At 32.9% G+C, this 120,153-nt stretch overlaps 2 protein-coding genes across 2 annotated transcripts; both read right to left on the bottom strand.

Annotated features, from left to right (window-relative positions):
* Positions 1–1,627: 1,627 nt before the first annotated feature.
* Positions 1,628–24,352, bottom strand: LOC129218437 (cytochrome P450 3A8-like). The gene is made up of 14 exons (XM_054852702.1): positions 24,235–24,352; positions 21,815–21,911; positions 21,695–21,747; positions 21,061–21,157; positions 19,932–20,063; positions 17,414–17,651; positions 16,528–16,667; positions 15,417–15,540; positions 12,915–12,990; positions 10,815–10,920; positions 9,717–9,808; positions 9,333–9,473; positions 7,635–7,791; positions 1,628–2,075 (listed from the first exon to the last, which is right to left on the bottom strand). The coding sequence occupies exons 1-14, from the start codon at positions 24,282–24,284 to the stop codon at positions 1,980–1,982; spliced, it is 1,599 nt and encodes a 532-aa protein (XP_054708677.1). The 5' UTR covers positions 24,285–24,352; the 3' UTR covers positions 1,628–1,979.
* An 11,314-nt stretch (positions 24,353–35,666) lies between these two features.
* Positions 35,667–114,393, bottom strand: LOC129219084 (uncharacterized). Its single transcript, XM_054853402.1, is given in 25 exon segments — positions 35,667–35,729; positions 44,380–44,536; positions 44,763–44,903; positions 46,170–46,261; positions 48,006–48,111; positions 48,618–48,693; positions 48,769–48,892; positions 50,868–51,007; positions 52,171–52,408; positions 53,073–53,204; positions 57,617–57,713; positions 61,433–61,485; positions 61,572–61,668; positions 62,655–62,735; positions 76,077–76,217; positions 80,485–80,573; positions 87,214–87,322; positions 87,434–87,542; positions 91,124–91,208; positions 93,479–93,618; positions 95,351–95,582; positions 97,131–97,227; positions 98,666–98,718; positions 99,114–99,210; positions 114,341–114,393. Coding segments are annotated over 25 exon segments (2,802 nt in total).
* Between the last annotated feature and the right edge of the window lie 5,760 nt (positions 114,394–120,153).

Raw genomic sequence — 120,153 nt, 5'->3', positions numbered from 1 at the left:
TCACGTGAAAAAAATTTTAAACTAACTAATAAGTTAAATTTAATTATTGCAAACCATTATGTGAACAATCAATTGAATTTATGACGATGTTAAATTTTTAATTAATTTAAGAATTCTTTATTTTTGAAAATTAGTTTTAAGGTAGATGAGGAGGCACTTGTGAACACAACATGCCAGGGGCACATGTGAACAGTTCCCGTATCCTCTCCGTGACATAAATATTAGTGTAGGGTTATTATAAGCATTAAAAAGGGTGTAAAGATTTATAATTATTATGTTGCTGCATTCAGTTTGTAAATTTACTGTTAGTTGTTATTGCATAGTCATCAATTAATTATTTATTTTATTACTTTTTACTTTTTTAATTCTTTTGTAACTAAATAGTTGGCCAACAATTAAGTGTTAAACTCGTATAATATTTACAAGAAGAAAATATTTTAATTTAACTAAAAACTAAAGTTTAAAATAATTTTTAAATTCATCATCATGTTCTGTATGAAGCTTAAACACACTAGTGTAACTTGACATTACAAAATATTCTTTGTATTGTTTAGTCTTATAACTTTTTTTTTTTGTCGATACAGTGATTAGAACATGCTACGAAATTTTGACAGTGAGAAGAGGTATATACGTGAAATACACCGCCAGCTCAGTCATTTCCAGCCGAGGACATTCTGCTTTATGTGCCGTGTATTTCTGCTTAAGCCCTGGCTAATTGGCGGTAATTTACTGAATATATATAACAGGTATATAGTTCTTAAAAAATATTTTCTTATTGACAGTTATTGCACACAATTCAAACTGACACAGTATAGGTTACAACCCTTCAATGTAATTGGTATATGCATATATGTTTCACATTAAAGAGTTTTTCATTGAAATATGATGTTTGTTCTGCATTTTTCAAACATGTTCATATGTACCCCCTTAAGGGGCACATGTGAACAATTAAAGTCAGCTTTTAAAAATTCCGTAATGTAAAGAAATATATGCATTAAAAATCTGAAAAAAAAATCTAGGGTACAAGGAAAAGACTATTCAATCATGGCGAGAACTTTTCTCTGAGAAATCGATAACATTTTTTGAGAAATTAAGGAATGAAAAAAAAAAAATGTTCACATATTCCCCCCATTCTCTTACTTAGAATGAAAGTTGAAAGGGACTAGTAAAATTGAAAGTTTTGAAAAAGTACCAACGAAGAACCATTTAATCTAAAAATTCTAAAGAAAGGGCGAAGATAAAATGAGAGAAATACACTGACATAGATGTTTGGCATTCGACCTTAGTTTGTTACCGTATGAAGTATGCGTTTACCAAATATTATTGTTATAAGAACTTTATTGTATGGTCATAGCAATTAAAAGTTAACCATTTTAACTAATCAAAGCTTATTTTTTAAATGTCTAAAACGTTTATGTCTATTAAATAAATGAAAAGGACGATTATATCTAGCTTTTGGTTTGGGAAACAAAAATTAGTAGTTACTTCTAAAAATATTCCTAGAATCTAGTATCCGTTAGAAGTGGTTTTATTGTTTTCATCTTATATCTCAATAAACCAAAAGTAAAGATGTTAAATAATGAACTGAATCAGTAAAATGAAAAATAAAGAAGTCAAACGAGCAATAAAAAATAATTTAATATTGGCTTACAATGTTACAAAAAGTTCTCCAATTTATTTCCTAAAACATATGGGATGAAGTATCAAATGAGTGAATTGGTATGATTTCTGAGACTTTCAAAAATAAATTTATAACTGTTTCCGTTCATTATGTTAATAATTTTAGTTTCATCCTTTATTTACCACTTACATGCAATTAGGAAAAAATGTTCGCGTACCCGTAACAAAAATACAGTTATTATTTTGCAGAATCATCAAAAAATGGAAAGCAGTGTTCTTTATGTACGGTTAGAGCACCTTTTAATTTGTCTTCTTAAAATGCTTCAAGTTTATTTTCAGAGTAATAGAAATGAATTATTTCATAACGTAGGTTCTACGTCTCGTAATTCTATCTTCACAAGAACACCATTTGCTGGAGCTATAGTGCGTATTCGAAGAGCCGTCGAAAAATTTTCCTAAAATTAAAAAATGTATATATATATCAGCATTTGAAAGTTTTATTTTAAGGTATGAAAGCAAAGATGAAAAGGTTCGCTAAATCAAAACTTAACAGCACTAATAGTAAGAATAAATAAATGAGATACTTGTACAGCGGTTGTTTCAATTTCATTTAAACTTGTTTCCCAATGTCTAGTATATTACCTTTTTATTCTTGTTGTTGATTTTTAATTTTTCTTTTTTTTCTTTTTTATGAAAACTGAACGGATTTGAATCAAGCGCGCTCACATGAGCTAATCTTGAATCTTCGTACGCATGCGTGAATTGTTTTTTCCCGTCTGTCAACAACGTCAGTCGCTGACGATCAGATTTTGTCCGAGTTAATGAGTTGGGCTCTCGTTGGACTTTTTAATTTCACGAAAAATGACGAAACGAGTCAAGCAGCGCTACTGCATCAAATTGTACCAGAAAAGTGGAAACCATTCGAAAGAAGCAGACGGCTTTCAGTGGCAGCTTCTCGATCTTTATTTCGACGGTTTTGGAGAAAAACCGGACTCCTGTAGCTCAATGGGCTCCTTACTGTCCTGGTATGGCCCCCTACAACTTCTGGCTTTTAACCAAACTCAAGAGGCGTTTGAGTGTTTAGTGATATTTCAGTTGTTTTATAATTTTACTTGAAGTTAAAGAATCCGGGGAGGTGGCTTCACTATGTTAATCTGTTTCAGAGCAACTACACTGTTAAAACTACAGGTTGCGTTTGGCACCTTTCAGGGGTGAAACGCTTGTTCACCAGCGGCACCCAATACGGAGCCGAAATGGCACCTCTTATTAGGGTGAAAAATGGGCACCTTTTAAGAGACAGACAGCGGCGGTGAAGAGAAGGAACCCTCAGAGAGATGAATGTTTACTGATTTCTACAGTAGATCCTCTTCCCCCCTTATCCGTATTGTGTGCATTTTTGAATATTATTGTGTTTATTGTTTGGGTTTATGATATACAAAGTCTTGGTGCGTTTTTCACATTGAATTGATTTTGGATTAAAACTTGTCATTTAAGGCATTCGATCACATTTCAGACTTTCCAACATAATTTAAAAGCGTTCATGACTTCAATTCCTCTATCCGAGTTCTAACTTTCATAAAAACCCTTGGATTGTTCTGTAGTTTTAAATGGTATTGACATTTACTATAGCATAATACCAAAAATTAAGAGTGTAAGCATTTATGGATAATTTACAGGCATAACCAAAAATATTCAGTTATATTACAATCACGGAAAAATCTAATCATTTTATAAATTGCAGACGTTTCATAAACGTTTAAAATATTCTAATCAAGAGTAACATATTAATGCGTATATATGGTTCGACATTTGAATATCCTATTTGAACATAAGTAATATAAAAAAGCACTTTTATTTCTTTTTTTAATAGAAACTTTTTTTGACATGAAAATCAAAACAAATTTTTGGCATCCCACATAATGAAAAAGCAGAAATTAGAAAAAAATAATAATAATAGCGCAAAAATAAACGCATCTAGACACTGCATTCGTTTTCTTTGAAATAACACCAACGAAATATTTTTACGTAATGAGTCATAGCACACAGAGAGATTTCTTTTCCAAGCGTTTTTTTCTTCCTTCGCTATACGTCTACGCAGCTATTTTATTGAGAAGATAAAGACATTTGGTGTATCTGCTGTAGCAGTTAAGTTACATCGTTGAGTTTTCATAACGGTTATTTATTAATTATTTCGTATTGCTAACAATAAACATTTTGGGGAAAATCAGCGAGACCGCAGACGCGACAAGCAAGTAACAGCATATATTAGTACACATGATAGAAAAAGTCATACATCACTATGTTAAAACGGTTAACTATAAACAATAAGTACTACTGAGTTTACTTTGTTGAAACACAACTCTGAAAACACTAAAAGCCTGTTGGAAAGCCTTAAATGTTATACCATGATTAAATGCCTGTACTTACGCAAGGTTTTGAAAGTTTGTCCCAGAAATGTTGAATTTTAATCCAGTTTCGTTGTCTATTCAAATGTGAAAATTTAATGTACCAACAACTACGTTGATGCATCGTCATCCGCCATTAAAGTGGCTGAATTGAACTTGTGCTGGACCGCACAGCGCATGTGCGAGCGAGGCACCTTTCCGGAGGAAAAGATTCAACTATTGGCTACTGCGTGGGCTGATGGCTCTTCATTGCCTTCTTTCATCCACTGAGGTGCTAAAAGATATCGGAACAATATTGCCTATCCTCCATGGCTCCCTATGGCTCCGTCTTTGCACCCTAAGGCGGAAAATCGCACCTATCTGGCACCTCCAGTTTTAACAGTGTACCGCTATTGAATTTTAGAGCAAATTTTAGCGCAACTACCGCCGCTGGGAAAATTTACGCAGGCAGAAAAATTCCAACTCGGCTCTTGCGAGCGTTATTGATCAATATCCATCAGGTTTTCACAAAAAAAAAAAAAAAAAGTCGAATACTTTGAGAGAAAAATCTATCACGAAAATAATTTTCGTTCTAGTTTATTTTGACTCTTTCTTCCGGCCCGTCATATCTGGAGTGGAGAAAATGCATTCCCCCGAATAAGTTTATTGCAGATTAGTTACCTCTAATTCTATTTTATCTGTGTAGAAATGTTGTGCCCGCAGTATAAAGTTTTAGAAAAAAAAGTTAAAAATCAATAATTTTTTCAATATTTCTTTCGTCGCTGTAGGCAACTTATATATTTATCACTAAATAGCACATCATGATTTATTTTATGTGCGTCATGGTATTTTTTGCACAGCTACAAGGAAAAGTGAGCCCTAACTCCCGGATTTACCCAGTTTTGAGATCGCCAGAAACTTACTAGAAAAGGAGTGGGTAACAGCATGGTCTAATTTTTTGCTAAATAAGAAAATCGACTGATATCCCTAACGTACTTGACGCTTCTTTTCTGTTAGATTTCTTTTTGAAAGCAAGACCGTTTCTTAACCCTTTTTCACCCGCGGACCGGCGAAATATTTTGAAAAAAAATTGCGGACCCCAGTGAGTTTTTTTTTTTTTTTTTTGAAAAAGAAAAAAAAAACAACTTTCGATTCGGGGACAGTTAAACTGGAGATCCTCTCATTTTTTACAGGAATAAATAAACAAACAAATAAAACTTTATTTGGTATTTAAGAACTGTCACAGTAAGTATTTTAATATGAAGATAAGTAATTATTTCACCAATTATACATAAGTAAATAAACGTTCGAGAAATTCATAGAATGAAAATTAATATCGCAAAATGTTTATGGAATTATTATTTTGTTTTTTGTTATTATATTTCTTATTTTTAAGTAAGGGTTTTTTTTCCCTTTGACTTGACGAGCAAAGATCTCTGAGAACCGTGCTGATGTTTCTGCTGTCCGCCGGACCACCGGTTGAGAATCGCTGGTTTAGACTTTATGCTTCTAGACTACTCTATCTTCAATTATCAATATTTTACACAATCATATGGATTCAGAAAAGAGTGCTTTTCACAACATTTTGCAGTATTTTTGTCTAAATTTCTTGAAATGTTGCGTGGAGGAAGAATTTTTGGTATTCTCGCCTTGAAGGAGAGCATTGGAAAAGTAACAAGTTTGTTGCATCGTTTTTTTGACTGCATTTCAGTATGGATTCTTGAAATTATTGCGAATGTCCAATGCAGTTCAAATACTTTTATAATTTGGATGATTTTTTAGCATTAACAAACTACAAAAGTTTTTTTTCTTCATTTTACTAAATGGTATTTTCTTCAGATTTTACAATTTACTTCTGGCATAGAAACTAAAAAGATCTAGTTAAATTAAAAATGGAAAAAAAAAATAAAATCTGTAACATAGGTGATAACTTGTTGTAGCGTTAGAATACTTTTGAGTCACATATTATTCAAGTGTATCTAGTTAAACATTTCTTGGTTTTATGGAGTTTATTTAACGTTGACGAATTTTTTTCTGACTCAAAAAGTACTTTTTGAGGGGTTTTTTTTTGGAAATTATGAAAAAAAAAATGAATTTAATACTTACCAGGAAACCATACGAATAGTTTAATAATGAAACAAAATGAATAGGTAACAATCAACATATTGAGATTTTTTTTTTTTTTTTGACGCAAAAAGTATTCGACCTTGTCCCCTCGTTTTCAATATATAAGAAAATGTCTGCAGAAATTTTCAGAAAAGGATCAAACTTAAAGACTTGGCGTGAAATTGAAGATACTACGTGCTTTCACCATCTACATGTGGCAGGGTGTCCATCTGCAAAGCTCCTGAAAGATACCTTCCCTTATTTATCGTATTCGCTAAATTTGGCGTTGTTTCTTAAAATTTTGAGACTCTAAAGCCTCGTATTTCGATTACGGGGACACGAGGGCACATAATCTATGATTCCAAAAACATGTTTATTATGACACTTCGATTGCTACATATTTATGATTTTTTCATTATCACACTATCGTATGGTTTCCTGGTTTTCATTAGCACACTATCGTATTTTCAGGTTAGAGGAGAGCTAGGAGGAATGGGACGGCAGAGGAAATATGAGTTGCGCTGCATTTATGCCAAAATATATTGTGAAAAATTATTTTTAGCTCGTGAAGTAGGTGTAGTTTCAAGAGTCTAAAGCTCCTATCAGAGCCGTGTCCAAGGGGAGGGTTTTAGGGGTTAAACCCCTTCCAATGAAAAAAAAAAAGAATCATTAAACGATTTTCAAAACGTATTTTAAATTTTTATTAATTTTAGAGTTAAACTCTGATACAGTATTCACCCTCTTTAATATTTCCCCATGTTTAACAATTACCATTTTCCTCAATTGTAGGATTCCCAAGCCCCTTCGCTTCTAAGCGCTTGAAAAAATGGAATGGCTGGAGAGTCCGGCAATGCTATGAGCATGCAAGGGAAAATGATCTAAACGAATATTAGACAATGACGTACCCCCCCCCCCCCCAAAAAAAAAACTTAGGGGCATGGAAAATGGTTACTTTGCTTACTGTTTTTTTTTATGGTCCACCTTTAGTGTTGGATGAATTAGTCGTTTCATATTAGAAAAATGTTTCTATGCGAAACAGCAGTTTTTTTTAATCCAATTTTTATTTTCATTATATTCCTGTTCAATGTTATTTGATGGAAAAACAAAAGAAAAAAAAAGAAACTAGAATTAGGTGGCATAAAAGAAATATGTGTGCTTTTACAAAATATTCAACTGTACAAATAATATTTCATTAAAAAAAAAACGCAAAACGTATTTAAAAAAAAGCCTATTTATCGAACTAAAATGAACTATTCAACACGCGTAGTTAGTTTTCCTTTGACAACGTAAGTTACATTGGTAAAAAGTTTCAACCCCTCCCTTTATGAAATCCTGGACACGGGCCTGGCTCCTATATCTGCTGAAAGTTAGAAATATATATTCCCATTTTATTTCTGCATAAATGCAGCGCAGTCCTATTCCTCCCGACTCTCCCCAATGCAAAAGTGGATCACTAGAATAGAAGCATTTCAGTCATTAATATAAATAAAATGAGCGTAACTAGAAAAATATTTTGCTACCTACTTGTTGTTTATCGCTGAGATACATTTTGAAATTATTGACTATGTGAGCAAGAGTAAGCTTTGCTTCTAACTGTGCCAGTCGCATTCCCAGGCAATTTCTTGGACCGACACCAAAAGGCAGATAAGTAATACCATTGAGATTTGGCTTCGTACTAAATCTAAGAAACAAATGAGATATGAAGGCATAATGTTATTTTTTTTATTCTGATCTTATATTTGTTTTAATTTTTGTTTAATGCATTAGTATTTTAAGAAACAGCTTCTTTTGGCGGACGAATTGAAGCAAAAAAAAAAAAAATGGGATATGAATTCCAAAAAAAAAAAAAAAAAACTCATTAAGTCTCCGTTTTTGAATAATAAATGAGTAAAAAAGCGCTTTTTTCTTTCTGAACATACTGAGCTGTTTCTCTGGTTTTATTTACAATGATTTATTAACATGTGATACTGAAGAAGCATTTTTTTTTTAAATTTAGAGTAGTTTTAATTATAAGCACTTAAAAGTAATCTCAAAATGAGTCGGAAACGACCCTGTAATACCGCCAACCACTCTCATATTTCTTAAGCTAAGAGAAAATAAAACATCTTTACGCTCCTCATCTTTATAACCCAAATTAAAACTGTTATTAAGTTTATTTTTAGAGAAGTGCAATCATTAATCAAAAATTGTTTATCTCTAAATTTATATTTATTTTTACTTTGTATGAAACATCGCACATTTCATTTTACATCTGATTTGAAAAAAGATTATTAATGATTTATTGCATCAAAATTTCATTTATTATTGTAAAGATATGCTTAATATTATTTCTTAAATGAGCAAGTATAGAGTAACTGGAAAACAGTAGGATTAAAATAATTTAAAAAAAAAAAAAACTTCTACTAGTTTGAGAGGCAGAAAAGAGTAAAATTACATTTCCAGTCTGAGTTTGCAATGGTGTCATGAAAGCAAATGAACGATATAAAAAGTTGGACGTTGGACTATTTGATTTACTGTTCAGAGAAAAATTTAAAGCAAATGTTCAATGTGGCGGTCAGGCATGTTGTTGCACTATTACCACTTATAAGAACAAATGAGCTACTTCTATACACTGGAATTGTGAAGGCTGTACTGCTCGACCACTGATGAGATGGAAAGGCAAACATAAGGTTTATAAGTGGAAACAGACACGTCTATTAGTTTGCAGAGATGGCTGTTTTGCCGAATTTGAATTAGGAATACATAGAATGGACAAAAACCACACACGTAAATAAATCGCCTCGCTATTTTTCAGTCTCCCCTGCTAGACTCATTCAGATAGAATCGTATTAACTGGCCATTTACCAATGTTCCATGGTAAACGTGGTCGGATAATAAATGCTTGATAGTCTTTCTGAGGACAGATGTAGTAAATAATACCATGGACATGATGCTAGCATAGACGTCTTTGAATTTACTTTTTTCTTTCTCAGAGTAGAATACGACCCTATGTCCGATGTAGATTATTGCTTGTCTGAATGGATAATGCAACTCTCTTATTTTGTAAAACAAATTTAGGCTCAGCATGTTGTTCAGTCAACGAAAAGGGTAAGAACAATTCGGGTTAATTACCTTTTTAGCAACTTACTTATAAAATAGTTTAATACAAGAAATAAGTAGGTTTCAGTATAATGGTTCCTTGAGAATTATAAAGTAGCTTCAATGCATGAAAATAGTAAGTACCTTTCGGGCATAAACTTTTCGGGTTCCGACCAAAACTCAGGATCATTATGCATTAAGTAGACAGGCGCTTGAATAATTGTGCCTTTAGGGATTTTGAATTCGCCATATTGTACATCTTCAACAGCAAAACGATTAGTGAATCTGTGGTGATAGGTGGAAAAAAAAATACATATTAGGTGGCAAGAGTAGAAAATGTATTACATGTAAATAACGACACTATTAATGTACAGTTTGTTTGAAGTATCCATTGCTGTTGCTATGTATGGCATTTTGCCAGATTACCATTGTTTTTCAAGGATACAGTATGTACATTTAATCGATTTTTTTAAATATCATAAATTAATGTTGTTTCATAATGCGGTCAGTACGAGATACAATACTTACAAATTTACTGGAGGAAAAATTCTCAGCGATTCGTTTAAGACTTGGTCCAGATAAACTAGTCTGTTTACTGTAGCATATTCCAATGCATGACCCTTAAAAGATAGTTAGAATTATTCTTCATATTGCAGCTTGTGTATTTCTATATTAATTTAAATTTTACGCTAATGAACCAGTAATAAAACCTAAATATTTGAAGGAAATACGACAGAAATATGAATGCATTTTGTCTAGCTCATGTAAAGAAATTTTCGAAAGTAAAACGCTTATACGTATGTACATTAGAATTCGACTTATCACATTACATTAGAATTTGCTTTAGATTAGAATTTGATTTGTATCAGGGTTTGATTTAGAAATCCATCTTATGTATACATATTTAAAAAAAACAAAAACAAATTATAAACATTTAATGAAACCCGCTAACATTTCTCTAGTTGATGTGTTGAAAAAAAAAAAAAAAAAAAAAAAACAATTAGGAAATTGATGTATTTAACTGGTTTTGATGCTAAATGTCTCTATTGTTACTTGGCCCTAAAGTGATTGCGACCGACCCAAGATTTTCAAAGTCCAAACATTTTATTTCATATTTTACATTTATCGTCAATCATGTTTAGCTTCCACCAAATATTTTTATAATGTTCCGTTTCCAGCGGATGTTTTATAATATTTTTACACATCTTCAGAATTCTAGCAATGTCTGTGGGAAATTTCAATTTTGTAGTGATTTTTCCTTATTGAAATAAATAATTCCTTTTGCACTTTTTACTGTACACTCATCTTAAGAAACACCGAGAGATGCTAGATAACAAACAAATTTGCGGCGCTTATGTAAAAATACTATTATTTTAAGCGTAATTTTGGTTCTTGTACCAAAGGAGTTCAAAAATATGAGATTATGAAATAATCTACATTTATGAAGACTTCATGCCATGACACTTAATATGTATTTCATTCATATGATTATCCTTTAAAGCTCTCATTTTAAAATCAGTCAAAAATGAACTCTTTAGATTCATAATTTAGCCCGAAAAGTATCAAACTTTACTGTTTCCGCATTTCCTTGGTAATGAACTGTGTAGCGTTGCATCAATTGTTTACTTTTTGCACGAGATCATGGATTTCTTGATACAGTTTTTCTTGAACATCGGGATGTTTAGCAAGCAAGTACGTAGTAAACGAAAGAGCCGTGCTTGTTGTCTCATACCTGAAAAGAAGAAAAAATATTGTGAGTAAATTAGAGTTGTGCAAATCAGCATTTTTCAGTAAGATTTTCCAGAATTCTATGTTTCTGCGAAATATTCTTTAGAATTTCACAGAAAATATAATAATAATAATAAGAACAGTTAAATTTTGAATGAAACAAATTCAATTTGGTCAGCATCAATGTACGTATATTCTAATTGAGTTATTGTCTGTCAAAAATGAAACTGATTTTGCAGTTTTAACCATCTTCCTCCCTTCAATCTGTATGAAGTTTTGTACACTTCTTCCATTTTTTATGAAACTAACCTTGATAATGTTTAATATCCTCAATATTAAAACTAAATGAATAAGTGACACGCAGATTTTGGGCTCAAAATGCTTGTTATAGCAGACCGAAGGAATAAGATACGTTGGGTGGATACTGGATAGGCAGAAGAAAAAACACTAACTTAAGATTTATTCTGAGCAAAATTTTGATTTTTTACTGTTCATCACAATCCCTGAAATGGAGAGCTTCCACTTTTGAGTTTTACAGGTTTTGGAGGCATTTGAAGAAAAAAAGGGGTTGTGAATGTAAAGGTAATCTTGAAAGTTCAAAAGTTTGTGTTGTTGTAAGTGGCTAGCAGACACTTTTAATTTAGTCATAAAGGGTGTCCCAAAATTCATGCAAGATTTGACTTTGTCATTTTTTCAGTAATTTGTTGGCAATACTGAAAAAAGAACAATTTGACAGCTGAGAGTTTAGGGTTAGTAAAAGTGAAGCATTATACGACTAAATGGGGTTAAATCACACGATCTAGAGATTATTTCATTGGCTGTATGGCATGTGGCACCTTGTTGAAACCACATATTGGTCACATCAATAGCATCCAAAATCGGCAGAAAGAGCTCTTATGTCGCGATATGGAGCACCAGCAACAGTAACTGCTTGACCCGCCTCAACTTTCGTCATTTATGAAATAATTATTTATTAATGAAAGCACGTTGTTGTATCGTACACCGCTCTATTTTTACTAACCCTAAACTCTCAGCTGTCAAATTGATATTTTTGTAGGGTTACCGACAATTTACTGCAAAAATAGTGGAAAATTCAAATCTTGCGTAAATTTTGGGACATCCCTTGTAACCTCATTTTCATTTTTATTTGCCGCTTCATCTACGAATTTAATTTTGTATGAAAACAAGAACACAGTAGCCTATTTTCCTGCTGAAACCTTTATCGGCACGTAATCTTCAGCGCAGTGCTTTCTTGCTTTCACAAAAATAGAAATCCTGGACTAAATGACGACTAAAAATGCCTTCTGGCCACTAGCTGTAAAATAAAATTTTGAATTTCCAAGTTATTTACACATATAATTAGTGAAAATTCCTCGTTTTTTCAAATGCCTCTAAAACCCATTCAACTCAAAAGTGTAAACTCTCCATTTAAGGGAATGTAGTACTCAATAGTATTGATCAACAGTAAAAAAAATTGAAATTTTTGAGATTGTCATTTTTTGACAAAAATAATCAAAAACTGATTAAAAATAGTTTTTCCCAACACTCTGTACCAAGAAAAACTGAACACATATTTCCAAATGGTGTGTGTTGTCTTAAAGAGAAGATGATTATCTTTAAAAAAAAAAAAAAAAAAACAGTAACAAAATATCCCGCACAGTTCTAGAGAAAAAGCAGTCTGAATATTTTTTTGAAAATCGCAAATAAGGAATGGCACCCAGGTTACTATATTTAGCGGGCTGTATCTCAGGTCATAAAATTTCTTGGAAAAAACAAATTATGTCTATAACTATTTTTTTTTTTCGAATTTTAACTTGTTAAGTTCAAAAACTTCCGAGAATATGAAGGCGGGTCCTCTGAAACGGATGAATTACACCCTGAAAGATATTGCGGTAAGAAATGATTTGAACTTTGAAGTATGTTGAATGATAAATAAATTAAAAATAAATATTATGAACATAGTTATGAAAACTAATTTTTTAAATAGAGAATACAAACCCAGCAAGCAAAACTACCATAGCAGTAGAAACGATTTCCCTTTCAGACATGGTTCTTTCAACTTTATTTGAAACTTCTGCAAAAGGAAGTCGCACTTTAAAATAAATTTTTCTTTCAGTACACGTCATTTACAACATTATAATACTTAAAGTATAAATAAATGCAATTTATTTTAAATTTTATTTGCAAGGTTAATTAAAATTACAAATATCCGTTATTTCTTAAGAAACTAAGGTTTTACTCCTGCATTAAAATTCCAAAAGGCGAAGTAACCTCTACCATGGATTTCCCAAAGACTCAATCGATTGAAATAAAATAAAATTAATTCCGAATGTGCTTAAAATAGAGATATTAATTATGTTTTATTCTCGTAAGAATAAACAGCCAAAAAGTGTTCCTTTGATCAGAAAAACTTTTCCCCTATGATAAACAGCGGAATTATTATTAATCCAAGGACGTCGCAACTCTTTAATAAATTTATTCAAGTTTTTCAAAAAAAAAAAAAAAACGAAACTTCAATCTGTAAATGTTTTTCGATCTAGCAGATTAAGCATATTGACTCTGGTCAGTTTTTTTTTCCTTTCTATCTTTTTTAAAGCAATGTTAGTGCTTTAAATACAGAAATGCAAGTTAGAAAACTCGAAAAAACTCTTAGATTATTTTATTAGCAGTAATACTTTCAGATTTTTAAAAAAACTTTTTGTCATATGAGCATTGAACTTCTAATGTTTACGAGTGATTTAATTATTTTTATTCAAATTGTGGTAGAACCAACGCGTCGATTTATTCTAAATAATAGTGTTTTTGTGCTATTTGAGACTGTGTGTTCTTGTTGAACTTAGCTTCTTGACATCAATATGGAAGTTACAGAAAAGTCACATTTGAAAAGATACAAACACAGAAAAAGAATAGAAGAACCTTTCTTAAAAGTGGTACAGTAAATCACAGATAATCGGTGCTTCAATTAACCGAACTGTTCAATTTTCCGAATTATATGTTCCTCCTTTCTTCGACTGGACACACAAAGTCGTGAATAGTCCCCTAATTTACAAGAGAATGAGAACTTGGAAGAAGGTCATGGCCCCCAGAATTTGAAGAGCCACAATGACAGCACATCACCCGTCACTTCCTAATGACGATTCATTTTCACAAGCTTTCACTAGCTGCTGCGTAGTCGATGTGACGCATGTAATTCGCGTATATTTCATGTATCGGTCGCAAATTTTAACAGCGGCTTTAAGCCCTTCTTAAAAATTGAAATGTTGAGTGAAATCGTCTTTGTGTAACAAATTAGTAACCTGTTTCGCATCCGTCAGTTACTCGCTTTCTGCTACCAACAGCAACTGATTTTTTTTTAAATTATTAAAATATCTGATCAAAGCTCTGAGCTAACTGTTCATAGTCTTGCTTTGAAGATTTACTTTACATTTCATACAGAAAGTATCATTTAAAAAGTTCTACGTATTTTGAAAATGTTTATTGAGGCAGTGAGAAGCAAAGGGATGCAAGTGGACATTTTGAAGTTTTGAGAAAACGCGTTTAAAGATCAGATCCTAGGTAGGCTTTCATTGAATATTTTTTTCTAAATCAAGCTGTATATCGGAACGTACCAGGGCTACTAGTACTATATCTTGCTCCAAGATAGAGGAGGGGGTTCACCTACCATTTGTACTGGTTTTCTCCAAATTTTTAATTTTGCCACTTGCATCCCTTTGCTTCTCGCTGCCTCATATGAATTAAATTTTTTACCGTCGTCCAAAACATACTTTTTTGTATCATAATGAGCTTCTAAGACTACTTTGTTTTGTAGTACGGTCTGTAAAAAGTGTTTCTTTGACTCAATTGATTGCTACATAAGTCTAAAATTGATTTTGCTTTTTAAGGCAAGTTTATATTCTTCAAAATCATTGTTTATATCTATACATCATTTAAAAAATTCTATTAACTTTTCAATTTATTTATTTATTTATTTTTAACGTTTTCCTCTCAATTGACAGCATACGTTTTTAATTTTAATGCAACAAGTTCTTTTATGGAATGAAAAATTATTTTTTTAAAATATCCCTTTTCTCCTTTATTTTTATCACCATAGTTTTTTTTTCTTTAAGTTAGATAGGTCAGTTATCTCTAAAAAATATACTTCATACAAAAATTGGACCAGTTATGATCACGCTTGTGCTAAAACAGCACATCTTTTCGTAGTGTTTTGAATTCGTAGAAATGTGTGTAAACACACATGTAACTGCTACGTACGAGTATGTTAGAAGAAAATAGAAAAGAAAAATCACTAAGTACTGGCATATTTTTTTTTCATTATTATAGAGACAAATACACAAACATTTACCCAAGCAACCCACGTAACATTTAAACGCTTCATAACCGTTTTAAAATGGTTGCTACAACGTCAACAACCAATTTACAACATTTATGAAACGAAGTGTGTTTTTTTTTTTTTGCGTACTCAATTTTAGAGGTAAAAGAAGTAAAATTAGTTATATTTACCTTCTTTCTCAGCTCTAGAATCATCCTCACCATGACCAACTTCTAATCTTCTAACATCAATATCGGTGTTTTGTTGGACAATTTTAGAATCTAGCATCAACTGTAGAAGATCGGCTTTTTTCGACTGAAAAGAAATATGAGTTGCGAAAATATAGAATCAATTCCAGAAGAAAAAAGATTTTTTTTTTGCAAAACCTATTAATACAAGAGTAGAAAGTATTATTTTGAAGCAGGTATACTTTCAAAAGTATGACTGAGAAGTAGATTTTTAAAAATAAACCTCATTAAATATCTTATAAAATCTCCAGGTTTCATTTAGTTCTTTTTCTTTCATATCAAAACTATTGTACGAAAAGTTTCTTGTAATTTGAACAACGTCAATCCGTATCGACTCGCGTGTGATTTTTTATTTTTTTACAATTGTTTTGATATAAAAGGGAAAAATAAAGTGCGACAAAAAATCATACTTTCATGATTTTTGGATAAAATTATTTTCTTATTAAAACTAAAGTGTAAGTATGATAATACGCATCGAATATTTATTTTGATACTTTGTAATTACTAAGTACTATACTACAAGACGATTTTAATAATTTTATCTCTTCCAGTTATTGAATGTGTCTCGTATCTACATTAGAGTGTCTCAAAAAACTAACGTAGAATGTTTTGTCGCATACTCATTTAGTTCTTTTCCTTTCATATCAAAACTATTGTAAGAAAAGTTTCTTGTAATTTGAACTACGGCAATCTGTGTCGACTCGCGTCTGATTTTTATTTCTTTTCACAATTGTTTTGATATAAAAGGGAAAAATAAAATGCGACAAAAAATCATACATTCATGTTTTTCGGGCACCCAAATATACGTAGCATACGAGAAAGTTTGTTTGTAAAAATTACTTTCCTTTAACTCTTCAAGGTAATCTCATAATATTGAAAGCTTCTGAATACAATCTATATTACGAGCGAATAATATACATACTCAATTAAAAGATCATTTGAAATAAATGTCTGAGGGCAAGGGGAATTAAAGGGCAACTTCATGCCTTCTTTAAGAGCATAATACATAAATTTACATATTATGCATTAAATTTACTGACAAAAGAAAGTTTACCTGTGGATTGTTTCGGCGATACTCTATCACTTGTTTAAGACCTTTACTCAACATTATTCTTGGTTTAGTTCCCCGGTTTAGAAGACCCAGTACGAGACCTTGGATTCTTATGCATAACACCCGCAACCAAGGGAAACACACTATTGAAAAAAAAAAAACTTTAAAAAGTATTCATATAAATGAGCTAAGCTAGTAAACAATTTATTTATAGTTTTTACGTTTCTTGATGTTAATGGAATGATGAATTTTTAACGATATGCTGCAGGAAGAAAAATATGATTGTATAATACTTGACAGTAATTTGAAAAGATACATTTTCAATATATATTCACCAGCTGTAGTACTTAACATGATTTTAGTTGTAAAATTTTTAAGACGTAAGAGGACATTGTAATATTATTTAAGTAATTATTCATTTAATGCAACTAACTGTTTTTTGAGAAAAATCGTCTTGCTGTGGAAACAGATCAATATTTGTGTACACAATCAGCGCCTACGTCCTGTGCTTCAAAGGAAGAACAAATGCAAGTAGTTTCTGTTTTTTTCTTGCCGTTGTATACTTAACAAATATTGATGTTTTGCAGCAATTGAAAATTTGGGCAAGCAAATTTAAAATTTAACAATGTCGAAGTAACTAGATAAAATCAAGCTGGACACTTCAGAATTTGTTTATAATGGCTGAACGAGTCATAGCTAGTCAACTTCAGGGAATTCTTTTAAAAAGTTATGACATGTAACTTTATCAACTAGACTGCAATATTGCAATGAAAATTAAATGCCGTTTCATTAATGTATCTGTTGGAAAATTTAACTCTACATATAATAAGTTAATAAGGTGTAATTAAACTTTGAAAAATTGATGAAATACGAAATGATGCTCACTTACAGCCAATAAATATAATTGGATCTCTGTATGACGTGCTAAAGAGCAATTTTGTAGCATGTAGCAACCTCGATTTGAAGTTTTTCTGTACATCAGTGCGCACACCAAAAGCTGTTCTCGTAATAACATCCATAGTAAGTCTTTGATAGGTGTCAAATATATCAAATTCTTTCCCTTGTGTTGCTCGGTCTTTTAACAAATCAAGCATGGTTTCGATGGAAGAATTTATGCTGCCAGCCATCTTTAGATAAAAAAAATACCATCAGAAATAAATAAATAAAAATATAATAATAAATAATAAACAATGATAGTAATAATAATAATAAAAATAATAAATAATGATAATAATAATGATTATAAATATGATAATAATAATTATGATAATAATAAATATAATGATAATAAATAGCGATAGTAATAATAATAATAAATAATAATGATAATAATAATAAAAAATGATAATACTAAATAGTGATAATAATAATAATAATAAATAATAATGATAATAATAATAAAAAATGATAATACTAAATAGTGATAATAATAATAATAACAACATTGTGCAAAAACTTACAATGACTAATACATGCTGTAAAACAACAGGAAACATCCCTTAACATTGATTTTAGATAATTGTTAACATTACTAAAAGCCTAAAAGAAGATTTCAGTAAAATCTGAGGCCGTGTGCTAGTATGTTAAAAAAAAAAAAAAAACTCAGCTGGCAGACAAATCAAGCTGAGAAAGGAAAAAATTGCGCATTGATTTGCCTACAGGTAGAGCCGTTTCTACCATACTAACATACGGCCCTAGCATTATGGAAAATAAATGCGTAAATGTCAAACACTAACTGCAAACCCGTAAAACCACAAGGCTCCCTTTGATTTTTTTTATTAAGTTGGTTTTCTTAAATGAATGAAGGAATGAATGTTCGCGGGATTTACCTACAGGGTGTATATATATCAGTACAGCGTTTACAGACTTTCAGGGTAGATATAGTACACCTAGACGATGGGAAACCACATAGCAATGCATGGTCAGAAACGCTTTCCTGGCGCGGTAGTGACGACACAAATCACCAAAAAAATACAAGACACGAAAAAGAGAAGAAAACATGTTTATTATCCTTAGTACAGCAAAAAACTAAGGAAAAAGAACATGAAGGAGTCGACGATCGTCATCGAAGTAGGTGTCCGAAATTACGACCCCGGACCGTGATGCATGCCTCACATCTCTGACGCATTGAAGATCGAACGAACGTCAAAGCAAGTGCGGCAACAAGAACCGCGTGTGCGCATGCACCGTCATCTGATGATTCGGTTTACGAACGACATCTATCGTGTACACCAGACAAAAACTTACCAGCATTTTCGTCGTCAGGAAAGCGTTTCCGACCATACATTGCTGTGTGATTTCCCATCGTCTAGGTGCACTCTATCTGCTCTGAAAGTCTGTAAACGCTGTACTGATATACCCTGTATAAGGAGGTTGAATGACAGCTCTTGCTATCTATCTTTAGTGCTTAATCTTCCCGGTAGGGGAATGTACGGCAAAGTGAAATAGTTACGATTATATACATATTTCAAAATGAACAAAATTTTAACTTGTTTAGAAAATTAACAGTGACAGGAGAGAAATATATGTACAGGAGAAAAATAAAGAGAGAAAAATATATTTTGTAATGAAATTTCTACTGATGTGTTTCTCATTTTTGGCAGTAAATTTGTACCTTCAAATAAAAGTTAGAAAATTATCACTTTGCCCCATATATGCGGCTAAGTGATTGTTATAATATTTTTCTAATAAATATTTTCTATTTTAATATTATAAAAGTTTTTTTCTTCGAGTGAATGAAATAGCAAATGACTAAGAAAATAAATGAATGAACGAATAACATACCTAGCGAATAAATAATGAAATAAATTTAAAGGAATTCATTAATGAATATACATGTAAGTAGTTAATTATAATAATTGAATAAATAAATAAAATCGACTATTTCACTTTGCCCATCAGGGCACTTGATAAATTATATTAAACATTTAAAATCAAAATATGCATAATATTAAATAAGTGCTCCTCATCAAAAGGTCGCAATTAATATGTTAATAGCAAGAACTTCATAATTTTTAATAGAAAAAATTATTTTTGATCTAACACAAGTTATTACAATATGATTATATCATATTTTGTAAATGGCAGTAGTAATGGCATCATTTGTGTTATCCTATACCTTGATCTTTAGCGGTATTTGACTGGAATCTGCAATAAATATAATAACATAGTTAAATCATTGCTAGATATGTGGCACTGCAAACTGTTTAAAATATTTTGCCGTTTCATTTCGTCCATCCATATTTCAATTTCCTGCACATACCCTTATACTCTTAAGTGCATTGTCTAAAATCAATACTTTAGTAGATAATTCTGTTATGCATTAAAGCGACGATTTTCCATGTTTCCGTTTATACATTCATTTGAATATTCTAATTGAAATTTTGGTAAAGATAACTAAAATTTACCTGTTTCATTTTCGCTGTTGTGAAAGTAGGAGTGAGTACACTTCTGACGTCTTTCCATTCTTGTCCTTCAAGGATTAGGACACTTTGCCCTAACTCGTCTTTCTTACTGTATTTTGCCAAAGGATTAAAAGGCTGTTAATGGAAACTTAATTGCATTAACTTGCATAACAGTAGTAAAATTTTTAGTTTAAACAATGTGTCTGAGCTTAAAATATGGACTAATATATTATTCATTTTTTTTTTTTTTTTTTTTTTGACAACCACATTTTTAGAGAAACATTCAAAATTGTTAACATCTTTGAAAGTTAATACTTGTTTTACGTTGTAAATTTATTTCATTATTTTCTGAAAATTTATGAAGTATCAGAACTTTTGTGCATAGCGATGATTTCTGCGATTTCTTGATATATTGTATGTTTGGAAATTAAAAGTCTTTTCTAAATGGCTATGTCCCTATTTCTATCTCTCTACCACGTCAACATCATCAAATCAAGAGATATGTTTATCTTACGGAAACGTAGGACGTTAAAAGACGAACGAAAAAATAGATTTTCAAGAAAAGTTCCTATGAGACTTCGACCTTTTTGCGAAAGTGGAATAAAAGTTTTATTTTTAGGTGTAGCTTCTTTAATATTATTAGCCACAGTATTATGGTAATGACGCCTGACTCGGTATCCGCTCTACAAGCTTATTATTAACCAGTAGTTTAGTAGTATTAACCAGGTAGTAGTCATCAGTAACAATACTTTTGCATAACAATCGGTAAAAGGTTAATTTTATACACTTAGGGATTACAAAATATCTAAAGAGGGAATTTGAGTCCATTAATGTGTGACTACTCTTTAAAAAGTCTCCTCAACCTTTTATAGAAATGAAAAAAAAAAAAAAATGCGGATTGCTTTTATTCGAGTTATTCGCAATGTGGTTGAAAAAGGAAGACAAAAATGAACAAATGTAGATACTAGGATGAAGTAGTTAAAGAAGAATGTTCATAGAAATAGCATTAAAAATAGGTCAAGGCAAAAATGGTACTTACAAAAATGTTGCCAATGTTAAGAACCTTCAAATTTCAACTTTGGTATATTTAACCTGTCAAATTTGAAGAATATTCAATAGTAAAAATAATTACTTCTCTATTGATGAACTTGTTGAAATCTCTAACAAATATATTTTTCAAGATCATCGGGTCAGTCACAAGTAAGATAGGCTTCATTCCGTAGAAATATCTGTCAAAAATTGATACATTAAGCTACTTGTAAAGTAAACGTTCTGACCTAAAAATTTCGGTTATAAATACAATTATCCAGAAAAAGCTTTGAAACAGTCCATATTTATAAAATTAATGACTAGCACAAAGTTACGAAATGAGTCGAATTATTTTTTAAAAAGTATTTCTAGCATTAATTTGCATTGGTTTAATCTCATTCGTTTTTTACATCTTGCAGCAAGATCCCGTAAAATAACAGAGTATGCAAATTGCCGGTTATATTCAAAATCCCGGCACTTTGCCTCATTCTGTTGTGTGTGTTTTTTTTAGTTAATTATTTAACTCTAGCAAACTCTTGCTTAAATTTTCATTGTAATTTTTCGATTTAATTTTGTTTTGATATATAGTTAGTTCAGTTCATAGTAAAATGTTAATTGATCGGTTACCCGACATATGTTTCTTAGTCATGCTAATTTAGAAGCTAAATACGTATGCGACTGTTTTAAAGGTAAAACAAAAGTAACGATTAGAAAAATTATCAAATTTTAATACTTACCCCAAAACTCGGCCATGTTTCTTCACCCATTCTTCTTGACATTTTATAGGTCCCTAAAAACACAATTTGTCAGAGAATTTCAAAAGTAATGCCGACATTAACTTGAGCGTTTTTATATACCTTTTTATACAATTCCAAAATATTGCCAAAGATGAAATTTGGTTTTGGTCCTGGAATACCAAGTTTTTTGAATGTTTGAAGATGTTTCCACCTCCACCTATGAAGAAAACAGACGTAAACTTTATGTAGAAATAACTTTAAACTTACTTCCCAATTATTATGATTTTGCAAAAACAATATACATTTATGGATGAATATTCTTGAAAAACAGCACGTTTTCAGTTTTCAATTCGCAAAAACTGTCCACGAAGTGTTTCGATTCAAGATAAACTATGCTGAATTTACGATTTTTAGTACGTATTGTGCATATCCGGAGGAAGCCAATGTACCCTGTCTCAATCCTCCAAACTTTAACGAGCCGGAGGAATAAATGGAAAACTCTACCATTAAAATGCTTAAATGTCATTACAATCGCCTCAAATTGGGTTAACGGGGGTTAGCGAGCGAAACGAGTAGGGGGCGGAGCCCACCAGTTAGTATAAAAAAGTATATTTAAATCACAGTATTTGAAAACGTTTTGGAATAACGCCATTGTATTCTGAAAATTAAAGTGAATCCAAATTCCCAGAATGGAAACCTAACATTTGAAGAATTAAAGAAACTGAAACAATAAATGTAGCGCAATTAACGCGGAAAAAAGCTCTCTCAACATGCCTCTTACAAATCTTATAAAGGGAAGAAAATGATTGAGAAGTTAAGTGAGGTCAACTTCGATCCTCTGAGTAATTTGCACGGGAGCTCAGCTACCGTACTTCTTTTCGATTTCATTTAATTTTCTAATAATCGGCGAAATTCAAACTATTTGCGCGCTGTAACTGGATCTGAAGACCATAGGGCTCCCACATTTTTTCTGTTAAAAATGAGACCCTGCTCCTAGATCTCTATGGATAGATCAATATTCAGATTATTTTATTTATATTTATTTAAACTTTTACGATCGGAACTTGATAAACATAGTATGAAGAATTCGATATCAAAAATCTGTTGCATTTTTAAAGTGAAACGGCATTTCACGGATTTAATTGTCATTTAATTCCCGTGAGTGTCAAACTTTTAAGATAAAGTACTGCTCCAAAAGTGCTTTAAAGTACTGCTAAATGATACATTTAGATTTTACTGAGTTGCTATTTTTTGTCTTATAACCCTCTTGTTCAATAATTAAAGCTAATGTATATTTTCTCAATTAACGTTAGTTAATACACACATTCACATCTCATCATCACTCGAAGTCTGTCCTAAGATCTTCTAAAACGATACTTCAGTCAGATTTTCTGCCTTAACACTTTAAGAGTCATTATGGGACATATTTATCCTGCAAGTTCAAGTTAATTTGGCCAGATTGAATTAAAATAACTTATAGATAATGTTTCTTTATGTTACTGAGACATTAGAATCTAATATTAGCAAAAAAAAAAAAAGTTTTGTCAAAAAAATATAAATTATTCATTCATTTATATATTTACTAGCTGCGTAGCTCACCGTTGCAAGGTCTGCCCCAAAAATAGAAGTTGTGTCAAGTGACGCATGGTAAACAATCAGGGTTAAATGAAAGGAAAAAATACTGTAAAATTTGCCTTCAACGTGTAGATAAGAGCAGTTTCATGATTCGAAACTTAAATTTAGACCTCTTTGGCCTTTTTTTAATTTCTAAAAATTCAGTCATTGGTATTGATAAGCGTAAACAGTTGGTTTCACGGATTTTCTGGTGAAAACTCGCCCCCCCCCCCCCATCATCGGGGGCAGAAAAAGTCCTTGTGAATCTCTGAGCATCAAAGGATTTCTGCGCTAAATTTTGCAAAGATCCGACGAATTTGCGTAAGGGATTTTCACTCCTCCCTCCCCCTTCCCCGAAAGGCGAAAACCCTCATATAACAATACCTGACCATCATAGGACCTCTTTGCCAAATTTGGCAAAGATCCGAAGGAAACTGTGGGTTTGTTTATTTTTGCCTTATAATAAGACGAAAACTACTCTATGTGAATATTCCTGAACAACAAAGAACCCTAAACCCAAATTTGGCAAAAATCTGACAAAGTGTGGATTGTATAAGGAACATATACATACATACACACACACAATATATATATATATATATATATATATATATATATATATATATATATATATATATATATATATATATATACACAGAGAGAGAGAGATTTGAAAACGCGATAAACTTCAATACTCTACTTTAGAATTTATGCTCCTCAAAGGGTTAATTACAACTTGATTTTTACTTGTGTGGAAAGCAAAGATATTGCTACTGTCAAAAACAATAAACAAATTCGGAAGCCTTTGTTATTTTATTGCAGACTTTTAAGTAAATATGAAATTGATATTCAACTGCCCGAAAACGTGTTTCATGCAACATTAATTATGAATACAAAAGAAAAATGTATACAGAAAATGTACTTACACAAACCAAAGGGCAGCAATTACACAAAGTAACGCTATATGTATTGCCATGTTGAAGATCTTCAGTGCACTGAAACACCTCCTTCAGTTGAACGCACAAATGAAGATATCAGTGCTGGATCCAAAATTACGATAAACTTCTTATCTGAAGTTCCTCTTTGTCAATGCGTTCACCGAGTCACCACTCGCATTTTGTTTTTCATTAGCCTGTTGTTGACGTACGTAACATCTGCGTTGAGTTTTTAATAAGGAAATTGCAGTTGTCTATGCATTTACACGCTAACGGATTAAAAATAGTAGGATTATATTGATGAAATTTCAAACATTTTTGCAGAAAATTGCTAATAAATTCTTAAAAATATGGGAAATGACTCCGAGTCACGGTTAACATACAGTTTATTCAGCAAAATGGACAACACAAAACATAAAACACGCACATAAAACGCACATATTGTTTTGGCGACCGCCTACAGCATCTTTGTTCAAAAAATCGATCTGTTTTTAATGCAAATGCTTCAATAATCTGCAAGTGCTTCCATAAACGATCTTTGAAATTCAGTGCTCTACCAAATATGAACCCTGTGGTTGATCATTTTATTTTCGTTATTCTTATGAGATATGCGTGATAGAATGCTAATAAAGTTTAATGAAAAACTTACAGCACCATCATCATATTTGTAAAAGTATTTATTACAGTAATTATGGAAAAGCTCTGCATTCTTCAATTCTCCCCCATTCTTATCTGTAAAATTATATATAAACTAATACCACTTAGCTTATGCATCAATTCCAATCAGTGGTTTGAGAAGCTATATATATATATATATATATATTTTGTAGCGAACTACAACTTTTTTGTTACAAATGTAGTTAACTACAACTACTCTTTTAGAAATGTAGCAACTACAAACTATTTTTGAAATGTAGTCGCTACTTCGCAAAAAATAAGTAAATAAAGAGCATAGACACACACTAGGGTGTCCCACAAAAAATGAAAAACAATTTTTCAAATCGCATACCCTTTTATATTTTTAATCTTTTGTCAAAACAATTGTTATAAAAAGTTTTATATAATTTGAACAACTGCAACATGTGTGTGCCGACTTGCGTCTGAAAGTGTAAACTGTATACTGGGCCAAATCAGAAAAAGAAACCACTTTTTTTAGAAGCTCGAAACTTTTGTTGATGAACGTTGCCCCTATACCCCACATATACCACAAAAGCATTTATTCAATTTAAAAAACATTTAGATATCTCACAAAATTTATAATTTCTTCAAAAAGATGATTTTTTCAATCAATTTATCTTTTTAAAAAATACATATAAATTTTAATCAAATGTCAAGTTCATAAATTATTAGCGAACACATTTTCAGATCAACATTTGCAAAGGAATAATAAAAAAATAATATATTTAAAATGAAAAACTTAACCTTGAAAAATCCATGTCTTTGAGCACTATGTGGGAGACTTAAATATTGCTGGAGAGCAAAAATTTCTCTTTAACGCTAATGAGATCGTTTCCAAAATTTTAAAAGTATTTTTTTCTGAAAGAGCATGATTAAAAACATAGGATATGACCATTTTTTAAATTATTTGACTAAGTTTATTATTAAAAAAAAATACTTTAATCGTTTCGCTTTCATTGTTTACGCTCCTGCCGATGACATCACAAATGATGAAATGCCATTCAGTGTTGCCATTCACGAAGCATAATATTTAATTTGCATCTTTACTCACGTGTACTGGCAACGATATGGTTGATAGCAAGCGTAGAGCGCAGTTTTTGATTCGCTTGTTGATTAATGCGGTAAACATATGCGCCAAAGTGCATCATTTGTGACGTCATAAAGATCACGCCTTGTTTGAAAAATCGGGCATTTAAAAAAAATAATTAAAAAATAACTGTTGGGAAAATGAAAGTATTTTCTGGGTCCATGTTATTTATTTATTTATTTTTTTTTTCTTATTCTATCAATTTCAGTGACTAAAAGTAGTACCTTTGACTAAAGGAAACAACCCCATTACATACTTTGCTGTTTATGTTTTTCAGCTTGATAATTTCGTAAAATTTACCGTACATTTTGAAAAAATATGTATCGAAAATAATCAATTTTTTTGGAGAAAATTATAAATTTAGTCCAAGTGTGTGTGGGATACCTAAATAGTTTTCTGTTACATGTGAAGTATAGGGGGGCAACGTTTTATCAACAGAAATTTCGATTTTCTAAAAAAGTTTATTTTATTTGGCCTAGCATGACACGTGCAGGTTCACATTTTCAGACAGAAGTCGGCGCTGGTTCCCGTTGCTCAAATTATATAAAACTGTTACTAAAATAAGCACAAAAAAAAAAAAAAGCAGAAAGTATTTTTATTTTTCCAACATTTTACTTTTGATTATTTTTTTAAATTTTCTGATGATTTTTAAACGAAAAATAGTTCATCGTGTGACGGCACTTGTGATGAAAGCCATCTTGATTCGGAGCGAGTGGTTGTCTTTTCTTGCAAGATATCGCCTTTTAATGATTTTTTTTTTCACCGCGAGCAATTTATTACCGGAACGAGAATTGTTAGTAAAATCAAATATTTATTTAGCGAAGTTTGGCAGTGTCCTGAAACTTTATTCTGGTAACCCTAGCAATTTGCTCCCTTGTGACTTCAGCAGCGAAAATTAAAAGAACGGCTGAATGCCGTTAAAAAGGTTAAATTCTTTTTTTTTTTTCAAAAATGTTCGTTATCATACTTTTATATAACAATGTAATGCTCGTATTTCTTGTAAGCCGGCCAGGGCAGTACAATATTATCTTCTTTCTTCTGTAACATTTACAGTAGCTTCTTTATTTCGAGAATACTGTAAAAGCACTTATTTTCTCGAGACTAATTGTCGCGATTTTCGTGTACCCGTCGTAACCACAAAAATGTAAGGCTCAATACTTTTGTTTTCCAAACTTCAGTCTGTTCATACAAAATTCACGAAATTTTCAACTCGTGAAATCACCAATATCTTCATTTTCGCGAAAATAAGTGCTTTTCGAGTATTGGAACGATGATCTCTTTGAAATCTAAAACGTTCATCCACGGGACATAACTACGATGTCAAGTAAACTAATGGCGTCAAACAGGTAGAACAACGTATGACGTCAAAATGAGCTGCCTGAGGTCAGCTCGTATTTTTATGAATCTTAATTCTCATTGCATCCGCTGATGTACTTGAGTAAAATTTGCGCCAGTCAAATTCTTTTTGTGGTGTTTTATAACCTTGAACTGTGAACCTTGTTTTTTTTTAATTTAATTAAAAGTAGCTTCCAGAAATCGCTACAAACTACTTTTTTTTATATCAAGCTACTCACTACACTACTCTTTTTTAAAAGTAGTGCGCTACACTACAAACTACTAACAAATGTAGCTACTACAGTAGCGTCGCTACTTCCAATCACTGATTCCAGTACATTTTGGATCCTTTACAAGCCTAATTAAAATTTATTGCGAAAAAAATATAACTATACTACAAAAGAAAAAATATTGCAGTGTGCAGAAAAAGCTAAAAAAAATATCGATTTTCTGTTAATTACACGAAACTTCGCGACTGAAAAAAGCAAAACATTATTTGTATGTAAGTATTTAATTCAGCGATTAAATTTTGATTCTAATTTAAATGATTGAATGATAATTTTACCATATATTTGTTATGTTAAAAAAAATTAAATTGCAGTATTAAAACATTACGAATCAATTTTACAATTTTCATGTGTTCTTCGAAGAGGTTGCAACTAATACTGCTATGTACAGGTAAACGGCAGTATCTGCAGAAGTGAGTTTTCGAGATATTTGAAGAAACGCGTTTTGGATTCAATACTAACAATAGAAAAATGTTGGAATTAGCCCTCTTTTTCGCTTTTTTTTTTTCAGCGGAAACCAAATTGTCAAACTTGTACAATAAAGCGGACGTACAATAGATGACAAAAATGCAAAAAAGTGAAAAATGAAAAATTTGCAGTTTCTGCCCTTTACCTGCCTACGGCAGAATACTTGACGCGAGACGGTTTTTTGTTAGTCAACACAGTCAAAGATTTAAATCGTTCTTAGCTCATGAATGAACGCTGAACTGTTTATTATTATTATTATTATTATTATTATTATTATTATTTTGTATTTCAACCATGCTAAATTTTCTTTCTGCTGTTGCTAAAGTTACAAGAACCGTTCGAAATATTCTCATGGCAATGCAAACATTGATTCATAAAAGGATTCTAATTTATTTTCGTAGATTAAGTTGAGTTATTTTGAGAGGTTTAAGCATTTTGGCTGAACCTCTAATATTGTGTCTCAAATATGCTTTAGATATTAAATTTCCCCTACGAAATAATCAGGTAAAACCTTTTCGCTCGTGCTTATGTGGACGCTTTACCAATATTTTTAAACATGTGACTTGAAAGAATGATTTATAATTAATGTTCAATCATTATTAACGTACAACCGATCCCAAAAGAAAATACTTTTAATCTACTAGTTCAAAAAAATATTAAATTGAAAATCCTCCTGCCTCTTGATTTTAAAAATAAAAAGATCGATTAATATTATTATTAAATCTGCATTTCTATCATCCAAGAGCTTTTAGTCATTCAGATGTTTCAATAAGTCATTTTTGAAGGGTTTTTTTTCGGCACAGCTTCTATCAAGTACTCATAATTGCAAGGTTTATCACTGCATGTTATCAAAATTGATTACATCAACATTTTACTGTTGTTTTCTTTCAGTCATGTTAATAACATAGAATAAAAACACGTACCTTGAAAGTAAAACTGAACTTGTCACAGTTCAAAAACAGAAAGTGCAGATTATCAAAATGTAACTTTAATCCGAATGCACAAGATAAAATGCTTCGTGTAGAGTAGTGTGTTGCCACTTTTTCAAGCAAATCTTCCATAGGGAGTAAATATTTTCAGCCATGTAGATGACTGGAAGTCCTGGTAAAAATGTTCGCGCTTTTTTTTTCTGTGCTGATTTTTTCAGTTTTTTTAATGATAAATCTCTTAAGGGGGTCACAGTACCTTTTGAACGTTTTTTTTTTTTAAATTATGAATATTGTGTTTTTTTTTTTTTTTTGTTTTTTTTTTTTTTTTGAAACCATAACATACACTCATTTCGCAACCAAAAATTTATTTTTAAAATCCTAAAATATTGCCCACATTTTTTTTAAATTCGAAAAAAAAAAATTGAAAAAAAAAAAAAAATAGAACCGACTTCAAAATTGCTTTAAAAAGAGAAAAATAATTTTATTCTTTAAACACCATCGATAATATTTTTAAACATAATTTTTGAAGTTGCCGCAAAAACAAAAAGTAAAATCCAGTGTAACCATATGCTTCGTTCATTTTTTTTTTCAGAAAACATCCAAAGCTAAAAACGAAACATTTATATCGTTACTAAAATATGCTGTTACCAATGCATAATGTATAAGGTAGAGAAGAAACTGGGCCTGTTTAAATTTATAGTTGTATCTAAGTTATGGTTGTGACTGATTTTGTCTATCGTTTTTGCGCCAACTTCAAAAATTATGATTAAAAATATTATCGATGGTGCTTAAAGAATAAAATTATTTTTCCCTTTTTACAGCAATTTTGAAGTCGGTTCTATTTTTTTTTTCAAATTTTTTTTATTTCATTCTTTTTAGTGTAAATATTTCAGAAATAATAAGATACCATCACGAAACTTCACCTTATTTTTTTCATAAAAGTGCTCCATACTAACATGCCTTATAATATAAACATGCCTTAAAACTTTAAGCGATTGCCACTAAAAAATTACTCTTGTTCCCCTTGTTAAAATGTTTATTTTTGCTGAATAATATGACTTATGAAATTGTGCACCATCACTTTCATACATTATAGTTGTTTGGGAAGAATCTCGCTTAATATACTATGACGTTAAGTAACTACTTTCTACTGAACTTTCTACTTTGTGATTTTTATAGCTTGTGTTACTGGCATTTATTATGAATGGTTTTTTAAGGGTGCTAATTGATTAGTGTGTATTAAATATAGTTATGAAGAAATACCTAAAGATATCAGTGCTTAAATATACTTATTGGCCTACGTTATTGGTATAGTGTCAATATACTATCAATATATACTTAAATCACACTTAGTTTTCAGAGTGAGCACTAAATATACTTAGTGACATTAGTGAAAAAAACCACTTGCCGGTTATAGTGTTAAGTGGAATATACCACTTGAACTTGAGACATTCCAAGAGTAGAAGAAAAACAGAACAGTAAAATTTTTCGTGATTTAGCAAAAATTCTACAGTAAACGAAAGAAAAACTTTTAAGTTTTTTGTCATTATTACATGCTATAATGTGATTATGTTTTCAATGATTTTTTTAATGTGGGCAAACATTTGTATTCATTTAAATGTACACGCATGAAACTTTCTTAAGACTTTTGTTATCACCATGAACACGCATATCAGTATGTCACATGTATTAATCTGTATTCCAGGTATTACCATGGAATGAAACCTGTTTTATTGATTTCTGATCCAGAAATATTGAAGAGGATATTTATAAAGGATTTTCAATTGTTTTCCGATAGACCAGTGAGTATTATTTTATTAGAGAAACTTAAGAAGCATAAGATGTCTAAATAATGTTTTATTTTTCACCAGTTATTTGACTTTTCGTGTTACTTCGAAACAAATTAAAAAACTAATGAGCTCCACAAAAAGTTGGTTTTTATAGAATTACTCTCATTTTAGTTATTTCTTTACGATGCTTTTATTCATGCATAGCTACTAAGATAGTAATAATATAATTATAACTTTAAGGAAACTATACCATTAAGGGTTCGGAGCTTTGTGGATCACATAATACCAGCTAACCAGATCATGAACAGCATTTTGACAAATCTGAAAGGCGAAAGATCGAAAGAAGTGAGAAGCCTTTTGTCCATTGCATTTTCGACTAGTAAACTGAAAAGGGTAAGTGTATGACTTATTGCTTACCCATATGACTTATAGCTAAGGTTAAGTATTTTACTTAACTATTTCTACCAACTGAGCAGCAAAGTTGATCTCGAGTCAAATGTTGTTGAAAAAATATTTAAATCACTCGGAGCATCAGTTTTTTGATTTAATCTATGAAACGTAGAATCTGGATTTTCAAATGCTGTCAACCATATGCAAGTCGAAAGGTTGTAACTCGACGACGAGCTGTAATTTCTCCATGATTGTTAGAAGAAAATTTAACTTATTAGTAAATTCTTCTGAAATTTGAAAGAAGCTACTCAATTCTTTGAAGGATATATATACTGTTTTCGTGGTTGACACACATAAGTTAACAAACGTACCCCGTACGTTACGTTTACATGTAAGTTGGTAAGTTTATCAACGTATGAAGTAGTACCGTAAGAAGAGTTGAATTATTGCAAAATATGGCTGTTTCAGCAAATCAAAGCACTCTAGTTAGTAAAAATATGACAACGTGTATACATGTACTAATTATTTTAATATAACGTTTTCCCTAACTAATTTACATTTCACAGCATACAAGTTGCTTGTGATGCAACCCTGTATCTCCTTACTTAGCCCAGATAATCTATTATTGACATAGTTGATAACGATAAAAATACTAAACTATAGTTGAGGCAAATTTAATCTGGTACTATTGTGAAGGCTAAGCAGATCCTGATTACTGTATCCCCTCGCTTCCATGTTAGGTTTACCCCCACTATAAAGCAATGACACTGAAGAAACTTGATGCTTGCTTCAGAGAAGCCTTCATTCAAAATTATCATTACAATTACTATTAATGTTACTGTTGTATGGCACCAAATTTTTATAACAATGGGTTTTATATTTAATCATTTAATAGGGAAATTGCATGAAATTTACTGTTTTTTCCCCATAACTTTTTTTCTATTGAACAAATATGGTCAAACAAAGTAATGGGACCTAAGTTGAGCCATCCCCTACCCATTAAAAAGAAATCATCAAAATCGGATCACTAGGTGAGACGCTGTGAGTGGACAAACAAAAAAAAAAAAAAACGTACATACGGTATGAACTGATAACCGCCTCCTTTTTTAAGTCGGTTAAAAAATTTAGGGAAATTTCAATCTTTTAAAATCCCTCAGGCATTTTTATTTTGAACTTATTTAAAAAAAAGATTTTTAAAAGAAGATTTTTTAAAGGATTAAATGGATAAAGGAAAAAGATTTTTTAAAAGATTAAAAGAAGAAAGCAATCACAATATTCATCTCTAAAAATCTGTGCATTCATTTGTTTATATATGTATTGGAACATTTTCTGTGATTAATTTTGCAAAAAATCGTAATTTTTTTAAAAAATTTGTTTTTAAAGGTATAACATGCTCTAAACATTTGAGTTATTTATAAAATGCTTATCCAATGCACAGTTTTGTTAAATATATTATCCTGACTGCAAAAAGTATTACTTTAAAGCTGTATTTTTAATAGAAAAAAATCCTTGGGGGTTCTAATGACATGAAAACACTCACACACACACACACACACACACACACACACACACACACACACACACAAAAAAAAAAAAAAAAAGATCACCGAGGAAAAGCAATTTAAAATTTTTCTTTTGCATAAGAACACATAGCGAGCATGACCTAAAACTACTCATAACTTTATAAATATTTGAACTAAAGTGATGAAACGTTTTCCCTGTGTTTGGAATAATGTGCAGTTTTGAAATAAGCAATGAACTATTTTTTGGTCGTTTGATCATTTTTGAGGTACTGTGACCCCTTAAGACATACATTATATGTTTAATTGTAAAAAAAAATGTGGCTCAAATCCCCTCCAAACAGTTTATATCTAGATTTTATAGAATATGAGAGGGTATGTCAATGACATTTCACTGAATTTTTTTTATTTAAATGGAGCAAAATTTACATTTTTACACCGTTAAAAATTAAAAATACAGTGCTAAAGATGCATTAAAGAATCCCGAAACTCTTTTTTAAAGAAATAAAACAAAAATGTCAGTTTAGTATGGAACACAAGTTTTCCCACTTTAGTAGAATCATCCATTATGTCCTCAGATAAGTCATCAATCAGTTTAATCTGAATTTTCAGAGACATGTTGTCCAATGTGCTTCTTTTATTAATGCAGCCCAACACCTACCATTAAACATCGTACAGAGACTTGAGAAAAATATTAAATGACTCATAGTTTTGTTATATGCTTTTGATTCGAAGTTATAAACTCTCTTTACAATCTCTATAAGGCCTTTAATTAGCAAAGATATAGTTTTTATAGAGAAACTGCGTCTTCAAAGCGCCCATACTATCCAGTTTCAGATTGATTTTGAAGGCAATGAGGTATTTAAATTGTTAAAGTACTCCATCTTAATGGGGTATGTGAGAAGAAAAAAAAGTGTGTGCAAATTTTTCAAATTTCCTAACAATATTGCAACATTTGGGCTTATTTTCCCGCATTTACTCCTATTCTGTTAAAATATTAAGCTCTTCAGAGAGAATAAAATGCTTTTTTTTCTCTAATTTTCTTGTTTTACTTTATTGATTTTACAGCACTTATTGGTTCCTCCTTTGTACCACTAAGTTCTTCAATTCTCAAGCGTTATTTGTTTGAATTTAATAACTAATATCCCCCCCCTTTTTTTTTTGAACTTTAGATACTTAGCAAATCTTAAAAAAAAAAAAAAAAAAATATATATATATATATATATATGCCCTGTTCTTTATGTGAATCATCAGGAGTTAAATCAGCAACTAGCCCGTAGTAAACTGCATTTTGTCTTTCTCCAAGGACAAACTAACTTTTCTTAATCACCAAATGAAATAAACCCATTCTGGCTCATCAGTTATAGTGAGTTTTTTTTGTTTTCGCACTTTAACTGAAACGCTTTGTTTAATTAAGTGTTCTCTCGTAATTTCCTATTAATTGTTAGCAAGCTCGTCATTTAGAGGAGGGGGGGGGGATCGTCAGAGGTTCAATTAGGAAATCAATGTTTTTTCATATAAATGGGAGATATTTTGTTTTTCTTTAAAACTGGCATTGATTCTACTCCCCTTGAAACGACAGATCTGACTTTAAGGTACTTAAGTATTAACTACTTTTATTGCTATCGTTCTTTTAAACTTACTATATTTAGTAAAGATGACTGTGCAGTGCACCCTCATACAGATAACCACAAGCAAACGCGCGATTTCCTCCTGCTGCACACGGCATAAGCATGCTTACATAAGCAATGCCCATCCTTGATGGAAACTCATAACACTTAGCTTGTATGAACGTATTTGTGCAATTTTCTTCAAGTTACTTTCACAAGCGTCGTACTTGTACGAAATTCCCTACACACGCTAATACATGATTATACAAGTATGCTTGAGCATGTGCAGATCGTTCATAGATCCAGGGAATAGGTCATGAGGTCATGATCTTCTCTCCCTACTTACTACTTAACGTGACCTAAGGCAGGCAGAAATTTCGTTTTATGGGCTTTAAATAAATGGGATTATCGAGGAGAGCTCCAGATCACCAATTGTATCCGAATATTACTCCTTACGACTCTTCCCTTTTAAGATTTATATGCTCATATTTCAATAAGGCACCATTTTTGTTGCACCTGTGTAACAAAGCAGCGCTCTGAATTATACATTTACTATCAACATGCAATAGACATAACTACGTTTAAGCATGGGATACTAAACTGAAATTTATACTATTGATCATAAAATTTGAAACTTTTCTGCGAAATTTTATCCAAACGAGTATTTTACATGTCCCGGTAGATAGTGATAAGACTGACATATGTTTTCATGAGGCATCAGTTGTTTGTTATTTAGAAGGAATGCATGCAGTCAAGTACCATACTGATACAAAAAACTTTGAAACTATGCATTCCTCATTTCATAGAAAGGACATAAAGTACCGAATAAGTATAATGAGTTAAAGTAGAAAGTCTTATCATCAAAGGTAACGTGTTACCTACACTTTGTAAAGGCAACGTGTTACATTACTCTTTGAATTACATTAGATCTTTCACTCCATCATAAAAACCTCAGTTAAAATGAAAGATGGTCCAATGAGACAGGATATGAAAGCCAAAGTGAAAATGAGAACTGTTTTGCTTGTAATATTTAGACATAGCTACTGGCCATGCTCTTCTCTACATAGTCACCGTTCTAATTAAGACATTTGTTGTAGCGTGACGAAGACTTACCCAACCCTCCTCATAGAAGGCAGTGTCCTGCTCTTACAACCAATTCAGTAAGCTGGTTCGAGTTAAACTTTTGTCTTAATATCCGTATTGTCATGTGAGCAAAAAGATGAAAATCGAAGGGAGCTAAGTCCGAGTCGTGATGGTTAAACAGCGCGTATCATGAACATCTGTACTTCCGTCTTCAAAGTTTAAACATGACCTTCCATATGCAGTTGCTCATAAAAGATTTTCCGTATGCGTTACTTGTTTGTAGACGAATTTCTGCTGCATTGCAGCCATCTGCAAGCAAAAATCTAACGACAACATACAGCATGAAATTCACACTTCGCGAGAAATTTCATTATTCGAGGTGTGCTTACTGCACGCACTGAAAACTTCGACCTAACGTGATAGACAGGTATACTAGAAGCACCAGGGGCGCCCCGCACTTAAATTTTTGGAAGGGCGAAAATTTTCAATTTGCCGAATGAAAATCCAAATTATGCAGCATAATGATTGTTTTGCCGAATGGAATTCCAAATTTTTCCGAATGATGATAATTTGTCGAATAGAACTTCAGATTTCCCCAAATGATAACAAGTTTACCGAATCGTCAAACAAAATTTATCGAATAAGGAATTTTTTGGGAGGTCACAGTGACCTCCCGTGACCTCCCTTCGGGGCATCCCTGAGAGTCGCTGCGCATCTCATGTGCTTGCAGCGTTATCAAATTTGCACGGTCGTTTTTATACGACCGTCTTTAACTGACAGATTTTTGTTGTGAAAAGGAGCTACTTCCAGTGAAATACCGTCTAAAATGCTTTATCTAAATGAGAAAAAATGGATACATATAACGTAGCATGCATATAATGTTCATACAGTTCCATCTTAAAAAAATGAGAAGAGGCTCGTTAACGTTCGTATTAATATTTCGATGAAGAAAGTTCATGAAAATTTCAATGGATGGTGCGATGTTTATAATGACGGCTGTTCATTTCTCAATTCCAACTTCACAAGCACGCCATCAGCTGGCGTTAGGGTACGCACTCGGAGTGACATCGAAAAATTTTCCTGAAATTGCAATAGAAATTCGTTAATTTATGTGAACAAAAAAAGAAAGACTTTTTGATTGAAAATATTGTCCTTATGCATAATGGTCATAGAAAAACATTAAATCGGAGGTATAGTCTGTCTCTGCTAAAAAGTTCTTTGACATTGGACGAGCTCAAATTTGTTTAGGTTGGAAAAATTTGGAATTCTTACTTAGACGCAAAGCCAACAATTGTATCAGCATCGTCTCCTCTTCCCTATCTCAATACAGTTAACTCTCGATAAGCCGAAGGCCAAGGGACCGACCGACTAAAACCTTCAAGTAATTGGAAGTTCGAGCTATTGGAAGTTCCTTTGCCAGCCTTCTCAAGAATAATTTTTCTTTTTTTTTTCGTTAATAGTGCGTAATGGATAGACTATAACACTTATAGTTTGGATGAAACGAGTTATTTGTACTACGGTAAAAATATCTTTACTGAGAGTAAATTTTTGTTAAGATACTCCGAAAAAGGAAGTTATTTTTTCTGCTTGCATTTTTATGGAGTCTTAAAACGTCAATAAGTTTGTATGTAGTAGGATGTTTTTTTTCTTTTCTTTTAATTTCAATTCGTATTGCTTCGGAAGCACTTAAACGTCTTTTTTGTCTCAAAATCAGATTATTTGAGTCATCCGGAAATTAAAGGATGCTTTTTTCAATTTTTGCCAAAATTTTAAAGCTCTCAAAGATTAGACAACAATGAAATTTCAAGTCGTCAGCCAAGGCAAAAAGTAGCTCAATCGGCTACTTCTCAAGTAGTCTTGCCACACTGTGGGCATTAACGAGCACTATAGTAAATAAACTATCCCCCTCACACAAGATATAAGAAGCAATGAGTTTAAGGAAAAAATATAGAACTTTTTTTTCTTCTTTCGGTTGCATTTTTATGCATAAAATGAAAACGAAAGTCTCGTAAAAACTTCGACTTAAAAGGAGTGCATTTGAGATATAGATACAACTTTGTATTGAAAGCATTAAATTATTTTGGGACTGAGTGGAAACTTCGAAATAAAGGAATATTCGTGTTATAAGGCTTGGAGTTATCGGGAACGACAGTAAATAGAATCGTTTAAGCCTCATGATCGGAGGTCTCTTTACTGGAGCCAGATTACAGAGAATTTATAGTAGGGGAGATAGCGACAGTTTTTAATACATTATTTATATAAGGCCAGAATTTTTTTAAATATTAGATTAGTTTACTTAAAAGAAGAAAACGCGAGTCTACCAAAAAGTTATCGTTTCAATAATTAATAAAAAATTTTGCAATATGTTGCAAAAACTTGTGAAATTGTCTTATATATATATAAGGCTGAATCTCGGTAATATTATTGATTACGTATAAACATAACGAAAAATATATGTCTACCGCGTCCGAAGTGTTGCCGTGCCGTGTCTACCACCCACGCAAGGTGCGAAAAAATCAGTCAATTTTGACTTAAATATATAAGCCTAAAATGTTTTTTAATAACTGTTTATAATGTATAAAATATAAAAACAAAAGTCTACCAGTTGTGTTATGTTGCAAAGGCATGATAGACGCCACGAAATGTCGACCTCGTACCTCTATGTACCGTTTATCGGACCGCTAGCACTCGCTCGAAAAAGTTTGCTCGTCGTCGCGAAATTTCAATAAATAAAGCTGATTTATTTTTTAATAAATAGTTCAAATCCTGTTTTTATTAAAATTTTTAGTCTACCGTGACTAAGAGGTTGCTTAGTCTTTGGTAGACGTTGCTTAAATTATAAAGTAGTTGGAAAAGTATGAATGATTTAAGCATATTAAAAAAAAATTTTTAACAATGAAACGAAATTAAAAAACATTTTATTAAAATTAAAATTATGTACAAAATTATAGTGAAGTTTATTTTTCATTAATAATGTCTTGACCTTTTAAATTATGCCTCTTTTATTTATTTATTTTTTATGATCAAGTACTTATGAAATAAAATTTTTTGCATCGATCTTACATAACAATAAATAATTAAAAATAATCAAATAAACAGTTCTTTACATATTAATTAATCTTCTTTACTAATAATAAAGCTGAAAGTCTCTCTGTCCGGAGGATGTCTGGATGTCTGTAGGATATCTGTAGGATGTCTGTGACGCGCGTAGCGCCTAGACCGCTCGGCCGATTTTCATGAAATATGGCACAAAGTTAGTATGTAGCATGGTGGTGTGCACCTCGAAGCGATTTTTCGAAAATTCGATTTTGTTCTTTTTCTATTCCAATTTTAAGAAAAAAATATAAGATGGACGAATAAATTACGAAATTATCATAACGTGGAACCGTAACATGGGCACAAGCCAATTGGCGAGATACGAAATTATCATAACGTAGAACCGTAACATGGGTGCAAGCCAATTGGCGAGAAAATTCACTACACATCATTTGTAAATATACAGGCGAACCAAAAGACCTTTTAATTTGCTATTACGAGCGAAGCCGTGCGGGTACCACTAGTTACTAATAATAAAGCTGAAAGTCTCTCTGTCTGGATGTCCGGAGGATGTCTGTAGGATGTCTGGATCTCTGTGGCGCGTATAGTGCCTAGACCGTTCGGCCGATTTTCATGAAATTTGGCACAAAGTTAGTTTGTAGCATGGGAGTGTGCACCTCGAAGCGATTTTTCGAAAATTCGATGTGATTCTTTTTCTAATTTTAAGAACCAAATTATCATAAGATGGACGAGTAAATTACGAAATTATCATAACGTGGAACCGTAACATGGGTACAAGCCAATTGGCGAGAAAATTCACCATACAACATTTGTAAATATACAGGCGAACCAAAAGACCTTTTAATTTTTCTATTACGGGCAAAGCCGTGTGGTTACCACTTGTAACCTATAAAACTGTAGCATGGAACATAATTTTATTTAAACGAAATATTCATCAGGTGCATCGCCGCTCACGTCTGACTCGCCCAAATAATTTTCGTTTTCGCTTTCGTTGCTGAATTTATATTCAAAATGGCTTACGTTCAATTTTGCATCATTGTCAGTTCAATAATCATCATAACTGTGAATGTCGGTACTATTATTAGCTGCCTCGGTAAAATCATCAGTATCTGTAATAGAAAACAATTGATAAAAAAAAAAAAGAATTTTATTAAAAGCCAAGTCTGGTTGAAAAAAAAAAAAATGATTACCTGAGGTAGAAGGCTATGCTTCGAATGTAACATCTTTTATTACTTGCGGTAATTGTTTTCGGTAAACCATTTAAAAACTTTTCAGTTGTCCTCAATTTTCCACCCACAATCAAGAGGTGATAAGCTTGTCAGATTTTTTAAATGAAAATTTGTCCAAATTTGCGAAATGCAAGCTGTTCTGAGGAAATGTTCACGAAGTTCAGACTAACATAGGGTTAAGGATGACGGATCAAAACTCTTCACGTTTTCGAGAGAATTACTTTATCTTTTTTCAAAATTTTTATAAACTTTTAAAAACGTAATGGTTCTTGTATCATTAATTCTTTCCATTTTATTTTGTCTGTACATTCGGCGCACAACACTTTCGAAATTTCGAGTTGTATTCGAATTTGGGGACGTGCATTTCACATTGTGCGATGGCTGATACTTACTCAAATTTGTTAACGCTCCTGTGTATTCTTCCGACTTTGTAAATTGAACGTAAGGCCGGACTTTTCCTTTTCGGAAAAAAGCCGGATTTTGATCGCAACCAGTTATTGCGTGTAAAGCAACCAAGGCGGAACAAACGGTTTCTCCTAAATTCTTGTAAAGTTCAGAGACATTGATACATCTTAATGATTTTCCAACACCAACTTCCATCCAGACCTTTATTTAAGAATTCAAAAACTTCATGTTAGCCAATATTATAACTAATACATCAGTATCTGAACATCGTAGGTCGACGTCATATGGAGGCTGCAGCTCTTCAAAAATTACAAAGATAGTAAATCATTTTTGTGTCGGATTCTTCGCGGTCTGGGGCACGATTGAATATGATCTACTGTTTTTACAACTTTTCTGTTGATGGTTTCAAATCTATAACACTGTTTGTAGTTAATATACACAAACTTATCTTCAAAATAAATCGCTTTGTTATCTCGTTCCCAGTTTTTTAGTAAATATTCTAGCAAATCTTCTTTAAAAGTAATATTTTTTAATTGATTCAAAAAGTCAGAGGGACGTGTTGCAGAGTCTCCTATCTGAATTTTTTGACCTCTGTGAGTTCCGCTTAATATGTCGTCGCCTCAGAACAACAGTAAGATATCTTAGTGTTATTTCTGGGATTAGATATCTTACTATTGCTCTGAGGCGACGATATGTTCGCTATCTTTTATGGAAGGAAACGGGGTACGTGTCGAAAACAATTACTACGAATACTGCTGAACATACTTAATAATTTTCTCAATATCATAGCATAAGATGATGGAATTTCTTTCATTAGATGTAATAAAAAGAATCCATCATAGATGAGAAATTTTGGTTGTTCAGAATTGATGGTTTTTAAACACTTTTATTACACTTGGCCTGATTGTCATGGAGTAATCTGAGGCGTGCTTTTGCTTATATTTCAGCAACTAGATCACTAAGAGACTTCTGGATTTTACTAAGTGATTTGCCCAATCTTAAGGTACAACTTAAAGCTGAAAGTTTAAAATTCTGAAGTAACATCATTATTTCGGTTAGGATGAAAAATAGCAAATTTGATGTAATTTCCCCATTAAATGTTTAAATATAAAATCCATTGTTACAAATTTTGTTGCCTTGCAAATGTAATGTTAATAGTAATCATAATGAAAATTTTGAATCAAGTCCTCTCTGGAGCAAGAATGAAATTTATTCACAGTCGTTGCTTTCTTAGGGTTTTTATCCTGATTTATGCATTTATGCCAATAATCGATAACGGGGCTAAGTAAAAAGACGTATTAGGATCTTTATCCTAAGTTGTGAACCATTCTTTTGCGTATACTCAGCAACTAGACCACTTACAGACTTCAGAATTTTATTAAATGATTTGTTCAACTTTAAGGGACAACTTAACGCTAAAAAATCAAATTCTAAAGTAAAATTTTGTTTGAAAACGAAAAACTTTAAAATAACAGATTTTTAAAAAAAAATAACAAGCACTTTTCATAATGCACTCAAAAGGACAAAATAACTTTTCTGGGTCAGAAAAGACAATTTAAGTGTTCCTGTAGTTTTTAATTCTGTGAAGAAAAAGATTTCACAAACGAAGAAAAGTGCGCTCAAGTCATTTTAAACCAAACTTTCCCATTAAGAAAAAAAAAATGCGTGTTTCAACACTCAAATTTATGATTGAAAGCTAGATAATGGTAAAACATTCTCTACACGACTAGAACCGCCCTTAACTTCGTTTGTGGTGTCATTTTCTTGGAAATTTTTGAAAACTACAGGAATTCTTAAATTGTCCTTTCTGACCCAGAAAAGTTATTTTGTCCTTTTGAGTGCATTATGAAAAGTGCTTATTATTTTTTAAAAAATCTGTTATTTTCCAGTAAATGCAGTAAGGCAGATTTTTCAGTTCTGCAGATGGCTATTATCTGTTGACCCAATTTAACATATGCTAAAGAAATATAAACATCAGCAGCAATGCTATCGCCGCGAAGCCTTGGATCAAGTTTGCTCCAAAATGGCGGATGCGTCGGCTCCTCCACTATAGGGGCCTTACTCAGGCCCAGGCCCCAGACCCAAGGTTATTATAGGCGTGTCCTTCCCCTCTCCCCTCTCCTTTCTTCGCAGTAGATGAATAAACAGCTTTACTTCCCCATTTACGAACTGTATTTGAAAAGGTGGTGATTCAAAATATTTTTGAAGTTAAATATATATATATATATATATATATATATATATATATATATATATATATATATATATAAATAATGTAACAAAAGTATGAATATAATTTAAATATGATAGAAAATTGTAATCATAAAAAAATAATAATAATTGAAAAATTTAAATTTATAAAGAATGAAAAGATAAAATAATCATACTTTTCCAACTACTTTATAATTTAAGCAACATCTGCCAAAGACTAAGCAACCTCTTAGTCACGGTAGACTAAAAATTTTAATAAAAACAGGATTTAAACCATTTATTAAAAAATAAATCAGCTTTATTTTTTGAAATTTCGCGACGACAAGTAAACTTTTTCGAGCGAGTGCTAGCGGCCCGATAAACGGTACTTAGAGGTACGAGGTCGACATTTCGTGGCGTCTATCATGCCTTTGCAACATAACACAACTGGTAGACTTTTGTTTTTATATTTTATACATTATAAACAGTTATTAAAAAACATTTTAGGCTTATATATTTAAGTCAAAATTGACTGATTTTTTCGCACCTTGCGTGGGTGGTAGACACGGCACGGCAACACTTCGGACGCGGTAGACATATATTTTTCGTTATGTTTATACGTAATCAATAATATTACCGAGATTCAGCCTTATATATATATAAGACAATTTCACAAGTTTTTGCAACATATTGCAAAATTTTTTATTAATTATTGCAACGATAACTTTTTGGTAGACTCGCGTTTTCTTCTTTTAAGTAAACTAATCTAATATTTAAAAAAATTCTGGCCTTATATATATTGTCGTAAAATTTCGGTCGCTATCTCCCCTACTATTATGCTCAATGTTTAATCAATACATGCCAAAATTTCAACAGCTCCATTACTGTATACATTTAGTTTTGATAAGCATCTTTAAAGAAACAAAAATATGTACATGGGAAAAAACAGTGGTCAAACTTTTTTTTTAACATCCTTTTCTATTTTTAATGAGTTTTTAAAGGAAACAAGTCATTATAAAAGTTCCTTTAAAATGCAAAATAATTTGCCAACCAAATCAATTAAGCCATTAAAAAATGATCAAAATGTAAAACACCCCTCCAAATAGATGCATAAATTCATTAAAAAAAATACTAGAAAGTTGATCAGAATTAAAGTACGTGGAGAAAAAATGAAGGCGATGCAAACGATATTTTCTGTGCTCGTCAAGATAGAGGAAAAAAGTTGATAAGAGCCGAAGTACCCACATACTCTTTTACCTAATATGATAAAACGAGGAAAAAATAGGTTGAATTTCACGTAGAGCTATCTTCAAAAACAAAAACATTATTATGAAAATAATATAAAAAGTTTTATGAAAGAACAAAAAGTAAAAATAAATAATCTTAATAATAAAGAAGCTTCTCTTAATATTACTTAATGCGTCGAATTTTGAACCTAAAACCGTATTGATAATTTTAGAAAAGAATGTACATGAAAGAAAAAAAAAAAACTTTCCGCATGTGTGCCATTCAGCAAAGGATTTTGCTGTAATTCTGCCTCACCCCCGATTAAAAAAAAGGAGAATCACACCCATGTTTTTCAATGAACATTGTAACAATTACGCGTAATTTAAAAGAAAATCTTTATGTGTAAGGTAAACACACCAGTAGTGACCAGTACTTAAAAATTGCTTCACTAGTAGCCACTTCAAGGTTCATATATTTGAAAAATATGATTAAAGGTTTCAAAATGGATTCAAACGTGCAGGAGGTATTGCACGTTTGATGCACTTTTGAATCCATTCGGAGACCTGGATTCCTATTTTTGCAAATATAAATCTTCAAGTGGCCACTATTGAAGCACAGGTCACTACTAGTGTGTTTACCTTACATGTTGTCACAGAAACGATATCCTACTTATAAAGAGTTTGCGTGTTGAAAATTGACATTTAGTGAATTTCGTTAGAATGTACGTCTTTTCTTTGCTGTCAAAAATAATGAGACGTGGTCAAGTATTTAGAATTTCAATATCGTACAGAAGTGCAAATCTTTTGATAAGAAGTGATGTCTTGAAATAATTGAAAAATTTGAACTTTTACCTCTTGTTTTTCGTTCAGATGTATCCGAAAATTCTAGATTACATGAGCAAGGGCAAGTTTCGCTTCCAATTGAGCCAATCGCATCCCCAAGCAATTTCTAGGACCTACTCCGAAAGGAAGAAATGTAACTCCATTCTGGTTCGGTTTTGTAATGAATCTGAAAGTTTTAAGTATGCAAATGATGCAGTTCATTTTTAGTAGTAGAGTTAATTTTCATGTAGTTAAAATACTTAAACTACTTACTTAATTGTTTACTTAAAATTAGTAAAACAATCTGGGGTGGATGGAATTTTCAATAATAGATTTGCGATTTTCTATACAGGAACTTTGGACATTATGGAAAATATATAGTGCATATAAATATTTTAGGAACAAAGAAATACCTTTCTGGCCTAAATTTCTCGGGATCTGGCCAAAATTCAGGATCATGTTGCATTAAATACACTGGAGCTTGAACGATCGTGCCTTTTGGAATTTTGATATCTTCATATTGAACATCTTCTACGGCAAATCGGTTGTTGAACCTATCCAAGAAAAATGTACTTGGACTTCAATTTTAAATCGAGAAAAGAAATTGATATTAGGGGAACAAACATGGTGCAAAAGTATTTACAAAATTTGATGTAATAACTTAGCCATACTGCGCTCACTGGAAAAATAGACAACAAAGAATTTTGCCATTTGGTGGTTTCAATCACGTGTTTTGCTTTAGCAAGAACATATTGGTGCCAAACAAATGGCGAATGCGAATCCTACTGGTTAACTTTTTTTAAATCCCATAGAAAATCTCCAAAAGTGGCCATAGTGGCACAATTTCTGGCAACCCGTTTGTTTACCTTTGGTTTATCTTTTCTTTGAACACAATGTAGTGGCAACATGAAATAATATTGTTTTTATGACTTGTTCATCGTTAATCCATGATCAATGGAGTTTATTTATATTTTTTAATTAATTATTTATGTTTTACATGGAATGTCATATATAAGCAACATCACTAAATAACACATCAAAACACTAGAATTTCATAAGAACTAACTGAATACGTTATGTGAAAGAGGTGCTATGAAAGAAAGGAAAAGATAGAGACAGGGGGAAATCAAAAGGGCTAGAAGATGAAAGGATTTTTTAAGTTAAAAATGGTGTTGCGCATGAAATCTAGAAGTTTCTCAGAGAACTCAGAAGTCACTTATAAGGACACAAAAAATTATTAATTACGAAACATTTATTGTAAATAATTTATGCGATATGCGTAATAAAGTACTTTGCATAATTGTATGACATATGCTTGAAGTTTTCAACTTGAGTTTACCGGTTTCTTAATGAAACTTATTAAAACTCAGCACTCTTGAATTGTTTCTTTTGGTCTAGGGATTAGGATCGCTGCCTTTTACCCAGGTGACCTGGGTTCCAGTCCCTGCATGGGGAAGAACAGTTTCACCCATCCGCTCTGCTACAGTGCCTGACAATCTGAAATCTACACTATGAGAGGTATGTAGTTCATGAATAAAAGTATTCCTAAATTGATATTGGTCAATATTTCTTGACATGTGGGCATTGATGGGTTGCCATCGCATTCTAACTGCTTGTAAAATCGTGTTTGTTAAATAGTTGGTAAAATATTTGTAAATCTTGGTTGAGCTGAAAGATACTATAGTAACCTCGAGCCTGCCCGTGTTAGAAAGTAAATGCATTGTCATTATAAAAAACGACAATAGTAAAAATAAAAAGTACGGTGAAGATAATCTGACAGATTATTGGTTACATAATCATTAAGTCATTTTTTCACTTACAAATGTACTGGAGGAAACATTCTTAAAGACTCATTCAAAACTTGGTCCAGGTACGGAAGCCTGTTTACAGTAGCGTATTCCAAGATGTGACCCTTTTATAGAAAAAAAATCATAAGTATCTGTTTAAAATTGTATAAAATTTCTTTTTTATGATAGCAGGTTTTATTTATTAAGAGACATTTGTCATGCAAAAGATCTCTAAAACAGGTATGCGGGAACTTGCTATGAGGCTCTCGTCTCATGAGAACAAGGCATGCATAGTTTCCGCTTAATGTTATTATTTTCATTAAAACTTTTTAAAGACTCATTTACTGTTCAAATACAATTTGTTACAAATTTGAATTGGTCAGGAAAATGTACATGTTTGACCTACAGCGAATAAAGTAATTTCTGTGACAGTCAAAGCCATGTTTTATTTTCCAGGCGGGAAAAGACTCCTTGAACTTTTTTTTTACAGGAGTGAAATAAATGTAAGATGAAGATCATAACAGTGATCCGATCCACAAAAAAAAAAAAAAAAAAAAACTAGGTTTTTTTTTCTTTTTTTTTTCCAAGGAAGAAATTTAAGATGGCAAGGAAAAAAAAGATGGGTACTATTTTGATTTTTAGCATTTGGAATGTTTAGCATTTTAAATTCTAAAACTTAAAAATAAAGAAGTACTCAAATTTAATATTAAAAATTAGTAATCATATAATCAATAAAAATGCGTTTCTTAGCACTTTTTACGATGCTAAATTTTAATTTAAAACAGAAAGCGTGAAAATAAAGGTGAAATTTTAGAAGTGTATTTCTAATTTCCAAGATACGTTTCTAATGTTAAAAATAACTCTGGTTACATTCAGGAAACTATGTTTAGTAAAATCCATAGCTATGCAAGCTTGTTAGAGAGCTTTTAGCCTTAAAACGTTGCTCAAATTTTAGATATAGAAAAATACCTCCAATATGTCCTCTTTGATTTAATTTTTCTAAAATAAATATTTTTAGTATTACTATTAGCATTTTTACTTCCTTTTACAAAAAAGGAAGTACTGTATTCGGGAAAAAATTTTCACTCAAAAATCGACCTTAATTTTCATTTTGCTCACCTCCGAATGAATGTTAAATTTTTTTTCAACTCGACCACACGTGGATAAGTAAGTGCCTTAGAACGTATAGACACGCGAAATATCCATTTTGACGATTCCCAAGTTAATTACAACGAGTTTTCTCGTGACGTCTGTATGTACGTATGTGTGTACGTGTGTATGTATCTCGCATAACTCAACAACGGTAAGTCCTAGAAAGTTCAAATTTGGTACGTAGACTCCTAGTGGGGTCTAGTTGTGCACCTCCCCTTTTGGTTGCATCGGGTGTTTCTAAGGGGGTGTTTTGCTCCTTTTTGGGGGGAAATCATTGTTAATTTCGATGTAAACTCAAGTGGTGTTACAATTTGGCGGACACCTGGCAATATATCGCCAGACTTTTGGTCGCCAAATTTTTTGGCGACAAATTTGTTTTTTTTTTAAAAATCTGGTTTCAATTTTTCCACTTTTGGTGATATTTAGAGAGTAAACTATTGAATCACATTAAAACTGCCAATAATGGAAAAATGACATTAAATTGGAGTAAAAGGAAATCATGTGAGGCACACATCAGCTCGTTTAAAAACAATGTTAGTAGCAAACTGAAGGCACGTAAGTTGTCTTGCGCAAAATCCGGAATCGATATCTCATTATCACTTATTAGAAAACGGATGTTCGTGTTATGTTTTATGAGTTAAACTTTGGGATTATCATAAATTTACAGAGACAGGTGTGTTTTCTTAATAAACTTAATTATAATCGCTCTTTGCTTACTGTTTGGATAAGGTCGCAGATTTCATCATACAGTTTTTCTTGAACAACTTGATGCTTAGCGAGCAAATATGTGGTGAACGAAAGGGCCATGCTAGTAGTTTCGTAGCTAAAAGAGATAATATAGACAAAAATCATAGGGTGCACAAAATATATGAAGGTAATATTACAGTTGTGCCTAATAATGCTAAACATTGGGAATAATTACATTGAGTCATTATTAATTTTCACTTACAACAAATACTTTTTTCTAAAACAAAGACAAGAAAAAGTAACCGAGTTTCAACTATATATATATACTATTTAGTGCCGTAGTTAGGACGATATTAAAATCCAAACGTTTAGCTTGTCTAGTGAAAAAATCAAAGAGAAGCTCTTTAGATTCAAGTCCTGGTGGCTTTAGTTTGAAAAAGTGTTGCACTACGCACAATGTTAAGGTATAAAATATCTTATCAACGATTGAAAATTTGCCTTTATCGATTCACCAAAAGTTCCGAAAAGTACACGATACTGGTTTCTGAAATGAGCGATTTAATTTGTCTTAAACGTATACCAATATCCCGCTTTCTTTTAGGAAGTGCTTAACTTTTTTCCAGCAAAGTGTACAATACTTACCCAGCCAGCAAAACTATCATAGCACTTGAGATTATTTCGTTCTCTGACATAGTTCTTTCAATTGCATTGAAATTATCTGGAAAAAAAAAGTTTCTTAAATAAGTTATATTTATGATTTGTAGTTATTTGTGCGTGTGTGAAGTAGTCTTACGTTCTTTATCTGCTTTGAGATCATCTTCACCGTCACCGATTTCTAACTTGCGCACGTCAATGTCAGGGCTGTGCCGTATAATTTTCGAGTCGATCATCAACTGTAAAAGATCGGCTTTCTTGTCCTGGAAAAAAAAGTTAACCGATTTTAAAAGCTATTTTGTTAAATATTCAAAATCGAAGTGAAAAGGATAACAAACTATTTCTCTTCCGCAATTTTTGCGGCAAAAACAGTTCGGTTATTTAATTACTTTCTGTTTTCCCTCCCGATAACACGGTGTTGATGAAAATAAATACTTTCTTTTAAACGATACAACAAATTTCTGGATTCATGAAAAAGGGTCAAAATGTTGTCCGATTACTATAGAACGATACGGTTCCGTATTGCATAAAATTAGTATGAGATTTTCGCAAATTCAATATCTAAAATAGTTCTCAGCACGATTGAATACACGATTTATACTTCTGCTAATGTCAAAGACATTTTTTTTTTAAAATAAGAATTGATAAGTGTAACAAATCAGTTATTTTCTATTGCATGGTTTCAGCGGAGTAATAGGGTAGAGGGAGCAAACACGATCACATTCCTAATACCGCTCACCGTAATCCGTAATTTCATAATGACTAATGCTGCGATATAAACGATGAACCCTCAGAAGTCTACCTATTACCAACAGCAGGGGTGCCCCCCCCCAAGTTCAATGGACAATTCCACCCCCCCCCCCAACTTTTTTCTCAACCCTCTTTCCCTTTTTTATTTTTTATTTTTTAGCTCTTTTTTATTTTATTTATTTTTCAAAAATGTTTTTATTTATTTATTGAGCAATCACGATTGCTTATTGTTCTCATTTGACAGTCCTTGACGTTGTTGTTCCTTTTTCAGCTTGTACCAGCAGCACCACCCGCGCGGCGGCGGCACGGCTGATCTGGTCCTGAGCACTGTCCCCCGGAATCCACTTCTGCTGGGTGGTGGCGTCCATGTCCAACACACGCATGCTCATACACCTTTGCCTACACGCGCACGCCTTTACACACATACACAGGCCTACATACACACACTTAAGTCTGCACACACATAGCTACCCAGGAGGAGGAACTTGCTTTGGGGGGGGGGACCATTTCTAGAAACAATAACTCTAATGAGTAGGGTCTTGTCGCAACTCGTGATTGCGAAAAACATAATTTGAATTCAAAGTTTCAGAATTCAAATTAGAGTTGATTGGAGGAAGTGAGGGGGTCACAGGTTTTTTTTATTTTTAATTACTATTATTATATTATTAGAAAAGTTCTGTTCTACGCCAATGACATAGAAACACACAAACTAAATAAATAAATGAATGAAATAAAGTGTAAACAGAATTAAATAAATCAAACAATTTTTATCAAAAATAAATCAATAAATAAATTTAAAAAAATTGAAAAATCCCCCCCCCCCAAAAAAAAATTTGATGGCGCAACTTACGTCATAATTCCCTCCTGTGAGCACCCCTGAGCAACAGCAGCCAAATTGTAAAACTTTGAAAACACAATTGCATCTTATGTTTGTGCTGTGAACTTTTTTGGATATTCTGAAGAAGTGTTTTATAAAAATACTCCATTTCTTATGAATATAAAAAGTAATTAAAAGTATTGCATTATTTCATCAACGCTATGTCAAATCGCAATTGAAACTTTTTGAGAAAAAGATCGAACGAATTCTCTTGTTCTTTGCGAGTGCAGGAGTAGTGCTCCTCAAGAAGTAATGCTACATTTTAGATGAAATTTGCAATAAATGTGAACCTACCCGAAACAGGCAGATACAATTTCGGAGGTTATCACTCCAAGGGGAACTGTTTTTCCCACCGTTTGATCGAATAAAAATAGCTTAATTAATGCAAAAATGTAAAAGATGAATCATATTAAAATGTTTTCCATTCGTCTGCTCGCGAAAGCCTTTCACATGGTTTAATTGTTGGAAATGATCGGAAACACTTGTCTTGCTACTAGTTTCGGCATCAGTGGTCTGTGGTTTCAATTTTAGTTAAAAGTCAATTTATAATGTGTTAAATTGGACTTCATCTGTATCTTAATGCATCTATTTTTGAGGAAAGGTTTGAGTACCAACGGGTTGCTTCTGCGATCTTCGATTACTTGCTTGAGTCCTTTACTCAACATTATGGTTGGAGAGACTCCTCGGTTTAGTATCCCTAGTATAAAAAACTGTAGCTTCATGCAAAGTCGTCTCAGCCATGGAAAAGACACTGAAAAGGATTTAAAAAAAAAAAAAAAACAATTTTATCAGGAATGAAGCATTTTAAACACATTGTATTTAAGCATGTTCTATAAATACAGAAATCGAACATTTAATTTATATTGTAAATTAAATGTTCTCCCCCCTTTAGTAGGGGGGAGAAAATAATAATCATTTGCTGCAATACCGAATGTTGCTATATGTTCTGCTAGAATTAATTTATTTTTTAATTAAAAGTTTCTTTAGTTCGTTAGAATTATTCATCCACAAAACAACAGTCGGTTGAAATACTAGGATCTGGAGTTGGTATAGTCATTTTGGGTAACTTTAAACTATGTGATGCTATTCAGTATATTTGACTACAAACGTGACCTTCCATTTGACTAACAAATGGTAACAATTGTTTATATTCTACGTTGTTATGACAATCAAACATTTGATTTTCATTCGAATTATACTACAGATATAAATAACTATGCATTTATAAATTAATTCGTAATGCAAAATATCGTAAACAGGTCTGAAGAGGCAGCAAAACGTTGAAACCAGCACAGTAAAGGAAACACCGAAAAGAAAAACAATATTTTACGAAAACCACTTGTGGAAGTGTGGCATGAGTATAATGAGGATCTAGCAGTGGAAGATGGAATTCAATGCAGTAAATGTGGACGAGGCTGTCGTCATAATTGAATCCTCATATCAAGGTCATGGACCCTATAAGCTTGTTATATTCAATCTGGATAATTTCACTAATTTCTGTGACGTTCATTTATTAGCAATAAGATGTTTTTTGTATCTATAAAAAATCTGTTTAAGAGTTGAGTGCCTTTAACTCGTTTGCCCGTAATAACTACCGACATACTACGTACTTCGCCCACAGCGGAGAGGTAAACTTCAGTAACACATACTACCGAAATCATACTTCTTCCTAGTCATTTCTAATATACATTGTCTACAATTGATCCATGAAATTATAATAACAACAGATGGAAATAAGATGTAGGTAAAAAAACTAATTTTGGTTAAATTTGATATCTTAAGTCATCCGTGTACCTACCTATAATTTGTTACTAAAGTGAGATAACACAGAAAGAGAACCACTACCCTTGCTGTTGCAATATTCCTGAAATATTTTAGTAATTATTGAGAGTTGAAAGCAAATAATGTACTTACAGCCTATGAATACTATAGGGTCTCTGTAAGGGGTTCTAAACATCAGTTTCGTTGCTCGCAATAAACTTGAATTGAAGTCCTTTTGTACGTCCGTGCGAACACCAAAGGCTGTTCTCGTTATTACGTCCATAGTCAGTCTTTGATATGTGTCGGATACGTCGAATTCTTCTCCAGCTCTTGCTCTGTCTGTCATCATCTCTATCATAGTTTCGATAGAAGAATTTATGCTTCCTGCCATCTGCACATGTAAAAATGATTGTTAAATCTAGTGGAAGGGATGATATATCTTAAGTTTTATGGGATGCAAGAGCTTACAGTTGCATGTTAATGCTGAAAGCAATTGAAGGATGGCCTGGTTTTATTAAATATAACTTTTAAATTAGGTGGAAACATTGCACCATTAATCCAGGGTGTCTGGTGGTGAAAATACGGCATCCAGCAGGGGAGAATAATGACAAACTTACTTTCAAGGGCTTAGGGGCACCGTTCAAGGGAAAGCAATTTTGTCTAGCAATTTTATTGTTTCAACTCATGCAATATAAAGTCTTGGTACATTTTCATATTGAATTCAGTTCAAAAAATGATTGAAACTTCAGAATCTTTTTAGTCTTAAACATTGTTTACAGCAGTTAAAACATGTTTACGACTTCTATTTTCCGGTCCATGAACAACTCTCCTAGTTAATTCTCTTAGATAGCTTTGTAATTTTAATGCTTTATTGAGAGTAACAAAATTACAGAAAACCAAAATCAACATTTAAAAAATCATCTAAGGCTGGACGTGCCCAACTTCGGCAGAGACTACACCTGCGTGCCAAAATCAATGTTTCTAGACCTTACTGTTTTCCCGATACGAACATCGCAAAACATCTTACTTTATTGTATGTAAAAATAATTAATTACCTGCTTCATTTTTGCTGCAGTAAATGTCGGAGTAAGTATGCTTCTTACATCTTTCCATTCTTGATTTTGTAGGTTTAAAACACTTTGGCCTAATTCTGCCCTTTTGCTGTATCTTGACAACGGGTTGAATGACTAATAGTATTAAATCAAAATACATAATATGTTAATGACGTGTGCAGTGCAATATCACTTTTGCAGTTTTTCAAAACATACTTAATAGGCTATTCAAGAGAAATCTATCTAAATTCACTCATAAACTTAACACGTTAAATTGTTCTTTGCGATAAGTGTTATGTTACAAGTGTTAAATTTAATTACTCAAACAGCGAAAATGATTTGTAAAATGTATGACAATCTTAAAATTAATTATATACTGAGACTCATGCAGGACCGGATTTAGACTTAAATGGGCCCTAAGCTAATTCAGGTATGGGGCCCCTTTTGTAGTTTGAACAATGTTTATCTCGGTGGTGTAAGAGGCAATTTTATTTATTTATTTTTTTCCCCTTTACTATGTGCTGTCTCTTTCTTCTGATACATACAGCAATACTTTTACTTAGTTGATCATGTTTTAATGTGTTTTCCCCAATGTCCTGTGTTGGATTGACCTTGAGAGGGGGAATGGTATCAAGAGAGTGACTCAGAACTACCCTAGGGGGAATGGTATCAAGAGAGTGACTCAGAACTACCCTTTAAGTGGAGTATAGAATATTCCCAAGTATCGTGTCCCGGGGGTTTCTCCGCCGGAGGAAATTTTGAAAAATAGATATAAAATTCTGCATTTTGAAGCCGTGTAAGATATAGTTGGAACTGCAAAAATTTCAAGACAGAAATAGGCAAACAAAACTTTTTAAAGTTAAATACTCTTTTAAAAATTAACATAACGCACAGTAAAAATTGTTTTTGATTCGACAAATCGATGACAGTAGTTGACAGAGAGAAGGAGCGCGGGAAGAAAAAAGACAATGCATTGTTACTTACTCACATTTTCCTTCGGTACAATTAGTTTTAACCACCCCTCCAACCCACCGACAAATACAACAATGAAATATAAAATGATAAATTGTAAAAAATGCTTTAAAAGAAATGGCGTACAGATTTTGAAAATAGGTAACAAGAGAGTAACGTACTGCCCATTTTGAACAATTCATAATTTATACACTTAATAAGAAATAAAATTGGAGCCCAACTTTGCTTCGGATTTTCAAAGACTTATCTAATTATTTTCAAGCAGTCTGGAACAATTAAAATTATTTAACTCTCTTCATTTGTACTTTCCAGTCTCTGATATTTTAGTGATAGATTGTAAATTTTTACACTCCCCTGTTTTAACTTTGTAAGAAACAGCTATTTTAAATTTAAAAGAAAAAAAACTATAGATTTCTCGTGACAACAACTTCTGTTTAGTTGCAAGTGGGACAAAAAAACGAAAAGGAATAGAGGTAGTGTTTTTTTCCGTACTATACAGATTGACAATATGCAGAAGAAGTAAGATAAAAGCAAGCAACACCAAAGTAATTTCCAAAATACTGCATTCGGAATTACATTCACAGCAAGATATGAAACATGTGAGACACAAAAATGTAAAAACCATGGTAATGTAAGAACCATGGTTTTTACATTTTTGGTGCAGGATTAAGCAAGGAGCTGAATTTGACATGTATTCGCATTCCTTCTCCCTACCCCATATCATTTCTGGTTTGTAAACACACTTTTCCAAATTTTCAAACTTTTCAAGCACTAGAAAATGAAATTTATTTTTTCAAGTACTTTTCTTTCTTTCTTTTTTTTTTTTTTTTTTTTTTTGCAACGAATCATACTAATTTCCGGGAGTTGAGGGCCACTAGCAAACCCTAAGCTATAGCTTGCTTAGCTTGTACGTAAATCCAGACCTGGACTCATGGCATGGTCATGAAAGCCCATGTCTCCATGAACGGGGTCCATTTTCTCACTCTCTTTCTCAACAAGCAGGTTTTTTAGTGGAGCACGTGTTTGATTATCCCGAGAACGTCTGTTTCGTGAGGACAACATTCTTATCGGACTGTTGCTTAGGTAATTTATAGAGTGAAATGTTTTCTTAGTTTAGTCAGAATTTTCCAATGTGTTATGGAAGAAAAATACATTTTATTTAGAATTTTTTGATAATTTCGTGTTCTTGAGAACATTTTTATTATGCCTATTTATTGTTTTCTTTAATTCAACTATCTCTCTACCTTACACCTGATATAATTGAGCTTTCTTGGCGCGAAATAATAATTATTTAAACATAAGCATTAAAAATATTAAATTGGTAGTTTGACGAAATAGTTTTTCGAATTGAAGTTGTTTAATCGCGTAGAATATATTATTTTTGTTTAATCTTCATTTTTAATTTTTTTAAAATTTGTGTTAATTTAGTACTAGCTGAGCCGTGCGCAGTATTTGCTCTCTAAATTTATATCCCTGCTGTAAAAATAGTAAAGACACCATGCGTAAAAATTGATACATTCGCCAGGAAGAAAATTGCCGGACTCAATGGCGTGTGTACTGATATAAAAATATATAACCTTTCATAGATTTGCGTGATTAATAGGCGTACAAAGCTTCAGGTGTTTAGTTACGAAGAGCTTGATTTTAAAAAGAGAAGAGCCTCTGCATTCATTTTGAAGCCGGCCGAACATGGACTCGACCCCTGAGCTGTTCGAGTCACTCTTAGCACTGCAGTGAAAGTTTTCAATTTAACTGAAGAAATCCATTTGTTTGTTTTAAGTGTATTAAAAAAATAGAAAGAAAAAAAAAAAACAGGCAATATGTGAACTATAGGTATTTGTTAATATTTTTAACAACAAAAGCGAGGGAAATCTTTAAAAAGATACATTTCTTTTGAAGTTTGATGACACATTAACGAAGTTGTGGCGTTTTCACAAGAAAGAAAAGCCTTTGAGAGATAATAATACGATGTTGCTTTGGTTTACCGTATGCGATCACATCCCATTCATTATTTCACTGTTTTTTATACTTTTATTGAAAGACGACTCTGAGATTTGATATTTTCTAGAACGGCACACATTCTATCCAGTGAGAATGTGTAGCTAAGAGCTCATAATAGAAGCAAAGGGATGCAAGTGTCAAAATTACAAATTTGGAATTTACTAGTAAAAATCGTAAGAGAAACATTTGTTTTGGGGCAAGATATGGTAATAGTAGAACTGGTAAACTTTTCAATTCTTTTGCCCCCAATAACCGAACTTTGCTTCTTACTGCCTCAATTAATTTATTTGAATAGAATAGGCAACCTTATAAGGTGGGTGAGCGAAATAAAGTAATGTAGACCAATAAGAGTATCCCCCATTTTTTGATTCAGTCAAGTAAAAATTCTCTAGATCTTGGCTACGACGATTAGGCTACATCGTCATTAAAAAGCCTAATTGACAATGCGCTATCAAGAAGCAATTTATGATCACCACGCAACAGTGCAGAAATAGAATTGTCGAGTCCATATGATTGCTGTAAGTTTTGTTTTTTTCGTAAAACACTGTAGTTTACTAGAACTTAAAAAAATCTGTATTGGTCTTGAAACCTGATTTATGTTATTAATGGATTCAAAAAAAGAGAAAAATGTCTTTGTGTATCGTCAGTTTTTCCTGTGATTGGATGACCTAAAGAAAGTAGGTTGTAACCGAATAAAGCCGTGGTAAGCCTTATCAGGACTCTTGTGTCTTAATACGAACATCGGAGGATTGGGTGGAGGATATGATCCTGTTCTGCACATGCTACACATATGTGCACAAACTGTGCTCAAGAGTGACCAAAAACACACACACACACAAAAAAAAAATAATAATAATAATTATCAATGCCTCGAATGTGACGATTAATCTTTCTCCTTTCCATTAAAGTTAACAGGGAAAGTTCGATAATGTTTTTGGGTTTTAAAAATGTGACGGAATATGTTTTTATACTGAAAATAAAGATTTTTTTTAATTGTTCTTACTGTCGCTTTTATTTATTTTATTTTTTTAACCCTGCGTGAGGAAATCCTTTCCCAAAGTAAGCCTGATTGGGGATCCATGTCCTTAATTAGGCCTAAGACGGCTCTCTTTTTTTTAAAACTGCTAACAAACATAATTGAAACATATTTTCCCATGGAATTATATGCTTCTATTTTTTATCAGTTAGCTGATGAATGTGCAAACTTTGGAGCCGATTGAATTATAAATCAGCAAGACATTAAGCCATGAACCTTAGGGTGGCCTTATTTTGTGTACGCACATCAGGCAATGTACCGTTTACTTGTCTATTTCAGTCCAATTCGAACGCTAAAAGCGGGGTCTTAAAAATTCTAATAAGGTGAATAAAAGATGCTACACTAGGTCATGATGAACTTTCTGTTTTCAAGGAATCACTGTCAAAACGCAGCAAACACCATGAAACCAAATTATCATTGTGTAAACTAATAAACCACTTATACTAAAGAAAGGAAAAAACTTTTACACTATTAAAAGTACACTATTTAAATGAAATCCTAAGTTATTGATTTGTATAAAAATAATAGCGCAGCATACCTCTCGATTAATGAACTTCGAAAAATCTCTTATAAATATATTTTTCAAGAGCATCGGGTCTGTAACTAACAAGATAGGTTTCATTCCGTAGAAGTACCTGCAAAAAATACGTAGTTTTGTCTTTGTAAGCATTTTACATAGAATAAAGACATAAATTCTATAACCTGCTTGGATTTTTTTGAATTGAATATAATGTATTTGCAGTAAAGATGGCCGCGAACTGTAGTATTTAAAGTGACAGTAAAACATGAATTCACTTTACGTGGGGGGAAAATCCATTTCTGCAAATAAAATGTCTTTAATTGAAAATTTAAGAAAAATCTAAAATGGAGCATTTTAGCCATAGAGTTTGAATTTATTTCAGTGGGAGTGCATAGGAGCTTAGCTCCTGAACTTCATGTAAAGTTTAGTAGAATTTTGGCATATTTGATGGCAACTCAGGCAATTTACGAATGAAAAAAAGATCTGAAGACTAGAGGAAACCCACACTTTTGTCAGAAATTAAACCTCGGTTGCGAGCTATAACAAATCCGTACAAAAAATTGAAAATTTAATATCAACACTTATCTCAATTCATCTTGATAAAACATTTATAATATTTTAGATTTAAATTCGATTGTAAATTAACTTAGCTGAAATTTCTATTTTAAGCTAATGTCTTAAGCTCAACGAAGGAACAAGCACATCTACAGTTAACGCATAGAATAGAATACACTATTCACGCATTCTGAAACAAATACACATTTGGAGGAGCAACTGCCAAAATACTGCTCAGAGAAGTAATTTAATAGTGAGGTAAATAGGCATCAAAAGAAATATCTCAAGTTCCTTGTTTTAAACTCTGTAGAGATAAGGTCTAAAGCAACCATTTGATAAAGATAGTTTCTTCCTACTGCCAACAACAAACAAGTTTTTGTTTAATTTGAAGTAACAATCCGTCACGCTGCCAAATTTCACTGCAGTTAGCATGCTATCATAGCTTTTTTGGAGAAAACGTTTCTTAGAATTTGAGTTGATATAATTAAACCAATAAATACCTAAGATTGTAAATGAATTATGGCCTCAAAGTGAACGCGAAAACTTGTCGTGTGACAATGAACAAACAGGTCTTTCCTCTTGATTCAAACAGATATATTCTCTGTACTTCGTTAAAAAGCATTCGAAAACTTTGTACTGTGGAATAAGTAAAATGACGCAACGTGTAAAAGTACAAATAAAAGCATTTAAAAGAGAGTTAAAAACTTAGCAATAGCTGTTTCGGGGCTCTCAAATGCAAGCCCCTTCATCAGTGCATAAAAATAATGAATGGTTCATCAATGCAAAACAAACATATTCAAAGTCATAACTCAACTTATCAGAGCCATATTATGTGAAGGGACATAGTTTGCCTTTTAAACCCTAAACTTGTTGCGGTCTCAACTGGAGTTATATTTACGGCATTTAAATTTTGTGAAATGACTTGCGTTCACTTATCTTTCCTCGCGTTGATAAAAGATAAATTTTACAATGTATTGCACTGGCCAAGAAATGTAAAGCGATTCATATGATTCGATGCATGAAACACAGTTATTTCAAAATGTACACTTCAAACTGAACGTTAATCGCTCAAAAGTTTCTAATGCTGCTAGGAAAAGCTGTTCCTTCCACTGCATATTGCGCTGAAGAGGGATAGTTTGTTGAATTTACTGCACAAACTAGCAAATGGGATGTGTACGATGCTACGCTTTTGTCAATGTTGAACGTTGAGTAGGAACGTGACGTTACTGCAGAAGGCGATCGGATCGCGAAGTGCAATTGGGAATTTCTGACGAATTCAGTGCTATTTTAAGAAAATTTCAATACAAAAAGCTATTTTTTTCCCTTCCTCCAAATCTAATTAATCCGTTGATATATATTGTAAAGTTTTTGTTCCTTTTATAGAAATTTTGAAAATGATTAAAATAATGTTCATTTGAAAATACGTGTTTCTAATTTCAACCATCATTTTATTTTCGGATCAACAATAATCTTGTAACAATTACTTACAACTGCTGGTCAACAATTACTTTTTAAACATATGAACCTTATATTTTTCATACACTTCCCAATAAATTGTTTATAAAATTGAAAACTCCTGTAAAGCATTAATTGGAATTTTAAAAATAAATTTCATAGAATATTTGTAGAAATTTCAATGGTGAAGTTTGTCTCAATAATTTAAGAATATCCGTTAGTGATTTTTTTTCTAAGGCTGATCAAAGCTATAAAACCCAAATTATTATTTGAACTACAAATTACTTCATAACAAATATTGTTAATTTTAGCTTTATAAAAGTTATGCATGATACAATTTCAACCTAGTCAAGATGGCGGTGTCTCCGGATCATCGGCCCACGGGCCGATGATCCCTCCGCCTTGTTTTTTTTTTTTTTTTTCTTAAGTTTGACTCAAACTTGTGCGGCTTTGTTTTTTTTAAGCCCCTCGAACCTGTACACCTTAGCTTTTTTTTTTCTTTGCGCCCTCGAACCTGTGGGCCATCATTTTTTTTTCACCCTTGATCCTAAACGTCTTTTTTTTTTTTTCGCGCCCACAAGCCTGTACGACTTTGTATTTTTCCTGCGCTCTCAAACCTGAGCACCTTCGGATTTTTCTTGCCCTCAAACCATTACACCTTTAGTTTTTCTTTTTTGCTTCCACGAACCTGTGTGCCTTTGTTTCTTCTGCTCCCTCGAACCTGTGCGCCTTTGTTTCTTTTGCTCCCTCGATACTGTGCACCTTTGTTTCTTTCGCTCCTTCAAAACTGCGATTTCGTTCTCCCCCCCCCTTTCTTTTTTTTTTATTATTATTTTTTAATATCCTGCACACCTGTACGATCTTTTTCTCTTTTGAACCTTCAAACCTGAGCTCCTTCGGTTTTTCTTTTGCATCCTCGGCCGTGCGCGCCTTGGTTTTTCTTTCTTTTTTTTTTCTCTTTCTCTCGAGTCTTTTTTTTTTTTTTTGCACTCTCAAACCTGTGCGCCTTCGTTTTTTTTTTTTTTCTTCATGCGCCCTTAAACCTGTGGGTTTCGATTTATTTCCTCTTTTTTGCGCTTTCGAACTTGTACGCCTTTGTGTCGTCGTCGTTATTATTATTATTTTTTTATTTTGTTTAATTTTATTTACTTTTTTAATTTATTTTTTGCGCCTTCGGTATTTTTTTACTACCTTAAGAGTCAAGGTTGGCGCCCTCTTGAGGGACCCAGTCCGCCCTTGCTTAGAGACTCTCACTGTTCGCCTTCCCTGCTTGGAATTTTGTGACAAAATTGCTTACTATTAATTTTGTATGTATTTCGTTTTTTTCCTTTTCAAAAATTTTACTGATGTAGAAAAAGTTTTTTTGGTATCGTAGAACCTCATTAGTTCGAACCAAATTGGAATCTATGTCGTCCGAGTTAATGAAAGTAAGGAATACACAAAATAATCTATAAATTGAGCCAAGATACTAAAACAAGCGACTGCACACAGTAAAAATTGTAATTTGAACTGAAGAGAATTAAATATAAAACTACATAAGAGAAAATTATGCATAGTTTGTGCATACATTATATTACTTACAATAAAAGTCCGATGAAAAACTGCTTTCAGCATGTATTCATACAGTATGTACTTCTATATTGCAGTCCAGATTAAGCGGTACGGTTTATTTGGGTCCAGATTAAGTAGTGCTTACTGTATATGAAAATGCAAGTTCAGATGGAATGATTTAAAACGAGAGTAGTTTTTTTCCCACTTGAATAATATCCATTAACATTATTGTAAGATGAAGAAAGACCATAATAGATAGCAAAATTTGCTTACCCCAAAACTCGCCCATGCTTTGCCACCCACTCCTGATGACATTTAATAGGTCCCTATAGAAGTTATAAGACATGAGCAACAAAATTATAAAGCTGTTTAACTTATGTGTCAAGCCCTGTTTTTTTTTTTTTTTACTTACCTTGATATACAACTCCAAGATGTTTCCGAAAAGGAAGTTGGGCTTAGGTCCCGGGATTCCGAGTTTTTCAAACGTTGAAAGATGCTGCTTTCGCCATCTGTGAAAAATAATAGTAGAGAAGAGTTGAGAGAAAAAGAACGAATTTCCATTATATTTTTTTTAACTTTACTAATTTAGACTTGCCAAGATTTCAGCTCATAAAATTTAGTAAGTATGTCCTTGAAGATATGTGAAAAAGTTGCAGAAATAGGAAAATACAAAAATTTTGATGTTTTTTGCATAATATTTTCGTCCCACACCTCCCTTACGTAAAAAAGGATGGGGCTCATACGACGGAGGAATAGAACACAGTTAAGGAAGTTTAAACTTGACGAATATTTTATTTTGATAAGACAAAACTGAACGAAAAGTAGAAATGGACTCTTCTAACTATTTGTGATTGAGACAGTCTTCATGATTTCCTTTTTCTCTGCTGCACCAAATTCATTTTTCTGTGTTGAGTGAAACCTTTTGTTCGCATTTTTTTCTCATACACTGAATACTCCATATCGCTCTATGTCTATATCCTTAACTTTTTTCAAAATAATAAACAATATTCTTCTTAATAAAAACTGAATTCAAAATCTTCATTAGTGCTTCAAAATCTTGAAAAGCTTCAAATTCTCTTTTATAATCATTGTCATTACACCCAGTATGTTGTTATTTGACGAATTTACATTTTGTTCCGTATTCGAGTTATTTTTCAAGACAAAATCAGTAACTATTTTTTTGGTTTAAATAACAAATGTTGATAATTAGCTTTTTTCTTAATTTAATATCTATTATACTATTTAGACATTTATTAACATGTATTACATATTATTTACATGTGCAGTGCAGTCTTCATAAATTGAAATTAAGTGGTAAGCATGCTTTTAGCTCTAAAATATGTTTTTAATTTTTTTCTAACTTGTAACATTATTCTACTCATTTAAATATAAAGCTTCATACTAAAATTGGTTTTATGTCTACTGGTGTGAGGATAATGTTTTCAGAAGCTGTTGCAAAAAATTAGTAAACTGAGTCATCAAAAACACTACTTACATAAACCAAAGAAATGCTATTACACAAAGCAAAGCTGTGTACACTTCCATGTTGTGACGCGTTTGTTTACATGAGCACCGACTTTAAAGTCTTAAACAAGACTGCAGCTCAGAAACTGACATTATCTTATCAGACATCTTTCCAACACGAAATACCTCTTCTTCACCTTCCCTTTTTTTTCTAGGCATCTCGCTCTTTGCTTTGTGGTCTTGAAATCAAGTGACGGTTCTAAAGAAATAAGCTTTTAGCTTGCATTCAGTTGTGGCGGTATAAGTTCTAGTTTGCCCCTTTGAAAACACCTGAGCAGTACAAATGTGCAATTTATATTATTAAAACTCTAACATACGTAGTACATAATTTAAGCTTATTATTTATTATTGAATGCTAATAGTTAAATGTAAACATACCGCTGTTTTAATGAGTAGCTTTTTTAATGGAGCTGAAAGTATAATCAGAAAGAGAATTATTTTTTACAAGCGGAAGATGGCTTGCACTATTTTTATTGAAGTGTCTACTCTGACAAAGGAAATCAGACCTAAAAGAAATACTGGGCATATAGAGATAGGTGCTTGACAGAAAATCTAACTCAATGCGAAAGTAGGCTTAATGGTTTACAAATGCAACTAAGTGGTAGCACTCACTTGCAGGGCCCGACTTAGAAATTTTAGGACTGTAAGTACAACAAATCTGTGAGGCTCCCTTGACTTGCACAATCAACAAACGTGCTCAATCTCACATATTTTTGTCATTGCAGAGGAGGTTCCCACCACCCAAGAAAAATGGCGTTCTCAAAAAAAAAAAGGATAGCTTCCTCCCTCTCCCCCTCCTCTTTTTCTTTTTCAGGTTGATCCTATCGACCCTTGTGATGCCCTTAAGCTTACACATGAAAAAAATATATATAAAAAAGTTTTAGTGCAAAACGATTGAAGACACTTATAAATTAAAAAAAAATGAATCCCCCAAGCAAAGGGGGCCGCTAAACCGATCATGTTATCGTAACCACACCATTCTGGACATGTTTAGCTTTTAATTTTGTTTGAAGGAAGTTAAGAAACGTTATATAAATATATATATATATATATATATATATATATATATATATATATATATATATATATATATATATATATATATATATATATATATATATATATTATATATATATATATAAGTTTATTAGCCGCAGAAACACACCTGTGGACGGACCCCGGAAAAACGGTACTCCTTCTGCTCCGAGTTTGTCAACAACTCATATCCCCACCGTAATGTCACATGTCCATTAGTAGTAGGGGAATGTTGGGCAAAGTGAAATGGTGAAATATTTTCTCTGCTTTTAGCGCTACGTATCTGTTAATATTTTAACTATGTTGTAGCACATATGAGTCAGTGAGAAGCAAAGGGATGTAAGTGGCGGGCAAAATTAAAAATTTGGAGACAAGTACAAATGGTAGGTGAACTCTCCTCTGCCTTGGGGCAAGAGATAATACTAGTAGCCCTGGTAGATTCTGTCATACAGCATGATTCAGAACAAATTTTCAATGAAAGCCTACCTAGGACCTTATCTTCAAACGCGTTTTACTCAAAACTTGAAAAAGTCCACTGACATCCCTTTGCTTCTCACTGCCTCATATGGTCTATTGCAGCCAGGACAAACCGCCGAAGATTAAAGCATATGATAGTACAGGCAATTTTCTAAATTTTTCTCATATTGTGATATTTTCTTGAAAGTCAAAAATCATTTTTGTTACTATAAAATGATAAAGTTCTTGTTATTAACATTTTAAATATTATGCAATTAAAATCTTCAAAGATTCGGTGTAGTATTTATTAAGCAATCACGAGTGCTAATTGTACTCATTTGACCATTCTTGAGGTCCGGTTTTTTTTTTCAGAATGGACCAGGGGCCTCTGTATCACCGCCATCCATTGACCCATGCAGGAGCTGCTCCTCTGGTCCTGGGCGACCACTAGCAGCACTGTCCATTGGAATCCCCTCCTCCTGGACGGTGGCATCCATGTCCTACATACACACTCCTACACACACACAACCTTACACACGTTCACACGGAACCGCCCAGGAGGAGGAGCAGACTAAGGAGGACAGGAGACGTTTCTAGGAAAAAATAGTCCCAAATGAGTAGGGTCCTGTCGCAACTCGTTATTGCGAAAAACATAATTTGAATTCAAAATGTCAGAATTTAACTTATATTCCCTTTTTAGTTAATATTTAGGACATTTGTATTTTAAATATTTTGTACAATTAGTCAAGTTTACGCGGGGCAAAGTGGATGGGGCAAAGTGAAATAATTATATTATTTACTCATTCGATCATTTACTAAATCACTTACGTATTCATTCATTCATTAATTAATTGCCAGCTAGCTCCAGTAGGTCCCACTAAGCTGTTGTATCTGTCTTAATGCGATTTGGATATAAATTTTGATAACTTAGAGCTGGTTTAGATGGGAAATTATGAATATTAAACCATTTTTTAGATTGCTTCTGTGAGAAGAGGGAGTAACATTTTGCATTCGTTCATTTTAGTAAGCTAAAAAAGGCTATGACTCCTAGAAAGTTAGAAAAAATAATCGTACTTAACAGTTATGCATCTATAGCTGTAAAAAATACTACATCGATTATTGGTATTTGAAAATCAAATTTCTCCGGGCGTCTGAAGAAATGCATTTTAACTGAAGCATATTCTTCTCGAAGAAAAGAAAAATGTGAAGGAGAATAGAAAAATACTCTAAAATTGGATCCGTTCCTACTCTGAAATAGCATTATTAGACTTAAAAGAACTAGCCAATACCTTATGAGGTATTTATTACCTATCGATATTGATATTCATTGTTCAAGAATGCAGTCAAAACTGACATCCCCTCCCTCCCCCAGATGACATTAAGACAGACAGAATTGCTTAGGGGAACCCACTGGAGCTAGCTGGCAACTAAGTTGAAAGTTACCGAAAAACGATCTTTGTCCCATTTAATTCGAACACTATAGTACTTGTAAGCTACTAGCTACTGTAAGTTTTCTCTCCGGCTCAAATTATAGCTAGTGCTGCCATCTTTTAACTCCTTATTTCGACTCTGCGTCGTACGTAAAATGAAAAGCTGTCTTCTTTTTGTAAAATTTTATTACAACACATTACTTGGCACAAAAAGTATGGTTATTTAAAAGTCCATAAGAAAATTAAAAAATCGCCTCGAAATGACTAAACATTTGATGCACGTGTTTATCGGAAAATTTTTAGTTTAGCTTTTGCTTTGAATATCTTTATATTTAAAGTCGTCTTATGTCTTAATGTCAGTTTACTACACACACACACACACACACACACGATGTGCATACACTACACTCAAACCTAAAAAAAAATCGCATACAAAAATCGTTCAAAACTTCACGAGTAGCTGTAAAAATAGTTTTCGCAACAAATATTATTGCCAAAACGCACAAAAAAAAATTGCACAAAAAAGGGCAGCACAAAAACAGGTTTCAGTGTAACGTATATGTGTATGGTTTGCAATAATTCAGCCATTTTTACTTCCTTTTACAAAAAAGGAAGTATTGTATTCGCGAAAATATTTCACCCAAAAATCGGCCTTAATTTCTAGTTTGCTCACCCCCAAATGAATATTGAGTATTTTTTTTTCAACCCGACCACACGTGAATATGTGCCTAGGAGCGTACAGACAAACGAAATATCCATTTTAACGATCCCCGAGTTAATTACAACGAGTTTTCTCGTGACGTCTGTATGTACGTATGTATGTGCGTATGTATGTATGTCGCGTAACTCAAGAATGGAATGTCCTAAAAAGTTGAAATTTGGTACGTAGACTCCTAGTGGGGTCTAGTTGTGCACCTTCCATTTTGGTTGCATTCGTATGCTCCAAAGGGGGTCTTTTGCCCCTTTTGGGGGGGAAATCATTGTTAATTTCGATGTAAACTCAAGTGGTGTTATAATTTGGCGGACACTTGGCGATACATCGCCAGTCTTTTGGTTGCCAAGTTTTTGTCGCCAACTTGGCGACAAATTTGACGATTTTTTTTAAAATTATTATTATTATTATTTTTAAATCTGGTTTCAATTTGGCCACTGTTGGTGATGTTTAGAGAGTAAACTATTGAATCATATTAAAACTGCCAATAATGAGAAAATGACATTAAATTGGAGTAAAAGTAAGTCATGTGATGCACACATCAGCTCATTTGTTTTTCTTTTTACTTAAAATCAATTGTAATACAATACTTACCTTCTGAAATCTTTCTAATATAGGAGTTTTAGATCATTTTATTTAATTGTTATCCCTAAGAAAATATTTTATTGTAATAAGAAGTGAGGAGGCATCCGGGTTTGTAACGATATATTTTAATCTCCTATGAAAAGTCTTTTATATTCGATGTATGAGCTCCTCTGTTGAAGATCTTCGTTTGCATTGATTTTTTTTTCTTTTGTTATAGTATTTTTACTCGAGAATCCAGCTTATTTAAAATTGTCCGCTCAGTATCTCATTTCCAGAGCTCTTTCTGCTCCGTAAGACTCAAAATCGAGTCATTCCATGTCAAGTGACCTAGTTGTCCCCATCCGACCATCTTCGATTAGGATGAAGTTTCATAGAGATGCAGAAATGCCTTCAAAACTAACTTACGTAATTTTTCAGCTTTCAAGATCCAAATCCTGAGAATCCAGGTCTCCTTCTTCAAAAATACTGCTCCAAAACGTCGGAACGGATTTGTGAGACAAATTGCCACGTTGTGGTAAAGGTTGCAGAAAATTTTATCACACTGGATGGATGAAATTTTGGGAGCTTAAAGCATATTTAGCTGTTAATACTTTCTAATATTTTTGTGAGTTTGAACTTGTTAGTTTTTGCGTAGCACGCATGTAAACTCTTGACAAAAAGCAGCCTGGAAATGTTTTCCTGTATTTTAGGATTAGTTCTATTCATTAACTCTGAACAAAAAATTCAAAAGCTTGTACTTTGTACTTCTATTTGTTTGTCATTTTCATGAATTTGTTGATATAGATGAGTTTGGTATCACGAGAGTTCGGAGATACTAGCTGCCAAGGTGGCTATATTTACCGCCTTCGGCTACGGCGGATTGTGTGCACCGCCGAAGGCGGTGCACTTTGGGGACTTTGCTCCCTTCTTGCTGCCTGCGACGATGCTTTAATTAGTGAACAGTATATTAATTTTCCACCCGACGCACCTCTAGAACCATTCCATTCCCAGTCAATCGTGCACCTCCACTTTACCATTAACTCGAATAAATTAATGAACAGTAAATTGATTTTCAGCGCGGCACACCTCTGGAACCATTCCATTGCCAGTCCGTCGCACTTCTTAACCATACACCTGAGAAACCCGGTTCCGATGTCTATGCTCTTAACCATTAATTCGAACCATTCAAAGATCGAAGCACTTTCGCTAAAGCATAAAGAGTTTTTTTTTTTGTAATCTACATTAAAACAAACATTTCTTTAGGAAAAAAGTTTTTTATTTACAATAACATACAATACAACATTTGGTAGAGAAACTAGTTCTGGATCAAAGCATAGTTAGTCTTTAAAGTTCTCGAAAATTGACTCTTGTAGTGGCTTCTGTGAAGGAATGCTTGTGATTCCATGATTTGGGATAAGAGAAAATATAGGACGATAGAGAATGCATAAAAAATATCGTCAAAGGTATAAAAGAAAAATTAGAAAAGTTCATTTTGTAATTATTCCTCTTTACAACTCAGAGTCAGTTTTTAACAACAAATCTGACATGTATGTAAAAGGTTCACCTTTATGAAAGAAGTAGCAAACAATAAAAAAAACGTAGAAATAACACAAATAGCAACTGAAATTGAAAACATGTGTTTCGGGATTAATAATTCAATACGAAAAAAGAGGTTACGGATGAAAAGACTAGAATTAAGCTGAAATCTTTGAGTCTTTTTTCGAATTTCTCTTCGCCTGTTAGCTTATTCTTTTGCTTTGAAAACGGGTTCCAACAGCACTTGTCAGCCATTTCAATTGTTACTTGTGCTGTTTCAACGTTGCTATTTTATTAAAATTATGTTTTACGGGGAACAAATCGTGATTTTCATCTAGCTGGCTGAATTACATTTGCTAAGGCCTTGATGTTCATTTTATCGCCACAGGTATTTCTTCCTTCTTGATCGTGATCCTAAGAATCAAGCGATAAAAGAATATTTAGAGCCAGAATGTAGTACCAAAAACGTTCAGCGAAGAACTACTGTTGTGGGATATGCTTTTGAGCTTTTGATTGGTATGAAGAGAAAAAAAAATACGCAAAATGAAGAACGAAAAGTATTAAGAAAACAGAGTAAATAGTAACAAATGAAAATATACATGGTGGAACATTTGAAGCTGCTTTTAGGAAGGAAAATTGGATGCAAGACAAGAAACAAAAGTTGGAATTTCATCGACATGCCAGAAATCGCCCAAAAACGCTCGACCAGAAGAGTTTCTATGCTTCAAATGCACAGCACACATTTATGGATATCTTACAGAGCTTAGGTACTGCAAATTTATGTGTAACTAGTTGATTCAGCATATAATGTGGATTTTCCCAATAATTCTGTTCCGTAATTTGAGACAATAATTGTTAGTTATATCCTTAGTTTTTGTCCTTAACCCCCCCCCCCCCAGTCACCAGTTTAGGATCTCATAATGTCCATGTGTCTCATAATATTTAAAGATTGTATATTTATGGTAATTGATCGTCTATTGAAAATTAAAAGGAATTTGTATCTCCTTACTGTTTCTTCAACTTGTAACTGGGGCGATGTGGTCGTATGGTTGAAACGACTTTATCAGTAGACAAGTCAATGTGCAATGGAAGAAAGTGCAAACGACTGTACCGGTAGACAAATCAATGTGAGAAAGTGAAGGGTTGCGAATTATTTGTCTCCCTGTGGAGTTGCTTTTGCAATACCAGCGCACGGCCCTTAGTATCTAATTGTAGAATAAATGCTACAAGGTAATTACTTCTATGTTAAAAAGTTGATCAATTTTAGTTTCCAATACCGTGTTCAGTATTAGGTAAATCCAGAACTAGTGTCTTTACCCCACAAAATTCATACAGTTGATGAACTTCTATTAGATAGTTTCACTGAAATACTTTCAGGTACCATCGTTGAATACTTAAGAATACATTTCACAGTTTCCTGTAAAGAGACGAAACAACATAACTCAATGAAATGTGATAATTTTTAACTTTTCAATTAAAGGGTTTGCAGCAACAAAGAGTTAACTCTTTTTTGATTGTTGGGAAATCTCCTGGAGTTAACTCCATGTTGCCTCAAGCGATTGAAGCAGCTAACTCATTCTAACGAATAACAGGAGAACTATCAACCGGAGATAACTCCTTGTTGAACCAAATGACCAAAAAATGGAGTTAACTCTTTTTTGCTGCAAATCCTTTAATTATGAAAGCTTCTACTTGCGATTAATTTAACTTCCTTCTCAAATTTCCACGACAAAATTAAGTTTCTGCCCACTAAAATAGCTTTAAAAGATTAATTTTGCTTTTAAAAAAATATTAGATGATATTTACTTGGTCCATGAGTCAACTTCCTGAAAAATATTACCATTGAATGTGTTTTAGACTTTATATACATTTTAAATTTATATATAAAGCGATATTATTTCAATCGCAAAATTTCTGTAAGCAAAAAATTGAATTTCTGCTCACAAGACGTTGGTATTTTGTCACATGCACCACATTTGAGCCTATTCATGAACCACATTTGGCCCGTGAAGCTGATCCGTGTGGTTCATTGTTTTGTTTAATATTAAAAGTCGAAAATCCACGGTTATTGACAATGTTATAAATTTAGAGCCAAATATTCAGAAATCTGTTTCTGAAACATAATGCATTGAATAAAAGAATCATCAAGTAACGAGAACAACAATTATTGTTTTTTAATTTTCTTTCCGCTTCCATACTTTCCCCTGTTATTTCGAATTTCAAAAAAAATATTTCCAAAATTTTTCAGTAATCTGGCCCGCGATAATTCCAAATATTTAGAGCCAAATCTTCAGAAATCTGTTTCTGAAATGTAGATGCATTGAATAAAAAAATCATCAAGTAACGATAACAACAATTATTTAATTTTCTTTCCGTTTCCATACTTTCCCCTGTTATTTCGAATTTTTTCAGTAATCTGGCCCGCGAGAATCCTTTTAATATGAGATGCTGCCCTCTGGTAAAAAAAAAACATTGGACACCACATTGATTTTTCTATCGACACATTTTTTTTTTTAATCTACGTTAAATTTTATACATTTGCTACTTGTCTTCATAATGATATTAGATAACTTAAATTTTTAAATGGGCCATTGTATACATTTGACCTTAATTATTTCATTCATAGGCATTGATACTTAAAAGAACCAACACATTTAATGGTAGTTCGGCGTTTATGAATTAAAAAAAAAAAAAGAAAGAAAGAAATCAACATCTCAAAAGTAGTTTTTCTGCAACCAATTTTCAGATACTAATACAATTACTGTACCCTCTATTTAAAATAACTAAACATTAAGATAGTCGTTTTTCTTTGTGAATTTCATTTACTGGGGATTTTTATTTTGTCCTAACTGCAATGAGCATTTTACTTAAATTCCTATTTCATTTGGGGGACGGGTGATTTTATTTTGTTTTAATTCTAATTGGGGATAGGCAGCGGATACAAATAGCATTCATATGTCATTACGTAAGTTAATTTTAATTTTCATAGTTTGCTCTGCTCAAAGTCTAAATAATAACTGAGAACGTATCGACCCCCGGCAAGGAAAGTGACGCAACCCAAAATTTGAGAAAAACGTACTAGCTACTGATTTAAAATCTACATTTAATGCTCTTTCATGCCACTAAATTCGCACAAAGTTAGTTTTCATACCTGGTGCGTGGTGGCTTAAAAACGATATTACTAATACTGAAACATCACCTACATTTCCATAATTAAAAGAAGGAATTTCGAACTTCAAGTTGATTTAGACAAGAAAAACTAACCTGTAAGCATCGCATCATAATGTTTTTACGCGTATTGTAATATTTGAAACGCAATCACTAAAATCTACTATTACATAAAACTTTAATTTTCCCAAATTTTTTTTTTTTTTTGAGAAATCAAGATTGCTTATTGTTCTCATTTGACTGTTTTGATGTCCTATCATTTTATTTTCCCACCGCCACCCTCTGCACCATCACCGTTGACCGGTTCCTCACGATGCTGCTCCTGTAGCGAAAGCCGTCTCCAGGTTGCATCCATGTTCTACACACACGCGCATAAATACACAACTACACACACACACACATATACACACAAACGCATACACACGCACATAAATACATACAGACACATGCACATACACATAAACACACACTCATACAAACAACTACCCGCACATTCATGCCTGCACACAGACACAAACACATATGCCTACACACACATACATATACCCCCCACATACACACACAACTACCCACACACTTATGCCAGCACACAAACACACATGCCTACACACACATACACATACCCCTACACATAAGCACACATATCCCCACACACAAACACACACGCCTACATACACACACTCGTGATTGCGAAAAGCATAATTTGAATTCAAGATGTCAAAATTCAAATTATTATTATTATTATTATTTTTTTTTTTGAGCAATCACGATTGCTTATTGTTCTCACTTGACTGTTTTGATGTCCTATCATTTTATTTTCCCACCGCCACCCTCTGCACCATCACCGTCGACCGGGTCCTCACGATGCTGCTCCTATAGCGAAAGCCGTCTCCAGGTTGCATCCATGTCCTACACACACGCGCATACATACTAAACTACACACTCACACGCACACATACACACAAACACACACACACATACACCTACACGCATACACACACGCATACATACAGACACCTACTCATACACACACACAAAAACATACACACAACTACTCACACATTCATGCATACATACAGACACCTACACATACACACACACAAAAACATACACACAACTACTCACACATTCATGCATACATACAGACACCTACACATACACACACACAAAAACATACACACAACTACCCACACAGTCATGCCTGCACACAAACACAAACACATATGCCTATACACACATACACATACCCCCCCACACACAGACACAAACACACAATTACCCACACACTTATGCCAGCACACAGGCACAAACACACATGCCTACACACACATACAAATATCCCCCCCACCTACACACACATTCATACACACAACTACTCACACACTTATGCCTGCACACAGACACAAACACATTTGCCTACACACACATACACATACCCCTTCACACAACACACATACCCCTACACACAGCACACATAAACACACACGCCTACATACACACACTCGTGATTGCGAAAAACATAATTTGAATTCAAGATGTCAAAATTCAAATTAATTTTTTTTTTTTTTTGTCACTTTTCTTGCCGGAATGCGATATTATTTTTTGCAATTTTATGTGTGTCACAGGATCTATACTTTATTTTGAGATTAAACATAAATGCATTCTTTTTGGCTAATCGTGTATAGAGAAATAGTTTTAAACGTTTATACTCTGATATTTTAGTCTTGATGAAAGTGAGCGCGGCTGATCAGATCAGATCTCAAATATTTTCACTGATAGAAACGAAGTCGATTTGAGTAAAAACTTACTTGTTCTGGATCTGCTAACTCGACTTTATATTTATGCAAAATTTTTGTCAAAACTAGCTTAGAAGTTAAGTGAACAAGTCTTGTTCCAATGCAATACCTAGGTCCAACGCCAAAAGCAAAATACGTGGTTGCGTAATTTGTTTTGTTTTCAGTCAAGAATCTGAAACAGACAGGAAAATTAAGCAACTTTATATAATGTGTAAGATTTAATTTACAATTTGCTCAAGACAAATAATAGCCTCTCAATGAAATGGATGTCGAGCGAAATAAAGACGTAGTATTCCTTTAAGCATTACATATTTTTGTCTACTTTCATTGAAAAATTAAAAAATGATGCAAGACAAAAATGTTAAGAATAAATAAGAAAATAAAAGTTGTTTAACTTTTCTAAAAGTATATGACTTGCTTTATTTCTTAAACATTTTTTTTTCTTTTATGTTATAAATGTTTGGTGACTAATTCAGCAAATGAACAAATGAAATAATGAGAAGTAAACTGCCGTGTGCAGGTAAAGGGCAGTAACTTCGAATTTTTCAATTCTCATTTTTTTACATTTTCGTCATCTACTGTACGCTAACTTTGTTGTACAAGCTTGCTTCTTTGGTTTCCGCTGAAAAAAAGGCTCAAATAAAACGTCTTAGTTCCAAGATTTCCCTACGGTTAATATTGAATCCAACACACATTTCTTCAAATACAGTGCCCGCCGCTTATTCAAATCACATTCGTTATAAGGACATTTGATTTTATAAAGCGGCTGATTTTATAAACCGACATACCTTAAAAAAACATTTAAAACAATTAAAGTTTTTGAAGTTTAAGTACCCGAAAAACGTAATGAATTACTTCATTTATGAGTATTTCAAATACAGTTATCATTTTAGCTAAAAATAAAGAACATTTTCTTATACTTGCACAAGTCTTAAAATATTGACGCATTGTTATTTGGTTTACAGAATTGCAGAGCAAAGATTCAATATCGTTTGAGAGTTTACAAAATGTTTTGTAACGTTCAACATTCATTTTTCTCTTTGCTCTAGATCATTGTATATCAACAAGCGCTTTTGTGACATCTACTGAAGAGGCAAATTTGGCACTGTGATTTCTTCATCTTTTGAGACCGATTCCTTCGCTTCCTTATGCTTCTTTATCAATTTTTTTACACATGACGTCCAAAACTTTGATTTTATAAAACGGCGAAAGTGATTTTATTAAAGGATGATTTTAACTTGTTTTGGTATTGCAAGGATTCTGTTCTTTCAGATTTGATTTTAAAAAGCGGCTGATTTTAAAATCCAGTGATTTTATTAGTGACAGGCACTGTATCTCAAAAACTCATTTCTGCTGATACTGCCGTTTACCTACACACGGCAGTAAAGGGATGTAAATGGACATTTTCAAGTTTTAAGTAAAACGCGTTTAAAGATCAGATAATAGGCTTTCATTGAAAAGTTTTTCTAAATCACGCTGTATAGCGCCACCTACCAGGACTACTAGTACTATCTCTTCCCAAAAACAGAGGAGACGTTCACCTACCATTTATACTGGTTATATCCAAATTCTAAAATTTGGCACTTACATCCCTTTGATTCTCACTGCTTCAAATATGATCCGATTTCAAAAACATACTGGGGTAAACTAACCAGTGAATTAAAGATTCGTAATTTGTTCTTAAAGATTAGGTTTCAAAAGTTTTTACATTGATGAATGGGCAATAGTAGCTTGCTCGTACTATACCTTAAAAAATGCGACCTTTTTCCATTGGTTGAGGGTTTTCCTTTATTGGGTTGGTACATTTGTTTTCTCATTAACCCCTCCCCCCCCCACTCCCCCAAAAAATCATCAAACATAATCATAAAAGTTCTCTCCGCCTTTTCTTCATATTTACACGCATAGTACTCTGTACCAAATAGCACTTTTTAATGATATAAATTTCAGAAAATGAAATTGTGCTAAAGTGTTCAGAAACTGGTCAGACTTTCTTACACTTTTTGTTATAAATTTTATTACCATTAGTTGTATAAGCTTTTTCGCATACGATATTCAAATTCGTAGTCTAATTAGCTTATTTATTTATCGTAGTGTTATTACCTTTATTTTGATATCAAGGAAATTTTAACACGTTTTGTGCACTTAATAAAGTTTGAAATATTTGGTTTCTCGGATCTTTTGGAAGTGAAACTTGACTATGATTATAAAATAAGATACATATAACAAGGTTAAATCGCTCAAAAATTTCAGATTACTGCATACACGTGTTTCTGTGTTATAGTGAAATTTTGTCAGAGCTTTTGTCGGATATTTTTTCATCCATAAGCTCACTTATATTGCGTTGAAAAAGGGGTTACCCATAACACCACAAAAGTTGTATGCAGTAAACTGAATTTTTTGGGCAATTTAACGCTCTTATATCTTATTTTATTTTTCATGCATAAATGTATTTATTCAACTTGATCGTGATTGTTCTAATGCACGCAAATATAGCTTTAATTTAATCTTCTTTACAACAAGGATATTTCACTGATGTTTTACGCTTCACTGGTATTTCTTTACTGAATGATTAAATTGCATAATATATTGAACTTGCTGAAGAGTAATTTTTGTTTTGAAACCTTGATTCATAGCTTTTCACCAGCAATGTCCAAATTATATCAACATAAAAATAGTAGTGACAAATTTTTGCTTACCGATCCGGGTTAAATTCTTCAGGGTTGTCCCAGTACTCTGGGTTTTTATGCATGTGATTTGTTGGCACTAATATTTCCATTCCTTTTGGTATACGCAAGTCACCGTAATCGATATCAGTAACTGCAATTCTATTGACAAAACTGAAAAAGTGAAAAAAAAAAAGTTTGAATGATTCAAAATATGTACAAAATATTTATAATGTCATCTTGGTGTGTGGTAGAGCGAAGCGCTTAATTTGAAAAAATAACATTTTTAGAAATAATCAAAGGTTATGCATATATGTGCGGAAAGTACTATTATGAATTTCAATGTATCATTACGAATGTCATTGAGTCAATTTCAGCGCATATATTGAGCGGTAAAATACATAAAAATGTTTCAAGATAAATACTTCCTTAATCAGTATATCTCTCTCACAGAAAATCCACAGATGAGAACAGTCTCGTTTTTGTAAACCTTTTTTTTTTTTTCTCCCGTGCAAGCTGTATTCGAATAAGCATAATATTGTCATGATGTTTTTTATGAAACTCGGCATCTCCGCAGTTGAAAATTTCCCCTGACAAAAATAACCTTTGTTAGTGACTGTTACACGGAACGGCAAGTCTTCTATTTTCTTCTCCAAAGGATTTTAAAGGACACATTAAATTTTTGAAGGCATTGAAGAAGTCTGCAATGGATTATCCACAACCATCGCAGTCGAAAATGTGCAACTGAAATCTTGAAATAATATCTGTTGAATATTTCCTTTAAACAGGCATATACATTTAACATCCCAAAATGTGTTATCCAAGAAATTTTGAACTTTCTGCAGGTCTCAAAAATACACGAAGCTGATGACCACTCTCTAGATCAACATTAAAAAGGTGTTAAAAATTCCCTTGCCATCCTTTGATCCTGACATGACTCCCCATAACCTATTCTTGTTCCTCTTCTTGAAAACAAGAAGAAAAGACATTATTTTAATGCATTTCGCAAAGTGAAAGTCTTGCACCAAGGCTCCGAAGAACAGAGAAGGAGCTAAACTATAAATTATCATCTACCATCAGCAATCATCATTTCCTGCTTTCAAGAACTCACAACAGTCATATCAACTGACCACTTCCATCCAAATTGCTACATTTAACTTGCTTCGTTTTCTGCCTTATTAAAAGCAATATTCATGTGTCCGTGGTTCATAGCTTTTTTCTGCCATTTAATATTTCTCTATGAACCCGTTCGGTGACACTAACTTGTTAAAAGTAGCATCTTTTTAAGTGTAAAACGTTTTCTACATACTGGTATTAAGCGAATAAATTTTTCATCGATAGCAATTTTTTTTCTTTTTACTATTAGTAGTACTTTTCCAATTTTGAATTCATGATTATTTTAATTTGAAATTTAGTTTTCTTCCTTAATTTTGTTTTCTGTCGTCTATATGTTACGTTATGTAGTATGTTAGTGTCTGTATCAATGTATATTTTTACATTTTTTTTGTAGGATGAAAAATAGACGACATGCATCGGAAATGTAAAGGTGAGCTAAATTATTCATGACTAAGTCCTATAGATGCCTATTTTTTTTTTTGATGATAGTCACATGTTCCTATAAGTACAAAAAGAAAAGTACAGAATCAAAGCAAAATCTTATTTTATATCAGAAAAAATTGTACATTGAATTGTTTTTTCAGTTCACATTTTTCCGTTTCATGAACTTGTAACTGAAATTCTAGTTACATTCTAATGAGGAGTTATTAAATTGTTTTGAAGGAAAAACAAAACAACAACAAAAAATATGATATAAAACGCATGAAAGAAAATGAATTAAATTCAAGTTTCAAACTTAAGATAATACAATTGTAATATCAATAGAATGAAAGTTTTATTTAAAACAATACATTCTATCTTCGTACTGTTTATTTGTTTGATATCATCAAATTTTTACTATTAAGCAAATATTTACTTTCTCTGGAATAAACTCTGGTTCAAGAAAATAGATAACCGTAAATTTAATCATAAAATTTGATGATTCTGAATACAACTTCTATTTCTGGTGTTCTTTCTTATGTAACTAATTTCATTTCCTGATTAAGTTGTCGTCAATTGTCTTCCTTATCAAAAACTAGTGATCTTTGTGATAAACTAATTCTTTGAAATCTATATATTGCATTACAAGTTTTTTTTTTTGTTTTGTTTTTAACCGTCTCTAAGACACGTTTTTCTCATTCCTACTATTACCAGTTAGTTATGTATGTCGCAATATTTTTACCATCCAGGGAGTTCTTAACCTTTTCCAACCCACGTAACTTTTTTTTCTGTCATTGAATTAACGTACCTCCTACGAAATATAGGAAATTTAAATTAAAACTAAGAAATTATATTTTTATGAACGTTTTAAAGTTGTATTGAATATCTAGTCATATTGAATCTGTAGTGACCGATTCCTCTTACTTGAGTCTCCCTGATATCAAATTCGACCTTCTTGCGAGCTAAAAATGACTTTCGGATGAAATTACGTAACATTTCTGAGAATTTTAATCACATTTTAAGAAAGAGCAGAAGGATCAAACAACCATCAGAAGGGATTCCGAAATTTTCATTCTTTTTTATATTAAAACCACGAAAAGTGTAACTAATTACTTAAATTTTTATATGCGCTCCAAAATCGTGATATTCTTCAACTTCACAAGGTATGTAGTAAGATCTCGTGATTTTTTATTCTGACCCGCTGTGAAATAATGCCAGTGAACTGAAGAGGTTTGAGTTTAACATTTCGGCTATCCCATTCATTTTATAAGGCATCATTAAAAAATGATAAAAATGTAGTATTGTTGTAGAATGATTTCTAATAATAATTTGAGTCACAATTTTTATATTCAACTATTGTGTGACTGAATGCAATATTATGCCTCGCGTTATTTTTAAGAATTACTACATATAAACAGCTGGTTTCTGTGATAATTGTATCGATAATTTTATTGCATCATGAACCGCAGTAATTTTTAAGTTAGAAAATTTAATTTTCTGAGTTTCTAGCGCAATGTGTCAATTTTATTTAATTGAAAACGATGCTATTTCTTACTTTAGAATTCTAACATAAAGGATTTTTATTCATGTATTGATTTTTTTTTTTAATATTATTTGTCTCATATCTCTGTCTATAAAAAAAATGTACTTCCTATGCCTAAACCGAATATTCAGTGAACGATTTAAATTCTAGAGAGTATCATAGTATTTCTTGCGTGCCAATCACGTAGAAAAAACTCAAAGAATAATAATGGAGCTATTCATATCGAATTTGTGCAAACTTGATTCTTAATGCTAAATAGCAAAAATAATAGATAATAAATAAATACGTAGGTTGATCAATAAATACTGATCATATTTTTTATAGGTAAATGAAAAACCAAGGAACATAAAATTGTGTATGTATGCATAGAGAGATAGGTAAAAAATGAATCGGTGAAAGTTTTAGGATCATGACATCTGTAATGTGGCCTCGACAGACATCCAAATACTTGCAGTTTCGTTTTCGCATAAAGAAAAATGGAAGTGCTACGCGATGAACAAACCAGATACTGCATAGAGTTTTTGTTTACACTTAAAAAAATTGGTTGCTGAAGCATATATGAAGCAGTGAGAAGCAAACGGATGTAAGTGGCAAAATTTAAAAATTTGGAGATTACCAGTGCACATGGCAAGTGAAACTCGAATCTGTCTTGGGGCATGAGATAGCACTAGTAGTCCTAATAGGTGCTGTTATACAGAATAAATTAGAAAAACTTTTGAATGAAAGCCTACCAAGGACCTTATCTTTAAATGCGTTTTACTCAAAGCTTGAAAATGTTCACTTACATCCCTTTGCTTCTCACTGCCTCATATGATGTTACAGGAAGCTCAACGAGGGCCTATACTTCCTTTTAGCACAGATAGAAGACGGTTCCGAATGTTTAAAGATTGGTGAAAATCAGTTTCAAAGGAAGGTGAACCAAGCTTTCTGGTAACTTCTGTATGCGAAGGATTCCAAGATTGCTCATTCCCAACGAAAAGAGAACGCGTGTGGAGGTTTGTTCGTTGTACCCCCTCCGCCATACGTCAGATTTAGCTCCTCGTAATTTCTTTGTGCTTCCAAATTCGAAGAAACACATCCGGGGGCGGCCATTTTCTCACCTTCATAGGCAGAGACCGAAGCTGCGAAGGTGGTTAGTAGGTGTCTAAAATAGGTAGGTTCCCGAGTGTGTTTGACGAGTTGAAAAAAAGATGTGACAAGTGTATTGCATGCAATGGAGACAATTTTGAATTATTTGTGTAGGTAATAACTGATACAGTATATATACATCCGAAGTTAATTGCTAATTGAACTTGCACACATGTCCAAATAATGCGAACTTGGTATTAATTAAACGTCATTAATAAAATTAATAAAACTCACAGTACACCTGGTGGATATAATCTCATTGTTTCCAGCAAGAAGTTCTCAATTTGATGAAAGCTATTCAGTGAGTTATAATTCAGTTTCCCCTAACAGGAAAAATAAAAGAAAATTAATGTAGAAACAAATTATTTTAGTTTAGCATGTTTCCTTTATTTAAAATCATTCAGCCTTTTTCGCTCGTCACTCATTTTCATTTGCCTTCGAGATTTAATATTAATAGAAAACTATTTTTAAATACTAATATTGTAAAAAAGAAATAAAAGTCAATTAATCAAGAAACCAGTTTTGAATAACCTTTAGTATAGCGCTAAAAATCTTAGTCAAACTCCAATTTTGTTGCGAGTTCTGGTCAACGCAACGACATTTTCTGAAATCGACACCCGCTTTTCTTCTTCACTTACTGTTTTACGCTGATTAATTACCATGATTGAAATACATTTCATTTTCGAAAGATGTGTGAATGTGAAAGTAATCATTATTAAATTACAAGAAACAAATGTCTTTGAAAAATGAAAGAATGCTAATATTTTACTTTCAAGAATAAAAAAAATATTTTAAAAATGTGTGGTTAAAGCAAAATTTGCCACCCCTGAAAATTTGCCGCCCTAGGCAGCTGCCTACTCTGCCTACTGGGAAATCGGGCTCTTTCTCCCGTAGAGAGATGAGACAGGGTGGAATTGCTACCTCCGGGTATCCTGTATCCAACGGTACTCGTATGATCCTGGGAAACGTTGACAATTCGGAAGAGATAAGGTTACACGGATCCCACACACAGACGCGCGTAGATTTGAATTATATAAACTAGTTGATTTGGAAACTTAATGCATTGGTTTGCCATTGTTATATAACTATGCAACTAATCACACTTTTCACTACCTTCTGCCCTTCATTATTGTGGGTCAATTCAAAATTGTTTCATTAAAAATTTTATTGATCTGCTAAATGTGTGTATCAAATTTCGTGACGGCGTTAACAGCCTAAATAATAATTTTATGTAATTATAGATAATTTTCTATTCTGTCTCGTTTGTTTCATCCTGTGGTAAAGTACAAAGAAACCAAAGACTCCAGTAAAACTAGTTACATCGTACTAAAAACCGACGAATGAAAGAGTCATTAAAATATTTTTAAACGTGAAGTATTTTTTTTTCAAATGAGCAGTTTTCGAAAGCGAAAATGAGAAGAATCTAATGAGAAGAAACTGTTAGATATTAGGGCTCGACCGATGGCATTTTTTGGCCGATGGGCCGATGCCGATTGTTGGCCGATTGTTCAAAGATGGCCGATGGCCGATGGCAGATTGTTTTCCTCCAAATGGCCGATGGCCGATGGCCGATGCCGTTGGCCGATGGAAAAAAAATCAAACAGAAATAAATTGATAAAATTGTCAGAGATTTAAAGGATGATTGATTCATTTCACTTTACTTCCTTTCTACGAATAAGGAATTGCAATCACAAAAAATAAAAAAAAATCAGATTTTCACCTAAATTTTTATTTTACGATCACCCAATTTAAACTTCACAAGTTTTTTCGGCACATCTGTACATGTTCCTAAGAACATGTAGATGACCGAAATATCCATTTTGAAAGCTTCCTCAGTTAATTATCGCAAATTCTCTTGTGATGTCTTCATGCGCGTAAACTTACGTCACTCAAAAACGTTATGAAATAGTAAGTTGAAAACTCATACGTACGTAGTATGATCTAAAGGTTAGAGGACAAGTTGTATAAAACCTTACCCTGAATAGTTCACATTACCGAAGCAAATCTATCTACAAAATAGTCACCTTGAACGACTATGCACTTCTGCCAATGTTCGTATAGATTTTAGAAGCGCTCCTGGAAGACATTTTCGCAACTTCCTGTAAGGCCTCTTGCGCTGCTGCTTTAACTTCATCGTAGGGAAGAAGGCGACTTTCATGTTGAGAATGCACGGTTCGATTGGTCAATACTCTGATATGACAAACAAATAACATAACGTTTCGTCGGACTTAGCTCCGTGTGACTTTTACCTGTTCCCAGCAAAAAAACATTTGCATGGACGCCACTTTCTTCCGTCAGGAGAAGATAAAGCTGCATCATAAGAAGGTAGCGAAAAATGGCTCCCAGGAGTGATTCCAAAAGTTATATGAACACTGGCAGAAGTACATAATCCCTCAAGGTGACCTTTTGAAGGTGGATGTGCTTCGGTAATGTGGTGAACAATTCTGGGTAAGGTTTTATACAGCTTGTCCCCGAACTTTTGGATCGTACTACGTACGATTTGTATAGGGTGTAGTTATGCTTCTCCTTTTTTGACAGCTGTATAATGAAAGAGAAAGAACAACAGCCAAAAAAAAAGAAAGAAAAAAAACAAAGAGACTGTTAATTAACCTACTGATTTTTTTTTTAATTGAACATATAACTAAGATTTCAGTAATATTGCAATAATGTATGGATTTAGGTACATTAAAAATAGTTTAAAAACATTAAATTATGTTGTTTAACCATTCAAAAAAAAAGAGAAAAGAATAAACTATGAAACCGTCAACAAATTACGCAATTAAATTGAAAAGATTGCACGTAGACATTTTTTAGTCATCAAATTAAACGAAAAAGATAACAGATAAATTACAATACTAAATCATAAAAGAAATATCTTTTTCTTATTTAAAATTTATGAATAGAAAATTTTGCATTTTTCAAAAAACTAAAACAGTGACATAAATTTTGCTGGAAAAAAATTGCCATGAAAAGAGCGAGGTTCTTAAAACGCAGCTATAAACAAAATCAATATTTACACAAAGTTAATAACTGAATACATATGACTACTTGATCCGATGTTTGCATACATAATATTGAACAATTAGATTGTTTAATCTTTTATGAAGCTTTACAAACAAGTTCAAATTAAATTGTTCAATTTAACAGTAATTTTCTGAAATTCAAAAAATTGCATAATAGAAAATCCTTGAAACTTTTCTATAAAAAACGAAAATAACTTATTCATTGATTTTATATAAATACATAAAAATAGTTACTTACAACAGAAAAGAAAATCGATCGCTATTAATGATACAAAAAAGATGGCGCATTACGAAATGGAGGGGGGGGGTGTCACCCTCTGATTTTGCAGTAACTCACACTTCGGCCCCAACCTCGGCCTAATATTTGCAGTACAGAACCGTTACCACCAACGCCTCGGAAGAGTTTCTGAATCTACTCCAGCATTTCCGAAGAAAAAATTCATAAGTCCCTTTGTTTTCCGAATTATGTCACCATTCAAAACGTCTTTAATCACTTTCTTACATTAATGCTCTAAATTCTTTCTAAACAATAGATAAAGCTTGAAAAAAATCTCTAATTTTATGAATGGTGTTAGTTTTAAACAACTCAGGAGTATAACTAGAGTTTAATTTCAGAAATTGAGGGAGTGGGAGGAGGGGCACACAAGTGTTCTCGGAAATTCAAAATAGTCGCAAAAAATAGAGTTCAAAATAATCATAAACTTTGAGCAAAAAAACCCTTCCGAAACTTGCACCCGAGTTTGTATTGACTTGCAGTGGCGGATTTAAAATACAGAGTGTTTTAAAATGAATAGCGGGGTTTTGCCATCTCATATTTGTTTCCATGGTCTCCAATTCGGCAATATATCACCAAATGACCGTCAGTCTGAGACGCTATCTTAGTTTTGCATTGAAATAAGTAATGAGTAGCCACAAAAAATGAGTAAACAGGCTTTTCAGAACACCCGATCGAAAACAAAAAGGGAAGTGCACAACTGGAACGTACGCACACCCCACACGCGAAAACTTATCCTTCTACAGTTTACCATTTTGGAGTTATGACTTATGAGAGATACTACGTACATCCAGCAGCAAGAAACAACGCAATAATTAACTTGTTTGGTACCTGAATGCAGTATTGAAAACTCTTTTAGGGGTGACTCAAATAAAAATTCCTACTGAAATTTAGTAAACAATTTTATATGAAAACAACTTTTACTTTGTATTAAAAGGTAAAACATCAAAGGTCTTTTTTTTTTCAAAAACATCGGCCAATTCCATCGGCTTTTCGAAGTTTTTAAGGCCGATGGGCCGATGTTTCTTGCAATTTAGCATCGGCCGCCGATGCCGATGCCGATGGCTAAATTGTTGAACCATCGGCGCCGATGCATCGGCCAGGCCGATGCATCGGTCGAGTCCTATTAGATATCGTTAAAAAACAATTTTGAAACTTTAAAAGAAGACAAAAGAATATGTTGCAGTACTCGTATTATCTCCAAATTTTTCGAATCGTCTGAAAAATTTGCCGAATAAGGAATTTTTTGGGAGATATCTGTGACATCCCATTGGGGCGCCCCTGAATATGTATCGTCATCCTGTCTTCATAAGCTTGACAGTTCAAATTTCGGGAACAATTTTTGGCATGTTTTTGAGTTTTTGCTTCTTTCAGGGGGAAGGGGGCGGCAGATTTCAAACCTGTGCCTAGGGGCGGCATGGAGCTAAATTCGGCCCTGGCGGGAGATATGAATCGAAAATTATACCATTAAAGTCCTCAAATTTCTAGCCGTTATAGCGTCAAATTTAGTGACATTTATCCGGTTTTGTTGCCAAATTTGGTGTGAAATTACAACGTGGTTGTCGAATTTGACTAAATATTTCGAAGTGACAGGCAAGGACAAGCTTCTTTGTACACCGCCGAAGGCAGGGTTTATGCCCAGTCGCCGCATGCAGTGAGGAAGGGGCAAAGCTGCCGAGCTACACTACTGAAGACGAGCCGCCGTAGGCGGTGAACAAGGATTAGCGAACAAAGTCCCTTAGTCTATAACACTATTAAAAACTATGCGCGTCTGTATGTGTGTGTATCTGTGTGGATGTCTCTGTAACCCTATCTCCTCCTCCCTACTAGGTCTGTGATGGTACGTTGGATAAAGGACATCTAGGCGAAGCGATTCCGCTCTGTCTCACCCGTTTAAACTTTAAGGGTCAGAGATAAGGGACAGGACATCCCGTCCTGAGGATATCCAGGGATGTCCTGAAACACTGGAAAGCAGGCACTGAAAAACACTGAAACTGCGGTGAGTGACAATCATCAATTGTCACTCTGCGCAGGTGGCATTGAGCCACCACAGGTGACGAGCGAAGCTATCAGAGATGGAGCTTCCCATTTGTTATTAAAATGTGTTTCTTAACAGATGCTGAATCAAGAACATTAAAAGAATTTTTTTCATTGTGATTATATGAAATGAAATTCTTTTGATGTTCTCAATGCAATTGCAGAATTTATTTTATCCATGTGAAAACGAGTACGTATTCTGATCACCGTGTCCTATTATTCGCGCTATCAGTTTTAAGCGTGAACGTTGGTCCATCCTCATTGGTTTACAAATATAGATAAAAAATGCTTTAAATAATACATAACCAATTACACCCTAAAAGTGAAATATTTACCCTTTCGTGGAAAATGAATATGATAAAAATAAATTTATAACGGGTAAACAACCAGAATAAATGACATACATGTTTTGCGAAGTTCTAAGAAACCCATTTATTTTTCCAAAAGTGATAACTTCTATGCTGCTAATTATCAGAGTGAAGCTAATTCAATTGACTGACATCCTAGCTCTAGCAGGCGAAATAAGTAGTATATACACGTGTTACATGGACTACATATCAACCTTTTACGAATGTGAAAAAATATGGGAGCGTCAAGACAGTAGGTAATAGGAATTTGTGCTCATTGATACCACAACCGCGTTCACATATTAAGGCAGAAGCAGGGACACGGGCCCAAAGCATCATAATTTGTGGGGCACCAAATATGCAGCCTGAAGCAAACGTTTTTTAAAAGTGGAGTCATTTAATGTCACACTAAAACAAAATGTAGACATTAAACCTGAAAAACACATTTCCATTTAAAATTGTATGTACCTTTTACAAATCCCAGCGTCACTCCATACTTAACATTATATTTACACTGGGGTGAACTAGCCACGACTCAGGATTTAATTATTTCTCATATGTTTTCCGGTAGTGAAAAATTTACGAATTCACCCTTGATTTATACTATTATTTTATTGATAATTTACGTTATTAATTCTTTGGATATTTGCGTCTAATTGCAACCAAGAAAATTTGATGACATCTTATAATTATTATAATTAAATTTTTTATCATTTGTACATTCTTTATGCTTATACTGTTGCTACTTTCTTTTGGTTACTCTAGTATGTAAGTATCAAAATATTTTCTAACTCACTACATAGTATAAGAGTGGAGGCGCATCAAATGAAGTTCGTGTCCAGTTTCCACAAAAGTCATAGTCGGACCCTGAACTTACCTCCCGCTTATATCGCATTCCATTTGTTTCGCCAGTAATATGTGCATCTGCTTGCCTCCGGCTTTCAACTGAAGTTTTTTCGGATTTCTCCCCAGAACGCTCTTTGCAAACATTTATGGAGCTCTAGGAGATCACCGCTTTTCACAAATGAAAGAAGAAATTACCTTCCGGGTATTTTCGAGCAGATGCAGCGATATGCAAGTACTTTGCCCAATCAGTTGTGTAGGGACTATATTTTTGCATGTTCGTATGATGCAATAATTTTAACATACTCAATTTCGTGTTATTCTCTAACACTTTACGAAAGCCGTTGTGATTAATTTATAGAGGGGGTAGGATTGCAACTATAATTTCCTGCTAGATTTTCTTTTTTCAAATATAACTCGTTTAATTAGTTGTACTTACTTCTTTTTTAAAATGTTGGTCGATTTCAGCTTGAATTCTTTTCTGGTATTCTGGATACTTCGCAAGAAAGTAAAAAGCATAACCTAAAGCACTGCTTATAGTTTCATATCTAATAAAAGTACATGAAAAAAATCAACAAATGTTTCAAGTTAAATAGAATGACTTTTAAATTATAATATAAATTAACTTAATGTAAACTAAAATATAAACATATTCTTACCCGGCTAAAAACACAACCAATGCATTTGCTTTGATTTCTACATCAGAAAGAATTCTGTCCTTCTGTTGCATCAGTCTACTGGAAATTTCTGTGCTGCCATTTTGGTTCACTAAGAATATGACCTATTTATTGTTCTAATGCATATATGGTAACATTAATGAAAATAGTTCATACATAAGTAAACGTAAATTATGATTTAATTTTAAATACATTTTTCACGTTGCTTTTAAAATATGTTTCATTGGCTATCCGATAAAAAAAAATTAAAAATAAGGTAAAAAATCCAGTAGTCAGCGTTTTTAGAGCTCTATTGTTAATTTTTATTAAACTAGAAATTTCAGCAATTAATACTACAACAAAAGCGTTGTTCAGTTTTATTATACACTTTTCTAATATAACTTCACTTAACTGTTTAAGAAAAAACAATACTTCATTTTTAAAAATCAAGTCGTCTTTAATACGAGCAGCTGCTCCATTAATCGACCTTTGAAACTCAGTGCTCGACCGTATATGAACCCAATGATCAGCCGTTTTATTTTCATTAATCTTATGAATATATGAGGCAGTGAGAAGCAAAGGGATGCAAGTGGACATTTTCAAGTTTTGAGTAAAACGACTTGATAAAGATAACATCCTAGATATGCTCTCACTGGAAAAGTTTCTAAACCATGCTGTACAGCAGCACCTACCAGGGCTACTAGTACCATCTCTGGCCCCAAGACATAGGAGGGGTTCCCCTACCATTGGACCTTTGAAACTCAGTGCTCGACCGTATATGAACCCAATGATCAGCCGTTTTATTTTCATTAATCTTATGGATATATGAGGCAGTGAGAAGCAAAGGGATGCAAGTGGACATTTTCAAGTTTTGAGTAAAACGACTTTATAAAGATAACATCCTAGATATGCTTTCACTGGAAAAGTTTCTAAACCATGCTGTACAGCAGCACCTACCAGGGCTACTAGTACCATCTCTGGCCCCAAGACATAGGAGGGGTTCCCCTACCATTGGACCTTTGAAACTCAGTGCTCGACCGTATATGAACCCAATGATCAGCCGTTTTATTTTCATTAATCTTATGGATATATGAGGCAGTGAGATGCAAAGGGATGCAAGTGGACATTTTCAAGTTTTGAGTAAAACGACTTTATAAAGATAACATCCTAGATATGCTTTCACTGGAAAAGTTTCTAAACCATGCTGTACAGCAGCACCTACCAGGGCTACTAGTACCATCTCTGGCCCCAATACATAGGAGGGGTTCCCCTACCATTGGACCTTTGAAACTCAGTGCTCGACCGTATATGAACCCAATGATCAGCCGTTTTATTTTCATTAATCTTATGGATATATGAGGCAGTGAGATGCAAAGGGATGCAAGTGGACATTTTCAAGTTTTGAGTAAAACGACTTTATAAAGATAACATCCTAGATATGCTTTCACTGGAAAAGTTTCTAAACCATGCTGTACAGCAGCACCTACCAGGGCTACTAGTACCATCTCTGTCCCCAAGACATAGGAGGGGTTCCCCTACCATTGGACCTTTGAAACTCAGTGCTCGACCGTATATGAACCCAATGATCAGCCGTTTTATTTTCATTAATCTTATGGATATATGAGGCAGTGAGAAGCAAAGGGATGCAAGTGGACATTTTCAAGTTTTGAGTAAAACGACTTTATAAAGATAACATCCTAGATATGCTTTCACAGGAAAAGTTTCTAAACCATGCTGTACAGCAGCACCTACCAGGGCTACTAGTACCATCTCTGGCCCCAAGACATAGGAGGGGTTCCCCTACCATTGGTACTGGTTATCTCCAAATTTTCAATTTTGCCACTTACATCCTTTTGCTTCTCATTAGGTTCGGAGCAGTTTTTTTTTTAAAAACACTATTATGAAATAATATTAATGTTTTTTTAGAAGCAGAATGATCTTAAAACATGTATTTTGCTTAAAAATAAACCATAATATCAATAACTTTTTTTTAAATGGGTGATTTTTTGGCAAAAATGACTGAAAATTACCAGTTAGGAGAAACACTGTATTAATAAAAATTAACTAGCTATAAACAATTTGCTTAGATTTTTTCACATGTATAAATATTACACATGAAACAGACCGCAGGTTAAGAAATATTTCAAGAATTTTAAGGTTTATGATAAATTACGTGACTTTATCCAGAAATTTCTCAAAAATTTGTCACCCTTTTTCGGTAAAAAAGCTATAAATCAAAAAATATTTCATCATTTACATAATCTGTAGTCTATTCCACTCACAAGTACTTACAAGACAGGCATGCCAAATTTCATGCTTGAATACTGAATAGTATTTGCAAAATCATGTTTTCCGTAGCCAGTATCGAGAAATAATTGCATTCTTCAAAAAATGTAAGTAAAGATTCGACTTAACACGCGTTATACTGCAGATGCTTAGTATTCAAATGCTTATAACGTGAGTTCTAATTCGCGTAGATTATAAAACTAAAATGTTTCATAATCTTAAAGAATGGGGCTGTTGAATAAAACTATTTTGAGAAAAAGTGAATTTTGGTCGAAAATCCCCTTTTCAACGTAGTCGGATACCTTAATAAAACTTTATGGCAAAATTTACAACACATCCTTAGACAGGCGTCCCTCGTAGAACACGGTACTTCTACAACACGGTTTCGATGTTACACGGCACCGAATTTGCGATTATTATAACACGGTTTCGATATTACACGGTACAAAACTTTAATTTATAACTACACGGTTTGGATGTAACACGAATTTTAAAAGAAGGAATTTCATTTCTGTTCAATACACTGTTAAAAATGTATGATAATCACTGCAATAAGTTTTTACTTTTTTTTTATGAAACTTTTACGAAAAAGTGTCTGTCTTCGGCTCTTCCCACGTATAACACTAACTTTTGACTTTTAAATAATTTATTTTTGTCATCAGAGTGTTCTAAAAGCGAAAAGATGAATATTTTGTTTCCAATGCATTGTAAGAAATAACATTATTAGGATTAAACATATGCTAAATGCGGCAAACGATAAATAAAAAATGTAGTCGAAACAAAATATGAAATTAAATAAATAGAATAATGCTATTTATTTTATTTTATATTTTATTTTGTTGTTGTTGCTCAGACGAACGTTATTGCTATAGTAAAGCTCAGATTTTTTTCTTACAGGCGTTTTGTTCTTAATAAAGAGAGTTGATAAATTTTTTTTCTTGTTGTGCATAACAATTTTAATTTGAGTTATGTAAAATAATTAAGTTTTGTTGTTTATAACAACTCTTATTTTTAAATCAGTGGGTCTTTGAATGTTCTGGTAGCCAGTTTTCGTTTGTATATTCTATTGAGCCGAAATTTCAGCAATATTAAAATTTGCACCTTATGACTTAGTTTCGATATATCACACAGTAAACATTCTTTGATTTACATTATTTCAAGGTCTCGTATAACACGGTTTCAATATAACTCTGTAATAATGTAACAGCTTGGATATTTCAACATTGTGCGTTCAAGAGCAGCAAGGCTTATATTTTAATTTAAAATATTTCATCGAATCACAAGTAAAATGATTAGTTTTGAAGCATTTTCTAATTGTAACACAAAATCTACTTTATTGCTTTTAAAGTAGTTTTGTGAATGAAAAAAGAGCACTGCAGAATTAAACCACTTGTGCTTGAAACTTACCTTTTTCCGATGAGTCTGCAGATTTTTCTTTTGCGTTCTCAAGGGATGAATCTATCAACAGTTGCAGCAAATCTGGTCGTCGCATCTAAGAAAATAACAATACAATGAGTTGAAAGAATAATGTTTCAAGTTTTAAAACGAGATATCATGAATGTTAATGAAATTTTAATTGTTTTTTTTTTTCAAACTAGCAGCACCTGCACGGCGATGCGAGTGCTAAGAAGTCATGAACTCCACTCCCCCCGCCCTCCTTCTGATGTGAAATGATATTTTTTCTTTAAATAAAATGCGTATACATCTTTTCAAAAGACCTAATAAAGTATCTCTGGAATTTTAATCTATTCGCCAAAACACATAAAAATATTAACAGTAGCTTTAAAACTCAAAATAATCCTTCAACTACATAGTTCATCGCTTAACGCGCCAAGCAACCACACTACCGTAACCCTGCCCTTTAGCGAGTGAAGCACTTTTTTCCCCTGTAATTTAAGGCGTTTCGCCAAAAATAATAAAATCGTTATAAAGAACAATCACAATTGAATAATACGGCAAATCAAATATTTACTTAGATAAGTAACTATCTTCAACTATAAGAACAAAAACAAACGTGGAATAAATAAGAAAAACAAAAAACCCAATAGAAAAATCCTACAAAATCAAATTATGTATACTTGAGCATCGAAAAAAAACCCGAATTAAAATATCTATTCGCTGATCACAACAGCGTAGCATGGGCATGGTTCCTTGCAGCTATCGACACTATCGGCCAGCGCCCTCTCGAAGAGTTAACTTACCCCGACATCTGTTAGGAATTAATAGAACTAAACTTACCCCACCATCTATTAGGAATTCATAGAACCAAACAGTTAATTAAACATTTAATTTGAAATTACAAAGATTTCGGTCAATCTTATTTTTTAAAAAAGTAGCCTATAGCCTTCATCAATAAATGGCTATTCAAAAAAAAAAAAAATCGAACCAGTAGTTTCTGAGGTTAGCGCGTTCAAACAAACAAGCTCTTTAGCTTTATATTATTAGTTAATAAGAAAAATAAGACATTGATACGTATAAATATATATATATATTTTACAAATCATTTTTAGCATCGTTTAGGATTTTCTCTGAAAAGTACCCTCGGTTATGCCTTGTGGCTGACTCGAACCTACGCCCACTGGATCACGAAGCCCGCACATTCAGATCGTGCCAACTTGGCTACGCATATTCTGCGTTCCAAGCATTTTATATTATGTTATACATTTTCCCGTTTTCATAAAAAATTTTGTTGCTGCTCCACTCTTATTAGTCATAGCGTGATGTTATATGGCCTATAGCCTTCCTCAATGAATGGAATATTCAACACAAAAAGAATTTTTCAATTCGAACCAGTAGTTCCTGAGATTAGCGCGTTCAAACAAACAAACTCTACTGCTTTATGTTATTAGTATACATTACATAAATTTCATTTGAAGAACAAAGAGGAGCTTTAAGAAAATGCATAGAATCGTTAATTTAAAACAGATATTTAAAAAAGTACAACCATTAATATATTTTTATTTTCGCTTGGTCTTATTTTTTTGATTTTGCCAAGGGAGTTTCAATCCCATATGCTGCTCTAATCGGTATGGAAAATTCCAATTAACGAACGTATTCTTCTTAAAATATCAAAAGTTATAGGAACAAAATGCGTAGAAATGGTGCTTTAAACCAGCATATGAATTTGTGTCCTTACAGTTAAAAATGTCTCATCATTAAGCGGTAATAAAATATTTTTATAAATAATTTGATGATTAAATGTCGACCATATTTTTAGGGAATTGATATCAATGACAGTTTTTTGCCGACAAACATTAAAAAGGCTGTTTTTTTTTAAATTCTATATCCTTCTTTATGGTAAATACATAAAATAATAATAAAAAAACAACGAAAGTGAAAAGAGTTATCCATTTCAGTGACAAATTTTGATACATACAAGTTCAAAGGTAAAGTAGTGTAAAGTACTGCAGTTACTTCAGTTGCTTAATGAGAAACTTATATTAGTTCAATACGTCTAACACAAACGTTATGTCTATGGTCTAAAACAGGGGTTCCCAAAGTGGGTGCCGCGGCACCCAGGGCTGTCACAGAGAAAGGCGAGGAGTGTCACGAAGTATCCATGATACCAATATTTCATACATATTAAAATCAACTAGGGTGGCATGAGAAAATTCCGATTCTCAGAAGTGTGCGCTAATCGGATAAGTTAGGGAACCACTAGTCTAAAATCGAGTCTCAGAAGTAAATTAAACAATCTCGCATACACTACGGAACAAAATATTTCAAACAAAAAATTATTTTTTTGAGTTTGTATTAACTTACACTTGGATCTTGTCTGCGTTTTTCAATGACAGTTCCAACCATTTCTGTAATTTTAAGAGGTGGAATTGTGAAGTTGTTAAGGAAGAACATTTTCAGAAAATTCAGTGCCATCCCAATGAATCCAATTTCAGGAAAGCACACTGAAATAATAACAAAAGTTACTACTTATACAAGCTGCCCATGTTTCTAAAAAAAACAGCTTGGACTTAGTGGAGGGCTTATCTCATTTGTTGGTTATAATCATTTCATTTTCATCTAAAAACAATTTGCTAAACTGAAATAGCTATTGAGACATATTTAAGTACATAGCAATAAATAATGAAAATGTTCATCGTTAGAAGGCGAGAGTAGTAATTCAAATCAAAAGATTTCTTGGCAGTCGAGTTTTTTTTAACTTGTGTCCTGTTTTTATGTTCAATAAATAACCATAATGTCATGTTGTCATCAGCAACAAGGCATGCCCTTAATGTTTATCAAATCGCCAATTTCGCATTCCGCATCCAAAATTTCAGTCCAAGTACTTTTTTTTTTATTGCTAAACGTGCGAAATACTAGTAGGACCACTATACTTTGTAAGGAGTAGCTTAAAACTCCATTATTATAACAAATCAGAGTTGGCGCTAGGGGTTTTCATTTGCTATCTTTTTAAGTTTGACTAAGAGAAGGATCTAGGAATTTAGCCACCAAGAAACAGAATTAAAAGATTTATCTAAAAAATTTTCAAGGACTAGAAAAAAAAGCTACTCCCACGTCAATTTAAAAAACCCACTTAAAATTGTGGTCCGAGAGGGAGATCTCACTTTACTTTTTTCTGTAGTGTGTGAACCCAGTAACGAATGATAAGCATCTTTACTCTGTACAATTCTTTGATATTTATTTTTCTTGCATCATGACACTAGCATGAAGATCCCCTTGCGAAACACTTTTTATTTTACTGCGTAGTTTCAGACATCCTGAATTTATTTTCTTAAGAAATTGAGCATTGTTATCATGTTTTTAAAATTAATGTTCATATTTTGAATGAATTCTTACCGTTAGCAAAATTTTATTTTAACAACTTAATAGGAGGCTTTAATTAATGTGAATTGGCACCTTACTTGTTCTGCTAGCACGTTTGTTGGCTGAATAGTAAAGATAATCTTTTTTTCTGGAATGTACCTCATTAAAGTACGGCAAATTAAGCCAACCATTTAGAATAAACTGGGGTAAGTGTGGCAAGGGTCAATAACTCTTTTAAATATCTCTCTATCACAATACTGAATTCAGCTTTATTCGAAACAAGTTCTTCAATATCTAATATGCATCTTTTAAAAAAGGTTCGCACAATTGAGAACATTATGCTTTTGAATTTAAAATGTGTGCTGTCAAATAATTAAAAACAAATCCTCAAAGTTAGTTCATTTATATTTTAATATCATCTGATGTAAGTAGTTAATTAGAATGAAGCTTTCAGCAAAAAAAAGATAACTTTTCCCGTGTGAAGATATTACCTTTTTAACCTGTGCACCAAATAGAGAAAATTTTACTATCGCAGCTTAATTTGTTTTCCTTCTACTTCAATTTAGAGTCAAACTTCAATACTTCATGCTACACTTATCCCAGTTAAGGGCTTAATTTGCAGGGGAGCTGAGCTCCTCCACTTCTTTTAAATTTCATGTACATTTTAACATTGTAGACGAAATTCAGCAAATATATAATTTGGGCAAATTATATATTTGCTGAATTTCCTTTTATGAATTTGCTGAATGCCAATTTTCATGCAAATATATAATTTGGGAACTGTAAGGTTTCTGCACTTGCTAGATATTAAGCCGTTCCCGAATCGACCCTACATACATAATATGAACAAGCACAACACGTATACATACTTACACCCCAAAAACATTATTTTTGAAGTATATCGAAGCTCGAAAATAGTCTTGGCACTAGTGAGTAAATGGTGTGAATCACTAGTTTGAGCATTAATATCCAACGCAAAAGCTTGTGCGCATATAATATCTAATGTAAGTCTCTGAAGAACTTCATAGATATTGATATTTTTGCCGACGTTTTGTTCCAACACGGACAGTGTTACATCAGTCACTTTTTCTACAGCTGGAATCATCTGTATAAAAGAAAATAGAAGCTTTAGTAATAACTTTTGATGAATAATCCCTCTATAGGTTATGAAAGCTGAAAACTTACATTTGACAATATTTTATCAGATTTTTTTAAAGTAAAAAATCTCAGTTTAGATAGTAGTTATCTCTTTAAATCATGATTTTTTTTAAAGTTATTGAATAACTTCTACGGTAAATTTTGAGGTGTGGTTAGTCGTTTCTATATTAGCTTGGAAAAAGTGAAATTAAACAAAAACAGTTCTTTTGTAAAAGAAGCAGTCGAAAATTTTGTATAATAAAATGAGTAAAAATATGACAACGTGTATGCATGTACAAATAAAAGAAATTAAAAAGTTAAAAAAACTCTTGCAAACTGCTGTTTCGGGGTTATAAACTATGTCCTTGTTGTTTGTCTATGACGTTTTTCCTAGGTACAGATGTCCTTGCTGTTTTCTGCTGACGTAACGTTTCCGGTTCCAGCCACTTCCTGTCTGTTTACTCATCCTTGCCTTTTTTTTTCCTCCTTCACTTGTCTGTAGTTAGACTTTGTGTTCCATCGTTCTTTTATGCACTGATGAAGGGGTTTGCTTCTATAACTCCGAAACAGTTGTTCGCAAAGGTTTTTCTTTTTTTTTTCAACTCTTTTTAATAACTTTTATCTATACATGTATACACGTTGTCATATTTTTACTAACAAGAGTGCTTTGATTTGCTGAAACAGCTATATTTTGCAATAATTCAACTCTTCTTACGGTACTACTTCATACGTTGATAAACTTACCAACTTACATGTAAACGTAACGTACGGGGTACGTTTGTAAACTTATGTGTGTCAACCAAGAAAACGGTATATATATCCTTCAAAGAATTGAGTAGCTTCTTTTAAATTTCAGAAGAATTTACTAATAAGTTAAATTTTCTTCTAACAAACATGGAGAAATTACAGCTCATCGTCGAGTTACAATCTTTCGACTTGCATATGATTGACAGCATTTGAAAACCCAGATTCTACGTTGCATAGATTAAATCAAAAAACTGATGCTCTGAGTGATTTAAATATTTTTTCAACAACATTTGACTCGAGATCAACTTTGCTGCTTAGTTGGTAGAAATAGTTAAGTAAAATACTTAACCTTAGCTATAAGTCATATGGGTAAGCAATAAGTCATATACTTACCCTTTTCAGTTTACTAGTCGAAAATGCAATGGACAAAAGGCTTCTCACTTCTTTCCATCTTTCGCCTTTCAGATTGGTCAAAATGCTGTCCATGATCTGGTTAGCTGGTATTATGTGATCCACAAAGCTCCGAACCCTTAATGGTATAGTTTCCTTAAAGTTAAAATTATATTATTACTATCTTAGTAGCTATGCATGAATAAAAGCATCGTAAAGAAATAACTAAAATGAGAGTAATTCTACCAAAACCAACTTTTTGTGGAACTCATTAGTTTTTAATTTGTTTCGAAGTAACACGAAAAGTCAAATAACTGGTGAAAAATAAAACATTATTTAGACATCTTATGCTTCTCAGTTTCTCTAATAAAATACTCACTGGTCTATCAGAAAACAATTGAAAGTCCTTTATGAATATCCTCTTCAATATGTCTGGATCAGAAATCAATAAAACAGGTTTCATTCCATGGTAATACCTGGAATACCGATTAATACATGTGACATACTGATATGCGTGTTCATGGTGATAACAAAAGTCTTAAGAAAGTTTCATGCGTGTACGTTTAAATGAATAAAAATGTTTGCCCACATTAAAAAATTCATTGAAAACATAATCACATTATAGCATGTAATAATGACAAAAAACTTAAAAGTTTTTCTTTCGTTTACTGTAGAATTTTTGCTAAATCACGAAAAATCTTACTGTTCTGCTTTCAATGAGTGTTTTTCTTCTACTCTTGGAATGTTTTAAGTTCAAGTGGTATATTCCACATAACACTATAACCGGCAAGTGGTTTTTTTCACTAATATCACTAAGTATATTTAGAGTGCTCACTCTGAAAACTAAGTGTGATTTAAGTATATTGATAGTATATTGACACTATACCAATAACGTAGGTCAATAAGTATATTTAAGCACTGATATCGGTAGGTATTTCTTCGTAACTATATTTAATACACACTAATCAATTAGTACCCTTAAAAAACAATTCATAATAAATGCCAGTAACACAAGCTATAAAAATCATTTAAAGTAGAAAGTTCATTAGAAAGTAGTTACTTAAAGTCATAGTATATTAAAGCGAGATCTTTCCTAAACAACTATAATGTATGAAAGTGATGGTACACAATTTCATAAGTCATATTATTCAGCCAAAATAAACATTTCAATAATAAGCGAGAAGGAAATATTTAAAAGTAATAGCAAAAGAATGAAAATAGTAATATTTTGTTAAATAAATACACATTCACACTATGTGCAACTGCTCAAAATCACGTGATGGGCAAAGTGTTCACTATGGGGGGTAAATTAAGTTTTCCGGCCTTGAACCGCGGCCAATAAAAGGCTTAAGTAATCAGGCACCGAGTACAAGTTTTAACAAATGGCTAACCTTAAAAACTAATACACAGTATAATATTAATATTTTCAAATGTACCTATTGAACTAAGAACACATTTTTCCATGTTTGTTTTTGGATTAACTTTGAGGCTCCAATCGCCATAGGAACACATCGCAAATTGCGACATTGTAAATCCTCCTACGGGTACTGTGTCTAAAAGAGATAACATTTTAGACCGAAACTTAAAGCTCTAGACAAAGAATTGTGAATAGTAACCACTTGCTACCAAAGTCACAAAAAATTCACTTTTGACTTCTGGTATACATAGTCATTTTTAAAAAATATATGCATTCAGCGCTAAAAGTAAATAATTTTGAGTTATTTACTGTTAGAAATTTACTGTTGAGTTATTTGTGCATACAGGATTGTGTGGATATGAGGTTTACACTAATTTCACAAAATTAAAATAATCTCTAAAGTTCCGATGACATACAAAGGTTTGAACTTCGTTTAAATAAAAGCAACTATACATTTATGACAAAAATAATTGTAGAAACTAATGAGAAAAACGTACCCAACAATTTTTCCATACTTTTGAATCCATTCTTCATGGCATTCAAAAGCTCCCTAAAAGTCATGAAGAAAATTATAAAATAAATAAGATAACAATAAAAAAATTTCTAATCAAAATTCCATCGATAGTTTTAATCAGATAAATCGAGAAAATAAAAAGCACTAAGGAAAAAAAAATTTCGTACTATGAAAAAAATAATTAGGTGATTATTTTTCCGTTTGAATGCTTGCTACTCTTAAATTAAGAAACCACAAAGAAGGATAGTTTTTTTAAAAAAATACGAGTATCTTATTAAGTATGTTATGTTTAAACTTTATTCTTAGAATAAATTTGGTTGTTTTTTCATGAAAACTTCCTACTCGATAAAAGTTCCAATTTTTAAAAGCGTTGATATTTTTTTAAAATCTTTTTTGTGGCTAGAAGTTTGTAAATCAGTCAAATCACTTACTTTTCTATGTATTTCCATCATATTTCCAAACAGAATATTTGGCGTTGGTCCCGATATGCCCAATTCTTCAAAGATCCTTAGCCTCTTTTGTCGACTCCTACATTGTTTATAAAATAAGATGTAAAAAATAACTCCTTCCACGTGGAACTAAAGACATAGTGAAATCATTTAAAGAAAGAAAATATTTTATGAAAACTTACCTCACCCAAAAGAAGAATATTAAGAAAAAAAATCCATAAACTGCAATTTGTTTATGATTTTCCCACTCGTCAGTCATTTTCCTCATTAGCATCGCAAAGCAAGAGGCATTTCGTAACTGACGCCTTATCCTCAAGTGAACTTTGTTTTAAACCTTTAATTCAGACTCAATTTGAAAGAAAAGCTATGATATTGTTATCGGTGTAAATGGAGCAACTAAAGATCATGGTTTAGATAATAAATTCCTTTATTTCACTTATTTTTTTTAATCAATGCAGTTTTAGCATATTCTTCTTATTGGATAACAGACCTGAACGTCGAACAATGATTCATTTGCACGAGTTATTAAGAGTTAAAGCTTATATGCGCTCGAGTCGAGAGCTCCCCGATGGGAGGTTACTGTGACCTTCCAAAACATTCCTTATTTGGCAAATTTTGTCTGACGATTCTGCAAATTTGCAAAAAAAAAAAAAAAAAAAAATGTTGCTTTCTTTTATTGATGCATCTTCTCCTTATACGTGTATGTAGGTGCGTGTGCCAGTTCGTATTTTATTATTGGTAAAATTTGAAGTGTCAATCTGTAAACTGAGAATTTCCCCCTCCCGAAAATTGTAATTTGAGGCGCCCTTGCTTCCAGAGCTAGCAAATGTGATTAGGACCGGGGTTAGTAAATACTGGGTCGAACTGGAGAATTCTGATGGGCTTTTTGAGCTATTAATACAAAATTATTAAATAAAAACAAAAAACCCGACTGCGTAAAAACCAAAAAAACTAAAAGGAAAAATGTATAAGCCCAGTAGTTTAGAATGTTCACCGTTGAAATAGTTTTATAACCGTACACAGATAAGACAAATCATAAATTCAAAAGCAGAATAGAAGGATCAACAGTCAGGGCCCTTCTGATTCAAGGAACCCCATAAAATTTAAATGGGCCCCGACTGTTGATCCTTCTATTCTGCTTTTGAATTTATGATTTATCTTATCTGTGTATACGGTTATATAAAACTATTTCAACGGTGTAGTTATTCAGTAGTACTTAATAACATTCTAAACTACTGGGCTTATACATTTTTCTTTTTAGTTTTTTTGGTTTTTACGCAGTCGGGTTTTTTGTTTTTATTTAATAATTTTTTATTTTACACTTTTGAGTTAATTTTCATTTACTTAGTTATTTAGTACATTTCGCAATCTTGTCATTTCATTGAGAGCGTTTGTTTGTATCGTGAGGTTTATTAAGTAACTTGCGGTGGTCTAAACTACTGATAATTAGTCCCTCTAGTGACCTAACTCGGCTTAAAGCAACATGTGCTTCACCTTCGGCAAAAATAAGCAAACTTAAGTCAACCACAGTACAGCTATATAAACAGCCTTTGACGCGTTATCGGAAACGTCGTCAGTCAAATCTTTCTCGCAAAACTAAAAAAGCCTCTCAAGAAAGTACACGTCGCGAAACTCAGTCCCTTGAATCAAGACAAATGCAACGTATGTTTAGAGATGAAAATCGAATTGGTAGCCTTCCTTTTTTTTTTTGGTGCTTATTGCAAGGGTTTATTTTGATGAGGACTACAATCTGAGTGTCTAGCCTTCGTTACGCATAATATATTTTTTATTACAGTACAGATTACATATAAAGAACACATGAAAAAATGTACATCAAAAAGAGGGGAAAGTACATCCGGAGCGAAGGTGTCTTGACCCACCGCCTCGAGTGGGAGAAGAAGCAATCGCTTAGACCACTCGGCCACTGAGACCCCAATTAGTAGGCTTAGTAAACAAAAAATTCAGGCAGTGAAAACTACTTACATTTCTCGCACGCAGGTAGCGTGCGACACAGTGTGCGACACCCAGCGTGCGCCGATCCCAAACTGACAAAATGGCAACTGGTTTTTGAAATGGTACTTTTGATTACTATCACGTGTTTAGTGACACTCCCAAGGTTAAGACAAATCGAATGACGTAAGAATTACCAAATTTTGCCAAGGCGTTTAGCCTGTAGAACGCCACATAGAAACGGAGATACATAGGAAAATTTTTAGTTGCACTTATTTCATATCGCAGCAAAGAAAGATGTAAATATTAAATCTCGTGTTTCAAAATTCCCCGTTAAAAATTTAATCTCTTTCGCAAATTCCGAAACCACTCCAAGTTTAGTCTATATTTGCACTAATTTAAGTTACATCATAAATAATAACAATATTTATCTGCAAAACTACAACGGGCAGAATTTGACGAATAGCTTATATTATAATGTTAAATTTTCATACATTAGAAAATGTCTACTTTTGAAAAATGTGTATAATTCTAACATAAGATACTAGTGGAAGGGCAAATGGTTAAATTTTAGCTTTCATGCGATTTTTGTGATGCAATTATGGGAGTTTGTTTTCTGAAAGGTATTGACACGAGGAAGACGAATTTGGTTGTTGCCAACCCCGAAAATGGTACAGAAGGATAGGGGGCGGTTATCACTGCGCTGGGGGGGGGGGCAAGTGCCTTTCCCCGTTCAATTTTTGTGATACAATTACGGGATCAAGTTTTTCTGAAAGATATTGTCACGAAGGAAACGAACTTGGATGTTGCTAACCCAGGAAATGGTGCTGGGGGCAGGGGGAGGGGCGGTTATAACTTCGCTGGGTGGCAATTGGTTTTCCGTTTAATTTTTGCGATACAATAACGGCAGTTAGTTTTTCTAAAAGGTATTGGCCCTAGAAAATCAAATTTGTATTTTGCCAACCTCAAAAAAGGTGCAGGTGGCAGGGGCAGGGGCGGTTATCACTGCTGGGGGGGAGGGGGCAAGTGGTTTTCTGTTCAATTTTTGTGATACAATTATGGGAGTTAGTTTTTCTGAAAGGTATTGGCACGAGTAACACGAATTTGGATGTTACCAACCTCGAAAATGGTGCAAGGGGCAGGGGGGCTATAACTAGAATGGGGGCAAGTGGTTTTCGTTGCGATTTTTTTGATGGTAGTAATGGCGCGAAGAAAATGAGTTAGGATGTTGCCGACCCCAAAAATGGTGCAGGGGCAGAGGGGGGTATAACTGTGCTGGGGGGGGGGGCAGGGGATTTTCCGTTCAATTTTGTGATACAATTACGGAAGTTAGTTTTCGTGAAAGGTATTAACACGAGAAAAACAAACTTTGGATGTTGTCAAGCCCGAAAATGGTGCAGGGGGATGGGGGATATAACTGCAAACCTAAAACAGTTATATACTCAACATTTGTCAGTTTTCAAACAAATTTTCAAAGCTGCGTCTGCATTTGCATAAAAGTGTTGAACATTTACTTTCCATGAGCATTTTACTAGTTCTAGAATAGCTTGTGGGCGTTTCCCATTCTGGTCATGTGAGGAACAAATCTGCTGTCATGCTTTTCCCAAATATTAGCAGCATCTGGCAGTGGAATCTTTGGACATGAAATGACATCATTTTGCCATATCCATGGCTTGATAATGTGCTCTCATGATACCGTAGCTAAGAGCTGATTGGGTAGGAGGCATTTTCTCTGATTCGGCAATTTTCTTTTGAGATAAACCAAACAGAGCCAGCATCTGATTTAGAACAGTTTGGCATGTAAAATTTACAAGAAAAAAAAAACCGCTCCAATGCAGCAAAAGTATCATCAGATTTCAAAGAAAGTAACTGCATAGATCATTCTTAGCCTCCCCCCCCCCCGGATGAATTTTCCTTCATATACTTGCATCTTTTACATTGAAAAGGGAGCTATTTAATAACTCCCAAATGCAATTGAATTCAGAAGTTTATGCGTTAGAATGTTGTTATTAATGGATTTAAGCATTTTAAGCTTTGAAAACTTGTTGTAAACTGACAAATGTTGAAAGCAAACTGTTTTATGTTTGCAGTTATATACAGCTATATATTTGCAGTTATATACAGCTATAAATGAGGCAGTGAGAAGCAAAGAGATGTATGTGGACATTTTCAAGTTTTGAGTGAAATGCGTTTAAAAATAACGTCCTAGGTCGGCTTTCATTGATTTTTTGTTTTTTTTATAAATCTTGCTTTACAGCAGCTCCTACCAGGGCTACTAATTCAATCTCTTGCCCCAAGACAGATGAGAGGTTCCCCTTACTATTTGCACTGGTTATCTCCAATTTTTTAATTTTGCCACTTACATCCCTTTGCTTTTTACTGCCTCATATTATACATATTACCTATATATTTTGAGGGGGCTTGCCCCATGCACCATTTTCGGGTTTGGCGACATCCAAATTCGTTTTCCTCGAATCAATACCTCTCAAAAAAACTAACTCCCTTAAATGTATTACAAAAATTGAACGGAAAACCACTTGCCCCCCCCCCCAGTGTAGTTAACCCCCCTGCACCAAATTTGGGGTTGGAGACATCCTAACTCGCTTTCTTCGTTCCAATACTTTTCAGAAAATCTAGCTCCCGTAATTGCATCACAAAAGTTGAACGGAAAACCAGTTGCTCCCCAATCCATTTATTATCCCCCCACCCCTGTACCACTTTTCGGGTCGGCGACATCCTAACTCATTTTCTTTGTGCCAATACCTTTCAAAAGAAACTATCTCCTATAGTTGTTCTACAAAAATCGGACGGAAAACCACTTGCCCTTAGTCCAGTAAGAAACCCCCCCTTCCCTGACCCCTTGCACCATTTTCGGGGTTGGCAACATCCTAATTCGTTTTTCTCATTCCAACACCTTTTCAAAAAAACTAATTCCAGTAATTGCATCACAAAAATTGAACGGAAAACCACTTGCCCCCCCCCCCCCCAGCCCAGCACAGTTATAACCACCCCCGTGCCCCCCTGCACCTTCTTCATGCTTGGCTACATCCAAATTCTTTTTCCTCGTGCCAATACCTTTCAGAAAAACTAACTCCCATAAATTGTATCACAAAAATCGCATGGGAAACCATTTGCTCCCAAACTTGTCCGCCAAAATGGCTGTGTTGATATGCAAGTAATCAAACTATTTTGTTGCTTCACTCAAAAGAATAAGCTAAGTCCCCTCCCCCCTTAAATTTCGTGCCCAATATCTTCGAAGATCATAGCCGGGCCCTGCTTACAATACTTCAGTTAAGAATCATTTTATTATTTTTTTTTGTTTACAGCATAAATTTTGTCTTGCATTGAAAGTTTTTTGGTGCTGCCATCTGTTAACAAATTCAGGTATTTTATCATTAACTTGCACTGTCTTTTTTTTTTTCTTATTGTTAATAAACAATTAAAAGCAGACCCGTCATTTCAAAATTTTCCGGGGGGGGGGATGCAAAGGGTATTAATTCAATGCATTTTATTCGAGAAAAATATCAGAATTCATGCTAAACGCATAATTACATTATGTTTTTTAAATCTAGATTGGGGGGGGGGAGTTAATTGATCACCCTGATCGCCCAAATGACGGGCCTGACTAAAAGGGCACTAATTTTTCAAATCTAAATTCAAAAAGATATTGTTTTGTAACGCATTATTTCTGTAACTGATAAATAGTCTTCACCTCCTGATTAAAAATGAGGAGATTTTACAATTCTCGATGTTTTGACGCAGCGAGCTGGACATCATTTCAAGCGGTGGTTCATACTTAAGCCCCTCTTTAAGCGATCAAAGATAGCTTAAAGCTGCGTTATAGGTACTTATATTTTGAAAAATGTGCTCCAAATCCTCCATTTCTGGCCGAATATTACAGAATACCCTTCCCCCTTCGACAAAGATCATTCAAAACCGGAGCTGGATCCACCCTTGTAATCATCTATCACGTTAATTTTAAAATTGATACGTTGAACAGTATTAAATTCTCTCTATGAAAACAGTGGTTTCTACAGAACCGCTATTAGGTTTGAGCTAACGGAGCATATGTCTGGACCCGTGCTCGATAGACTTTTGTATTAAAGCCATAACCTTCAACTCATAAGATGTAGAAACGAATCGGAAATTTTAAAATGTCCTATATTTACAATGTCATACCAAAAAATATTGTCCATACAATAATTCCAAGTTTCAAATAATTCTTCGACGTTTCATCATCAGCCAATAATTACAACAATGAGATATATCAGGCTTGGAGTCAATTACGAGAAAATGTAACCGATTAAGATTATGATACGAGCATGAGATAGATTACAATTACGATTATGATTGTAATCCTTAACCAAATGCTATTTTTATTAGAGCAACGATTGCACCTGGAGAAATATGTAATCGATTACGATTAAGTTATGCGAATTACGATTTTGATTACGATTACAGAATTTATTTAAAATTTCCTTTTACATGTATAAAAATATGTATATCAGCAACTCTTTTTGACAACAGTGTCGTAACTGGGAAAAATAATGATTTTTGATTTTATGCTGTGAAGATGATTTTAATGATTATTTTGCAATTATCCTGTAGTGTTAACTTTCAAATTATACTTTCGAACTATGATGTTGTTGCATCAAATGAGTGATAAATTGTTTAAAAGGGACACATCTATATGTTTTTATGTACTTAAGTGCATACATTGGGTAACTAAATTGTCTGGATGTTGCATGTAGGCACAAAAACATGTACATATACATGAGGCTTGGAGGAGTCGATTATACTGAAACGTGTCGATTACAGTCACAAAGATGTAAAAGAATTAGAATATGATTCAATCATAATGGCTTTCGAAATTTGCTTTCGAATATAACTGCGGTTATAGAGAACATGATGAGCTACGATTACTCATACAAACCATTGACGACGATTATTTTTACGATTTCTAAATGGAAATATTAAAACTTTGGAAACAAAGTTTTTTTTTTTTTTTTTTCATTCCTCTTTGTGTTTTAACTAGTAATTCAAACGAGTACAGCAAAAAATGTTGTATTATGTTTCTCATAAGCTAATTGTTGTAAATTATGTTTATTATAAACTTCTTTTTCTATAACTTTAAATTCTAAAGTAAAACATGCAGAACGTTTTTTTTTTTTTTTTTGGCTTGTTTTTACTTTCTAAAAGCGTTTCAAGAAATGGGAAGGTTTTGGTATAAAACAAAACATGTAAAGCATCCCTGTATAACTTCGCCTGTGTAGCAGGTTAGTGTTAAAGAAATTGAAATACAGTAAAAACGAAAAATGGACTTAGTAGAGGTGCACCGGATACCATATTTTGCCGATTACCGAAAACCGAATATTCGATTAAAATTCGAACCAAATATTTAGCCAAATACCGATATTCGTTTAAAAATTTTAAACTGCAATATTTGAGTTCTACGCCAATTTAAAATAGATTATATTCAGGTATTTCAGGAAAAGTTCAAGCATTTTTATTTGACATCGTAAATTTATCTATGTTAAGTATGATTATTAATTTAAAATAAATCATTCGAAAAACAAAAACAAACTAATGTTGTGAATGGCTAATTTGATTTGTTTTCTATAATTTTGTATAAATGGATAACTACTTTCTTTCCCGACATATGATTTGACAAAATTATTCTTTGGGACAGAATGGGAAGGAGATCAGTTTTGTTGAAAAAAAGTGTGACATAGATTTTTTTATGAACAGCCCTAATTACCTTTAAAATTAAAAAGCCTCAAAGTTGTTTCTAAATTGCTTAAAAACAGATAGATCTTCTAATACGAAAATTAAATTTAGTGCTTTTGCTTCGTTTCGTAATATTTTTCTTTTGAAAAGCAATTTCAAGGCAGTCCTCTAACTATAAAAGTACCTCACTACTCACGAAAAATTACACTTGACTCATCAGTATCATGCATCAAAACATGAAATATTTAGCGATATATAACATAAAATTTCGAAAACAGTTTATTCTGTGATTAATGGTGTGAAAATTTACTAGTCATCATTTATGTCGTTGTAAAATGCAGTAGCCTTATCATGAAGTGCAATAGTGTCATCGTAAAATGCAGCAGAAAAGGTAAGTGAAGTTGAGCATAATTATTCAAAAATCAATTTCCATCCCTATATATTGAAATTTGGTAGATTAAGTTCGTAAAATTCCTATGCCTTAAAAAAATGTCTTACAATTAGTTATTTCTCTGCCTTTTTGCTTAATATCAAATTAGTTTTCTTTTAAAGAAGCATTTTATACGTTGATTTACCTCATCCGATACTACGCTAAAATAAGCTTGAAGAGCTTTCAATGTTGTTTATGGACATTTTTACTTTTTCGTATTTATTAGGAAGTTAAACTATCTAGTTTTGTGTTATGAATGAATTTTAACATCTTTCTGGATAATGTTATCTTCTGTGTAGATATTTTCTACGGATTCTGGATTCAATAGTGTTAACAAAATTTGCCGAGAGTGCAGTGAAGATATCTGTTAATAATCTGCTTATCTATCTATATTAGAGAAAATGATTCTATGTACTGTGAAGATTTATTTTTATTCGAATCCTGTATACGACCTATGGGCCACAGATAGAATATTTTTGGTGTAGGCTTTCTTAAGCTTTTTAACTGATTGTGTATAGAACGATTATCTACTTACATCAACATCATGAGGGAATAAATTGGCTGTTTCCATCTACTCCATAGTCTCTGTGTGGGGGGGGGGGCGCTCCCCACAGGTAACACGCTGGGGTAAAAAAAATTGATTTCATTCGCTTACTAACAGTCACAAAGTCGAAATTTTTCACACCCAGCTACTTTCAGAATGTGTAGTTCTTGGACACAATGCACAAAATTTTGTCTCATCATTTGTCAAGTTGTTCATTCAAAAAAGAAAGGATCTAGAGTTCACGCATTGAAATTATGTTTCCTTTTACGCCAACTGAACCTAAATAATCTGTTCTAGAAAAAGAAAAATATACATACGAATACATAAAGAAAATGCTTTTAGCTAATTGTGCAAAAACGTTTCATGTCACCCTCAATGGAATTTTTCAGAAATTAAAGAACTCCACTGTTTTAATGGATTATTATTGAATTCAGATTTTTAATGAAAAACTTAATTACATTTTAAAGAACAATGCCCTCAATTGCCTCAAAAGTGCCGACGTAACGCAACACGTAATCTGCAATTTCGTGTCATTATACGTTGCTCTTTTTAGTTTTACTTTTCAAGCACAAAGATATATATTCAACTTTTCTAGACGTAAGTCCTTTTTTTTTTCTTAATGCTGGTTTTATTTCTTCCATTTTCATGTAGTTTATCTTCCTTTATCGGCCAGACTATAATCCTAATGACATTCTGTCCAGAATTTGAAATCTTTTTCTGTCTTCGAGATGCGGTTTTGTTATAGCTTCTGGGTTATTTGTTTCAAAGATTAAAAAATGGATCAATTGCGAATTCGCTAAAGCTGTATTCGGAGATTCTTTAAACATACTATTTTTAGCAACTCAAGCTGAATTTTTTCCGAAATATTTCGCAACGTGTTTCTTGTTTTTCTGTTCCAAAAGACTTCTTGTTCAGTAATTTTTTCGAAATATATGTAATAGCTTTAGAAATCTTCATTTCGGAGAAACATAACTTTGGTGGCTGTTTTCAGTGTAATGTTTCATTCATCGTCGTAACGCCAGTACATTCTGATTTTATTCTCTTTTAAAGATATTATGCAGATTACCTGAGTTTTTTGAGCATGTGTCATAATGTGTAGAAACATTATTAACGGTGTTATTAGGGCTAAAAGGTGACACTGTAGGAAGCATTTTGATATTGTACACATACAGTAAATCCCGTTATCGACGGTCGGTCGGATTATCCGCGGATTTTTTCGCATTTTTTCCCCCTTAACGGTCATAAAGTGTTTTTTTTAAATTAATGATTGTTTTAATGTTCGCTTTTAGCTTTATTACAAATTTTTACATTCAATGTCAGTAGATGCAATGTTTTTAACTGTAGTTTAAATGAATGTGTGAGTGTTATTCATATTTTTAGCATTTATATATCCTAATATTGCTTTTTACCTATTATTCGGATTATCCGCGGGTTTCGCTTATCTGCTGTTACCGTGCCACCCTATTCCGCTTATAATCGGGATTAGTTTACTGTAGGTTATACAAACCAGTGAATGAACACAGCTCTTTTTTTTCCCCTCAACAAGGTTTAGAAAGTTTTGGGCGAATTTTGTTGATTTCACGGCCACATGTGAAACAATTTCGATTATATTTTCCTTACAATTTCATATACAATATATACAAAGAAATAAGGGCTGAAAGTTAAAAATAAATTTTGACCTAGTAAAAGTACTTACTCGTGTGATTTCTTACGCAAAATTTTCCTGATTTCTTTTTTAATTCGTATTTTCTAAATGAAGTTTATCTATCACGCGTGGGGCACACTTTTGAACATCAGCTTTAGAGTTCTTAATTCTAGCAATACATCCTCCTAATCTGATGTAAAAAATTTCTTAAATATACACTTTGCTTTAATACTAACTATTTTTTAGCGTTAAATAACTTAGTGTGGAATGGCCCACGAATAGTAGGTCATTCCACAGAAAGTCACACATTCTGACCCACACTTGACCGCTCTATATTTCGTGTCAAAAGTAATGTGTAAAAAATGTAATAAACTAAAATTTTTTTACCTAGAAACCACACATACGCGTGTGATTTTTTATGCAAAAAATAAAAATAAAAAAAGTAATACACTTTTGGAAATCAAACAAAACTTTGTCACGTGCGGGACGAAATGTCAGCTTTTTCATGAAATGCCTCATTGCCATTCTATGAATTACTAAAAAGAAATCGACTAGAAAAGGATGTGTTTGTCCACCGGTTAAGGGTGTTTGCTCATTCACTGGGTTAATGCACATTTTTCATTTTAACCCAACCAATTTTTTTGCCCCCTCTACCTCCCAAAACAAAAAAACTGACGCAAAACCGTCATAGAAAATTTTTATAAAGTATTACATACATCAATAAAAATGTCTTTACTGTCATGTGTAAAATTTTGCAATTTTTAATGGTATTATGATTTTTTGAAAATGAAATTGCACGTACGCAAGGACGCTCACGAGATGGGGGGATGGGTGTACATTAGGGTGGATCGAAAAAAAATGTTTTCGGAATTTCAAATCGACCAGGGTGAGAAAGTTGTCCACAAGGACTAAGCAATTACATGTGAAATTTCAAGTTGGTCAGATAATCACGCTCCGCAAAGCGGTCAAAGATCGCAAAATGAGCCTAAAAATGCATTTTTTCTTCTTTACGAAAACATTGATTTTTAATAACTTTTCAAATCGATCAGGGTGAAAAAAGGCACCCAATGAGGTGAAACACTATGGTGTAAAATAACATCACAGTCCAATGAAATCTTCATGCACCACTTGGCAGTCGAAATTCACGTATTGACAAAAAAAAAAGAGATTATTTTTGAAACTTTTTAAATCGACCATGGGCAGAAAAGTTACCAATAAATACGTTCTTTAAACTAGCAAAAAATATGGTTAAAGCTACCTAGCATTTTACCTTTTTTTTTTGTAGACATATGCAAAATTTTGATGAAAGACAAGTCACATTCGAAAATATGCGTATAAGGGTTATAACATGTTATAATTAGAATCAAGTACAGGTAAGAGCCCTAAAAAAATTACATTTTTTTGCATTCAGTAAAGAATATTTTACAAATAAACTACTGTAGTACAGTTAAATAAAATTAAAAAAAATATATGACGAGAGAGAGAAAGAGATCTACACAGACTGAAGCAGAACATCTTTGGGTAAATTATATAGAGAACTCTGAGTTCATATTGAAAGTTTCATACTTTCTCGTGACCGAATCGTGGGCTAAAATGAAGCCATGTCGTTATTCTTTTCTGCAAACTTTGCTTGCTGATTCTGTTACTATTTTAACATATCGCTCTGTTGTTTGAGTATGACATGGAAAGTTAAGAATGGAACTATTAAGCCTGCATTGCTGCTCCGATATTGCATTTAAAATTTCAGAATCTGCATTGTTTTTCGTAATAGGTGGCTCATATTTTTCAATTTCTTGCAAGTTGTCAAGGTTTGTATAGTCATTGCATCAAAGTTGAGGGCCGGAATAACAAATTTCCTCGCAGACTGTAAGGATTTTGTTAGTTTTCTTGCTTTCATTATTCTTCTTAGGGCCAGCTGCCGTACGTGGTATCTTTCATCTGAAATCATTGAGAGTGAAATATTTTATTGTTGTGCGAAGTAACTGTTCCTTCCTATGGTAGAATCGGTAACCTTTTTCAAATTCTCTTTTAAATATCTAAATCGATTAATAAAATTACAAAGCTCACTTGTAGCTAGAAAGTTATACTACACCTCAGTTTACGTCAAAATGATGTTATTTTAATTGAGCAAAAAAGATTGTTTTTACTTCCTTTTACAAAAGAGGAAGTATTGTATTCGCGAAAAAATTTTCACCAAAAAATCGGCCTTAATTTCCATTTTGCTCAGCCCCAAATAAATGTTGAGTTTTTTTTTCAACCCGATCACACGTAGATATGTGCCTAGGAACGTACAGACACCCGAAATATCCATTTTGACAATCCCCGAGTTAATTACAACGAGTTTTCTAGTGACGTCTGCATGTACGTGCGTATGTGTGTATGTATCTCGCATAACTCAAGAACGGAATGTCCTAAAAAGTTGAAATTTGGTACGTAGACTTCTATTGGGGTCTAGTTGTGCACCTTCTTTTTTGGTTGCATTCGGATGCTCCAAAGGGGGTCTTTTGCCCCTTTTTGGGGGGAAATCATTGTTAATTTCAATGTAAACTCAAGTGGTGTTATAATTTGGCGGACACTTGGCGATATATCGCCAGTCTTTTGGTCGCCAAGTTTTGTCGCCAACTTAGCGACAAATTTGGCGATTTTTTTTTTTTTTTTTAATTTGGTTTCAATTTGGCCACTGTTGGTAATATTTAGAGAGGAAACTATTGAATCATATTAAAACTGCCAATAATGAGAAAATGACATTAAATCGGAGCAAAAGGAAGTCATGTGATGCACACATCAGCTCGTTTGATATCACTTTTTTGTGGCTTAATATATCTTACTCTAATGAAAACGCGATTGGTAAATAGCGAATCACGTGATTAATTGCTTTCTGTGGCGGGCATGAACTATTTTAATTGTCTGAAGCAACTTTTCTACCCGTGGTCGATCTCAAAAGTTGAGATTTTTTTTTTCATTCGTAATAAAAAGACGATTTTAGGGCTCGATTTGCAAATTTCGACTGCCAAGTGGTGCATAAAAATTTCATCGGACTGTGATGTTATTTTACATCATAGTATTTCTCCTCATTCAGTACCTTTTTTCACCCTGACCGATTTGAAAAGTTATTAAAAATCAATGTTTCCGTAAAAAAGAAAAAATGCATTTTTAGGCTCAATTTGCGATTTTCGACCGCCTTGCGGCGCATGAAGATATTCTCTGACCAACTCAAAATTTCACATGTAATTGTTTAGTCCTTGTGGACAACTTTTCTCACCTTGGCCGATTTGAAATTCCGAAAATAATTTTTTTTTTCGATCCACCCTATTGTACATAGCGCTGCCTGCCATTGAAATGTTTCGAATAGGGTAATTTCTGTGCCTCAGAGCCAGACTGACGCAAGTCCAAAAATTGCGATTTTCAGTTTCTCAGGGCATTGTATATAGAAAACAATTTGGCATCGAGCCATGTGAACGCAATTCTTTAAAAAAATCCTTTTCAATTTTTTAACCAGGGTTGAAAGAGCGCGCGTCCCAACCTTTGTATGCGCCAGAAAGGTTTTCTTCTTCTCTTTTATAAAGTTATCATTATGTGACTTACGTCCGTCTGGCTCTGAAGTACAGATTTTATAGGGTTTTGGATCTCTTTTTGGGACGCTCTCGTCCTTGAGGGGGGGGGGGGTGCTCCGTAGGATTTTAGGGGTGTGACTTGGGTAGAAAGACACTAGGTTATGATTAAAAAAAATGTTAGTCTGTGTTAGAAATGAATGAACTTTTTGATACAGATACGGAAAATAGCAGTTATTTTGCTCAATTCTAAAAAAAAGGCTCCGCTCCAATGAGATTGAAAATTCGTAAACTTTAGTAATTTCATTGCAGTCGAAATGTATTATTCAAGACACATTTGAGATTCAAATATTTATGCTTTGCTTTTTTAGTACAGTTCCGCCGTTAATTTCACGCCTCGCGTAGAAAGAATATTTATGCATGATATATCAACAACGATTTTGTCGATAGAAGATAAATATAGCTCAAGGCTGCAGAGCAATTTAATTTCAAAATTTCATCAATCAAAACCTGGTTTCCTTTTTTATTTGACATAAAGGAACGCGGTATTTTACATTGCTATCCTATATTTAGGATAGAAGAAGTACGAAATGAGATCACATATATAACACAGGGGTTACATCTCGCATTGTGAAGAAAAATGTAATTTTTTTTCGTTTAAATGCGGAGTAATGCTGTAAATAACTTGTACAGAAATATAAAATCATCTCATAAGTTATCTCATACCATTCCTAATAATACCCGTTTATATAAGCAAGGATTGCTTATATACTTCTCTTCGGACATCCACCGCAAATTTATATCATGTTTTTATGCAGTAGAAAAGTTACATTTTCAACCGTTGTTTAGTTTTACTCAAGCAAAAACTTATTTCTGAAGGCAAACAATTGTTTCCAGAACTGATATTGTTTGAACAAAGTCTTAAATTATTATGTTTTAAGACTAATATCAACGTGTGAACAGATAGAATTTGTTTTCGTTTAAAATTGAACGTTCCTCAAAGTTCCGTGTTTATTCCCCGAAGTTCTCGGGATTATTTATATTGTTCAAAAACTGGGTGTTTTGCATCTCCAACAGTTTTTTTTTTTTTTTTTCCTCCACGGAAAACTGTAGAGATCATAAATCGCTCCACCAACATTTCACCACGTCGCCAAATGTCTCGGAGGACTAGGTATGGGAACATTTCTCCTCTGACTTTTCACTAATTCATACTTATAAGTTTGAATCATGCTTTTCTAAAGCTATCAACACATTGTATCAGCTATTTTTATTTGCTATTCTATAATAGATTCTACGTTTTTTAGTAGCTGGTGGCGTGATGGTAAGGCGCTGGCTTTCTACTCCTTGGACCCGCGTTCTGACCTGAGGTAGGCAGTCGGTGGATTTTTGAGATAAAGAAAATCATCAGTTCCCATGTCGTATGATTAAACGGCATGTAAAAGATCCCTTGGGTGTATTCGTTTGGCTTTGAATTGCCTCGGCAAAATTAAAATTCCTAGTGCAGTTTCACATCAAAGAGAGCCCAGGTGCCTCCATCTGGTGGAAACTGGGCGTCAAAACCTGCTTGTGTCTAGTACACTATACTTGAAACGAGTTGATGCAGGAACGTTTTTTTTTTCCAGACATAACCGCAACAATAATTTTTTAACAATATGGGCACAAAAACTCATGAATTGCAACCAAAGGAGATTTTAAAAAATGCAAAAACATTTTTTTAAGTCATAGCCCTAAATGGACACTCTTAGCTTAAGTAAATGAAAAATTATCACATAAGCTTTGCGCTACAATATGAATTGAATGAAAAACCAACGTAAATAAAGCACAAATTTTGAAGAAATTTTTTTTCTTCAAAATTTGTGCTTATTTACGTTGGTACGTATTTTCATTTAATTCATCTTAGCTTAAGTGTTCATACACTGGTGGGTCTACCTACTGAATGTTTTATGCTGTATTTTAAGTGATTTTATAAAGTTAACTGGTGCAGACACATTACTTCATACATACTTAATTATCTTACTGGTTGATTTGAAGATTGGAAAACAAAACTAAATTTAGGTTTTTCATCCGCTTTCCTACTGAATATGTAAAAATGTCTGTTCACATTATTCATTTCCTGTATTATGAAGAGTTTCGGTAAAGGCACTTATTTTCGCAGTTTTAGAGAGCCCGTAGACATTACAAAAATTTAAGACCCATGAGATATTTTTTCATGTTTTTTTTTTTTTTTTTTTTTTTTTTTTTTTTTTTTTTTTTTTTAAGGTTTTACGCTGACATTTTTTTCTGGGTTCTCAATTTTTGGTTACATTCATATAAACCTTGCGAAATTTTCAGTTCACAAAGTTACCGATAACTTCATTTTCGCGAAAATTATGGCTCGCGAAAAAAAAAAGAAAAGCAGTTTCACAGTCTTAATAAAAATAGAAACGTTGCAATACAGCTTCGAAGTTTTTGTTTATTTTTCTTCACATTTTTTTTAAAGTTAAATAAATTCTTTTACATTACAGATAATTGCCATCCACTGCTTAAACCATTCATCCTTAATCTTTGCCTTTTAACACTACATTTCTAATATGGAAAATGGGCATGGCTTAAGCCCGTATCCCAACCCCGCCCATGGAATTAACCAGTTACTGTCATCAAAAACTGTAAAAGTAATGATGCAACGCAGCCTTTTGTTGACCGATGATTAGATTAATTGAAACAGGAACTTAAGACTATGTCCATGTGCATTCCCCATAGAAAAGCTTTTTCGGAGTCTTGTCAGAAGTCGTCTCAGAATTTGTATGGTCTACCGCATACCAACTTTCATGCAAATCTTGTACTTTTTATTTATGATAAATATATCCCGAACATTCCAAATTAAATACAAGAGGTTAAGAAAGACAGGTTTAGGATATGAAAAATTTATTATGTAAATGATGCAATTTATTCTTTTAAGGTAGTTGATATTTTTTTTCTGAATTCAAACGCCGAATATGTTGCGAGCTTTTTTTTTTTTAAATCCAACGAATATAAGATGCTTAAGCTTCTGGAAATTAAATTGCAAAAAAAAAAAAAAAAGATAGTTCGAGTTTCAGGTCAAGAGCCATAAATAATTTTGGGATGGAAAAAAACTAAAAATTAGGTACGAAAATTTAGATCATAACAGTGCAGTAAACTTGAAATTTTCTTGTAAATACATCCATGCATACATTCACACAAAATGAGAAACAAAATAGATTACAGATTTAACTTTCTTTTGAAAGATGTAGCAAGTCAGTTATTGAAATCTGCCATTTGTTGCAATCAAATCACCTAGACTCAGATATTAACTTAGAGCAATACACTATAATTAAAAAAAGGGTACTACTGTATATCTACGCAGTGATCATTATGCTACAAATAATTTTAAAAAAAACCACGAGATGAAAATTATTTTGATCCGTTGCATTTTTATTCAGGTTCACTTGGAGAGTTATTTCAAAAGTATTTGGAGCTTTTCAAGCTCACTTCAAAAACGTGCGGTTGAGAATATGGAAGAGAATCAACGTGCTGGTAAAAACGTCAGTGATACTTATAGCGTGTCGTTAACAGTGAAAGTTATCTTTTCACCAGAAAACAAACTCTGTTCAGTCCAAATATATTGCTATATTTTAAAGCAAACTGAGGTACTTTCCGTTCTCGAAAGCCCCACCTAAAACTCTCGCGATTACTTCACGTTTAAGAGGAGTGATAAGATGAGGATGGGTTCTTTCCGAACTTCTTAATTTTAAGCGTGCACTTGTCACTTTGCATTTACAATTTTCATCTTTCCACTTTGTTCAATATGATGCTAAACGTCTTCTATCTGAATCAAAATTCATATCATAAATAAATAACTAAAATCCCCTATCATCCCTGTTTTGATGAATTCTCAACGGATCTGAAACATGCGCTAAGTCGCGAAAGGTTTTTTCTAAGAAAATCAGACAGAGGTTAATGCTTTTTTAATACGCTTTTATTAGCTTCACTTGTATGTTTGTGAGTAACTCTCCTTTGGACTAAGAGCTAGTGGCTTATTACTGTTAGTACATTCCACCACTTTATGAGCGTTCGTGGCCGAGCGGTTTAAGGCGCGGATCTTCGCTGACGTCCACTTCTGGGAATCGTTGGGCGTGCGCTCTAATCCCATCTACACCGAATGTTAATTTATAATCTTGAAACTCAATTTTCGCCCACTTTTTGTGATCGGATTCTTTCAAAATTTGGAATGCAACCTCAGACTTGATGACAATTCAATATTCTATAATCAAATTAATTTATTAATGATAAGTTATTAGTTTATTCTAATTAACACGCTTTTATTCGCTTAACTTGTATGTTTGTGGGTCCAACTTTCCTTTGGACAAATAGCCAGTAGCTTATTAGAATTACTTACAACGTACAAATCAGAGATGCGGAGTGTAACAATGGTTGCACATGAATTTACCAGAAAGCATTCAAAATGTATGATGCAATAGAATACTAAGATACATTCCATTATAATAAAATAATAGTTTAAAAAACTAAAAAAACACGCTTTAGTAGCAAAATGAAATAAAAAGTAAAAAATAAAATAATAGTTTAAAAAACTAAAGAAAAACGCTTTAGTTGCAAAATGAACTAAAAAGTTGAAAATAATCTTTGGATGACAAGTATATAAAGTAATTGACCAAACACTTAATTTTACTGTAATAGAAAAAAAGCGTGGAGGGGGGGGGCTTCTTATCAGTTGTCTTAAATTTCTTCCACTTGTTATCCATGCAAAAATGCAAATAGGCAGCCCCCCCCCTCCCCCACACACTTTTTTTATTGCAGTAAAATTAAGTGTTTGGTCAATTACTTTATATACTTTTCATCCAAAGATTATTTTTAACTTTTTAGTTCATTTTGCTACTAAAGCGTGTTTTTTTAGTTTCTTAAACTATTATTTTTATTTCATGATTTATGTGATTGTGAATTTATCATATTAATTTTACTACAGAGGAGAGTTAAGAGGAATGGGACAGTTGTATTTAAGCCGAAATACAATGAACATGTATATTCTATCTTGTCCAATAGATATACGAGCTGCTCTAAACTCCTGCTTGATTCTTTTCTGCTGCATCTAATAAACAAACTAGAAATAATGTTCAATTTTTTTTTTCGGCAAAAATGCAGCTGGCTGTCTTATTATACTCTTGGCGTCACATTCCTCCCAACTCTCCCCTGTACTTGAAAAATTTTTCACATTTAAATATTTTTTTTTGAAGCTTTCGGCGAGTGTTAATTAAATAGCATAACCCTGGTGTGTTGAGAGTGATGGTGCGACGTCGATGTCGATGTTTTTTGAAACATCGATGTTTTTGAAACATTGGCGTTTTTGAAGAAAACATCAAAGTTTTGGCCATCTATGTTTTTGAAACATCGACGTTTTTGTAAAAACATCAATGTTTTTACCATCGACGTTTAAAGGTCGATGTTTTTCCTAACATCAATGTTTTGTGTTCGATGTCGACATTTTATATTCGAACCAAAAGTATCCTTAAAAAATGCGAACATGTTGATAATTTAGAGCAAAGATGAAAGCTTTATTATTAACTAGTTAATGCGAGACCCATGACATCGGAAATAGTTTTATTGTTAGTTAGCTATAAAAGCAGACTAATATTTCTGAAGAAAAAATAATCGTTTTTCCAGCACTCTGTTTACAAGAGTATTGAGTGTTATTAAAGTTTTCCCCAAATATAAACGTGAGTTTTTTTTTTTTTTTTTTTTGTTCTAGTCTTCCTCTAAGATATATATGAACCAATAATACGTGCCAGCTCTCAATAAATGTTTGATTTAATAATTTTATTAGAATAATGTACTTAACATGCATTTCATGTCGCTGTAAATATGAATAATCTTCGAATATAATTTGAGCTTCAAATGTAATTTTTACAATTCTGCCGTGGGAAGGTAAAGAGCAGTAATTGCAAATTTTTGCCATAGATTGTACGTTAGCTTTATTGCACAAGCTTGCAAATTTGGTTTCCGTTGGGGGAAAAAAAAAGTGCGAAAAAAAGTCTAATTCCGACATTTCCCTATTGTTGGAATCGAAAAAACGTTTCTTAAATACCTCGAAAACTCATCTCTGCAGATACTGTCATTTACTTGTCCATGACAGAACTCTTCCATGTAATTTCGCTGAAATTACGTATACTAGAACAATAATTTATTGTGTGTTATATTTCCTTTTCTTTTCTTCATTTTTTTTTTTGAGCAATCACGATTGCTTATTGCTTTCATTTGACCGTCCTTGATGTCCGGTTCCTTTTTCAGAATGGACCAGGGGCCTCTGCAGCACCGCCGCGCCGTCCACCGGAGGACGGAGCTGCTCCTCTGGTCCTAGTCTTCACTAGCAGCACTGTCCACCAGAATCCCCTCCTCCTAGGCGGTGGTGTCCATGTCCTGCATACACACACTCCTACATACACACACGTCTACACACAAACAAGTCCTTACACACATACATACACGTAACCGCCCAGGAGGAGGGGCAGGCTTGGGAGGACATGTGAGCCGTTTCTAGAAACAATAGCCTCCAATGAGTAGGTTCCTGTCGCAACTCGTGATTGCGAAAAACATAAGTCGAATTCAAAGTATCAGAATTCAAATTAGATAATATATCTTTCTTTTTTTTTTCTTTTTGTGTGTGATGTGATCAATTTTGAAACATTTTAAATTTCTTTGATTCACATTAATTATTAAATAACTTTCAGTTTTCGTAATACTCAGATTTAAATTTAAAAGACGTAACAAAATTGTTTCAATTAATTTGTAATGATATTTCAATTTTTTGCATTTTAATTGTGTTGTAGATCTTTTTTCATAGCTTAGTTTAGAATGCTAATGTTAATAATTAATTATCATTTTTATTATCAGCTTTTTCTGACAGTTCTACTAAATTGATTACCATGAGTTAAGTTCTAGCATTAAAACTTTTTTTTCAGAGTTTATCATGTAGGAAGTTAGATGTTTCAAAACATCGATGTTACAGAACCTTAATGCTTCGAAGCATCGATGCTACTGAACATCGATGTTTTTGGGTCGATGCATCGATACCATACATATTTTAATTTTGAACATCGCTGTTTTGAAGCATCGATGTCACAACACTAGTTGAGAGAAGTTTCAAACAAAGCTGAGGGGTGGGA

Source organism: Uloborus diversus, chromosome 3 (assembly GCF_026930045.1).
Source record: "Uloborus diversus isolate 005 chromosome 3, Udiv.v.3.1, whole genome shotgun sequence".
In the NCBI taxonomy this organism is placed as follows: Eukaryota; Metazoa; Arthropoda; class Arachnida; order Araneae; family Uloboridae; genus Uloborus; species Uloborus diversus.
Note: the sequence above shows the minus strand (reverse complement) of the source record. Positions and strands in the feature narration are given on the sequence as shown.

What these genes read in the sequence shown, in the direction of transcription:
- LOC129218437 (XM_054852702.1), bottom strand. Translation starts at nt 24,284, where the DNA reads ATGGCAATACATATAGCGTTACTTTGTGTAATTGCTGCCCTTTGGTTT. An exon ending in ACAAGTTCATCAATAGAGAA is followed by an intron (nt 20,064 to 21,060) that starts GTAATTATTTTT and finishes TTCCATTAACAG; the next exon opens with CCTTTTAATCCTTTGGCAAA. An exon ending in ATCTCAGCGATAAACAACAA is followed by an intron (nt 2,076 to 7,634) that starts GTAGGTAGCAAA and finishes TTTTAATTTTAG; the next exon opens with GAAAATTTTTCGACGGCTCT.